We start from the raw sequence: 107560 nt of genomic DNA, 5'->3' as shown, positions 1-107560 counted from the left end.
TTGGAGCGAAATTTTCCTTTTACGTGACGTACAAGATATTGCAACTAAAATTGTAACAACTCTTCAAAAGAAAATAAAAGAATCTACTTATGAAAAAAAAAATTAAACGGAACGAAGTTAAACGGAAAAAATGGATAACGTCTGGCATAATAAAATCAATAGACACAAAAAATAAATTATATAAAAAAATGATCCAAAATCCACATAATGAAATTCTTAAACAAGAATACAAAAATTACAAAAATTTTTTGACAAATTTAATAAAAAATACTAAGGCAGAATATTTCAAAAAAGTAATTACTAACAAACCCGATAGTAGAAATACGTGGAAGGTTATTCGTGAACTGACCCAAACTGAGGTAAATTCTGTAGGCGTTAAACAGTTAGTAGAGGGTGACCGGATTATGAACTCTGATTTGGATATCGCTAATACCTTCAATAATTATTTTTCAGCTATTGGTGAAAAACTGGCTAACAATATAAAAAAACCGCCATCCAATAGTCCGAATAGAATCTCCGTCGCTCAAAGTGCTTTTTTTGATCCAATAGCTGAAAGTGAAGTTATAGCGATTATTCAATCCCTTAAGTTGAATAAAGCTCCCGGACCTGATTTATTAAAGGCAGAAATATTAAAAGAAGTTTCAGGAGAAATTGTATCCCCTTTAACATATTTATTAAATAAAATTATAGAAAATGGAAAATGTCCAACAGAATTTAAAGACGCAATTATCAAACCTGTATATAAATCAGGAAATAAGGATTTAAGCCAAAATTACCGCCCAATTTCACTAATCTCAAGCCTTGCAAAAATTATGGAAAAAGCGATTAAAACTCGGATGCTAAAATTTTTAGACCTACATAAAATCATATCTAATAATCAATTTGGCTTTGTTGAAGGCAGAGGTACAGATGATGCAATTGCTTCACTAATGGGTTGCATTTATGATTCAGTTGATAGAGGTAAGCCCACATTATGTGTATTTTTAGACTTGGCTAAAGCTTTCGACACAGTAAGCCATAAGCAACTCTTGGAAACTTTGGCTGATGTAGGTTTCAGAGGCAACGTATTAAGATTTTTTGAAAGTTATCTAGATAATAGGGTACAAAGGGTAAAAATAAATGAAAGTATGAGTGAGAGAAATGTGGTGAAGTACGGTGTTCCGCAAGGAACGATTCTTGGTCCATTGTTGTTTATAATTTATGTTAATAATTTATTGTCAATGAAATTAAAAGGTAAAATTATTAGTTATGCAGATGACACAGCTGTACTGTATACTGCAGATAATTGGGAGAATCTAAAATTATTGGCTGAAGAAGATTTAAAAAATTGTTTTGATTGGTTTGCACACAAACAACTAACTGTTAACTTCACAAAAACTTTCTTTTTGCCTTTTGGATCTTACAAAACAAGTCTGCCTAACTACGAAACACTAATAATATCCAATGAAGGATATAAGGATCAACATATTCTGTCTGCTCATTCTGTAAAGTATTTGGGAATTACAATTGATAGTCATTTAAAATGGAACCTACATATTGCGAATGTGACTAAAAACCTTCGAAGTTTACTCTATAAATTTAAATACTTAAGCAATATTTTAGAACAGCGCCTTTTAAAAACTATGTACTTTGCCTTAGTAGAATCTAGATTATGCTATGGGATTCTTGGGTGGGGCGGGGCGTATGGCAATCATTTGGAACAACTAAATGTCGTCCAAAGAAAAATTTTAAAATCAATTTATCGCAAGCCCAAGCTTTACTCCACTGAATTATTATACAAGGAAACTAATATTTTTGATATTAGGCAGCTTTATTTTAAAGCGGTTACTGTATATCAATATAAAAATAAACAAACACTACAGTTTCCCTTGCATGAATACTCCACCAGAAACAGGAATAAAGCGATACCCCCTAAAAGTGAAAAAACAATTGGACAGCGTTGTTTCACTTACCTAGGACCTAGGTCCTTTAACGTTTTACCCATAAATGTTCAGAATGTCAAGAACATAAAACAATTTAAAAATAAATTAAAGAAATATATTATAGATACGCCTCTTTCAGTAATACATGAATTAATTGAAGTTAGAAAATAAAACAAGTGTTTGAATATTGGACTCATAGTTGTTGTACTTAATTGTGTTTTTTTTTTCTCATTTGTTGCTGTTATTTTTTGATAAATACATCGTAGGGATGCTGTATTTTTAAATTTTTTCCAGATTTTGAAATATAATTATTTTCTTTAATTATTTAAGTATTCAAAAAACAATGTAATGCTCTTTGCTTTTTCTTTGTTCTCTTATTATTAAGTAATAGATATTATATTATTGTATTGCCTGTGAAAAGATAGTGTGTACCTACTCAGGATATTTTTGTTACATAATGAACCAAATTGACCACTGCACAAGCATTCTGCTTCAAGTGGTATTTTTGTGTTTATTTATAGGGAATTATAATGATTTTAATGTATTACCATTGTATGTATTGTATCTTTTCTCTGAATAAACATTATTTATTATTATCTATCTATCTATCTATCTATCTATCTATCTATCTATCTATCTATCTATCTATCTATCTATCTATCTATCTATCTATCTATCTATCTATCTATCTATCTATCTATCTATCTATCTATCTATCTATCTATCTATCTATCTATCTATCTATCTATCTATCTATCTATCTATCTATCTATCTATCTATCTATCTATCTATCTATCTATCTATCTATCTATCTATCTATCTATCTATCTATCTATCTATCTATCTATCTATCTATCTATCTATCTGTCTATCTATCTATCTATCTTCGAGGGCGGATCCAGGGAGCTATCTATCTATCTCGGAGGGGGCCATGGCCCCCTCCGAGAATTTAGAATAATATAAATGTAAATATTTCCAGTTCAAATGTTTTTAATTTCAAACACATATATAGTCGGAAAAATGAAAGAATAAGGCTTTTCATTCACAGTCATTTGTTTCGAGCTTCTGTCATGTGTCACAGAATATTAATATATCTACGTCATACGTTATTATTGGTATTGTAAATGATACAAACCAAAGACGTATGACGTAGATATATTAATATTATGTGACACATGACAGAAGCTCGAAACAAATGACAATCGATGAAAAGCCCTATACCCATGAACGATCACATCAATCACTTATTTTGTATTTTCTGTCCTTTTGTATAAATAACAAACGTTTGTTATAGAAAAAGACATCAAATACAAAATAAGTGATGTGATCATTCATGGGTATTCTTTCATTTTTCCGACTGTATATGTACAAAACAGGGGATAAATATACGTTTTCTGGACTAGAATTGAAAAAAAGAAGTAACGGAGAAGCTTCAAGAATGATTTTTGGGTTTTTTATAAATCAAAATGTTGATAATTTTACAAAGTGCCAATTGTTAGAACGATCTTGAGAGCCATAAAAATCGTATAAATTTCCATATTCTATACACACAAAGAATAAAAAAGAAGTGAAGCATTACTTGGGTCACTAGCACTTAGACTTAGAACAAAGGAGTTGGTTGGTAGTTTCGCACAGTCAAAAGAAACTGTTTTACAAATATTGCGTTGCATTTTTCTAATGAAAAATATGGTCACAATAACGGGATGAGAGCCCAAAGCCTTGTCACGAAACCTTTAACATCTTTCGCCAAACTCATGAGCAAAGACGGAGTCATATAAACCTATGAAAAAACATCATACTACAAGGAGGGCGTTCAGGTTGAGCTGGATTTTCTAAAAAGTTATAGCAACCCTTAAAAGCCAGTCATTAACCAGATAGACTCTCAGAGGTCTAAACAGAAACAAAAATAAAGAAAGACTACGACCAATAGTAGGGTCTATAGTCTATAGTGTTCTTAGGTCGACAAAATATTCCTCTAAGAGACCATCGTGATGATGGCCTTATGCTTCTGAACGAAGATGCTGGACCTAGGAATGAGGGGAATTGCTGTGGTACTAAGGCAAAACCCGATCGTGTTAAGGTTTAAAATTGCATCAGGAGATAAGACTCTTAAATTATACCTATCACAGCATCTTCCTGAGCAACATGCATTAGTAGCAGCAGTCAAAATCAATTAATAACATGTTGTGGTGAAGAAATAATTGAACAAATAATATTTGACGAAACGACTGACGTATCCCACGTGGAACAGCTTTCTCTAAATTTGGGATATATACACAATAACAACATTCGTGAAGACTTTGTCAAATTTATTGACGCTTATGAGAACCTAAAAATAATTAGTAAAAATCAAGAAAGAGGGAAAGAACAAGCTTCTCCTGGCAGGAGAAGCATTGGAAAAAATAGTATTAAACTTGTTGAAAGAACTGCACTTGGATCCGAAGAAATGTGTAGGAATCGGTACTATGGCAGGAATGGTGAGTTTTAAGGCACTTCTCAAAGTCTGTGAAAAGTGACCTTAAAACTCACCATTGTAACCCTAATTTTTAAAAATTGCCCCCCGTACTTCTGGTACTCCTCCCCAAAAAAAGTTTATGGCCCCTCCCGAAAATCGGTCCTGGATCCGCCCTTGCTATCTATCTATCTATCTATCTATCTATCTATCTATCTATATATCTATCTAATACTTAGTATTTTTTTTTAAATTTAAACGCAGACTGAAAGATTACATTATTACCGAGGGCCGAAAGTCCCTTAGAATAACCAAAAAATTTCTTTTGAATGAGATATTTAAAATTAAAAATCACACTAAACTTTCTCTTTCTTTCACTCCTGTAACTTATTAAAATAAACAAAATTATAGAAGTTTTCAGGGACTTTCGGTTCTCGGTGATACCGCAATCTTTCATTCTGCGTTTAAATTTTTCAAAAATACTTATTAGGTTTCTCAGGATTCGAATGAATTTAAAACACATTGGCGTTAAATTTTGCGTCTACGCTCTTAATGCTACTTCCAGCATTAGTGAATTGAATGGAGTTTTGACTTACGGAAAAAATCAAAAAAGATACAATTTTTTATAATTTTATTAAGAAATGTTTAATAAACAGCATTTAAAAAAATGAACTGCACAATTTAGTCCAGGGTAATAAGGATTTTCTCGGGACACTCAAAGATCCAGGTAGCTGACTACTTTTTTGGTTGTAGTTGTAGACCTATAGGAAGAAAACCTACCTGTTTCCTGCCTATAGTTTGCGTCCGTTTCTTAATTATTAACAATTTAGTGCAAAAATCGCGATTTTTTTGATTTTTTGCACTCTATTCAAAAACTAAATAGTTGACATAAAATTACAAAATTTAGTTTTTTAGAACATTGAAAAACCTTCAAAATGCCGATTTTTGAAAGTTAAAAAGTTAATTTGTTTCTACGCAAACTGCAAAATAAGTGAAAATCGTTATTTGTTAATAACTTTTACTAAAACTACCTTAGAACTTTAGTGTTTAACCCAAAGTTGGATATTAGGGTACTCAACAAACCCTCAAAATTTGAGACTGATCCATTGATTAGTTTAAGAGTTATTCTATTTCTTTATCCCAGAGACCTCTATTTTGCAATAAGATAAGACAGAAAATAATGAAAATAGAGCAATTCTGAGTATGCCAAATGAAAGTAGAAGAGTGATAGTATCAAAATGTATTAAAAAAAGATAAAAAATGATTAACATAGTCAAAAATCCTAATGCCAAATTTTTAAAATTTTGTAGTTTATAAACATTTAGAATAACTTTAAAAATGTTGTCCGTACAAACAATATTTTTATATATTCGAAAATATAGTATTTTAAGACGAATTTTCAAATAAAAAAATTTAGCCTGATCTCATTTGGGACAAAGTTAGCCATTTTTTTTTAATTCATAGTTAATTTGTTTATAATAATTAAGGAATCTCATTAATGCCATTTTAAAGAAGGGGATTTGTATTTTTTCTTAAAAAATTTGCACAAACATTATACCTTCACAGCACCCTCTACGATTTTTCAAAAATGTAGTACAAACTATTACTAGGGGGAACCTACAAATCCAGCGAGTTAAAATACCGAAAAAGCAATTTCAAACGAATTTAATTTGCTGTATCTCCGGATCAACTCAATGGATTTTGATCTTTCTTTTTTTAATTGGTATGTTATTTTTACGTACGTTACAAATATGCAATTTGTTTATAAATTTATTAATTAATAAACAGTCTAATTTGTTTAAACAATTCTTGAAAAAATATTTTTTTTACAAAAATCTATTTCTTAAATCATAGTATCATTAATGATCACAAAAAAAGTTAAAGTACACTTTAATAAATAAATGATTTTTATTAGATAATTATTTATTGAAGATAATTTATTTATTAAAGTATACCTTAACTTTTTCTATGATTAATAGGGATAGTATGATTAAAATCATGGATTTTTGGGAAAAAATTATTTTTTCAAAAATTGTTTAAACAAATTAGACTGTTTATTAATTAATAAATGTCTAGACAAATTACATATTTGTAATGTAGAGAAAAATTACACACAAATTAAAAAAAGAACGATCAAAATATATTCAGGAGATCCCGAGATATAGAAAATGATAGTAGTTTTAAGTTGCTTTGTTTTAGTTTTTGAACTCGTGCATTTGTCGGCTCCCAGCTCCCCCTTCACTTACCACGACTAGTTACCAATTAAACTACATTTTTAAAAATTCGTGTAAAATACCAGCTTTTCTAATATGTAAAATGACTTTTTCTACAGACAATATTTTTAAAGTTATTCTTAATGTTTTTAAACTACAAAATTTCACAAACTTGGCATTAGGATTTTTTACTATATTAGATAATCTTTTTATCGTTTTTTAGTATATTTTGATAATATCAGTTTTCTACTTTCATTTGGCATACTCAGAATTGCCCTATCTTCATTATTTTCTGTCTTATGTTATTGCAAAATAAAGGTCTCTGGGATAAACAATTAAACAACTCTTGAACTAATTGATGGATCGGTCTCAAATTTTTAGGGTTTGTTAAATACCCCAATACCCAACTTTGAGTTAAACACTAAAGTTCTAAAGTAGTTTTAGTAAAAGTTATTAACAAATAACGATTTTCACTTATTTTGCAGTTTGCGTAGCAACAAATTAACTTTTTAACTTTCATAAATCGCCATTTTGAAGGTTTTTTATTGTTCTAAATAATTAAATTTTGTAATTTTATGTCAACTATTTAGCTTTTGAATGGAGTGCAAAAAATCAAAAAAATCGCAATTTTTGCGCTAAATTGTTAATAATTAAAAAACGGACGCGAACTTTAGGCAGGAAACAGGTAAGTTTTCATCCTAAAGGTATACAATAACTAAAAAAGTAGTCAGCTACCTGGATCTTTGAGTGGCCCGAACATGGTCTATTTCTAGCTTATTGCCCTGGTCTAATTAGGTGTTTTTTAAAATAACTACCTACGAAAATATAAATTTTAGAAAAAACTGATCTGACCATTGAAAAAGTCAGAAAATTTTACATAAAAAACCATGTCATAAAATTTGTTCTAAAGGACATCGCACACATCTTATGGAAAATATAATGTCACTCAAATTCAATAAAATTTATACGAATAGATTCGTTTTAAATTAACGATCAAATCTTATCATTGCGCCAACTCTTAATTATGATTAATTACGGCGCAAATTGCAATTAAAGTTTATCAAAATCATATTTTGGGAGTTCATAAAAATGTCAGATACAATCACTATTACTCAGGGTGCTATTCAAAGCAGCTTAAACCCAGCGGGTCCTAAAAGCGGATTAGTGAAACTATTTATACTTTCCTACTTCTCACCAAATATTTAATTATTACATAGGCGTTCGTTAAAAAGTATCAATGGTGAGTGGTTCGCCTGTTTAAATGTTGTGGAATACTAATCAATTTTTTATTATTTATGTATGGTAAGTATACATAAAATCTGTAACTAATTTCGATTAAATAATGCATTCATTAGTGAGTGGTTCGTCTGTGTAAATGTTGTGCAATACTAATCATTTTTTATTATTTATGTATGGTAAGTATACATAAAATCTGTAACTAATTTCGATTAAATAATGCATTTCATTTCCCCACCACCATTGAGGTAAAATACAAGGCGCGATTTTTTTTGCATGGTTTCCCCATTAGGCCTAATCCATGTTGTCATTAATTATTAAAAATATATATAAAAAAATTGAAAACCAAGTTGTGGTATTCAAAAAGTCAACAATTACTGATTCAAATGCACGTCTCTATTAGGAGCGTCTAAGACAGAATGTAATAACTGTGTTGATGGATACCTTACATTTGCGTCATGCCTTGCATACCCTAGATACCATAATACACTTGCAACATGAGCACAGCATCCAACAGTTCGTGCACCAGTTTTGCAAGTGCAGTAGTAGCCGTCGATTGGTATATTGTCACCGTCATTTTCTAGATGAAGTGGTTGAAAAGCTATACATAATTGATGTTTAGTCGCCTGACGAAATCTAGAGTAAACACGAGCTTTAAGAAGACCCTGTTCTTCTAAAAGTGCTTGAAATGTAAAATGTTCAATGTTTTCTCTCTGTAATTTATCTTGAATGTAACTGGGTGCAAGTTTTACTTGGTAGATTCCAATAGTCAAATTTGTAATCTGTTGTAACGACAAAATGGGAAATTCTGGTAAAATAAGTTCATCTAAATTCACCCATGCATCGTCTTGAATACGTTGTAAGTCCAAACGGTCAACTTCAGCACGAGCTTTTACGACATTTTCATATGCAGCCAATTCCTGCATTGTTTCTGCCAATTCTGCAGTTGCACCTTGCATTTGAATAGGTGGAAAATATTTATTAATTAAACTGCACCCAATTTTTAAAAACATTCTAATATTAGGCACATGATGGACCGGTATTAATCCACAAAACAATTTAAAAATACTTTTTAAATGTCCATTCCGAGCTTCAACTATCCATCTTGTTTTAGTAATTAATCGCGCTTTATTGGCATCTTCAGTAGACAACTGTCTTTGTCCTCTTGGTAGAAGTGGTGGCATATGACATTCTAGGCCTAAATAATTTAATAAATGAATAGAATCACGATAGCCTCTATCTACAATTACAATATCATTTGGTTGCAGCCAGTTACGCAAGTTATTTACTTCGTCTTGTTCCTCATCTTCAAGGTGATGTTGTAAAATTGCAGCATCGTTATTTCTTGAATCAGAAAAATAGGGGCCTTGTACGTCCAAAATATATCCGTCAGGTCCGACTATTAAAACAGGTTTGATTAAATGATAACTCTTATGTAGACAGTAAGTTTGGCGAAGACTTCGAAAATTAGACGATTTGGGAATTTTGAGATAGGTTCCATCTATGTAAATAATGGCTTGAGGATTGTCAGGATTCGGATTGTACAAAGAGTTAGCAAAAGCTGTAACATGGGTTCTAATAAATTCTTGGCGACCAATTGCTTCTAAACCCAGATTTTCTCTAACAAATCGTTGACAAAGACTTGTACGTACTGCAGTTATTGTCAGACTAACGTTGGATCTGCTAGAATATGAGCACAAAATTTTTAATAAATCGTCACTTAAATTGTATTTTAATTTCATAAGAAATGTAATTAAATCCTTTTTAGTAATAACTCTAGTTCTATCATAAACTACGACCTCATCGTAATAAGTATAAATATCTTGAAAATTATTTTTGCTTAAGTTTGTCAATGCTTTGAAGTCGTCCTCTTGAATACCCGTGTCTGTCTCGAAACGATTAGTAGTATTTTCAATTGCTGTCAGACGTAACGCTTGAAACCACTCTGAAACTTCTTTCGGACTTAAGTTAACATTACGCATATTACCACACAAATTCTCTATTATATTATGATCTAGCATACTGTCATCATTTATGTGATCACTGCAACATAAAGCACCCTTTCCTACAAAAATCTCTCGTTTCATGTAGATATCTACTCTAACTTCTAATGACAAACGTTCAAGATTTCCAGCTCTATCACATACAAAACATAAATTATTTCTTTGTAATACACACTTGAATCTACAAGCATTCACATTATCATCATTACCTTGTTCAATTTCTTCAATGATGTATCTGTAGCAGTGTATGTGAATCACAATCCCAATATCAAAATTGGCTTCCGGTAGATTGTTGTTCATGCGGCGACCCAATGCAATCTCCTGAAATCTTGGTGGAAGATTATCTAAGTTCTCAACTCGACGAAAACCTCTAGCACGAACTCGAACATCACAAATATAACACTGCATTTTCACTAATTAAAATAGTTAATAGTAGAACAACAGTTCGACAAAAACTAACCATTTGGCGGAACGTAACGACCCTTTATAATAATTACTAGTTTACAATAATTACCAGATAAAGTTGACTAGTGACAAAAACTTTTGATTCTTTCTAAAGCAAACGATTTGCCTAATTTTCTTTTAATTGATCGATAATGTTAAAACACAGTAGAATGCAATTTAAGTCGTAATTCAATAGTGTTAATTAAATAAAATTCTGTTAAATTCTCATTAGTGCCTTAAATACCCTTGTTTTACGGTGCGTCACTGGAAGTGCGTTGTCATTTATGATTTACAAGGTAAGAGGCTTAATAATCTTAGAAGATTTATGAACTCCCGATAATTTGGATATCTTAAAATATGTTTTCTCTCTCTAACTTATGTACCTACCCATTTGATTTCAGATTAATTTATATCAATTCCTGCTCTTATTACTGAAAATTCAGAGTTGGCGCAATGATAATAAGTGACCGTTACATTGAAACGAATCTATTCATGTAAGTTTTATTGAATTTGAGTGACATTATATTTTCCATAAGATGTGTGCGATGTCCTTTAAATCTACAGCTTCTATAATTTTTTATTTATAACGCTCGAGTCACCCCTCTCGCCAACATTGGCGCACTGTATGGCAGCGTTCGGCGGAGTGCGCGGTTGTCTTACATTAACATAACTTTTTAATAAATTATTAATATTCAAGAGGTCTATGTTCAGCAGTGAACTTTTGATGCTAGATGATGCTGAATCTATTTTATTCAACAAATTTATCCAGCTAATTGAAATCTTGATTCAAAGTAGGCGTTAAACAACATTGGTGACATAACACGTCTCTGTCTGACACTTCTTATCTAAATAGGAACTTTAGTTGAAATCTGCTGATCCACCTTAACGCAAAGGGTCCTGTATCTACCCCTTTTCTTTTTCTTTTATTTATCTATCTATCTACAAGCGAGGTTCCTACAGCCTCTGCCCTTCTCGCATTTCGACCGCCATCGTTTTCTGTCTATCCATTCGTCTTTTTTGATGGCTCTATCTCTCATTATGTACCGTACATTTTCTTCCAAGGCAACTGAAGGCCTTCCCCTTCTTCTTCTTTATTGTGGTAGGTATATAGTTTAAGGCTTTTTTTGGGCACCTATCTTCATTCATCCGTTTCACGTGACCATACCATACTAATTTTCTCGTTTCAACTCTATCTACACTAGAATGTACAGTATTTATCCTCCTTCTAATATCTTCATTCCTGATGTGATCTTTTTTAGATATTTATACCACACGTTGTCCTTAGATAATAATCCATTTCTACTACTTCTCTTCTTTTTCTATCTTTTTTCGTGATCTGCAAAACTTCTGCTCCATAGGTCATAATAGGCTCTACCAAGGTTCGATAGATTGTCAATTTCGTTTTTGTCTAATATCTTAAACCTTAGTAGAGACTAGAGAGCTTAGAATGTTTACCACTTTTTTGACCTGCTGCTTTATGTTTTCGATTTCTCTTTTGGTAGTGCCTTATTTAGATATTATATGTAGATCCGATGTTTATTTTCTTTACATTGTGGTAGTAATTTCTAACTCTGGATCTTCTTCATCATCCCCTATGTTAAGATACTCTGTCTTTGACATATATTCATATTGAGGCCCCATTTTTCATATTCTTTCCATAGTTTTCTAAAGATGTAGTCTATGTCTTCCTCATCATTCGCTACGACTACCTAATCATCTGCGAAAAACAAAGTTGTTAGACATTTACCATCGTCTATGTCTATTCCTATTCCGGATACTTGTTTCCTCCACTGCTCTAGCGATGATTGAATTACGGTATCTAATAAAAATAAGTCATTTTAATGTTTATGAAATAAAACAAACATTGTTGTATATGTACTTTTTAATCAACAATTGTCAATGCAGTGAAACAACTAAAAACAGATTATTGGCTTTAGGTCCTTTTTCTCTTATTTTAGTTTTGATAACATCGTATAAAATGAGAAAGCTACTTTTATGACCTAAAAATACAATTATTAGTTGAGAAACTTATTACACTATACACAATATACAGGGTGAGTCAGTTGTTTAGCAGTGCTTGTCATAATCACGGTGCCATCTGCATATCTTATGTTGTTAATAAATCTTCCGTTGATTATTATTCCGTCACTTTGAGGTAGTAGTGCTTCCTAAAAATGGGTTCACTATATACCTACATTAAACAGTAATGTAGACATAATACATGCCTGTCTAACACCTCTCCTGATTTCAATTTCTACACTGGATTTTCAACTTATGTAGGTACTTAACTTTTTACGTGAGGGTTTCATAAAATTAAGCAAACGGATTTGTCGAATATGATGTGAAAAAAATAATAACTTCTAGAAGAACTTTAGCGAGGACGGTTTTACCAGGAAAATTCGACAAAATATTTTGTTACAATAAATGTGTGTTCCTTTTAATGAAATAAAATATAATAAAGTTGAACAATTTTTATTAAACACCAATTACAAATGTAACTAAAGAATCTAAAAGTGCTTATTCGTTTCATATTCTTGTCCTTCTATTTTTATTTTAGTTTTGATAACATGGTATAAAATGAAAATGCTACTTTTATGACCTAAAAGTTAAAATTAGTTTATCAAGAAATTAAATGTACTGAAAATAATTATATTTAAGAGCGTAGGCGCAAAATTTTAGGCCAATGCTTTTTTAATGTATTCATTTTTTCGAATCCTGAGAAAACTAATAAGTATTTTCGAAAAATTTAAACGCAGATTCAAAGATTACATTATTACCGAGGGCCGAAAGTCCCTGACAGCTTCTATGTATGTATAATGTTTATTTAATCAGTTACAGGGGTGAAAAAAAAAGAGAAAATTTAGTATAATTTTTAATTTCAAATATCTCATTCAAAAGAAATTTTTTGTTTATTCTAAATGACTTTAGACCCTCGGTAATAATCTAGTCTTTCATTCTGCCTTTAAATTTTTCAAAAATATGTATCAGGATTCGAAAGAAATAAATGCATATATTGTTTTAACACTACAAAATTTTATTATTTTTAACTAGCGTACTCACCTTAATAAATGACATCATATGCATATCATAGACTTTATAAGCATTAAACTGTGGTATTCTTTGCGAATTTTGTAACAAAAATACAAAATCTTTTCTCAATTCTTCATCGTCCAAGGTCTTCCAGTTACTGTGAAATATAGCCTCGGGCAAGAGACTTGCCTATCAAAAAATGTTATTTTATTGATTTGCTTATAAGAACTTGTCAGTTAAGTAGTGAAACTTGCATATAAAACTGTTAAATGTCCGAAGAATGGTAAGAAGGGGAATAAAGGAATAATTAAAGTGTAAATAAGCAAATAACATTACCGAGCAAGTGATATAAGTTGAATCAAAATTTGCAGATTATCTTAATCCAGAAAATGATGACATATTACATCAGTGGATACTACTTTGAGCATAGAATGTAAGGTGTTAACTTGATAGGAGGAACCGCAAGGGATCACAGAACTTTGTGTGGAGCTTGAAGTGAATGAAAAAGAAAGAGAAGTAGCCCTATATGGGTAGATAAAACTAAAGCATGTAACGTTACAAACGTCACATCTTTGATATTTTATTTTTAAATAATTATTTTACTTTATTTTCTTTAATATTTCATTAGTAATAATTTTCTTCTATTTGTTTTACCAGTTTTCTTCGTTAAAAACTCGTTGGCGTCCTCTTTTATTATCTTCTATTTACCATATCTCTTTTCATTTAAATCATCAATTGAATATACTGAACTTCTTCATGTGCCGTGCTCGATTATCGAACGTTGGCTATCAAATTGGCTATATCAGTTTTGTTAACGGCAGCTCGGAAAAGGGATGCAGAGGATCTGTTATACCATTCTCTCAGGTTTTTAACCCATGACGATCTTCTTCGATCTGGCCCACTTCTTCCGTCTGCCTTGCCTTGTATTATTAAATGGAGTATATTATATCTCTCTGGGTGTCGCATAACATGGCCAAAATATTAAAGTTTTCGATTTTTAACTGTTCTGACGACTGAACGTACCCTGTATATCCTTACACTCTAGATATCTCTGTCTTTTAATACGGAACATGCCTGCCACTTCCTACGTCTCACTGTCATGGCAGTGACACTTCGTCTCTCAATTCTCAATATGGTGGTGGAAAATGAATTTCGGTATAAAAGCCAAAGAAGCTTCAAAATTAAAACATTTCTATTTCAACAATCATCTCTCTTGGGGAAATAATATTATCATATTTTAATTACATTTCTACATCTAACAGTCTTTCTAATATTTTTTTATACCAAACTGTCCATGTCTGCGAGTACATGGTCAGTTTTAAATACCTATTTCTTTCTAATTTTCATATTATATGCACGTCTAAATCAAATTTTAACTATTCCCCTCATCTTAACTCCATTTAATTTACCCTTGCCATCTACTAGTTATTGAATACTATTTGGAAAAGGTACAATTTTTTTTAATTTCTTGATTGTCACTTATACTCATTATTCTTCTAATTTTGGGATAAAGATCATCGTCCTCCCTCTGGGAGCTTCAAGAATCCTCAATCGCCGGCGATACAAGAACGAGGAACATGACATCTAGACTGCAACCATATCATCTAGACTGCAACGACCAACACATGTAGGCCTGGTGGCACTGAACACCTACAACGCCAGAGCCAGTTGCAGAACCAACAGCAGTACCATTTGATATCAGGAAGTTACCATCGAACCAGATACCAAAAGCCTTAAGTATAATCCAGAAATTATTAGCTTTTGGCAAGAATTTGAATATATTTTGTTAATGCATTTAATAGGTCATATTTTTATTATATCTTTATTGTTTTGCTGTTAAAATACTGTTTTGTTTGCTTTCATTCTAGATTTTCAGAGTTCATATGTAAGATTAGGACAAGACGCACACACACCCTGAGAGACAGCTAGGCTGGGGTGAACGATAGCTATCTTAGTTGGTTGAGATATTATTTTCGAATCACGGGTATTTCAATTATCTGGGGTAGTATATCGCCTTTTATTGTCTTTTTCGTTTCAAGCCCTAATACAAGCAAGGAAACAAGAAACTTACAGAATTTGACAATAGACGACGCTAAAATTGAAGTAGTAAAACAACTCAGATACCTGGGTTTACAGATAAATGAGAACGGCAGAGAGGATGAGGAAATGCGGAAACGGATAATGCTTGCTAACAAAGCATACTTCTCTTTGTCGCAATTGTTTGAATCCATAGACATACATAAGGAAGTAAAGTTTAAAATATATAAAACCATCATAAGACCAATAGCAACATATGGCGTAGAAACATAGATCATATAACAGAAAATATAATGAACCTTATAAATACTTTTGAAAAGAATGACATTAAGGAGGATATTGAGACCCATTTGCGACAATGGTATATGGAGAATAAGGTTCAACCAGAAGTTATACCTACCAATAGTACAAAGAATCCTCTCTAGCAAATAATGCGAATATACAACGATTACACTGGACAGGTCACCTTATAAGAATGAATAATGACAGAACAACTAGTAGAACGCTTAGCAGAACTATGGTGGGACGTGGGCTAGTAAGAATCCCAAAGAAGAGGTGGATAGACGAAGTGAAAACGATGGTAAAGAGATATTGAAGGTGGATAACTGGAGTAGAGCAGCTAGGGGCAGAAATACTTGGAGGAGAATGCTGGGGGAGGCCAGGGACCGACTTAGGCTGTAGCGCTATAGAATAAAGACAATGTAAGGTGTAGGTCCAAAGGATTTTATTTTTATTTTTAAACTACCACCGGCTTTAGGCATGAAGATAAAAGAACTTTGCTCGGTAATAAAACGTCAGACTTTATGATAATATTATAGTTGATACTTTTGCACCAGTCTTAGCACATCTCAAGACTTAAAGGGCAGACATCATAGAATATTTAGTCTTTGTTTTGTCCACTTACTTGATGGTTAAGATATGTTCCAAAAAAACAGTCAATAAATAGCTGCATTGAAAACCCAACTAAATATAAGAAACTTACTGCTTGTTCTGCAAGGTTACCTAAAGAGTCCTAAAATTAAAAGTTTATTTTTAAAAGCTGTTTTCATTTACGTTGAAAAAATTTGAATATTGTAAAAGATGGAGAACATAATACGTTGTGCAGTAAAAAGGGATGACACTAGTAGAGGTGGAAATTATCGACTTAAACGTATAAATTAACATTACATTACATAGCTTCCCACCTTTAAACTAATCGGATGAGTATGACAACTGTCACTGCGGCAGGAGAATTTTATAAAATACTCCTGTCACAGACGTCTAAAGGTGAGAAACTATATAATGCAATGTCAATTTATACGTTTATATCGATAATTTCCATCTCTACTAATAGTTTCATCTCTTTTTATTTCACAATTTATTATGTTTTCCATCTTTTGCGATATTTTGCCGGTTATTAGCTCGTTCATCACTGTAAACGTTTAATTATTTTCTAATAATTAGTTTATCCTTCTTTTGATTTTGTTGGGTTATTAACTTTATGTTTTGTCTTGGGTTTGTTTTACAAAAGCACACTTTGTACAGCACAAAAGATGTAGGAACTGTCTCTTTTCGAGACGGCTTATTACACAGGCATCAGAGTACATGGCGCTTTGGTGCTTCCTCACTGAAAGTGTCTAGTTCCAAGACACGTCCCTTTCCCTTCTGGTTATGGATTTGTATTCTACTCGGATGGCTGATGAGGCGAAGAGGCCGAAACATGTATCATCCTATTGAATACCAATTCATAACCAGAAAGAAAACGATTTGTGTTGAGAACCAGACAGTGATAAATAACCTGTTGAGAGTTATTGATTATTTGAAGAAATAGATGGGTATAAAAAACTACCATATTTGCAAATCGAAGAGCACCAACACATAGAGCAAAAATACTTGCAGCTAACTGATATATCTCAAGAGGATTCATTGCATTGTTAAACTGGTTGGTGATTCTAAAACAAAAGAGGTAACTATAATAAAATCTTTAGTTGTAATAATAATCTAATAGTTTAGTTAAATATGTATTGAGCTAATACTAGAGAGTGAGTCATCAAAAAGCATCATTATTTGAACAGACTTAGGGCCGGTTGTTCAAACGCTAATCAAAAATGATCATTATCAAATATTTAATTACTGTCACAAATGTCAATGTCAACTTTGATTGGGTTGCTGAAAACATAATTATTGATTACAATTATGAAATTGGTTAATCAATTATGTTAATAATTGTTATGTTAATTGATTAACTCCCAGATAGCACGGCACGTCCCGAGGACGTCTGTTTCAGGTCCCACTTAAGTCCGAATGTCCGGGGACCTCAATCGGACGTCCCCAGGAATTAGAAATCCGGACGTTCCCAGGAAGTACGTTTACGGACATCGCCAGGACGTCTGTTTCAGGTCCCACTTAGTCAGAATGTACTGGAACCTTAATCGGCAGTCCCCAGGAATTACAAATACAGACGTTCCCAGGAAGTACGATTACAGAGGTCCATAGGAATTACGAATCCAGACCAATCCAGGAAAAATGTCAGTTTCCGAGCTGAATGGCTCCGTATCGTGTATAGAAAAATTTACCACAGCGGCGGCTCGTGGCCTAAAAAAGTGGTGAAGATGAGGAAAGTCTGCCGGACCAAAAGAAATTTCGATATACTTATACCTATGACGCGCCCAAATCTCATTAAAAATTCTTTAAAAAATGTTTAGAGTTTAGGGCCCTAAAAACTTGAAAACTTTTTTATGGCACTTATATTAGAGACGAGGATGAAGAGATACTTAAACAAAAAAGCAGTATGTATTAGATAGATTAATAAAACTGACGTAATCAATTTTTATAAATCACGTCGAGTCTTTGATCGTTTATGGAAGCAAATCTATCAATTATATATTCATAGAAAGGATAAACTAAAAGTTTTTAGCTTTTTTAAGCACGAAAAACTTCTCTTTCTACAGATACGGTATTCGATGGAATTGTCAGAATTAAACAAAACAAATTATAGGCTTCTGTAACAATGTCTTTAATTGGTTGTAATTTTATAACCATTTCTTGCAAATTACCATTTTTTACCATGCCCACGCAGAGCATACACAGGCGACCCTATAGACTTTGTAATGGCAACCGAAGGGACAATCGAATATATAAAAAAATTGGACATCTGTTTGTGATGCATTGTATAATGCATAAATCTAACTATATTCTGTGATATACTTAAGCCATACGCTAAATAAAAAAAAAAAAAACCATTTTTTAAATTTCCGTCAGCATAAAAAAGGCAGAGCTCTCTTTTAAGTCTTTGAGTTTTAGTAAATATTTGCCAAAAACTCAAAATAAATTTTGAAAAGCGTCGGAAGGAATGATCAAACTGTATGACCCAAACTTTGTTGTATCTGCTAAGCTTATTCATCACAATCACAATTTACAAAAAATTTTAATTCATCACAATCCTGAAAATGTAATCCATGTCCGTTAAAATATATATATATATATATATATATATATATATATATATATATATATATATTAAATAAAAAAATTGGGTAGAATTTGCATTCGTGCTCATACCATCATCACACCTATAGATCTTTTCAAAGTATTAATAACGGTCATTGTGCTTGCTTTGTCAAAAACAGAATTAAAAAATTATTCACTTCTTTTATCACGTATTAATTGACGAGTCCTTTTTATCTAGTTTAAACAAAAATGAATATCTAGGGACGTTTTTTTTTAAAAAGGGCATATAAAATAATATCTGTTATAATATGAAACATGTCGATAAAAACTGCTAAAAATGTAAACTCAAAATCATTTAAATCTCATAAAAAGCCTTTAGCCAACTGAACTGATTTGCGGTCTTCCATCTTCCGAAAAAAAAAACGAATACTGCCCATCATAGCACGCATCCAACTAAAATTTTACTATATTAGGTGAATACGGCGGACTTATTTTTAAATTCATCTGCACTTGCTAATTTGGGTACTACCAGTGCCGATATGATGACGTCACGTTGCCATGACAACCGTTGACGCTTGTGCAGCCGAGAGCCGAAATTTCATCTACGTCTTCATCTAACTCTGCTCGAGTCATAGAAGTCAAATGACACAGGTCAGTATCTGACCGTCAAGGACCTACAGTTTTAATTTTTGTATTACATATTGAAATTCTTTTTTAATTTTTGGATTACATATTAAAATTCTTTTTTAATTTTTGGATTAATTAAAAAAAATAGGTTTATAATTAATTTCAGTATTTAGATATAATAATGCTACTTATATTTTTTTATTTTTTTTTTGTCTCAATTTGATTATATTTTTTGGTGAAGATCACCTTCACCTACTTCACCTGGCCGGCCGCCGCTGATTTACCAACCTTTTTTTCTGGTTTTATTTAAAATGTCATAACGTTTTTAGGACTTCATTTAATTTTTTAATAATCCAGAAATTAATTAATTACATACCTCTCATCAATATTTTAGTTATTTTAATTTGTTTCGGTTGGATGGTTGCAGTGAATGCCTGTCAATACCAATGTCAAACGATCAACGAGGTGTTGGCTGGCGGAGGCGTGGGTGCATAGATTAGGGGGTGGGGCGTGGGTGTTTGTTTCATTTCATTTGTTTGTGTTGTTTTATTGTGTTTCTTGTTTCTTCTGTTTGATTTCATAATTTCATCATTTGCTTTGATCACTTGATGGTATCAACTTGGCAATAATTAAATTGGATATTATTATTATTTGCGTGAATTCTTGGTAAGTTTTTAAGTTATTTTTATACTTGGTTTTCTTTGCAAGATACTTACTGCATTTTATCTGCTATCTGAGCATATTTTTATTTCTATAGGTCTTGTTAGTTTTGGTTGAGCAAAATTTTATTTTTAAGTTTTGTTCCTTTTTGTATGTTTTGGCCGTAATTAGATATTCATATCCTTGGAATCATTAGTGTGAATTCTTGGTAACTTTCAAAAGTTATTTTTATACTACCTTTTTATTCACAAGATATTTAATTTTTTATAGTTTTGTACATATAGCAATGTAAGTACAAGTACAATGCAAAAGTATTACATGCAGGCAAAAAGAAAGAACAATGCTACTTCTTTACGTCTGAATAAAAGAAGTAGACTTGTTCCAGTCGTTAATTGTATGGAGAACGAAGACATCATTGTTGAGAGCCATGAAATATCCAATGTTTCTGAGAAACTGTCCAACAATGAGCTTCAGAATGTTCATTCAACTGACCAGCAGAGAACTGAAGATTCTGTAAAACCTAAAGATTTTTAGTGGATTGGGCTTTGCATCACAAAATAACTCATACAGCCATTAATAATTTATTGAAATACTTCACAAATTACTTTCCAGAACTTCCTACTGATGCAAGAACATTATTCAAAACGTGTAGAGAAATACGAAGAAAAACTGTCCCACCTGGAGAATATCATCACTTTAGTGTAAAGTCTTGATTAGAAACGTTATACATTCAGAATATTAATTTATTGAAAGACAAAAATATTTTTAAACTTGTTATTAATATTGATGGTTTACCTTTAGCAAAAATAGTGGTAGTCAGGTGTACCCTATTCTGTGTAAGTTGAAAGGAACAACATTTGTAGAAATTATTGGTATTTATCATGGCTATGAGAAGCCTGCAGAGGCTAATATTTTTTTAGACATCTTTGTATCAAGCCTTATTTACCTTATAAATTATTTAATAACGGTATTGAAATAGATGGTTGAACATTTTCTATAAAAATTAATTCTGTTGTTTGTGATGTACCAGCAAAAGCTTTTATTACATACACAAAGGGTCATTCTGGTGATGCTTCATGTAGCAAATGTATAATTATTGTGTACGTAAATTGTGTATGTAAATTATTAATTTTCAATTGGTATCTATTATAAGTAAAAGAGTTATCAAAATTTGGCGGATCAAGCACTTATAATTTTATCAAAAGAGTAATGTCAACTATATTGGCAGACAGTCTTATTATTGGGTATAGTTGGCTGGGTCGGAAAGGAAAACGTAGCCTTGAGAGTACGATGGTGGGAAAGCTGTTTGTATGTGAGTATTATATCACAATAATTACCATTTAAAAAGATATTTTAAAAATATGTGCCTAGATGAACTCACATATTTAATTCATTTTATAATCAAAAACAACGCAACAATATTTGATTGTACTTTTGTTTTTCAATAACTGTTAATTCTAATTTATAAAATTTATTTACAAATAGGAAACCTCTTATTTTCAGCAATATAATACTAGTATTTTCAGCAATATGTAGATTGGATAGTGTAGCAGGACGAACGGTTGGCCGCATATCACTTCGCCGTGATGAATGTGAGTTAAATCCCCAGCCTGTTGAAAGGAAAACAAAAAGGCTAACACGTCAGTTTAAAATTCATAAGGCTGATCAGCCTATGTGATGGAGCAGTACGACAAGTGATAAGGGCATGTGGCTCAGTGATACTCCCTCATAGATCCCTACCGGAAGGATATATACATCATATATTTTCAGCAATATAATATAGTAAACACTGAACTAAAAATGTAATAAAACTGTAGTGTAACAAGACAATGGATAGCCAGTAGTTATTTTGTATAAAAATTAATTATTTTAAATATATTTCTTATAGTGTTTATTTTTCAATTTTAGCTGCAAAAGTGGTATTTCGCCGAACAAAAAAAAACGGAGGAAGCGATTAGAAGTTATATGAAAAGGGGAAAGGAGAGGCTGACTGCGAAAGAAAATAAAAATATGACTTAACATGATTATTATTTATGAAATTTTAATAAAAATTTGTTTGAAATATATTTGTTTTTTTTTTCATTTTAAATGCAGATTTCATCTTTAAAAGTTTCAAGTATATTCAGTATAAAACAATTTAATATTTCCTTTTCGACATTCTTTAAGAGCTTAGGCGCAAAATTTTGTGCCAATGCTTTTTAAATACATTCATTTGTTTTAATCCTGAAAAAGGATTTTTGTAAAATTTAAAAACTGAATGAAACATTACATTATTACCGAGGGCAGAAAGTTCCTGAAAACTTCTATAATGTTTATTTTAACAAGTTACAGGGGTAAAAAACAGAAAAAAATTTAGTGTGATTTTTAATATCAAATATCTCATTCAAAAGAAACTTTGTTTATTTTAAGGGACTTTCGGCCCTCGGTAATAATGTAATCTTTCATTCTGTGTTTAAATGTTTCAAAAATATTTATTAGTTTTATCAGGATTCGAAAAAAATGAATGCATTTAAAAAACATTGGTGCAAAATTTTGTGCTTACGCTGTTATAGTAGTTGCTTACATGTTGTATTTAAAAGGCAGTCCCAAGGAGGGTTTGGTCGGCCGTTCCAAGGAGGGTTTGGTCGGACGTCCCAAGGAGGTTTTGGTCGGACGTCCCTAGGAAGGCTTGCTCGGACGTCCTAAGGAGGGTTTGGTCAGATGTCCTGAGTACGGATGATTTTGTAACATCAGACGTCCTCGGTACGTCCCGAGGATGTCCCAGGACCTGAAACGTATGTCCTCTGGACGTACGAATGTCCTAGCGGTACGTCCCGAGTAAGTCCCAGGGATGTACTTGTGCTGTTTGGGCTGATCTCATAATTATAATCAATTATGTTTTCAGCAACCCAACCAAAGTTGACATTGACAGTTGTGACAGTAATTAAATATTTGATAGTGATCATTGTTGATTAGCGTTCGAACAACCGGCCCTTAAAAGTTTAAATTTAGTAATTTCTACAATTCTACAAAAGACAAAAATTATTGAACGTTACATACATACAAGCAGGCAAAGTCAATGGAGAATATACAGGGTGAGTTTTAAGACAGTTTGAGAGGATAGAAAATAGGTTTTATGTAGGTACTCTATCGCAAACTGCTGATAAAGAATATTGAAGCTAAAAATTGTTTGTGTTCAACTATGTATATCTATTGTATATAATGTGCACATATAATAACTATAAACTTACCTTAAAATAATCTGATGGTGTCTAACACACCTAACAAAATATTCCTTTCTTTCGTCAGTATATTTATTCTCCAAACCATCATTCATAATATTTCTTAATTTCTTGTTAGTAGCGTACATCTCAGGGGTATTAAAGATTTCGAAGCATTCTTGAAGAATACAGTACTGACTGCTAATGTTTAACAATGTACCAAGGACCAAAAAATTAGCTCCAGTAGTGATGATTGTTATAGTAATTCCATGAACAAAGGTCTGCGTGCAGTAAATAATTTCATACCAGGGACTAACTGTCCAGTTAAAAGGATATGCGATGACGTACGGTAGTCCTCTAGTGGAAAACAATGATGGAATTAAGAATATTGAATCATACGAGAAACCTACGAAACAATTATTAAGTGAAAACTGGATCTCAATAATATGCTAATAAAAAAGGAGTAAGTTGAATGCTTGAATATATGGAATTTATAGAAGTAAAAGGCAGATTTTGAGCACCTAGTTTATTAAATATTGCCCAATTATACTTTCGCTCCTAGAGAATCATCAGGGGCGTTTCGTCAAATCAGGAAGGTATTCTGGTAAAATGCCATAAAATTTGTTTGGAGAGAAAATTGGCAAATTAACATATAACATAAAACACACACTGGACAAAGGACAAAACAGATAAATTAACAGATGCCGGTACTACATCATTAGCAAGTCGAAGATGGAGGAACAATCTGTGTGCTGTTCCTCCATCTTCGACTTGCTAATGATGTAGTACTGGCATCTATTAATTTAATCTGTTTTGTCCCTTGCCCAGTGTGTGTTTTATGTTATGTGTTAATTTGTCAATTCTCTCACCAAACAAATGTTACGGCATTTTGCTAGGATACCTTCCTGATTTGACGAAACGCCCCTGATGATGCTCTAGGAGCGTAAGTATACTTGGGCAAGATTTAATAAACTAGGTGCTCGATATCTACCTTTTACTTCTATTGTAACGGGTACAAAAATCATTAACGTTTTTCGAATCCCTAATACTATCGTTCCACCCGGTATACTAAATCCGTTTCGGGAATTGTGCCGTGTATTACGTGGGATTAGGTCGTCTGTGATTCTTTTTCGTTTCTCACAGTGTCGATCTTGTGTTTCTCGTGAATAGATAAATTTTTATTTCTCCACGTGTTTACGTTATTTTAAATCGCCAAAGTGATCTTTAGCTATAAATCTTTCACTAATGTGTTTTTGACGATTGTGAAACTGGAAAATGTTTATCTTATCGGGATAAAGTGGTTCTAAGTTTGGTTGAGAGTCCAAGTGTCCTTTTCGTTGATTTAGCGTTTTTAGTGGGAATCAGAAGAGCCTTAGCTGATGTGGCTCTATGATTTGGATTCGTTAAAAGAAGATTTACGAGTTTAGTGGGCTGTGACTTAGTAATATATCCTGGCTATTTTATTGGTAGAAGAAATATTTGGTTTTTTTAATTGGATAAATATCTGGTGATTGCCAGAATGGGAGGTAATTTCTGTGTTTGAGAGATCAAAAAATTCAGTTACGTTGGAGCTGTAAAGAAAGTCAGTTACGTTTGAGCCGTCAAGTAGTTACGTTTGAGCTGTAGAGAAGTCTAGTTTGAGCCGTCAAGAAGATTAAGATGTAGTTGAATTTGAGTTTCTTCGACCGTGTACTCCGGCATTTTCACTACTGTTAGGCGGATGTCGATATTATCATACCACTATTGGTATAATTTTTCTTACATGCGGTCAGAATTTATCCAGGAATCTTTCAGAAGGAGTCCAAGAAATTTACTAAACGCAACAGCAAGTGACAGTAAGTGACTTGCTGTTGCGTTTAGTAAATTTCAATTTCTGACTTAACGACTTTTTCGTATCCTCTAAATGATGACGCACGGGTAGTGATTCAGGGACTCAACTGTACAAGAAATTGCCCTTATTTAAAGTGCGACATATTATTAATTTCAATATTTTATGTATTTTTTAATGTCTTGATGAAAATTATAGATAATTTCAAAATTTCACCTTGTATTATTCATAATAGACCCTACATAATACAGTTTTTAAGATTAGGTTTTTAGTAGCTTCTAAAAACATAAAAATATACAGTGTGTTTTATTAAAACTAAAGATCATGGACTATGCTAGGCGTAAATTACTCTGTATATTTAAATTTATGTTTATAAACCGCTCATTTAAATTTAAAAGTTGACTTATTCTAGTGTTTTTTTAATAATTTTCTAAAATAAGGACACAAATAATAATTTTATTTCATAAATGGTTTCCATATTTTATAATTTTAAAATTTCACCCTGTATTATTCATAATACAACCTACATGATATAGTTAGATAAAATCAGGCTGTAAGCAGCTTTTAAAAATATAAAAATATACATAGTCCTGTCGCCAGGGGGGTACAACGGCCTCCTGTATTCAGATGGACTTACCCAAGTTTTTTTTATGTATTTTGACCTGTAGAACACGAATTTTTTGGGTAACAGTTGATCCGGATGTCGATAAGATTGTTATAACCCAAGAAGTTGAGGAATCACATAACAGCGATTTCTCGCAAAACAAAACATTTTTTTGTATTTTTTGGGCCATTCTAACCAAAAAATGTTCCAACAAATTTTTTCGTAGGATGCATAGTTTTCGAGATAAACGCGGTTGAACTTTCAAAAAATCGAAAAATTGCAACTTTTGAACCCGAATAACTTTTGATTAAAAAATAAAATAGCAATTCTGCTTACCGCATTTGAAAGTTCAAGTCAAATTATATCGGTTTTACTTATTTGTATTGCTAAAAATTTATTATTTTATTGTTAAAAAAAGCTATAAACACCTAGTGGTTGAGTGATGTTTTTAATGATTTCTCATTTAAAATCGAACGAGTAGGTAGAAGAGGTAATAGTGCAAGCGAGGCTATTTCTACGTAGCATGCATTAAAACGCATGTATTAGGCACGGGAAACACTATGTGTTTATAGCTTTTTTTAACAATAAAAAAATAAATTTTTAGCAATGCAAATATTCAAAACATATATAATTTGACTCAAACTTTTAAAGGCGGTAAGCAGAATTGCTATTTTTTTTCTTATTCAAAGGTTATTCGGGTTCAAAAATTGCAATTTTTCAATTTTTTGAAAGTTCAACCGCGTTTATCTCGAAAACTATGCATCCTAAGAAAAAACTTGTAGGAACATTTTTTGGTTAGAATGACCCAAAAAATGCAAAAAAATGTTTTGTTTTGCGAGAAATCGCTGTTATGTAATTCCTCAACTTCTTTGTTTATAACAATCTTATCGACATCCGGATCAACTGTTACCCAAAAAATTCGTGTTCTACGGGCCAAAATACATAAAAAAAAATTGGGTAAGTCCATCTGAATTAAGAAGGCCGTTGTACCCCCCCCCTGGCGACAGGACTAACAGGCTTTTCCATTAAAAATAAAACTTATGGACTATGCATGCTAAGCTTGTATGAATCACCATGCACGTTTAAATTTATGTTTAAAACGCGCACATTTATACATAAAAATCGACGGGTCTCAGCGTTTTTTTAAATGCGTTAAAACAAGGAGAGAAATAATTTTATTCCATAAGTGTCTTCCACCCTATATAAAATTAATTCAAAAATTCTTACCAGCCGCAAAGAACAGCCATACCAATCCATTCATTAAACGGTACATATTTTTAATCTTTCGTTTGCTTTCTAAGTTAATTAAATCGTATGGCCAAAACTCGGTTAATATTGTATGGAATAAAGACTTAAATTCATTTGAATTGTACCATAAAATACCGATTTTATACACACCCTAAAAATATGTATGCTTTTTCTCATGAGGATCTATCAGTGCGTCACAGTTTTTCGATTTCTTTCTAACGCATTAACTTGTATGTGACAGAAAAAAACGCACGTCGGTGATTACATTTCGTCGGTGACATTTATAACATTTATTCTAGTTGTCAATAGATGGCGTTATAATCGAAAAAAATTATTTACTAATTATATATAATATATCTACGAATATAATCTATACAATTTATAAGACTATACAAATCAAAGAAAATACCATTTTATAAATGCAATAAAGACAATTGATTTGTTTTTATGCCAAATTGCAAATAAAATTTGACAACTGTCAGATTTAACTAAAATGTCATAAATGTTATAAATGTATATTATCACGGACTAACCTTTTTTTTCTATCATTTGTGACGCACTGAAAAATGCTCATGAAAAGAAGCATACCTAAATTAGATAATATAAAGAAAAGATAAAACATCTTCTATCAAATTATAACTCAATCTGAGTGAACCAAGTATCTTGATATACACAAATGGAATAATGGCGACTAAAAATAGGCCCTTATTGTCTTTTGTGCCCTAAAGTTCAAAAGCTTGCTTTGTTCAACATTGGTCACGGCATTGAGCAATTAAAAAAGAATGTGTGTACTTTGTACGCACGTAAGAAGTTATACTTCTATTATATGATTTCAACGAAATAAATATACTTTCAACAGGTTATTTGTATTTTATTTAAAGATTAAACTAATTTTTACTTACTACTTTCTAAAAAAATTTATTAAAACAATACCAAAAATAAAAAAAATAGAAAACACACGGATTCGAATCGGGGACATCTCGATCTCCGGTCACACGCTCTACCACTGAGCTATATTCCCTTTGCTTTAACAGGTTACAAGGTTTCTCATACATACTGACAAATTTAATAGACCAAGTGAAGTATACAAAAATACTTTAAATATATCCGAGGTTTAATTATTATAAAATATCTTATTACCGAGGAAGACAAATCCAAAGACACAAAAATTATAATAAATATATTTACTAAAAACACTAATAATATTTATATTCTTTTCACGCACATCTTATTTGCGCTACATAAAGATGTAGCGACTAATACCACACTCTCGGTGTGGGCATGCGCCTGGGAATATAAAAATTCACCCTCGTGCCTAAAGAAGTATAACTTCAATATTTTTTTCTAATTAGATGATCCATAATAAGGAGGAAACGTACGTAAGGGTGTTTATGATTCACTCTGAACGAATTGAAATATAAGATGTCTCTCATTTTCATTTTCTATTAGTTTTACTCCTATCTGAGTGTAATGAACCAAGTTTCGTTGGAATATTACCTAAATCAATAGACAGGTAGTGATATGCAATTTTAGATTTCCCCTAGTCGTCTTTAATTAATCGTTCGTCTGCTTTCCATTAGGAAGCACGAATACAGGAGTTACCAGAAGTTGGTAATAGAAGTCTTTATTTCTTCGGAAATAAAGCTTCGAACTTTTTAAGTAGATGTCGCTACAGCGTTCGTATCGAATTATTTGTTTTACTTCGGCATTGGGAGACAAATTATTTCTCTTTACATTCAGAGCAGACTATATGTTGGAAATCCCATAAAATTGATTTGGTTGTTTAAATAGTTCGAAATCATATCCCTTGTTTACCCTTGTCGACGCCTGTGTTGTTCCTTGCTAGTATATGTCGCGTAGAAGAGGATCGGACGCTTCGAACGAGATGCATCCAGACCACTCGAGTGTACACACGCGAAATAGTGTGAACTTCGTCGTTAATGTTTTGATTGTAAGTTTTTACCTTTTATTTGTTATTACCTATATATCTCTTTTGTTTTCGTTTGAAATATTTACCAACCAATTAATTTGAATTTGTGTATGTATTGCGCTTATGGAGATATTCCACTTTCTCTCAATATTGGCTATCAAAAGGAATAAAATTCTTTAGCAGGTGTTTTAATTAGTGTTTATTGCTTGTTTAAAAGAGTAATTAGTGTAAAAGAGGGTGGAACGTATTTAAGATGATGGTCCTCTCTGAACGAATTGAAAAATAAGATTTTAAAAAAGTTTTTGAAGATATACTTCTCTAGGGGCGTTTGGGAGTAAATGTATATGTGCGCAAATTCATAAATATCTTGGTGCCAGGCGCAGATGAAACGTTATACGTTTGATCTGATTGGGTATTACAATGACCTGTCAAAAACTATTCAATATGGCTGCTATGGGTAAACAAATGTTGTGTTTTAGTCATAGATAAGTTTTTGTTTTTATTGTTGTGAGGACAGAAACAAAAGTAAGTTTATAATTGTAGTGACTTTTTAAATAGTTTTTAAAAGTTTTTAACAGATACTTAATTGTCAATATTTTAATATTGTAATAAAAAATTACATACCTACCAATTTGTAAAATGTAAAATGTACTAGGTAATGCTTCCATTTACACAATTTGGCTTCCAACAAAATTCTTACCAATCTTCATCTCATATATTTTTTCTTACTCTATATTTTGTTGTATTTTAATATTTTAATTCCACAAAAATTAAACTAATTTGATTAAATTCAGACAATAAGCAAATATTACCAACTGTCACCAAGTTTAAAACGTTCAGTTGGTGTGTCTTAATTGATGAATTTTAATGCAGCTTGATTTACAATCGAACGACCCTAATATACACGGGTTCGACACCCAATGCCAATTTTTATTTTTTATTTTTTTTTTATACAGCTTATGATTGTAAGTATATTTATTATATAATTTTTTTTTTCAGGAAATACGTATTAGTTAAAATTTTTGCCAACAATTATTCAGAAATTTCTTTCTGGCATTTTTTAATGTGTTTTTGTGCGTTTTATTCTTTTATTTTTTTAATTTGTGGTATTGTTTTAATAAAAATTTTTCCAAAGTAGTGAGTATTAAAATTAGTTTAATATTTGAATAAAATATAAATAAACTGTTTAAAGTATATTGATTTCGTTGAAATCGTATAATAGTGCGTACTTCTTACGTCCGTACAAAGTACACACACATTCTTTTTTTTTTTTTTTGTTAAAATTAAGGTAGGTAATTAATACTTACCATAAAAACCAACATAAGCATACACATAACATTAGTTGCCTTATCAAAATCTGTAATGTGATCATATAGATAGAGACTAAGACCAACAAACAGAAAAGCTGAAACCGAAACTTGTATGATAAGAGAAATGGTTTTTACAGCAATACTTAGTGTAGGCCATATAAATGCGGCCATAAGATATAACTTAATACTCCAAATAAAAAGTTTGCAATAGTCATTGGTTTTCATAACCATTGTTGATAGATCTAAAATGGAAAAAAACACAAGAAATTATATTGTATTTAATAGCTATTATTTATAGTAGCGGTGGGCAGTAATCATTCAAGGGAGGAAAAGGCACTTTACTCCCATGTTATACATATCGTTTTTCCACCTTCCTCAAATAACAAGTCATTTTTTCATTTTTACTTAATTTATTTATGTAATTCACCAACAAAATTTATTAGAACTTAAACTAACAAGTAGGTACAATATAACTGTCAACTGTCAAATATAAGTCAAATTATTAATGTAAACATTGTTAAATCAAAATATCAATTTACTGCCATTTACTGCCATATCAATTTTACTACCAATCTGCAAAATACAGGGTGTTTTATAAATAAACGTTAAAATCTATAGATACTTACGTAATAGAAAATAGATATTGTACAGGGCATCAATAAGTTATATTTCATTAATGCAATACCATGACCTCACTTTTACTTTTCCTCCCCAGGGAGGAAAAGTACAACTTTGCTCCCTACAATCAGGTCCGGAAAAGTATACTTTTGGTAGAGGTAGGTGGAAAATAGCTATTTCCACCTACCTCTACCGAAAGTATACTTTTCCGGACCTGATTGTAGGGAGCAAAGTTGTACTTTTCCTCCCTAGGGAGGAAAATATTTTTCCTCCCTAGGGAGGAAAAGTAAAAGTGACGTCATAGTATTTCATTCATGAAATATAACTTATTGACGCCCTGTATAATATCTATTTTCTATTACGAAGTATCTATACATTTTAACGTTTATTTATAAAACACCCTCTATTTTGCAGAATGGTAAAAAACAGTAAATTGTTATTTTGATTTAACAATGTTTACATTAATAATTTGACTTATATTTGACAGTTGACAGTTACATTGTACCTACTTGTTGTTTTAGTTCTAATAAATTTTGTTGGTTAGTTACATAAATAAATTAAGTAAAAATGAAAAAATTACTTGTTATTTGAGGAAGGTGGAAAAACCATATGTATAACATGGGAGTAAAGTGCCTTTTCCTCCCTTGAATGATTACTGCCCTCCGCTACGCGTCGGGCAGTAAACTTCATTCTCGGGAGGAAAAGTTACACTTTCCTCCCTTGTTATACAAATAGCTATTTGTATAACAAGGGAGGAAAGTGCTACTTTTCCTCCCGAGAATGAAGTTTACTGCCCGACGCGTAGCGGAGGGCAGTAAGCATTCAAGGGAGGAAAAGGCACTTTACTCCCATGTTATACATATGGTTTTTCCACCTTCCTCAAATTAATAACAGGTCATTTTTCATTTTTACTTAATTCATTTATGTAACTAACCAACAAAATTTATTAAAACTAAAACTAACTAGTAGGTAAAATATAACTGTCAATTGTCAAATATAAGTCAAATTATTAATGTAAACATTGTTAAATCAAAATAACAATTTACTGTTTTTTACCATTCTGCAAAATACAGGGTGATTTATAAATAAACGTTAAAATGTATAGATACTTACGTAATAGAAAATAGATATTGTACAGGGCGCCAATAAGTTATATTTCATGAATGAAATACCATGACGTCACTTTTACTTTTCCTCCCTATAGAGGAAAAGTACAACTTTGCTCCCTACAATCAGGTCCAGAAAAGTATACTTTCGGTAGAGGTAGGTGGAAAAAATATTTAATACGCTTTCATTGGGGATTTCTGAATCCTTTTTTTTTTTTTTCATTAATCCTCGAATTTCGATCTACATAAATTCGATCTGTAGATCAAAACCACCAAATAAAAGATTTACAGTTTTTAAATTGTAGAAGTGTGTGCATAGAATATAGCCACTCAGAATATAGGTCCTGGTAGAGGCAACAAGATCGATTTAAATCTGCTCCGTAATAAACTCCAAAATATTGGGGAATTACGAGCAAATAAATCCCCAAATTATTATAGCGCGAAAATAAAGTGACTTTTACGTATAGTACATATATTGAAAGAAACGAACAACCGGGTAAAGTAGGATCATTGCATTACTGTTCTAACCTATTTTTTTTATATTTTTTTTAATTTCTAATCACTAACAGTGGTCCTCCCGAAGTCCTGGAGATCGTAATCGAAATAAATTAATTATTATCAGGCTACATCTCTTTAAATAATAATAATTATTAAATTCTCACACCATATTGGAGGTAGAAACAGTGGTGGGGCTTGACATTGACATTGAACGTGGAGCATAGAATATAAATGTCATGATATAATAATAAGATATTTATATTACAAATGAAAAGAGGAGGTTGCCTTTAAGGAGGAGAGAATGGGCGCCAACTAATTTGTTAACGAAACCGTGTAAAAACAAATGCAAGCAGATAATTGTGTGAAATTGGATGGTGTCTTAACCCTGTAACCGTCACACCTTAAATTCATTGAAATAAAATTCTAAAAATTCGTGTGTGTTTTTTAAGCGACTATGAACGCATCAGTCGGGTTGGTATATGCAATTTTTGTATAAAAAGTGGAGTTTGAAAATGTTGCTCTCAAGTAACATTATCCATTAATGGTATAATGAGAACGTTGCTCCAAAGCATCACTAAGAGTTTGAGATTAAAATTTTTGTATTGTGCAAACGATGGATCACCACTAACAAAAGTAATTTTTTAGGGCTTACAATATGTAAGAAAAACTACAGAAATAAGAAAACTTAAACTTTAATACTTTCAAAGAAAAAACAAAGTTAAAAATTTATGGAGAGTTATGAAGATTAAAAAACAATTCTTGGCCGGTGTAAACTATAGTCTCATGACATATTTTTGACACAGTATTGTCGCGTAGCCATTCTTGCAAAAGCGGCATCTTCCTTTTGGTCTATAGATAAGTCAATGTCATACGTTGTCTTTCCTAGTGATGTCATATTATGGTCGACTTTTCGTAGGAGTTACAATTTTTTCGACCATCTCGTTCAGTGAAGGCCGCCCTTCTTTTTTATTTTACCTGTTTGGTAAAAAGATTCAGCTATGTCTATTTTAAACTTTTTTTAAGATATTCGTATAATATTCATAAGGTATTTTCATTTTCTTAGGTTGTGGCTCTTCTAAAGCTATTTCTTCCTGCTCAATATCAGATTGTTTTATTAACAACTACATATATTTAGTTCTACCTATTTGCATTTCATAATATTCATCTCCTCAAGCTGCAACTAAAAACTTATCAAAATGCTTACTTTCGATGTCCTCATCATCGGATATAATTTCTGTATCTAATACATCTGCCCTAACGGAGGAATATCCATATTTATGAAAAGAAAATTTATGTTTTTACCATTACCACTTAGCCTCAACGTTGATTCTAAGCAACATACTTTTTAGGTGAAGTTTTTGCTAAAACTTCCCAAATAGAAAGTAGCTGTATCTTGTAGATTATAAATACATCTTTCCTAAATGTGGTCTGAAAATATTACAGCAAAATACATGTTTTTAGATACCGATTTGTTTATATTTAACTATCAACGTCGGCACTACGATACTGCTGTTGAAATCTCACACTCGAAATTATGTTTCCCAAGTTAAAATATTTTAATGCAGGTGGCGCACATGCTCAAATCATAGACGAACGGTTGTCGCTTGCATACCACACCGTCCTACTGTGGTAAAATTCGACTTATATGGAAATTTAGCAGTTTGAAGTCAACGTTGCTTGAGAGCAACAAGCGCGCTTACAGGGTTAATTTGTGACAACATAGTCGATCTCCAATAACTTGTCACTATAATCGGAGAATGCAGTAAGCGAATGGGATTAGAGATTAATACCAAAAAGACCAAATTCGTCATCATCTCCAGAAACTTGGATGCACTTGAAAACTCCATAATACCACTGAATACCAAGTCCATTGAAATAGTGAGCAAATTTAAATACCTGGGAACGTGGCTTTTTGAAGACTGAGCATCGCACAGCAAGTAAAATATCGCATTGAGCAAACTCGACAATCTTTCGTAAAATTCAGGAAGGTACTGACCTGTACAGAGTTTGATCTTCAACTGAGACTAAGGTTTACTAAGTGCTACGTATGGTCGGTGCTGCTATATGGCGTAGAGGGCTGGACAGTCAAAACGAGGGATATAAACAGATTAGAAGCCTTCGAAATGTGGCTTTATCGCCGTATCCTAAAGATGCCATGAACGGCGAAAGTCACAAATGTAGATGTTCTTAAGAGAAACAACCAAGAACGCCAACTTTTCGAAACCATCAAGAAAAGGAAAACGACATATCTAGGTCACATCATGCAAAACGAAAAATACCAGTTCCTTCAACTTATAATCGAGGGTAAAATTGAAGGCAAGAGAGGAATAGAACGCAAGAAAATGTCCTGGCTCCGAAACATAAGGTCATGGACAGGGATTAACGACATACAATCTCTGATATGCATTGCAAAAAACAGAGAATTAATGGAAAATGTGATCGCTGAAATCCATTAGTGGATTTGCATCTGAAGAAGAGAAGAAGAAATTAGTGAATTATTAAAGAAAATACAATAAAATAATTATTTGAAAATAGAATAAAAAAGATGTGACGATTATGACGTTATAATATAGCAATTATTAATTACAAAATTACATTTAATTATGTAATTACAAAAATTTAGCTTACTGTATAAAACCATTTTCAAACCAGCCAATTAAAGTACTGAAAATAAGATTTTTGTATGTTTGATTTATATAAATACATAAAGAGATTAGGGGAACATAATTAAATCAAAATTATACTTTAATATTTTATGAAGGACATTAAAAATGGATTTTAATCGTATATAAGTTTCCCTATGACGGATATAGGTAAGAGTAGTTTAGATATTTGTTTCTTATTTACATAATCTAAAAATTTAAAACTTAAAATTTTTTTCTCTAGTGATCTTTCTTCTTCTTTCTCATAATACTTAGTGCCATTCAGGACGTCGGATGTAGGGTACCGCGTCTTATCAATTTATTGCATGCGCTTCTATTGCTGGCCAGGTTCTTCATGTCTCTTATTATTCATGTTTCTCTTTTCACCTATATCATGGATCTGATCCATCCATGTCTTCCTCGGCCTTCCCTTTTTTCTTTTTCCTTCCAATAAAAAAAATATGATATTTTGTTGGACCTCCTCGTGAACGAGTTAAACTCGTTACTCTATAAGGCATACTCTCAATTATTAATGCATTGACAAAATTTTAATCCAAAGTTGTCCATATGTGCTTCACAGCTTCACTTAACTGTTGAGGCGTATTCACAGGATTTTCTAACAGATATTTTATTATAGCGGCCCGGATATTTCTATGCATTTCATATCTGGGCTGCCCACAATCGGCCTGCCGATTCTGTCAATATCGTGATGCTGTAATCTTTCGTTCAAAATTCTTGAACAGTGAGGACAGGCATCGCCCTCAATAAGGACAAAACTTTCTCTGATTGCACCCGCAAATGGTACATTAATAATTGGTGCTACAACCATATTATGTCTATATCTCTGAGGTACCATCGTAGCTTTTGTCAGAACCACTCAGTTGGTGGATTAAAACAAATACCACCCCAAACGCAAATAGAGCCTCCCCAATAGCAGATGTATACACCCTATAATGTTTATTATACCTCTCTTCTCGTTTCCTCTAAATCAAAATACGGATATCGGAATTATTTATACGCAATCTAGACTCATCGGTAAATAAAGATATTCTCCATTCGTTTATTGTCCAGTTGAGGTATTCTTCAGCACATGTGATATAGTCTTCTAATCTGCGATTAGTACTGGATTAGATGACCGTCTTCTTGTTCTTAAGCCAGTCAGACGCAATCTTATTTGAAATTATCCTTCGAGTGGTGTTACGCAATGTTCTGTTCATACGAGAAGCAGTATATTTTGGGTTCCGTCTAGCAATAATTCGAATATATCGGTATTCAACAGGGTTGGTACTCCGTTGTCGTCCTCCACCGTGAACATTATATGAGGCTATTGTCCTTTTCATGAGCATTTTTCAGTGCGTAACAAATGATAGGAAAAAGGGTAAGTCCGTGAAAATATACATTTATGACATTTATTCTAACATGACATTTTAGTTAAATCTGACAGTTGTTACATTTTATTTTCAATTTGGAATAAAAACAAATCAAATGTGTTTCTTGCATTTATAAAATGGTATTTTCTTTGATTTGTATAGTCTTATAAATTATACGGATTATATTTGTAATATTATTATCTAATTAAAAAAAATTACTTTTTTATTATGGCGCCATCTATCGACAACTAGAATAACTAGAATAAATGTTGTAAATGTCTGTAATCAGTCTGTGGACGTGCCTTTTTTCTGTCACATACAATTTAATGCGTTAGAAAGAAATCGAAAAACTGTGACGCACTGAAAGATGATCATGAGAAAAAGAATACACCATTTGTGACATAACGATTCCAAGATCCGTTTACAACCTTTGTGAAAACCCCTAAACCCCATACGTTGAGCCACTTCCCGTTGCGTTAACCCTTCGTTGATCCACCTCACAATCTTGTGCATTTGGACAATATCTAAACGTTTTCGAGGCGTAGCTTATAACTAATTATTAAAAATACTCCACTATTTAAAACAATTGAACCCAAACTGTGTCAATATCAAATAAAAATATGCGACTTTAATATTCAACTTTTTGCTGATAAAAAAGGGAAAAAACGGATGGCAACAATAACAAAATTTATTTTATTTCGTTTAAAATTTATAACAAAGTCGTGGTATTAATATTATTGAATTTCATTAAATTTCTACAAACTTCGACTCTTTAAGTAGCGTAAATATTACTTTGACCCTTATCAATTGTTGAGCACTGTAACTTTAAAAATGTGCGTCACCTAAAAACTAAAAGTCCGGCTTCTGGCATAATATACACCACCAATTCATTTGTACTTATCAGAAAAATGTACAGTCATTATCTGTGTAACCAAAATCCCTTTGAATAAAATATCATAATTAACATAATATAAAATAAATTAAGAATATATGTGCACTTAAACATGTTATATATTATTTATCAAATATTTCAAGAAAATGTAGATATACTAAATGAAAAAATAAGAATAAATGTATTGTATGTAGGCACATAAATATAACTGATAAGATCAAGAACTGGACAAGTTTTAGAGTAATAACAAAGTAATAATAGGTATAATATTGTACCGAATAAAATACTAATGAGTCAGTAATAAAAATAGAACAATAAACAAAGATGGATATCAGAAGAAAGAAAAATAAAATCGCAATAAATGGTTGTAAGCTTGGTCGAAATCTTGATTTGTGAATTTGGCTAAAAAATATAATCAGATAAGAATAACAAGACAAATATATCACCAACATGAAATTTATGGAATAGTACAAGGATAAAAAAACCGCTAAACGCCGTAAAAATGAGTGGCGCATACAATACCGGGTGTCCACTTATATTTTCCCCCATTTTAACTGCCTATAACTTCTAAACGGCTCAAGATAGAAATATGCGGTTTTCGCTGAAATGTTTTATTTTAGTAAAAGTTTTGTCTGAATGGACTGAATTTTTTATATCGCTTTCAAATACGAAAAGAAAAATGGCGGATTTTAAAAAAAAAACGTTGTTGACTTCTTTTTATTGGAACAGACAGTATATTTTTTTGTAAATTGAAAGAAAGGTCATTCACCTATCCAGCGATATAATGCTTTTCGGGTGTCACATCACTGAGTAATTAATTTTTAAAATGAGAGGTGCAACGTGGATATCACATACCTAAATAACATAATATGTGATTTCCACATTGCATTTCTCATTTTAAAAATTATTTGCTCAGTCATTTGACCACCGATTTAAAAAAAAAATTATATCGTTGGATAGGGAAATGACCGTTTTTTCAAGTTTTTAGGTAAATGACCATTTTTTATGTCGCTTTTAAATAAAAAATGGCGGATTTTTGGAAAAAAAACGTTGTTGACTTTTTTTATTGAAACACCCAGTATATTTTTTTGTAGCTTGAAAAAACAGTCATTTACCTATCCATAGATATTAAATTTTTTAAAATCGGTTGTCAAATGACTGAGCAAATAATTTTTAAAATGAAAGATGCCATGTGGAAATTACATAACATAATATCATTTTGCTTAGTTATGATATTTAGGTATGTGATATCCACGTTGCACCGCTCATTTTAAAAATTAATTACTCAGTGTTTTGACAACCGATTTTGAAGAACTTTATATCGCTGGATAGGTGAATGACCTTTCTTTCAATTTACAAAAAAATATACTGGGTGTTCCATTAAAAAAAGTCAACAACGTTTTTTTTTCAAAAATCCGCCATTTTTCTTTTCGTATTTGAAAGCGATATAAAAAATTCAGTCCATTCAGACAAAACTTTTACTAAAATAAAACATTTCAGCGAAAACCGCATATTTCTATCTTAAGCCGTTTAGAAGTTATAGGCAGTTAAAAGTGGGGAAAATATAAGTAGACACCCGGTATTTCAGCTACAAAAGATCTGATATGAACATTACGTGGCACGAAAATGTATTTTCATTTTGATGTAAAACAAAATTCTAGTTTTATATTAAAAGATTTTTCCATAATATTTGCTCAATTTGAAGTAAAACGCGCCCCAGAAGAGTAACTTTGATACAGTTTGAATTTTGAAACCCTTTTGAGGCGCGTTTAATTCAAATTTAGCAAATATCGTGGAAAAATATTTTAAAACAAAACTAGAATTTTGTTTTGCATCAAAATGAAAATACATTATCGCGCCACGTAATATTCATATCAGATCTTTTGTAGCTGGAATATTGTATGCGCCACTCATTTTTACGGCGTTTAGCGGTTTTTTATTCTTGTATCAGGAGTTACTTGTACATGCTACAAATAGTTTTGTAAATTACTTTGTAAAATATGCAAGTTTGACCACTTATTCTGCGAAAATAAAAAAACATCAGGGTGTTTTTGTGTTTTGTTTTATTATTGCACTTGACTTTCTATAAATAGTCCAGAAAGCCACTGCGCATCCGCTAGGAAAAATATTCTAATTCGGATTTTTTGCACAATCTTACTCAAAAAGGACTCCTTTTAACAAATTTGCATGTTGCCAGGACCAAAAGGTGGTCAAAAATTTTTTAAACGTTTTTTTTTGTTTTTTTCCTAAACTTATTTTTTTTGCATGGAAAAAAGTTTTTTTTAGATTTTTTGGATCATTCCAATCAGAAAAGGTCTTTAGTGACTTTTCTCTAAAAATGATAGTTTTTGACATATAAGCGATTAAAAATTAAAAAATTGCGAAATCGGACATTTTTAACCCTGGAAAACTATGTCAAAAACTGAAAATTTTAATATTGCCAAGGTAGGTAGATATTGTTTAAACATCGATTGATGAAATCCCGAAGAGCTTTTTGTAATACAATATTCAAAACACCTTTGTTTTTTAATTGCTAATCAAGCGTGCGCGACACTATTTTCCACCGACAGTATGGTGCAAATGAAAGGAATAAATTCGTTATTTCGTAAACCGGCGACTTTAAGGAAAAATCCCGAAACAGGTCGATTTTTATTTTTAAGTTATGATATTGTGGCATATATGGTATACTAGTGACGTCATCCGTCTGGGCGTGATGACGTAATCGATGATTTTTCTAAATGAGAATAGGGGTCGTGTGGTAGCTCATCTGAAAGGTTCTTCAATTCTCTATTCAGTAATGTAAACATTTACATAATTATTTATACAGGGTGTCCTTCTACTTCTGTTTTGTCAAATAATTTAATTTAATAAAAATTTTTTGGACACCCTTTATAAATAATTATCTAAATGTTTATATTACTGAATTGACAATTGAAGAACCTTTCAAATGAGCTAGCACACGACCCCTATTCTCGTTTATAAAAATCATCGATTACGTCATCACGTCCAGATGGATGACGTCACTAGTATACCATATATGCCATAATATCATAACTTAAAAATAAAAATCGACCTGTTTCGGGATTTTTCCTTAAAGTCGCCGGTTTACGAAATAACGAATTTATTCCTTTCATTTGCACCATACTGTCGGTGGAAAATACTGTCGCGCACGCTTGATAAGCAATTAAAAAACAAAGGAGTTTTGAATATTGTATTGCAAAAAACTCTTCGGGAATTTATCAATCGATGTTTAAAGAATATCTACTTACCTTGGCAACATTAAAATTTTTAGTTTTTCACATAGTTTTCGAGGGTTAAAAATGGCCGATTTCGCAATTTTTCAATTTTTAGTCGCTTATATGTCAAAAACTATCGTTTTTAGAGAAAAGTCACTAAAGACCTTTTCTGTTTGGAATGATCCAAAAAACCTAAAAATACTTTTTTCCATGCAAAAAAAATAATTTTAGGAAAAAAACAAAAAAAAACGTTTAAAAAATTTTTGACCACCTTTTGGTCCTGGCAACATGCAAATTTGTTAAAAGGAATCCTTTTTGAGTAAGATTGTGCAAAAAATCCGAATTAGAATATTTTTCCTAGCGGATGCGCAGTGGCTTTCTGGACTAAAAGTTACTGACAATTCCATAAATAAATATTTTTTAAACGAGTACTTGTTATAGATTACAAAAGCTTAACTTGGTAACTTTCAATTCGTCTGGAATACTTTTGTTTCTGTTTATTCTTCTAAAATCGCAATATCGGCACACGATCTAAAATGTTCTTGAGGGTCACATCCTGGTCTCGATTCTCCATCTTCACATATACCCCAACTATTTCCTGCAAATCAATTTGAAAGATTTATATAATGGCACGTATTAAAGGAAATGACCAAACTATGCTAGATAATCTCTTGATGATGATGATATAATAAATAAGAGACTGAAAACATTCCTTCACAAAGAAAAATTTCACAAGAGCAAACTGGATTTACCAAAGGTAGAGGCACATGAAAACACGTGTTAAATATAAGACAGACAATCGAAAAATCTAGGGAATTCAATACGCCACTAAATATTAGTTTTGTAGATTATCGTAAAGCAGAGGCGTGCGGTGAAATTTGAACCCAGGGAAGCAATTTATAAAAAATTGTAAAAACTCACTTTTGTAATTTAACTCTCCTACCATTTTTCGCAAACTGGTCTATAACTTCAGTGTACAAACGTGGATATTGTGACATTTTTTTAACCAGATTATTGTCAATTGCTAAAAGGGAAAAATTAGAGAGTCGATCCGGTCCTGTCGAGTTTCGCAAGTAAGTCTTTAGTTGTTTTAGAGTTGAAAAACCACGTTCTACAGAGGCACTAGTAGTTGGAATGGTCAGTACTAACTCGCATAATTTCACTACCTCCGAATATGCTTTGTCCAAAGAAGTTGGTTTTAAAAACATTAGTAACTCACTGGCATTATTTTTCCATTCAATTTGTTGGAATATTTGATCTAAAATCTGATAGTATAGTCGGCGGTAGCACGATTCAACATCTCCAATATTAGCAGTACGTATGTGTTTCCATTTAGACTCAAAACTTGCCATCATATTCTAATTTTTTTACACAGAAACTAATCTCGTTTATCTTGCTTTGCAATACATTAAATAAATTATCCGAGAATAGACATATTTCAGAAAAAAGCAAGATTACAAAATCAAAATAAAATCATTTTTTAAACTATCCAAAAATCCTCTCGAGTTATTTATTATGCTTTCTGTATCCCAGTTTCACCATTCTCCAAAACAGTAATATTTATATACTTATATAAATATTTAATATTTATATAAATAAGTCAATAAAATCAATTTTCATAATTCCACAAAATCAGTCGACGAACCCACCATCGTCAAGTGCTAGTAAATTCCATTTAAATTCACTAAAATATCTTCATGTATGCAATGGACAGAATTGCTTATATATGATAGATATGCCCGAAATTGAACCTCGCTACTCAGCGTGTAACCCCGGTGCTTTTTACATAGGCTGGGGAGAAGCAAATTTAAAATCAGATTATTATGCCGACGTAACTCCGAGTATCACCGCAAAAAGACGATCATGAGTCAGCCGGTCCGCGTATTACAAGGAAAGCTAGAAGCAGCATGCAGCGCTGCTTACGAGTATTTCATCGCGTTGTTATTTACTGTATGACAAAAATAGAGTAAAATGCGTTTGTCTTTTCTGGTTGCTTGCTGCTCCTACTATATAATTATTTTGTCGTATGCAACCCTAAATACTGCTTTTGTATTTGTAAATTTTTTTTAATAATCTCAGTTACAAAGTTGGTACGGTATTACCTACTATGGAAACCTAGGGAAGCAATGCTTCCCTTGCTTCCATGGACCGCACGCCCCTGTCGTAAAGCGTTTGACAGGGTCAAATGGAGACACTTATGGCGAATATTAAAAGAAGTATGCGTGCCAAAACGCCTAATTTCGATTATAACTGAACTAACGAACACACTATCTTCTTCTTAGGGTTCCTGTCCGTTACGAATGTTGGCGATCATTCTGGCTATGGTGACTTTGTTGGGGGATTTCTAGATATGAAAAAAGCTTTTGACATGGTAAGCAGGGAGGGAATATGGCAAAGCTTGACAAATAAGGAAGTGGATATGGAACTGATAACCACAATCCAGAGTTTATATTGCAATGCCATAAATCAGGTAAAAACAGGCAATCTTATTTCCAGCAAATTTACAAATAACGACGGAGTCAGACAAGGAGGGGTATTGAGCCCCCTACTGTTTATCTGTGTAATAGACGAAGTAATTAAAAAATGCTGGCCAAAAACAAAAAAATATACTAGGTATAGGATACAGAAATCTACAACAAATAAAAATCGAAGCTTATGTATTTGCAGATGATATTGTTATTGTGGCAAGAACTGAAAGAGCTCTGGAGGAGAACATAAGAATCTGGGAGGCAGAATTAAAAAATTACAATCTAATAATTAATATGGAAAAAACAAAAGTAATGGCAATATCCAAGAAAGATGTTAACTTAAATATTGAAGGCCAAGACAAAAAAATAGAACAGATAGATACATTTAAATACTTCTTATAAAGTACTTTATATAAATAAAAACTTTTAAAATAAAAAAGAAATAACTAGGAAAACCAAAATGATACTATTTAAAACAATTTACGTACCTATCATTACATATGGAGCAGAGAATTGGGTATTGAACGACAAACAAGAAAAGAGATTGCAAGCAGCGGAAATGAGGTATTTAAAGAAAAGTTGTGGGAGCTAGGAGAATTGATAGCGAAGATATTAGAAGAGAATTAAAAGTAAAATCATTAAAGGAAAAAATTTATGAAAAGAAATTAAAATGGACTGGGCACTTATTTAGAATGAACGACGGCAGACAGGTTAAAATGACATGGGAAGCGAGGCCGATAGGGAAAACAGGAGAGGCCGACCAAGGAAAACGTGGAATACAAGTGTGATGGAAATATTGCAGAATAGAGGAAAATCGTGGCAGGAAGCCAAAGAATTAGCTAGGGACCAAAAAAGTGGCGTAAGTTCGCAGAGAATAACGAGTAAAGAAGACACCTCGACACCTTACGGTATAAGAGGATCATCGATTATGTATGTATGTATGTATGACTTTGTTGGTTGCTACTGCCACTATGGATCAGTTAAAGTGCTTGACATACTTTCAAACAAATTTCATCCAGAACGGGGTGTCAGGCAAGGATGTACCTATATATCTCCACAATTATTCAATATATATGAGGAGACGAGAAGAGCACTTGAAGGATAAGAAAAGGGCATCTCAATAAATGGTCATAAAATAAACAAACTACGTTTCGCAGATGCTAAATGCCCCTTCTTGTAAATAGTCAAGCGGAGCTGATTGATCTTACACGACTGGTCGAAACTGAAAGTCAAATATTTAGTCTGCAATTAAACATACCCAAAACAAAGATCATGATAGTGGATAGACAACATATAGTTGTTCTATTTTATCTTTGCCCATGCGTCATGATTCATCTTCAAACAAGGGAACTTGCACATTTTTTTTTATTAGATAATAATGTTCAGTTTTGTTTAAAAATGAGATTTCCAAAATTTCACGCTTCAAAAACTCGTAATAACTTAGAAATACATATTTAAAGCCTTCTGCGGTATCAAATAGTTCAAACGGCCCGTGACGTCACATAGTTTTGCATTAGTTTTTATTATGGTTATATTTCGCTGTGTCTAGGTACACGCTAACGTGTACGCAAATAAAAAAGTTAGGTAGACGCGAATTAATTTTCATCAAGCCAGTGACGTCATTATTTAGCTTGCGCAGTGACTATATATTTTAGTACATGCTATTTTGATATGTTTAGTGTTTGATAGAAAAATATTTGTTAAGGGAAGGGAAGCAAAACTATTCAGATGTTTCAAATTTAATTGTAATAAATCAATGTATACAGTAGGAAAAATGAAAGAATACCCATGACCGAACATATAAAACACGCTGTATTTTCCTGTCACCGTGTCACACAAAAAATTGGCCAGCGCAAGTACATTTAATAATTATTATTACATGTAAGTACTTGCCCTAGGCAATTTTTTTTGTGACACGGTGACACGAAAATACAGCATGTTTTATGTGTTTTTCATGGGCATTCTTTCATTTTTCCGACTGTATATATAAAAGTATATATTTAGGTTAGCAAAATAATTATATGTATTTAGTTGACATGACATGTAGGTACAAAATATTGTTAAAATAATTTTTATACTTAAGTGAATTATTATAATCAACTATTCTAAATGCAAAATTAGCCACAATTTAACTAAAAAAATTATTTTATTAACGTTTAGACGTCCAAATCGGATGTCATTGTCAAAATACAAAAATTAGTCAGATTAAATAAATTATTAGAAAAAATTTTTTACTAAGCAACAACATTTTTGTTTAATTTAATAATATTTTGTATTTTGACAACGACATCCGGTTTAGACGTCGAAACGTTAATAAAATCAATTTTTTAGTTAAATTGTGGCTTAGTTCCCATTTAGAATAGTTGATTACACAAATGCCACAAGGATAATAGCTTCAGAACAAGTTAATTATTATTGTGAAAACTTTAGGTCTTCCTTTTATTTTAATCTTTTACGGTAATACTATTTCATTTATAACTAAAAAAATATATATTAATTTATAGTCTCTTATCTTTTTCGTACTGTTTTAAAATGTTCTTAAACTCATTAAAAGAACTAAATAATTGTCCACAGTCCGTAGTTAATTTAAAAACAAACACTAAACAAATAAAAAATAAGAAATCATTGACACTCTAACTTTTTTATTTGCGTACACGTTAGCGTATACCTATATACGTATACTAGACACAACCTTATATTTAGGTATATTCTTCTTCTCCTTCTTTAGTTTATTGGCCTCCACCTGCTTAGGTATTTGGCAAGCTCATCGTCGTGGAATAAGTCAAAAATATTTATATTCTAATGACATTTATCGTATGTCATTGTAATAATATATACCAGTTTGTTAAAATTGTAGTTTTATACTGTTTTTGAAGGAAAGGAACGAAGGATGACTATTGAAAATAAAACTATTTTGTAAAAGTACAAATTTTCTATGAATAGTTCAAACGACCAAAAACACTTGTAACGTCACATAAATGTATTTTCTACTGACGTTTGTAACGTCTAATTTAAAATTCTGTTTACTTTATTGGAAAAATGTAAATGTAAAACCAAGTGACGTCACGACGCGTTTTGGACCACCTGTTTTAATTTGAATTTTTAATCGTCTTTAGGGGCCAAACGAAAGACAAACAAAACTTTTTTATCTTTGATACATGTTTTAAATTATGTTCTGTTGTGATTTATAACATTTTTTTCGAATTTAAAAATTTATGCAAGTTCCCTATTAAATCAAAACATTTTTTTTATTATCTCCCTTTATTGACAATCAGATATAAAACAAACATCTATAAGTCAATTTGTTGGTCTTACATTAAATTAAATTATTGTAAATGTGGTGACGTGGAGAGGTAAACATCCAGCGATGTTTCCTCAGTTACCTCTTAGGTCGGAGGGCCAGCTTCTTCTGAGTCTTCTATTGTGGACAGGTTGCAGTAGTGGATGAAGTAGTGGATTAGGATGGTCTTCTAGTTTGTTGTGGTGTTTTCTGTTGTTTTCTCGGATGACTTCGGTTACATATGGAATTTTTAGATCTGTGTGTAGAGTTTGGTTTGATACTTACCATGGTGCATTAACTATTGCTCGAAGTATCTTGGATTGCGCTCTCTGGATAATCACAGTATTGGATTTGCTAGCACAGCCCCACAGTTCAATGCCATAAGTCCAGATTGGCTTTATCACTGCTTTATATATTAGCAATTTGTTTTCTTTGAAAGGTGGGATTTTCTTCCAATGAGCCAGTAAAGTTCTTTGGTTTTTAGGTCAAGTTTGCATTCTTTTCTTTGTTATATGGTGTTTCCAGTTAAGTTTATTGTTAAAGTGTAGCCCTAGATATTTGACTTGATTACTTTGTGGTATTTTTATTTGATTGATGGTTACTGGTGGGCAGGTTCCAGTCCGGAGAGTGAATGTTATATGGGATGATTTTGTTTCGTTTACCTTAAACTTCCACTTCTTCAGCCATATTTCAAGTGAGTTTAGATGCTTTTGGAGATTTTGTGTTGCTGCAATAGGATCGTCATGCTTGGCAAAAATAGCAGTGTCGTCTGCAAATGTCCCGATGGTTGTTTTATCATTTGTAGGCAAGTCATATGTATATAGTATGTACAATAATGGCCCTAGTATGCTCCCTTGTGGTACGCCAGAGTGAATAGGCTTGTATTCCGAGACTTCTTCATTAACTTTTACTTCAAACTGCCGTTCGTGTAGGTAGGCTTTCAGTAGGTTGTAGTAACTTGCTGGGAGAATTCTTTTTATTTTGCATAACAAGCCTGGATGCCAGACTTTGTCAAAAGCCTGACTGATGTCTATAAAGGCTGCTGTGCAGTACTGCTGATTTTCAAGTGACTGGTTGATGGCGTTGACTATGCGATGGCATTGTTGTATCGTTGAATGGCTTTGTCGAAATCCGAACTGATGATCTGGGATCCAATTTTGTGGATTTATTTCTGCATTTATTCTGTTTAGGATAAGTCTTTCAAGCAACTTGGAGATTGTTGGTAATAAGCTGATAGGCCTATATGATGAGACATCTAGAGGGTTTTTGCCAGGCTTTGGTATCATAATTATTTGTCCAATTTTGAGTGCTTTGGGCCAGTAGTCAAAATATAAAGTGAAACATTCGTCGGTGTGTATACATAGTATATAGTAGACAGTAGGTATACACAATGTATATACATATCGACGCATGGGCAAAGATAAAATAGAACAACTATAACAACGATCCACACATAACCACTATTGACCGGTTTGAGGTTGTGAGCTCATACTTATATCTGGAATCATTGATCACAAACACTGGGTCATTACAGGAAGAGATTAAACGTAGATGTGATCTAGCAAATGTTGCCACATCAAAAATGATCAGAATATGGAAGGACTGTCTCAAGAGCGTTAAAGATGAGGCTGATCAACTGCTTAATATTCCCAATACTGACCTACGGATGTGAATCTTGGACCCTGAGAAAATCGGAAAGAAGAAAGATAGACGCCACTGAAATGTTCTGTTGGAGACTAAAGTTACGAATTCCTTGGACTGACCGTAGGACAAATAATTCAATTTTAAGAGAACTAAAAGTTAGCTCCAGTAAAGTCCATCTCCAACAATTAAAATACTTTGGACATGTTATTAGAGCAAACACAGAAAACATGGAGACACTCATTATACTACGAAAGGTGTAAAGCCGAAGATCACGAGGAAGATCCCCAATAAGATAGATCGATTAAATTACAGGAGTATGCAAAATACCTATGCAAAAGAAATGACCAGAGACAGAGATCTTTGAAGACAGGCCCCTCCGGGGGATCAAGATTAAAGAAAGAGACTCTTTTGATGATATACACTGGTGTTGGAAAGAAACCAGAGACAAAGAGAAGTCTCCCTATTAGCGCATAGGCAATTATACACTAACTAGTGGACCATAAATATAAATACCAAAGAATAGTGACAGCAAAACACCTGAAAACAACTGAGATGTCAATATAAGAGGAAGCTTTTACCGACAATTCCAAGTTGCAATAAACGAGGCCCCACAAAATGATCATGTATATAATCAATGGCAATTTAAAATTTAAAATTTTATGCAAGTTCCCTATTATGCGTATTAGTCTATGAGTTTTATGATTTGTGTTCGATGTACACCTTGTCATACATTGCAAAAGTTCTTAAAGTAAAGATTTAATAATTATATACAGTGCTAGTGAAAAGTCCGTACCCCCCTCGTATCTTTTGAACGGTTTTACCTATAATAGTGAAATTTGGAGGGAGGAAATAAACGGACGTAAGTTATTTAACTAGTCATGGCAGGTGACGTAATAGTGACAGATGACTTTACAGCGTCACTGTGACAGATAATTTCAAATGAGACCCTATGGCAAGTGATACCTCGTTTGAAAGGTGTTGAAAATACCTATTCAGTCATACTAATTTTGTTTGAGTTTAAGCTAATTTTAAAAAATAAATGAAATAAATATAAAATTGTAGTTTCGCATTTAATTAATGAAAATTAAAAATTCCGCCTATGATTACTTGTCAAAAAGGTTGACGTTGACATAAAAACTACTAGAGAATTGAAAAACGTCAACTTTTTGACAAAAAAACCATAGGCTGACATTTGAATTTTTATTAATTAAATGCGAAACTACAACATTATTTATTTAATTTATTCACCAAAATCAAAATCAACTTAAACCCAAAAAAATTAGTATGGCTGAATAGGTATTTTGAATACCTTTCAAACGAGGTATCACTTGCCATAAGGTCCCATTTAATATTATCGGTCACAGTGTCTCTGTAACGTCATCTGTCACTATTACGTCACCTATCATGACTAGTTAAGAAGCTTACGTCCGTTTATTTCCCCGCTCCAAATTTTACTATTATAGGTATAACCGTTCAAAAGTTACGAGGGGGGTACGGACTTTTGACTAGCACTATATAATACCGGGTGTCCACTTATGTTTTCCCCCAATTTAACTGCCTATAACTTCTAAACGGCTAAAGATAGAAATATGCGGTTTTCGCTGAAATGTTTTATTTTAGTAAAAGTTTTGTCTGAATGGATTGAATTTTTTATATCGCTTTCAAATACGAAAAAAATGGCAGATTTTTGAAATAAAAGTTGTTGACTTTTTTTTAATGGAACACCCAGTATATTTTTTTGAAAATTGAAAGAAAGGTCATTCACCTATCCATCGATATAAAGTTTTTCAAAATCGGTTGTCAAATCACTGAGTAATTAATTTTTAAAATGAGGGGTGTAACGTGGATATCACATATGTACCTAAATAACATAACTGAGCAAAATGATATTATGTTATGTGATTTCCACATTGCATCTCTCATTTTATAAAATTAATTGCTCAGTCATTTGGCAACCGATTTTAAAATTTTTTATATCGCTGGATAGGTAAATGACCGTTTTTTCAAGATACAAAAAATACACTGGGTGTTTTAATAAAAAAAGTCAACAACGTTTTTTTTTCGAAGATCCGCCATGTTCTATTTAAAAGCGATATAAAAAATGGTAATTTACCTAAAAACTTGAAAAAACGATAATTTGTCTATCCAGCGATATAAAAAATTTTAAAATCGGTTGTCAAATGACTGAGCAATTAATTTTTAAAATGAGAGATGCAATGTGGAAATCACATAACTTGCTTAGTTATATTATTTAGATGTGTGATATCCACGTTGCACCTCTCATTTTAAAAATTAATTACTCAGTGATTTGACAACCGATTTTGAAAAACTTTATATCGCTAGATAGGTGAATGACCTTTCTTTCAATTTACAAAAGAATATACTGGGTGTTCCATTAAAAAAAAGTCAACAAAGATTTTTTCAAAAATCCGCCATTTTTTATTTCGTATTTGAAAGCGATATAAAAAATTCAATCCATTCAGACAAAACTTTTACTAAAATAAAACATTTCAGCGAAAACCGCATATTTCTATCTTGAGCCGTTTAGAAGTTATAGGCAGTTAAAATGGGGGAAAATATAAGTGGACACCCGGTATAGTACGTTGTTCTTCCTGCTATTATTACCTGTTTTGTAAGTCCATCTGAAAACACATCTCTCACATTTAAATTCTGGTAACTGAACTTTTTGATACAATATATAATCACTTTCGACTACTCGATAATTAGCTGAACCATCTTCAAGGAGTAAGTCCTGGAAACAATCTTCACCTGGTTCAGGGGCATTGGGATCTTCAAGTTGACAGAGACTAAAATAATAAAAGGATTAAAATAGCATGTGTGTGTGTGTGTGTGTGTGTGTGTGTGTGTGTGTGTGTGTGTGTGTGTGTGTGTGTGTGTGTTTGTGTTTTATTTGCACTGGTTTTAGCAACCAACTGGCCAGTCAATGTGTTTTGAGTTCTCTCTTTTACAAAATATGTGCCTAGTATCTACATTTAAAACTATTACTACTACTAAGTTTTTTACTCTGTTTTTTTTTATTATATTTTTTACAATTATTTTTTTATTATATTTTTTTTTATTTAGTTTTTTTTTTGTTTTGTTAGGTATCTTTTTGTATATTTTTTTACTACGCTAAGACATATACCCGATTCAACACCTCGGATGTTTAGATCTTCGTAACTTTTTATTTTATTTTATTATTTTTTTATAATTTTTTTATCGGAGCTTTAATTTTAAACAATTAATATAGGCTATTGATTATGTACTATAGAAAGGAACTACAACGTTAACGGAGTTTTATTATTTCATATGGTCAATGAATCTCTATATATGAAAAAACCGCAGAGTGCTACCATTTAAAGGGGTGCGTTTTTGAGAAATGGGTGAATTAGTCCCTGGGCACAGGTTACATTAGGTTGAGTTCTATGCACTTTTGGTACAAACACGTCTACATAAAAATTGTTTCTGGTTAAATTTCCTATCTAAATATAACTTTTTAAAGTCAAAGATACCTTTTTTTACAAAAATATATTCAAAACAAAAAGCACAAAGAAACCCAAAAGAAAGAAATTTCGTTTTTTGTTCCATAACTTTTGTCCACGGGGATATAGGTATAGACATTGCTTCACAGGAAAAAAACTTACATATTTTTTTTAAATGACGTTTGATAGAGGTCATTAGGATTTACAGTTTTCGAAATATGATTTTTCAAAGTTCGCCACTCACAGCAATTTTGGGCAATTTTCCTTGTTATTTCGCAAAAATTGTTCTGAAACTTTTTTCTAAGTAACTTTAGGCATATGCAATGGTACATGTAAGAGGAATAGAAATCAATTACCTTTAAAATGTTCTGCTGTATAATGTTGTACGACTTCTTTTAAAGAGGTTATCTTTTTCAAGACTTTATAGTTTTAACAAGTTTTTATATTTTTTTACGATTATTTTTTAAATTTCCCATTATAACTTTTTTTTCTACATTTAGGTATATATTATATTATAAAAAAGAAAGCTTATTCTGTGTACTTTAAAATGGCGTATTTTAAAAAATTCTAGGATTATTTTTGAATAAGATATGCTTTTTCAAAATGTAATAAGTACTTGCAACGATTTTTGATTTTAGGATTATTTTTTAAATTCCTCATTATAACTTTTTTATGTGATTGTGCGTTATGATTGAATCTTATTTTTTATAGGTAATACTTTGGATCCACTTGACTCGGCCGGGCAAACTTCAAAATATGGATTAATTCCAATATTTACTGTCAAAGCTCCTGCACCACAATCTTTGCTTGAAAAAATAGCATGTAAATGTACCAAAGAATGTACAAAAAACTGCGGTTGTAAGAAGATATGAATTAGTTGTTCAATATTCTGCAAAGGGTGCATGTGCATGGGTACTAATTGTGGGAACTCTAAGATAACTGAGGTGCCAGAGGAAGATATTGCAGAATGCTAACAAAGATGTGGACTTTAAATTTTGAAAATTTTTTAAATGTCAACGTTTAAATAATTTTAACTAAAGTGATGTTTTCTAAGACTAATATTTATGTAATTTTTGTAAAAGAAATAATTTTAAATAATTCAGGTAAAAAAATATCAAAGAATCACTCGGTTTCCATTACATATTTAAATATAGATGATACACCATTTCAAAGAACAAAAAGTAAGCCCTCTTTATTGAGCAATATATAGTATATTCATGTACAAGAAAAAAAAGTTATAATGAGAAATTTCAAAAATAAACGTAAAGAATGTAAAAAATAATATTTTTTATATTAGGTATTCTATAATATTATTTTATTTTTATATTATATTATAAAAAGTCGTTAAAAATATAAAACCTTGAAAAACCATAATCTTTTTAAAAAAAAGTCGTACAACGTTATACAGTAGACCATTTTAAAGGTAATTGATTTCTATTCCTATTACGTCTACCATTGCGTATACCTAAAGTTACGTAGAAAAAGTTACAGAACAATATTTGCGAAATAATAAGGAAAATTGCCCAAAATTGCTGTGAGTGGCGAACTTTGAAAAATCATATTTCGAAAACTATAAATCATAATTATCTTTACTAAACAACATTTTTAAAGAAGAAATATGCAGGTTTTTTCTGTAAAGTAATGTCTATACCTATATCCTCGTGGACAAAAGTTATGGGACAATAAACAAAATTTCTTTCTTTTGGGTTTCTTTGTGCTTTTTCTTTTGAATATATTTTTGTAAAAAAAAGTATCATTGACTTCAAAAAGTGATATTTAAATAGGAAATTTAACCAGGAACAATTTTTATGTAGATATGTTTGTACCAAAAGTGCATAGAACTCACCCTAATGTAACCTGTGCCCAGGGACTAATTCACCCATTTCTCAAAAACGCACCCCTTTAAATGGTAGCACTCCACGGTTTTTCCATATAGAGATGTCCATTGACCATATGAAATAATAAAACCCCGTTAACGTTTGTAGTTCCTTTTAGCTGTCTTATTTTGAATATAATCAATAGCCTAATATGGCTGTATAAAATTTTATATAAGTACATCTATTTTTTTATTCTAAAAGATATAATATATATTTTTATTTAAAACAAACTACATTTTAGTGATAATGCTAATACAACATAGTTTTTCTATGGATGCTATACAATGTGCAACTTCTCTCACTACTTACATACATTCAAAACGAACAATTTCTCAGGCAGTGAGAAAAGTCGGCCATTGCAGTGAGAAATATTTTTTCTCACGGGTTCACCGCCGGTTTACATATATATGATCGCCATTTCCATGGTAACATGCACAATACAAACACAATTATTTTTGTCAAACAACTTGTCAAAAAATATCAAAAATTACCTTTTCAGACTGTTCAACTGTGAATTATAATTTTAAATAAATAAAGTATATAAATATTAAGAATATTAAATACCTATGTGTATATATGTATTTTATTTCAATTTAGGCATATAATATACCTAAAAGCACCTAAATTATTTAATTTTGAATTTTGAACTCTTGACAAAAACGCATCCATAGAAAAAGTACAGTGTACAACACGAGAGGAAAATGACATATTTCTCTCTCGCTTGATTTGCGGCACTCGCCTCGTGCCTCGGCTCATGCCAACAAACTTCTGCGCTCGTGAGAAATATGTCTTTTTTCTCTCTTGTTGTACAATATACTATATTTAATAGTTTGATATGCTTTTGTCATTTTACGGAACTTAGGGAAATATGTTGCTGATTTAAGTTGTAAAAGGAGATAGTTTTATAGTTTTTTACGGAATATAATATAGATTTCTTTACTAACTCAGGGGATCGGTAAATAGACATCAAAGGTTGAATTTCTGGTGGAGTAGACATGATTAGGCCTTGCTGGAAAGACATGTAGGTGTTTACGAATTAAGCAAACTGTTCCTAAAATACAAACAGCTTTGGCAGGTACAGCTAAAATACCTATATAAAGATGGAAGTGTTAAAATTCCTTGATTTTTGAAGTAACTTCTGAAATGTGCTGTTCTTCTTAGACCAAACAGATATCTTATTGCATTTCTTTGAAATTTAAAAATAACGCCAGATTATCGACACTTGAACAAAGAAAAATATGTTATTTTTGAAGATGTTACATTGATTTCCTTCGAAACAGATCTCATTGTATAGCAAGCTGAGGCGAGTTTCTTAATTAACAAATCGATAAGAAGGTACCATTTGAGGTTGCTTTTTAAAAAAATACCAAGAAATTTTACAGAATTAACGGTACTGATCTGGCAGTTATTAAGAAGCAAGGGTTGAAGAGCTCCTTGATATGATAATGATACTGTTTTATCCACGTTGAAAGGGAGTAAATTAGACTCAGACCAGGCTTTTATCCTAAGTAGATCAAAAGTTATAGTTACATGAAGAGTTGCAATAGTTGAGTTGCTCCAACTGATACTGGTATCATCATCAAAAAGAAAAAGATTTCCATTGATTTTTAAATTAGTGATGTCATTTATGAAGATAAGGAAAAGTGGATGACCCAATATTGAACCTTGTAATATGAATGTTAATTTGGCAATAGAAAGACAAACAAAAAGTCCTAGTTGGTATATACATACAGTCGAACCCGCTTATTAGAAAACCGGTTAAAGGAAAATGCCGGTTTACGGAATAGAAATTTGAGGTCCCGAAACATTTATACATACCAGCAACCAATGATCGGTTATTAGAGTATCCTGGTTATAGGAATACTTTTACTTGGTATGAAGGCTATTCCAATAAGCGGGTTAGACTGTATTATAAAAAATATAATACGAAGTAAAATATTAGAGACTATATCGGAGTATAAGATGCAGCAAAGCATGACAAAAAGTAAAAGAAAATATTATTTACTATCTTATTACAAAAACAAAAAAAATATATCAGCAAGTCAATATATTTGACTTCTAGCTTATTTTTCATCTTAGTAATAATCTAAAATTGTTTTACCTATACGTGAAGTTTCCAAGATGATTCGCAGTTAATACAATTAGAACCTCAATAACCGAACCTGGAGCATAAGTCCCGGCGATAATGCCTTGGCCATATATTCCAGTATTTTCATTTGCTTGTGGATGAGGATCTGTATAAGGATCCCCGCATACACCACACTTGCCACCATTCAGTTCATTTTGAACCTAAAACATTTTTGTTTTACTAATTATATTTGCTGTAAAAATTACTAAACACATGTCTTTAAACAAATAATTGAGTTTTTTTTATTTAGCTAATGTCTCGACAACTAATGGCCATTGGCATGGTAGCTACGGTGAATTTTTGCAGTTAGGTAGCTAGTGTCATGTGTAGTGTGTGTGTTGAGCAAGTGTCTTGTTACTCTGCAAAAGACGCTGATTGTATCCGAACGTCTGCGGTCCCTCCGGTGAGTACCGATCCCACAAGGACAGAAACTATTTTCATTTATTAATTTATAATAAACGAAAAATCTCTGACCCTGGTGAGATTCGAACTCACGACCATTCTGACCTTTCGATCCAAAGGTAGGCGTTCTTACCACTGAGCCACAGAGGGGTTGAAATAATTGAGTTAGTCAAAAAATGTCAATCCGAAGTATTCAATCATAAATTAAACCCACTCTACATTGTAAGTTGTTTGTGGGGTTATTTACCTTCCGGTAAAACTAGATCATTTGCAAAATATTAGAACAATAATTTCATAATGCGAATATTAAATACAGAGCGTTTACTTTTTAATTAGATATTATACCACAGTGAAGGAAGCGCTAAAATCGACAACATTGCTTATTATTCCACTACCACCATAGTATCCTTGCCTAATAGTCCATCAGCAGATTCAAACGAGTACATCATTTAGTCTAGAGTCTAGACAAATTAATATATTTTATTACCACCAAAAATGAGATGTTTTAACCAAATAATGCTTCAAATATGATGCGCAGAAATTGTCCTTAAAAGTAGAAAAAAGTTTAATTTCTCTTTATTGTATAATAATTTTAACTGTACGATGTATATGGAAGTGTTTATGTTTAACTTTAAGTTCTAAAATGCCTAGTTTAAACGAGTAGGTAACCTAATACGATTGTTAAAATACCGGCAAGTTGTTATCTATAAAGCGGCTAAAATTGTATTTTAACTGTATGTAGTATTATGTTTCAATTTATCAATCAAAGATAGAGTAAAAATTTTTATTTTTTTTTTAATAAATATAACGCGGGCACATAAATTTGATAAGTTTGAAAAAAGTATATTGATTTGTAAATATTTATTAGAAGTTAGCTTTCAACGCACGGTGGTTTCTCCTTAATGAATTTTTCCATGAAGAATATTAAAAACATTTTTTGTAAGTAAAAGTGAAGTGAAAGTTATTTAGGATTATTATTTTAAACCGATTGTTTATTACGGGAAAGGTCAAACCACAGGTAGATGTAATTATTAGTTTTTAGAAAAATAGAGGTAAAGAGAATTGGAATTTTAAATATGTTTGTTTAATGATAGGAATATTTAGATAATTTCCGAAAAGTAATAAGTTTTGAGTAGAAGTATTTTTTGATAGAATGACTGGATTTTTTCGAATGAACAGAGGAAGAGTGGAGAGAGAAATGTTTCTGATTGGCTTGGCAATTTGGAATGGGGAAAGTTTTGTTTGAATGTTGAGACAGTTTGGAAAAGAAAAGATTAGTGTGTTACCGGCAGCCGAGAGAAGCAGTCAAAAGTTTTCGTGAGTAGTTCAGAAGCAAGTACTAGTGGTTGTGTTGATAAGTGAGAGTAGCTGAAAAGTGGAACGAGAGACAAATCAAATCGAGAAGAAATACCTCTTTGATTCTGTAAAATCCAAGAGAGTAAGTTACAAGAATTATCGTTATTAAAATTATTTGTGACACCAAGTAAAAAAGATACTTGGGTCTCAGGAGATTATTGTTGAGAGAAAGAGAGGAGAAAGTTTTGGAGCTTATTGAACGAGTACTGGCAAAAAGAGGCCTAGCTTGTGTTTTGGAGAAATAGTTGCTGGTATGCTGCTGGATTTTTGCTGAGAACGGAGAGGACTTTGATTGGTAGCCTAACATAATCAACAAGGAGGAGCTGTTTGGGTCAAAAGGAGACATCATTGTGTGTGAATCAAAAAGGTCAGTCAATAACCTATGTGATAGATTTTCTTTATAATCAGAAGTTAATTTTTTTACGTAAAAGCATATACATTTAAGATTCCAACATTTCAAAAATTTAATAGGAAGTATAAGTAATTTGCGAATACCAAATTTGTTTGTTTAGCTTGTTTTTTATTAAGGGTATCAAGAACAAAGCGATAAATATTTGTTTGAATTAGATTAATTTATATGGTAAAAGTTTCTTTTGGACAGTTATGCCCACAGGATTTAATTAATAAATTTATAGAGCATTGCTTTTGATAATAAAGGTATTTGTATGTGTTTATTTATGATTTTTCTATTTATTTCCTTTTCCTACTTTATCCCGATAAGGATCAACTAAGAGATACTGAAGCCACGAGAAAGGATAAGTATAACCTAAGAGAATTTAATTAAATTTTTTTTTGACAAAAGGCCCCCTGAGATTTTTTCTTAATATTTTTATGTATGATTTGCGTTAATTAAATAATTGATCAAATAAATAATAATTAATATAAAAGTAATAGAAAGCAGATCATAACAGTAGTTTTCGATTTATTTGAAAAAAAAGGGAATTTTGTGTACAAATACAAAACCTAAAGATGTACAAAATTTATCTACTCGTTCAGATAGTAACAGTATGTTATTAAAATCACTTTATCAATTTTTCTCTCATTAGTGTTTATTGTATAGTATATAAACTATTGTAATCACTGAATACATGGTCAGTTAAAAATAACCCTATTAATTTAATTAATAAATAATTTAAGAAACTCACAAGTAACGATTCTCCAAGAATATTCAAAAACTAAACGACCACCTCTGTTTCACCTCTATTTCACAGATGAAATTAATACTCTATGACTCTATCCCGTCTACACTCTTAATGGTTATATGTCTATAAATTATAATAATAAAGCATAGCTTATGGAATTAAAGTATGTGGGAAGCCGGCAGTGTTGCCATTTTATGTCCGTTTATCTAATTGAAAACTAAACGCAGTGTATGTATGAAAGCACCGCGGGCCAAATGTAGAAGTTGTCTGCCTTTTTGATGAATTGTTGTTTTATAGTGTGAGCACATAAATTGGGGTTGAACTCTTTTGTGTACGTAGTCTATCGGAAGAATTACCTTAGTGAATACGTTTAGTAAGTGTGATTAGTTAGTTTAGCGAGATTAAAATGGATAAGAACGAACACGGCAGAAGACAGAGAGAACTACGAATTAATGAGAAATGAGGGCAAAAAACAGAAAACAAAAAAGACAATGGATATATCTAAAGATTCAGGAAATAGAGAACGAAAAATACAACAGAAATTCAAAAAAATTCTATAATAAAATAAAAGAAAAAAATAGAACATTCAAAGGTAAACTAAAAGGAATAAAAAACAAACAAGGAAACATTGTAGACGAAGAGAAAGAATATAAAGAAATATGGACAAATCACTTTAAAGAATTACTAATTGAACCAGTTATAAATGATGAAATAGAAGAAGAGGACGAAGAAGAAACGATCACACAGGAACCATCATTAGAAAAAGTAAAAGATATTTTAATGGAGGGAAATAATGGAAAGGCACCTGGGAACGACAGACAAAAATCTAGAACTAATAAAATACGTTAAACGTTGCCTATAAAATATTATCGTCAATAATACAAAAAACATTAACGGCTGAAGCAAAAAATATCATAGGACAATACCAATGCGGCTTCACAAAAGGCAGATCGAAAACACATGCAATAGATGCCATTAAACAAACCATTGAAAAATCACACGAACATCAACATGAAACAGAAATATTATTTATACACTTTGAACAAGCCTGTGACTCAGCAAAGAGAAAGGAAAATAATGAAAGCCCTAAAATATCAAGGTAAAAAAGTAAGTAGGTAAAAAACTAAGAAACCTGATAAAAAAGTCAATGAACAAATCAAAAGTCAGTATTCCAACACAAAAAGGGGAAACAGAAGAATTCGAAATAAATAAAGGAGTGAGACAAGGTGACTCACTGTCATCAAAACTATTTAACCTGGCAGTAGATTTTATGTTAAGAAAGATCTGCAAGGAAAACCTAAGAGCATCAGGTTACCAATTAATGGCCTATGTAGATGATATAGCGATAGTAACAAAAACAAGAAAAATCATGAAAAAGTTATTAATGGAGATTGAAGAAGAGGGAAAGAGGATGGGACTAAGAATTAATAAAAAGAAAACAAAACTACTGAGACTCGGAAAAACAGAACAAAACAGAGAGATAAGGACAGGAAATAAAACAATCTAGGAAGTACAAAAAATTTAATACCTGGGTGTTATGATAAACAACAAAGAGGAAAGAAGAACGGAGATCGAAGAAAGAATATCTGCGACAAACCGGATACACTAAACAAGTAGAAAACTACTAAAGAGTAAAATATTGACCAAACAAACAAAAATGAATATATTATTATATAAAACAATAATAAGACCAATAACATTGTATGCAGCTAAAACGATGACTATGACAAAAAAGAAGAGAAATTAAGGATAAATGAACGAAAGATATAATAAGAACAATACTGAGTCCAGTGAGAATCGAAGAACAATACTATAGAAGGAGAACGAATAAAGAAATTTTAGAAGAATCAAATGGATAAGATATAGTAAAGAAAATAAAAGTCCAAAGAACCAACTGGCTGGGTCATATATACAAGACCAGAATCAGTATCAAAAGCTATGATATTATGGCAACCAGGAGGAAAAAAGAGACGTGGTCGACCCAGAACGAAATGGTTAACTGAAGTAGAGGAGGACCTAAGAGGGGCAGGAATAACAAAATTCAAAGAGAATGCAATAGACCGGAAGAAATGGAAACATATTAGAGAACAAATACAGTGATCATGGGGACTGATCCACCCCGTAAAATGGACCTAGAGAGCGAAAGCGGTGAAACCTCACATGGGGTGTTAATCCATATACTATAATACGTGTATATTAAATTTACAATCAAGATGCAGTAGAAATAAACAAACCAAGACACGTTAAATGCTACTAGGAGCACTCCCGAATCATAATTTACAATGTATATACATTGTAAATCGAAAATCATGATTTTCAAAGTTTATATATATATATCGGGTGTTCTACAGCATTCGCCGTTTCCCGCATCCTATTCGCCATGCTTTTCGGTCACGAATATCTTCCTCGTTGAGTTGTCTACTGTTCATTGCTTTCTCTACATCTTGTATCCATGTTCTCTTCGGTCTGCCTCTTTTTCTTCTCTCGGGTGGTACATACTGGATCATTTTCTTGGGCCATCTTGTTGGTCCCATTCTCTGGACATGCCCGTACCATATTAATCTTTTTTGTTCTATTCTGTCTATAATATCCTTTTCTACTTCCATTCTTTCTTTTATTTCTTCGTTTGGGATATGCTGCAGTTTAGATATTCTGCAGCTTCTTCTAAGCGCGTCCATTTCTAAAGCTTGAAGTCTTTTATTTTGTCGGTCTTTTACTTCCCACACTTCCGAGTTGTACAGGACAATTCCTTCCACGATAGTTTGGTAGATTTTTTTCTTTGTCTGATTTTGCAGTCCTGTACTCCACCAAATGCCATTTAGCTGTTTTATAGCTTTTCTTCCTTGGCTTATTCGATATTCTATATCTTGATCGCATGTGGAGTTTTTGTCAAAAATTGAACCTAGATATTTAAATTCATCACATCCTTTTATGTATTCCCCTTCTAATTCTAAGTCTTCAGTATCACCTCCGACTACAAGGTATTCAGTTTTCTCCATGCTCATTTCCAAACCCCATTTTTGGTACTCCTCTTTCAATTTTCTAATCATGTAACTGGCGTCATCTTTATCAGCAGCAATCACAACTTGGTCGTCAGCAAATAGCAACGTATACAAATAAGAATCTCCTACTGGTATCCCCATTGTTTGGCATTTCCTAGTCCAATATTTTAACACATGTGTAAGGTAAATTTTAAATAAAGAGGGCGACAGACAGCATCCCTGCAAAAGGCCTTTCGAAGTTTCAAAGGTATTTGAAAGTTTCGTTCCAATTTTAATTGCTGTTGTTGCATTAGCATAGAGATCTTTTATTGTTTGGATGTATTTTCTATTTAAAGTGGTTTGTTGTAATACCTCAAACATTTTTCCTCTGGGAACGGTATCGTATGCTTTTTTTAAGTCTACAAATACCATGTGAGTTTCTAGATTTCTAGCAGAACGTTTTTCTAGTAATTGCCTTATGCAGAAAATGTTATCTGTGCATGATCTACCTGCCCTAAATCCACTTTGTTCTTCGGAATCTTGCCACTCCTTTTCTATCCGTTTCTTTATTATTCGTCCGTACAGTCTTCCAACTGAGCTGGTCACACTAATGCCTCTGTAATTTTTACAATTTTTTCTACCACCCTTTTTGTATATAGGGGTAGTTATGGAGTTTTTCCACTCAGAGGGCACGCCACTATTGCCTGAAAGGCATCCGTTGAATATTTCAACTAAAATTTCTTTTGCCTGTGTCGTGCTGTGCTTAATGAGTTCAATTGGAATACCTCCGGGACCAGGAGCTTTATTGTTTTTCATTTCTCTTAACGTTAGTTCTAGTTCTCGAATAGTTATATCTTCTAGTTGTTCCAGGTTGTTTGGGGCGATGATGGTTTGCCTTACATATTCCTGTCTATTCTCTTGCAATAGGTTTCTAAAGTGTGTTTCCCACTCGTTTACACTTATAAGGGATATCTGGCATCTTTCTTGTACGTTTTGTCTTGTATTTGATATTGTTCTCCAAGCTTCTCTGCTTTTTGTTCCTCCCATAAGAGTGTCTATTTCTTCACATTTCTTCAGCCACATATTTTCTTTGGTTTTAATCACTTCTTTTTTTGTTTCCATTCTTATTCTTGCGTAGGTTTTTCGGTCTTCTGAGCAATTGGTACTGAGCCATTTTTGATATGCTTCTTTTTTTTCCCTCGTCTTTTCTTTTAAAGAATCTGTAAACCAAGGGTGATTAGTGTTATTTGAGGATTTTTCCCCTAACGCTTCGAATGCAGCTTCATGTAAGCACTTTTTTAGCCGATCATATTTTTCATCTGCTGTTCTTGCATTAAACTGTGTATTGGTTATCTTTTGGCTCAGTCTTAATTTAAAAAGAAAGGAGATTGAATTATCTTTCAGTGCGTCGATGTTGTATTTGTACTGAGGCGGGTGTTCTTCTGTAATCTCTTCCTGGGTCTCTTCAATTTTGTTGTTCAAGATATATGGAAAGTATAGATCTGCTCTGAGTAAAAAGTGGTCAGTTCCACATTCTGCACCTCTATAGACTCGTACATCTTTCGTCACAATTGATGATTTCTGCTTCATGATGACGTAATCTATAATCGATTTCAATTGTCGGGTTGGCTGCGTCCATGTGTATTTATGGATGGATCTGTGTTGAAAAAATCCATTCGTTATCCGTAAGGAATACGCTTCACATAGTCCCACAAGTCTTGTTCCATTGTTGTTAACAGTTTCTTCGCCAAATCTTCCCACAATGTCGTCATTGATCTTTGACCCAGTTCTGGCATTGAAGTCGCCCATCATGATAATCTCTTTTCGGTTGCTGATTTTTGAGATGGTGTCCGCTAGGCTTTCCTCAAATTTATCTTTTACATCCTGGTTTGAATCATCGGTAGGAGCATATACAACAAATATTTCTAATTCTCTGTTATAGAGTTTTAGACCTACTCTTAAAATTCGTTCATTTACGTATTCCCAATCTTTTATACTTTTCTTATATTTCTTGCGTATTGCAAATGATACTCCTGACTTTGCTCTGTTCTCCTTCTTCACTCCGCTGTAGATATGAATGTAGTTTTCCTTTTGTTCCATTCCAGTTCCTTTCTTTTTTGTTTCTGTTAGAGCGCAGATATCTATGCGATTCATTGTTAGTTCTTCAAAAATATTATGTTTTGTAGAGATTCCTTGAATATTCCATGTTCCGAAAATCATCGTCCGTTTCCGTAGCCTGTTTCGTTTTCCGTAAGTTCCATCCTGGATCCGAGGCATAGCGCGTGGATTTGTAACAACTTTAGTATTTTACGGGAATGAGTTGTTAGCCCATCGCCCAACTTTTCAAAGTTTATACATTGTAAATTATGATTCGAGATTGCTCCTAGTAGCATTTAACATATCTTGGTTTGTTTATTTCTACTGCATCTTGAATGTAAATTTAGTATAGTCATTTTGAAGTTACATTAAGTGTACCTATTTTGAGCTATAGTTTTATTTACAAAAATAGGAGAAGTATAAATGTATATTAATAAAAGAATATAGATAATGGACAAAAATTTAATAGATAACGATATTTACTTAAAACAGTCATATCAACAATATTCACTTCCTTATTTTTTCAATTAACCTTTATTGCTCATTGTAAACCATCTTGGATAATTGCTTAAGACTAATAATTGCTTGATTATTGGTTTTAAATAAATAATAAAATATTTCTATATTGCAATCTAGTAATAAGTAGGTACTTTTATAAATAAAATAATAAAACAATAAATATAAACAAAATTTATGGTTTTATAAGTTTTAAATAACATTTCACGCGTATTGTTTAGATAGTTTTTATAATGGTCTAGAAATGATAAGAAAATCTTGATTTGTTACACATTATGTAACGAAAACTATATTGTTCATAATTCGACCAAATGGCGTTAACAGGTTAATAATTCTTCTAAATAGTCCATTCTTTCACGGTTTTTGCTCTAAATTTTAAAGAACCGCTTGGATTGACATAAAATTTGGCATATGCATAGCTTACATGTCAAACAAAAAAAGTGATATTGTGCCGATGTGTGTTTTTGCCCTGGGGGTGAAAAAATATAAGTCCAAAATAAGTCCGGAAATGGAGAAACTGACTAATTTTAAGTAACTTTTGTTCTATAGAGCTCTTTCGCCAAGTCAACACTTCGAGTTATTTGCGAGTGAATATGCTCATTTTTCAACAAAATAACTACATTTTTAGACGGTTTTTCGCAAATAACTCAAAAAGTAAGTATTTTGTCGAAAAAAACGTTTTTTGCAAAAATATAGCCTGTAAAAAAGTAAAAAAAAATGGTGGACGAGTTAGGTCTCTGGATCTCGTAAAACCAGAGTTATAGCCAATGAAAAATAGATTCATATTCGCCAAATTTCAAATAGAATACTTCGAAGTGAAATATCCAAAAAATTAAGCACTTTTTGGGGAAAACCCATTATAACTTTTTAAAGTGTTTAAAAATAGCTTTATTTCTGTTTTTATAAAAAGTTTCTAGCATTAAATTTAAGCAAGTTACGCTCAAAATAAAGTTGGTCCCTTTTGTTTTGGCAAAAAAAATCGGGAAGACCACCCCCTAATTAGCAACTTAAATGAAATTAATCGTTACCGCTCCACAAATTATTTTACTTATGTTGTGTTTATATGATCTGTAAGTTTCATCGATTCAAAGTGCTTATTTTGGAAAAAATTTAATTTTAATGTAAAATTTTTAAAAATTTTAATTTTGAAAAATATGCTTTTTTTCAAAATAACGTAAAAAATGTTAGAGATGCCAAAAATCTCGAAAAACAAAAACTCAGCATTGATTTTCTGAATATCATGTATTTTTTTGTTTTTCTGTTAAAGTATTTCTCATGATCATTTTTCAGTGCGTAACAAATGATAGGAAAAAGGGTAAGTCCGTGATAATACACATTTATGACATTTATTCTAACATGACATTTTAGTTCAATCTGACAGTTGTCACATTTTATTTTCAATTTGGAATAAAAAAAAAACAAATCAAAAGTGTTTCTTGCATTTATAAAATGGTATTTTCTTTGATTTGTATAGTCTTATAAATTATACAGATTATATTTGTAATATTATTATCTAACTAAAAAAAAATTATTTTTTTATTATGGCGCCATCAATCGACAACTAGAATAACTAGAATAAATGTTATAAAAATGTCACCGACGAAATGTAATCACCGACGTGCCTTTTTTTCTGTCACATACAATTTAATGCGTTAGAAAGAAATCGAAAAACTGTGACGCACTGAAAGATGATCATGAGAAATACTGTAGCGTGGTTATTTTGTTGAAAAAATGAACACATTCACTGGCAAATAACTCGACAAGTATTGACTTAGTGAAAAAACTCTATAGAACAAAAGTTACTTAAAATTAGTCAGTTTATCAATTTCCGGACTTACTTTGGACGAATACTTTTTCACCCCCAAGAGGGGGTGAAAGCCACCCCCGGGGCAAAAGCAAATATCGGCACAATATCACTTTTTTTCTTTGACTTGTTAGCTACGTGTATGCCAAATTTCAAGTCAATCCAAGCGGTTCTTTAAAATTTAGAGGTTTTGTAATATTTTACCGTTAAAGAACGTACTAAAATTATGTCTAGTTCTTTTGAAAACCTAAACAGGATTTAAATTATAGGAGGCCTTGTGCCATTTTCGTTTTCATGTTTCTTTTCCTTTTGCAGGTTGAAAATCGTCAATGCTATCGGATAGATCTGATAAATTAAAACCAAACAATTCCCTCAGAAAAAATTCCAATAATTCCAACAAACAATTCCCAAGAAAAAGGTCACAAAAGGTCAACTCTACATCAATCAAACCCTATAGAAAGACTGACTCACTACAACTACCTCGGCTCCATATTAAATGAAGAAAATAGTTCTCAAAATTTTTGTATTCTTGAATATCGTACCGTAGACCTAATTCTACTAAGGAATAATAATTAATCTATGAAGCTAGGTGGGACACGTAGCATGACAAAACAACGAAAAATGGACGAGAAATATTGTACATCGAAGACTGAGAGAACACAGTTGGAGTAAAGGAATACCACAAAAACGGTGGCTAGACGACATCAAACCAAAGGTGGAGAGAAACTGGCCTCAAATAGCACGAAACAGAGAAGGGAGAGAACTCATGGAGAGACATAGTGAATGTAAATAGGCTGAAGAAGAAAAGGATTAAACCCCTTTTAGATAAATTACATAGTTGAAAATTAGAGGTAGAAGTGAACTCTGACTCTCTTATACTTTTATAATAGAGTTGCCAAAATTTTAACAGTCATACTTAAAATTAATTTTTATATCAACGAAACTTACATGTGCTCCACCACAAAAAAGTTCATTATCTTCATAGTTTGGTTTTGCGTCTTGGTTAAATCTCCATAAAGAACTTCTTCCTGGAGGAGTTAACATCATACCATGACCAGATATTTTATTTACCAAGTAGGCAATAAATAAAAATAGCAATTTGAGTTTCATGATTATTATCATTAAAACAGATCGAAGATCATTGATATCTTGACCTATCTAGATGTGGAAACTGACAATTGTATTTATTTGCCCTGTATTTATTTGAGATGGAGGAAATTAATAATCTTTATAATATAAAGAATGTTTGATAAGATTTTTTAATGTCTCAATATTAAACCCAGCTATAAATAAAAGCTATATCTACTGCTTTTTATACCAATTAAATAAAATATAGTGCCAATATTACGTTTTTATTTTTCCAAGAAACTAATAAAAACTTTATATTATAAATATGATGAAGCGCTTTATCAATAATAATTTTAAATAAGCTCTTTTTGCAAGCCGTCCATTATTCATTGGTTTTACTGTATCCAATTGTCTTGTTCTAGCTATATAATTCATTTATATAAATCCACAAGGAAAAAGGTTTTCCTGTAGTTGGCTGTATACCATATACATAATACAAAAAAAAAACGAATAAAATCCTTTATAAAAGGTATATATTTAAAATCCCTAAAAAGGGCTACATCAGAGAACTAGTTTTCGATTGGTTGACCAATCATCATCAGTGCTTACGTGATCTAACATGTTAACCTTCGGATGACCAAGCGGGGGAAATTGTGACCCCAGCGTATGTTTTTCTTTGATAAATTCAAAAGTATTTTCAATTTTTAACTCATTATTTTTTTATTTGACTTTAATATCATTCTAGATATTCTCATATTTTGAAATAAAAACAATTCCCTATATTTTACGAATAAAAAATATATTCTGAAGTTGATGTTTAGTACAATAGCGTCTATTATGTGTAATTCCAAGTAGTTTTACGCTAATGACGTCGACTTTGCAAAGTAACAAGACACTTACTCAACATACACACTACACATGACACTAATACTCATGTTGTGACTGGCTGAATGACATAAAATCCATGCCATAAGAAAAATAAAAAAAAATTTAAAAAAAATTAAAAAAAAAAATTTTTTTTTAAATTCATTTTTTTGTTAAATGTCATTTTTGACATTTTTGACCTGGGGTCATTTTCCCCCCTTGGTCATCCGTGTAACAAAAAAAGGTTGGTCATCGGAAGGTTAACCACCAAAATATTATATTACAAAAATATGAGGGTAAAAACCCTTTAAAATGAATCCTTCAAGGAAACATCGATGAAATATGCTAACTAAAGCATGGATGTTTAAAATATTCCATGTACTACGCTCTCGGTACCATCTGAGCTCCGATACGACTTGTTCACATGACAGTATGTCATATGTCAGTCACTTGCCACCATACTGTCATGTGAACAAGTCGTATCAGAGCTCAGATGGTACCGAGATCGTAGTACATGGAATATTTTAAACATCCATGCTTTAGTTAGCATATTTCATCAATGTTTCCTTGAAGGATTAATTTTAAAGGGGTTTTACCCTCATATTTTTGTAATATAATATTTTGGTGGTTAGCATGTTAGATCACGTAAGCACTGATGATGATTGGTTAACCAATCGAAAACTAGTTCTGTGATGTAGCCCAATTTAGGGATTTTAATATATGCCTTTTATAAAGGATTTTATTAATTCATTTATGTTAGTCATTCTAGAATTTTGAAACACTCTACCGGCTCTACAGGTCTTCAGCTGCAAGTCTCCATGAAACAGGTTCATTGTAAGCACATGTTGCTTGACTATTGTATGCTCAGTACCTAAGGGAGCTTGTTACGACTAGTTCAGAGAAATAAGGAAAAAAATATCGTGTTGGTGACACAACCCCTTCCAGGCCGAAACCAAATTTTTTGGGTAGTATGGACATCTATAATAATAACCTATATGTTTCCTGCAGCCGATTTTGATGATAGTTATTAACAAATGAAGATCAAAAAACGGTAAATTTTCGCTTTTTTCGTCTATAACCAAAAAGTTAGGTATTTTAAACAAATTTGAGAGTGAGAAACTTATAAATCGTATAAAAATCTTCAATATGGCGTTCGCTGAATAAGTCTATCCTTATTTGTTGCTTAGAAAATTGCAAAATAAATCATGAATTTTGAGTTTTTATAAATATTCATAACTTATGTAAAAATTAACTTAGAACGTTCTTATTACACGAAATACTGAGACTTCTGGTCAAATAGTTTAAAAGGCATTTAATTTGTTTATCCCAAATTATTTTTTTTTGCAACGCTATAAGTCAGAAAATGATGAAGTTACACTAATACTTTGGATAGTTTATGAAAGAAGAATATTTATACTATTAATTTAATGAAAAAAAATGACAAAAAATAATTCTAAATACTGCAAAATTATTTTGCAAAAACATGTGAATTAAAAAAGGGGGGTCAACTTCGTCCCTAATTGTCCTAGGACAATTGTTTTTCTTTCTAAACGTGTATAAAAATTCAGTCTTTCCAAATATGAAAAAATAATTTTTCTACGGGTAACGGTTAAAAAGTTATTCTAATTGTTTATAAGTAAGCAAGAAATCGACGTATTTTTGCAAAATAATTTTACACTGTTTAAAATTACTTTTTGTCATTTTTTTTTAATTAAGTCAACAGTATAAATGTTCTTCTTCCATAAACCGTCAGAAGTATTACTGTAACCTCATAATTTTCTGACTTATAGTGTTGCAAAAAAAAATGAATTTGGGATAAACAAATTAAATAACTTTTAAACTATTTGACCAATTGCATTGCTTGGAAATTTAAAATATAATTTAAGCACCAGAAGTCTCAGCAATTCGCGTAATAAGAAGGTTCTAAGTTAATTTTTACATAAGTTATGAATATTTATAAAAACTCAAAATTTATGATTTATTTTGCAATTTTCTAAGCAACCAATAAGGATAGACAAATTCAGCGAACGCCATATTGAAATTTTATAAACAATTCATGAGTTTCTTACTCTTAAATTTGTTTAAAATGCTTAACTTTTTGGTTATAGACGAAAAAAGAGAAAATTTACCGTTTTTTGATCTTCATTTGTATATAACTATGTATAATCATCAAAATCGGCTGCAGGAAACATAAAGGTTATAAATATAGATGTCCATACTACTCAAAAAATTTGGTTTCGGCCTGGAGGGGGATGTGTCACGAGAAAAATCTTATTTCTCTGGACTAGACTTTGAGCCTTGTTTTTCACGGTACCTCAGCTCTATTAGGGCATATCCGTCTAATATATATACATTTTGCCATCTGCTTAGTCAGTTAAACTTTCCCAGTATAATTTTCCCGGCCATTTAATTCCTGATGTTCCCCGGCGTTCTGGAACCAGTGTGACACTGTGACGTTATCCCAGTCTTTTGAGCTGTTCTAGATATTCCCACAGTATTATGGCTGTTAAGATACTTTAAGCATGGCCGCTGGACTATGTGGATATAATTGGTCTGCCCCAGTTCGAAAGCCCTCATGTTAATTTCTCTTTCTCAAAATTGCATAAATCTGAGGTAACCTGGAACACAGAGGTATATTTTACGAGTCGAAGTGAATTGTACATTTTAACCACTACTACCCACATAACAATTTCATGTTCTTAGTAGATTCATAGAACATACTTTTCAGAAAAAGTATATACTGAGAATGTGCGTAATTACCATTGCGAATGTGCAGAGCAGATACTGAGTATATACTACATTACAGTACTTAAACGTTCTATGTATATACTTAGAATGTACTACCGCACTTCTTTTCAGTATATACCAAGAATGTTCTTTTTAGAATATTCCAAGGACGTGCTATAAACCTTCTATGTGTATACTTAGAACATACTACCGCACATCTTTTTAGTTTATACCAAGAAGGTACTTTTTAGAATATTCCAAGGAAGTGCTATAAACCTTCTATTTATATACTAAGAACGTACAACCGCACATCTTTGTATGGGAAGAATATTATATTTTTAAGAATACATATTCTATAAGAAAGTGCTATCAAGTGCTATATTGCTTAGAAGTATGTTTTCAGCATCACCTAATCTCATCTTAGGTTCTACTGGTTCTACCAAATATCTATTTACATATTTTAATTGCAAATGAGAATGTAGTTAGTACCTACATTCTACAATATTACTTAAAAAGTAAGTACATATTTATAAATTTTAGTTATTTATATAAATCATTATATAATATTTAGCTAAACTAAATTATGCATAATAAGTAACTAAAATTTATATAATACTTATATGTACTTACCTATTTAAGTAATATTGAGTTATCAAAATAGATTATATATATTTTGAAGCACCGCAAACAAAATAAACAGATTATGTATGTTCTTTAGTCCTAGTACTACATCATTCGCCTTCATCCTTAACACTGCCTGCATAGATCCATAGATGATACAAATAATGAAATAATGCCTGTTTTCTTTTTCATATTTTACGGTTTTTTCCTATCCCTGATCCATTCAGGTAAGAATAGAAATGGTCAGAATATGATGGGGGGGGGGGGTTATGAATGTATTGTGGAATAACAAAATCGGTGGTCAGTGTTGCCAAACGGAGAGAAATTTCCCTTTTTGCGGAAATTTTCAACAGAAAAGGTGATAAAGGGAAAAAGTTAACTCAAAAGGGAATTATTGTTCCAGTCCAAATTGTAAAATATTAAGAAAAAATCAAAATATTTGAAAATAATTCAACATATCTTCTCAGATTTTGTAAACAGGAGGGAAGTTTTTTTTTTATAAAAGTGGGAATTTTAAAAAGGTAAGTTGACGGAAAAAGCTTACTCGACGGTTGGCAACGCCAAAGCCTTTGGTTGCTTTGGTTGTGCAGTTTGGCACGTTTTGGTTCTGCGAAATGGCCTATTGAATTGAATGTACCTAAATTCAAATTCCAAGGATGTAAAAATACTAATGATTCATGATAAACTCGAAATGGTAATGTCATTTCAATTATGAAAACGAATTTTTAATAGTATCTATGTAAACGTTAATACAATTAATGTTGTAAACTTTTTTACCCTACAACAATTTTGAAATGAAATTCGTCCAATACTACCTACATACATAAATTTTATTAATTATGTATTCTAAAAAATAACGAAGTTGATAATCTATAAGGCTAATATTATACTTCCTATACATACAAATTATTTTTAAGATATTTTAAAAGTATCTACTTATAAGTATGTGTTAAGAATGTACTTATAAGTATGTGTTAAGAATATTCTATAAAGGTATATTCTAAGAATAAACTTTTACGAATATTCTGAGATCCTACGTACACGAATATACTTAGTATATTCGGTACGAGAATATACTTTGAAGTATATGCAAAAAACATGAAATTTAGAATGTTTTTTAAGGTAGATGCTATGCTTGTACTACACATATACTAGAAAGAATATACTCCGACGAATGTTGGTAGTATATGCTTAGAACATGATGCGAACATCATTGTTATGTGGGTAATAGTCTAGGCGCCAGAGGGGTCACCGTGTCATATTCAATTCTGATGGACAAACTCAACGGTTTCTTATGGATTTTTGGCTGCTGATTACGAATTTCGAGGGGGGATTTCGATCCGAGTGGTCAAAAAATTGTTATAAACAATTTAATTGTTGATAAATTGTTTATAAGGCTCTGGCTCATAAACTAAGAGAGATAAAAAAAAATATTTCAAATAAAATTTGTTCCTTAATAAAAAACGAAGAAAAAACCGTTTACTAAACTTAAATCTAACAATTAGAACTCAAGATATTGTAAAATTAGTGCACAATGCAAATTGCAAATTGCAAAATAAGTATTTTTTGAAGCTTTATCGATCGTAACTCGGCTTCTGCGCATGCAAATAAGTCTTAGAAGGTGTCATCTTAAATCTTAATTAACAGGCTTCCAAACTAAGTTTGTCAAATTACTTGATCTTCATTTGTTTTAAAGTTATACCCGTTTGAAATTACAATTTTCTTAAAAATATTGTACATTCATTTGTTTAATAAGGGTATCAAGCAAATTTGAGCTATAAACATTTATACTTTAATGAACCATAATGATAGAAAAACTCAAAAGGAACAATTTGAGGTTACGAAAATGTTCATAAGTTTATTTTTGGCCAAGATGTCGATATTTTAATGGCGCGCGCAAGATCGGCTCACCGCGTAAAGGTTCACGCGCTAACTTCTCGATGCAAATTATAATTTCTATGTATACATACGTTATCTTCATTTTTCATTTTTGAAGATCCTAATAAAATTTTATCATATAATTCTTATAATTAAATCATCATACTGTACCTCGTATCACCTTTCATTCTATTTACATTGTCTTCTATTTTTTCACTAAATGAGAAAAAAACATTAAAAACTAATATTTCACAAGTATAACTAAAAAGTATGTTGATATTATTTATTAATACTATTTTTACAAACATTTTTTTCATGCATCTGCAAATCTGCATAGAGATATACAGGGAATATCAGCTTTTTTTACATCTGCATAAGTTCTTAGCGAAATTTTAACAGTTACATGGTGGTAAAAGTCTGTTCTTGTAGGCAGTAAAACTAAAACTTTTTGAGGCTTTAAAGTCTAATTATCTAAATAATATCCATATAAAGTGGATCTAGTTCTTTTGCAGCATCATCAAGGCCCGTCAATTGTGTGTATGCCGCCACATCATAAATGCTCGTTTTATATGCAATGATGATGCTGCAAAAGAACTCGATCCATTTTTATATAGATATCACATACTGGCTCATTTTCATGCGTAGAAGCCGAGTTACGATCGATAAAGCGTCGAAGAATACATACTTACTTGACTGTGAGCCAATCTTGCGCCTCATAGCGCGCCATTAAAATATCGACCTCTTAGCCAAAAATAAACTTACGAACATTTTCTTAAGCTCAAATTGTTCATTTTGAGTTGTTTCATCATTATTGTTAATTAAAGTATAAATGTTTTTAGCTCAAGTTTGCTTGAAACCTTTATAAACAAATTAATGTACAATTTTTTTAAGGAAATTATAACTTCAAATGGGTATAACTTTAAAACAAATAAAGATCAAATAATTTAACAAACTTTGTTTGAAAACCTCTTAATTAAGCTTTAAAAGGACACCTTATAAGGATCGTTTGCATGCGTAGAAGCCGAGTTAAGATCGGTAAAGCTTCCAAAAATACTTATTTTGCAATTTGCAATTTGCATTGTGCACTAATTTTACAATATTTTGAGTTCTAATCGTCGGATTTAAGTTTAGTAAACGGTTGTTTCCTCGTTTTTTATTAGGGAACACATTTTATTTGAAACATTTTTTTATCTCTTTTAGTTTATGAGCTAGAGCCTTATAAACAATTTATAAACAATTAAATTGTTTATAACAATTTTTTGACCACTCGGATCGAAATCCCCCTCGAAATTCGTAATCAGCAGCCCAAAATCCATAAGAAACCGTTGAGTTTGTCCATCAGAATTGAAAATGACACGGTGACCTCTATTTGGCGCCTAGACTATAATGCCTGGTTGCACCAACAGATCTTAAGGTTAAGACGTGCCTTAAGCTCAGCTTACGAAACGTGCCAATGAGGGTTTGTAGCGTAATAGTGTATATCAAATGCTAACCGATTTCAGTACTCTGGTACCGTAGTATAGGAGCATCTGTAAATATGCTACCCGGCTAGGCCCTTTGCTGTGAGCTAAATTGGCTGTCGTTGCTGAGTTTAGCTATCAGCCCATCCATGACCATATTCCACAAAAGAGGAGATTTTTTTTTATTTTGTAATATTTACAATCTAAGAACAATAGGTAAATTATTTCACAGGATCAAAAATGAATTTTAGCAAGCGGTTATGGCTTGCAAATTGTAGAAGCCTCGGAGGTGTAACCAGAGAAGGTTCCCATTGTTTTCAGTCTGGTTGGATGTAGAGTAATATTTTTAATATTATTTTATGTGCTATTAGATTGAAAACTTAGTCTATTTCACAGGACTCTTTACATAAATTAAATTAAAACAAGTTTAGTTATTACAGATTATTTAAATATTCTTGCTAGGTCCAATGTTTTGAATCTCTTCAAATGTCTTACATCATTCTGATGATCAGTGAGGTTGCTTGCTAACTCATTTGGATGAGATTCTAGTCTCTTGGAATATCTTTTGTAATATTCTGATATTACTGTTTATATGGATGGCACATTGAAGTCTTGCTCTATCACACACTTTGGCACATACCAAGGGGCAGTCAGCATTTTTCTAAGGATTGTTTCTAGGTTTGTTTGATTGGCTGTCCCCCCACAAATGGATACCATCCCATATAGCACACAACGTCCGATGGACGTCCATGTAACGTACATTTAAAGTTCAAACGTCCATGGACCAAAACTGGACGTACTATGTACGTGCATTACGCAACGTCCATTGGACGTTTGATTTCAACGTACATTGGACATCCATTTGTGGTCCATGGAAATTTTACACAAAACGCGACTATTATTATTATGAGCAATTATATAGCTTCTTGTTTTAATCAAAGCAATATTATTAGTAGAATATAAGAAGTTTCTAATAAATGTAGTCACATATTTTTTCATCATCGAGTTAAAACACTGAACCACTAAAATTATTTTAATTAAACCTATATAATATTAGACGATGATAAAATTATCTTAAACTTTTTTCGTATAATGGTAATACATCGGTAATTATAGACCGTACAATAATTAGACACAACCAATTTAAATCTTAAATGTGCATTTTGTAACTGTTAAATTTCCCGTCTTGCAATATTGTCCGTCATCGGGTCGGGTATCGAATATCTTTTTATGCATGCAGATGCAGTCCTAACCCTCTTTTCTATGTGCATGCTTTATAGTCCGTCATTATCTGAATCTCTTTTTTATTAAATTATTCCATACAATACATACATATAATACATCCAGTGATAATACCTTTGTCTTTGCTGTTTATTGTGCCAGTGCAGTCGTGCATTAATGAAGTTCCTATAATAAAGTACATACACATACATAATAAAGTTATAGTAAAGAAAAATAAAAAAGGTCTTTTGTGTAATATTTTAAAGTATAAGCAAATATAAGATTTAGTATTATAGAAACTATTTCCGATAAAGGCTTTTTGCTATGTATTCACAAAATTATGGATACTATATGCCCTAAAAATGTCCATAAGACGTACATTGAATGTACATCAGATGTGCATTGAATGTACATAAGGTGTACATACAACAACGTACATTGTACGTTTGTTGCGGACGTTCTATGGACGTCCAATTTTGTGAACTCTGGACGTTCGTTGGACGTCCATCGGATGTCCATTGTACCTTAGCGGGACGTCCATTGGACGTTCCAATGTACACAGATGTACGTCCATTGGACGTCCATAAAACGTACTTGTGCTATCTGGGCTAGGTCCAAACTAAACAGTAAATTTCTCGGAATTTTATTCCTAGTTGTTTTCTTTTTGTGAAAATATTGTGGGAGCTGTGCTTTTCTATGTTAGAATAAAATAATTCTAATAATCTTTTAACAATATTTATTTCCATCTAAACAAATATAAGTTCAATGATTTTTTAAACATAATACTGTTGGTGTAAAGTTTATTATGTATAAGATTTACTTTTACCAAATCGACAAAACAAAAAGTTTTGTCGTTTATTTTTATACTATAGAAATGTCAGCGCAAGCTCTGAAATGTTCTTGGGGGCCGCATGCTCTTCTCCATTGTCCATCTTCACATTGTCCAAAATTATTTCCTAAAATAAATTTTAAAGTTAGAAAAAAATATATGTAGATAGATATTTCATAAAGTAATATTTGAGAATTAAATAATAAAAATAAGGTTGTACAAGATAAAATGTTTAATTGTTTTAGAAGAAAAGCTTCAGACTCAATGGCATACAAAATAGACACTTAAAATAAGATAAACAAATGTATGTTTGGTATGATAGATGTACTTTTTCACGCTATTTTTACTAGGAAGATAATAGTAGTTTTTGATAGAAAACAAAGTGAAACAGTAGGTGGTACTTTAGACTAGCGCTAAACTCATACTATGTTTCTGTATTTTTAAATGTTAAATAATATTTTTAAAATTACATAAAATAGTTTTGTTATTTATTTATTTTACGTCTTTTATTTACAATCATCGATTTAAAAGTTTATTTATTTATTTTAACAATTTTTTGTAAATTCGAAAGTACATAAAACCGCTGTTAGTTAATATTCTTGTCATAGATTTTAATAACATTTAAAAAGTTTATATGTTTTATAACGGACTCCCATCGTCGCGTAAATTGATTCTTCCAATTATTTCGTGACGCCAGTTTTGTGAATATCACCTCAGCATTTTACTATAAAGAGAAAAAGTACCAGTAGTAGTACGTTGTTTAACACAACTCTTAAACTTCTAACACCGGTATTTGCCAATAAGAATAATGAAAAATACATAATTAATGAAGAACAAAAAGACATTCGACAAAATAGATCAGCGAGAGACGGAAGTACAGCCAAAAAATCCTGAATGACAGATAGCAAAAGTAAAATAGATAGATAAGGATATGCATAGATATAGGTGCATAAATAACCAATTTAGGGAAAAATCAGAGAAGCAAATGAACAAGAACTCAAAGATAAACACGACATATTTGGTGTTTACAAGAAGATCAAGCAAATTACAGCAATATTCAAAAAAAAATCAATAGGAAAAATGAAAAATGGCCAAGGAAAAATAATAATTGTAGATATAGAACAAATCAAAATATCATGTAAAAAATCCATAAAAGAATTTTCTTAATAGAGAAGAACAACAAATAATGAACACCATAACAGGCACTTACATACCTTTAGAGGAAGTGAAAACAGCAATTACTTAAAGATGAAAAACTTGTGGACCAGATGAGATTTAGTCAGATATTATCAAACTCTTCGACGAGAACTTTAGAAAATAATTAACTATGATTTTCAATTAGATATACATATAACTTGAAGATATCCAGAGAGTAGTTCAGATCAGAGTTTATAGTTCTATCAAAAATAGTTCAGAGAAATAAGGAAAAAAAATATCCTGTTGGTGACACAACCCCCTCCAGGCAGAAATCAAATTTTTTGAGTAGTATAGACATCTATAATAATAACCTATATGTTTCCTGCAGCCGATTTTGATGATATACATAGTTATAAACAAATGAAGATCAAAAACGATAAATTTTCGCTTTTTTCGTATATTACCAAAAAGTTAAGCACTTTAAAAAAATTTGAGAGTAAGAAACTCATAAACCGTATAAAAAACTTCAATATGGCGTTCGCTGAATATGTCTATCCTTATTGGTTGCTTAGAAAATTGGAAAATAAATCATAAATTTTGAGTTTTTATAAATATTCATAACTTATGTAAAAATTAACTTAGAACCTTCTTATTACACAGAATGCTGAGACTTGTGGTGCTTAAATCATACCCTAAATTTCAAAGCAATTGGTCAAATAGTTTAAAAGTTATTTAATTTGTTTATCCCAAATTAGTTTTTTTTTGCAACACTATAAGTCAGAAAATAATGAAGTTACAGTAATACTTTGGATAGTTTATGAAAGAAGAATATTTACACTATTAATTTAATTAAAAAAAATGACAAAAATAATTCTAATTATTGCAAAATTATTTCTCAAATCTGTTTAGAATGCTTCACTTATGTAAAGCTTCACTTTTTATTAATAGACGAAAAAAGCGAAAATTTACCGTTTTTTGATCTTTATTTGTTTATAACTATGTATATCATCAAAATCGGCTGCAGGAAACATATATTAATATAGATGTCGATAATACCCAAAAAATTTGGTTTCGGCCTGGAGGGGGATGTGTCACGAAAAAAATCTTATTTCTCTGGACTAAAAAGCGAGGTCAAAAAGAGCAGGGATTACAGAACAATAAGTCTCATGAGTCACTTGAAACTTTTTTAAAGATCATACGTCGGAGATTATACAAAATCTGCAAAGAATAATAATTACCATTACAATTTGTTTTTATGAAAGGTCTGGGAACAATGCCCTGTTCAGCATACAATTGCTATTCCAAATATGTAGAAATGAACTATAATATGTAAGTATATAAATCTGCTTCATTGATTATTAAAAGGCATTTGAAAAGGTTCAACACAACAAAATGATGGAAGTCCTGAAAGATAGTGATGTTATGAAACTAAATGTAAATCATTAATATTCATTCTGTAAGAAAAAGTTCAGAATAAGAGAAACGTCGGCAGAAGACGAATACCCTGGCTAAAGAACATAAGAGCCTGGTTTGCAACATCTATTACGAAAATATTCAGGGCATAAACAAATAAAATTATAATTTTTATTTCACCTCTATTATTCCAAGCGTTGGAATATAACAAACTTGCCTATACGCGCTTTTATAGATCTGACTAAAACCTTTGAATGCGTCAGTTTTTGCTCAATATACAGGGTGTCCAGAAACTCTACCGACAAACGAACACAGAAGATTCCTCAGATGAATTTAAGACATTTTAACCCAATTCTTCTAGCCCGAAAATGCTTCCTAAGGGAGCTAGAGCTCTTTGAAAATGGCGTCTTGTAATTAGTTTTTCTTAAATAACTCCAGAACGCGTTTATTTAGAAAAATGAAAATTGGGACGCATATTTATCTTCTAGAGATAAATCGATTACATTTATTGTGAATTTCTAGTACCGGTCATAGGCGTCCGTTTTGGGTAGGGCAACGGTTATTTTATCGCATAACTTTTATGTCTTTAACTTATAAGCATTTTTGACACTGGATTATTAAATTATGAGGTATGCTAGTACTAAAAGGTACTCTTGCTTTAAGTCAATAGAACACACCGTTTTCTAGAAAAATCGATTTAAAAATTTTTCGTTTTTTGAATTTCCAAAAAAAAAATTTAAAAAAACCATTTAGAAAAACGGAAACTGGTACGTTTATTTATATTCCAGAAACGAATCGATTTCATTAATTTCGAATTTCTAGTACCGGTCATATGCGTCCGTTTTGGGTAGGTGAAGGGTTATTTTATCGTATAACTTTTTTGACTATAATTTTTAAGAATTTTTGATTTTAGATTATTAAATTGTGAGGTATTTTAGTAATTAAAGTTACTCTTACTATAATTTGGTAAAATACACCGTTTTTTTGAAAATTTCTTTCAATTTTTTTTCAAATTCAAAAAACGAAAACTTTTCAAATCGATTTTTCTAGAAAACGGTGTGTCCTACTGACTTAAATCAAGAGTACCTTTTAGTACTAGAATATCTCACAATATAATAATCCAGTATCAAAAATTCTTAAAAGTTAAAGACAAAAAAGTTATGCGATAAAATAACCGTTGCCCTACCCAAAACGGACGCCTATGACCGGTATGGATGGAATCGATTTATCTCTGGAAGATAAATATGTGTAACAATTTTTGTTTTTCTAAATAGAAGCGTTCTGGAGGTATTTAAGAAAAACTAATTACAAAACGCCATCTTCAAAGAGCTCTAGCTCCCTTAGGAAGCATTTTCGGACTAGATGAATTGGGTTAAAATGTCTTAAAATTATATGAGGAATCTCCTGTCTTCGTTTGTCGGTAGAGTTTCTGGACACCCTGTATAAATAACTAAATGCGGCATATTATAAGTACCTGCTTTGTAAGTCCACCTGAGAACACATCTTGGACATTGGAAACCCGGCAATCTAACTCTATTATAAACTACTTCATCTTCATCGACTACATTGTAATTTGCTGAACCATCCTCCAGTAACAAGTCTTCGAAACAATATTCACCTGGTTCGGGAGCATTGGGATCTTCAAGTTGACAAAGACTTAAATAATAAAAAGTAGGTATTAAAATTAATAAAAGTATTAAAATAATTAAAGTGATTAAATAATATTAATCCTTTAACTTCGATTTCGGTTGTAAATTTATACAGCAACCCAATATTTATATCATCAGAGCCCATCCTGGGATGTGTTTCCAATTGTTATATTGAATTGTTTTGCTTTTATGTTAAATCTCTGAACTAATCTTTGCAGATTATCTTCATTTTGGGCTATTAATATTGCATCGTCTGCGTAACACAGTATTTTTTCATCTTTGTTTCCCATTCTGTATCGTCTTCCTTTGTTGACGCTTTTGATTATTTCATCCATGATTAAATTGAAGAGCCTAGGACTCAATGAGTCTCCCTGTCTTATTCCGTTGCCTATGTCTATAGGTTCTGTAAGTTGTCCATCTATTCTTACTTCCATTTTGTTGTTTTGGTGGATGTTTTCAATGGTTTTTATGATATCTAGGGGGACTTCTCTATTATACAGAACATGGATTACATCTTTGAGTCTTATTCTGTCAAATGCTTTCTTCTAGTCAGACGTAGAAATGCTGGTCTATTATACTCTGGTGATTTCTCAGTAATTTGCTTTATGACCAATATTGCATCTCTGTACACGATCTTCCAGTACGAAAACCCTGTTGTTCATATGCTAAACTTATCCTTTGATTCAGTAGTTCTTGGAGAATTTTAGTTGTAAGTTTAAGGGTAGTATTTAATAAGTTGATACAGAAAACAAGTAGTTTTATGGCTGCCTTTATCTCCTTTTTTAAATAGTAGAATTAGTTCTCTCGTTCTCCATTCTTCCGGTATTTTATTGTGTTTTATGATTTTGTTAAGCGTCATCGCTACAATGGAAAGACTGTATGGCAGGATCCTCAGGAACAAAATAGAGAAAAATATAGAAGGTAAAATCGGAGAAGAACAAGCAGGTTTTACAGCAGGGAAATCATGTCTAGATCATATCCATACAATACAACAGACAATAGAGAAAAAAAGAGCTAAGAACAAAGATGTACACATGGCGTTTATAGACCTTAGGAAGGCATACGACACCGTGCCAAGGAAAGAACTGTACAAAGCAATGACTAAAATAGGGATACCACCTAACCTAACACAAGCAATCAAAAACATGTACAGTGGAAATGAAGTAAATATAAAAATCGGAAACAAGGTAGTTGCTAACTTCAAAACAACAAAAGGATTACTACAGGGATGCCCAACGTCACCGACTCTATTTAAAATATTTTTAGAACACGCACTAACAACTTGGAAGACAAAGTGTAGGGGTATGGGAATACCGATAAGGGACGATTATCTCTACACATTGTGTTTCGCAGACGATCAGGTGGTGATGGCTCAAGATGAAGAGGATATCAGTTACATGGTAAGAAAACTAAAAGAGGAATACAAAAAGGTGGGCCTGGAAATAAATATGAAGAAAACGGAATCCTTAGTAATATCGGAAGAAGACGTAAAAAACTTAGAAGTAGAAGAACAAGTTGAAATAAAAGGAACGAAGAATTTTAAATATTTGGGCTTTATAATGTCGAAAAGCGGAACAACAGAAGCAGAAATAAAAAGTAGATTGGGACAAACAAGATCTTGCATCAGACAACTCCATAATGTAATCTGGAATAAAAACATCAAGGGAAAAACAAAAAGAATGATATACCAAACAATAGTAAGAAGCATCATGACATATGCCGCAGAAATTTGGGTCATAAACAAAAAAACCCAAAAAAGCATTCTGGCAACCGAAATGGAATACTGGAGAAGATGCTGTGGTCTCACCAGAAGAGACAGAATAACAAATGAGGAGATAAGGAGAAGAATGCAAGTGGAAAAAGATGCCCTGCAATATATAGACGAGAGAAGACTGAAATGGTACGGCCACGTACGCAGAGTAGAAAACACTTGGATAAACAAGGTTGCAGAATGGAGCCCAAGAGGAACGAGAAGAAGAGGACGACCTAGAAGATCTTGGAAAAATGAAGTCGACGAAGCCATGTCTAAGAAAGGATTGGAAGACGGAGACTGGGAAGATCGAAAAAAATGGAAGTCCTGGCTGACGGAAGGGAAACGGCATTAGCTGTAGACAACCCTTTATATATATATATATATATATATATATATATATATATATATATATATATATATATATATATATTTATTTTTAGCATCTCATGACGTCCCCCCATGTTAAACCGTAGTCTCTCGTGGCTTCCAGGTCTTCGTGAACTCCGATATACGGTTGCCACGAGGACTTTCCCTAAAATGTATCGCAAATGAAAGGTACCACTTCCTACAATGCTTACACAAAATATTGGCCGGACGTCCTCAGTCACGTTATCTGTATAATAATATACACATTACTTGGAGCAATTGCCGTCAGGCGCGCCATGTTCGCTTGCTGTATATCTAAAATCACTTTAACGGTTTTGATGGCATCCAAATATATATTTATTCAGTTTGCGGTTGTGGTGGTCTCCGTATATTTGAGTTTATGTCCTCATGGCTTCCACTGCGCTGTTGCCACCTTAAATGTTGGAATTTAGACTTCGGATATTTTTATAATTGATTATTGTAGTATGTTGAAAAAAATATTGTTGTGATATATTAATGATATTTTTTTGTATAATTAACAATGTATTTTTTTCACTGCAAAAATAAAAAATTAAAAAGTATGTTCATTAAAATTGATGAATTTATCATAACCAGTTGCCGAATCTGCTGGTCTAATTGCTCAATTGTAACATATTATAGAAGTGTTAAAATTGAATTCTTAATTTTTTATTACAAAATTTTTACCTCGACAGCGTAGGGTACAAGAGGACGGCTTAAGTAAAGTAAGTACAAAATTTTTAATAATATATTTTGTTCAACTAATAGGTGCAAAGGTGTCTGGAAAATAATAAAAATGTTTAAAACATTGCTTACTTATTTCATACACTCAATGTATTTTTTTTATGTAAGGATATAGAAAATAATATTTTGAAAAATATTTAAAATATAGTAAGTAAGTCTTAAATTTTACATTACATAAAGTAGTTAAGTCTGCTAGTCTACAAAATTAAAAACAAATAGAATACTTAAAAAAAATTAAAGCACTCATGCCATACCAAACGAACTACGTTCTTACATATTTTAAAAAGAAAAATATTTAATTTTGCCCACCCCGACTAAACTATCGGCAGGTAAAAAGTCTGCAGTATGCGGGGGCCCTACTATTGAAATAAATTAGAAAATTAAAATAAACTTATCTACCATTATGAAATTCTAATTTGACACAAAAAACTGTATCCTGGATTAAGAACAAGTGTGTAGAATACTCTCGTGAATTAAGAAGCGTTTCTACTGTAGGGTGACCATATCATAAATTTGAAAAAAACGGGACACATCCAAGCAGCAGTAGCGCACCTATAATTTTTCTCTGGGGGGAAGGGGGTTGGCTTGGGCGTCGAAATTTTTTTCTATATTTTGTGAAAGACAAGTTACATTTTCCTGCTATTATTTATATATTTTTCATATGCCCTGGGGGAAAGGGGGTTTAACTCCCAAACCCCCCCTGGGTGCGCTACTGCCAAGAAGGGTTTGGAGCGATACCCAAACAGGGATTGAAACACTGTCTTTTAGCTAATTTGGAACCTATAAATCCTTTTCAATTTTAAATGTGTAATTTACGTACGATCAAGACTGCGAAACACGCAGAAAACTAAAAAACTACGCTAGAATGACGTGGATAAACAACCAATCCGTCAAAACAAAACAGGGAAGAATAAAAAATAGCGAGAAACTCAGCAAACTCAACAAATAAAAAGAAGAAAAATGACGGGTTTCGCTGGAGGACATTAAAAAAGACAGAGAAAACAATCAAATATATCAATTTTACAAAATAGTCAGATAAAAAAATACGTCCAGCATTAAAACAAGAGTACTAAAAAACAAAAAAAAAAGAGAAACCCTGTTTGAAGACAAACAGATCAGCAGAATATGAGAAGAATATTACGAAAAAATACTATTCGGTATGAAGGAAACAGATGAAGAAGAACAAGATACCCAACAAACATTTTAAGTTGATTTAACGTTTCATCAGCTAATTTTAGAAGCTTGCATGTTGAACAAAGGTAGTCGATTAATTTGTTTATGCATCTGTTCAGTTTCTAAACAGGCGAAAAAGGAGGAGATAATCAGCTTAAAGCTGAATAAAGTAGCATTTATAAGCGCTTCTTCAACTTTTATATGGCTATTCATATTGCTACTGTACCACTTCTGCAAAATGAAGAAATACTTATTCAGTTTCTAAACAGCTTTACTTTCAGCCTTTGTTCAGCTGCTTTTGACCAATTTTCTCGTGTTATATAATTTGTTTCCTTGCTGAAAAGTAGCTTTTGCAGATATTATACAGTCTATTTTTCAACTCTTCTTCAGCTTTTTATAAATAAAACAAAAATGTTTTTTTTTATATATTTTTTACGATTTATTATCGACATTAGCTTTCTTTTAACTTCAATTTCACACTTATTTTATTATTTTATTTAAAATCGTAATACTTACTTTTTTTATTTTATAGTGTCTTCTGTGCGATTTGAACCTGCTACCTTTCGATCCATATATCACTGCCTATCCCACTGAGCTAATCTGGCACTTACCAAAAATGTGTATTTTATTGTATAAATGAAAAGCTTTGGAAGCTGAACAACAGCTGAAATAAATTTGAAGAAGCGCTGTTTATTTGTCGAACAAAAGCTGAAAATAATTATCGGAATTTTAGTTGAATAACTTCTGAATACTTGCTACAAAAGTAAACAACGCCACATTCACTAAATTTTAGCTGAATTGAGATTGATTATTAGCAGAACAAAACACTCCTGGGATTTACCGCGAAAATACTGTCTTGTCTGTAAACGGAGATCAAAATTTATTTGTTTTTCCTATTTTTATAGTGATTTTTGCGTAAGTTTTAAGTCAAAATGAATAATTGTAATCCAGGTAAGTACGTTGTTTATTATTTATTCTTTAAGTATATAAAGTGTTTGTAAAAATGGATATTAATAATTATCAATATTATACATTTAAAAAAACATTTATACATTTAAACAAAAATTATGAGAATAAATGTAGCACTTGATAACATTCCCCCTTTTCTTAATTTCTGGCTGTAAACTTGTCTTTTTTGTATCATTGCTCAATATTAAACTTCTTTCGCCAATTCTATTAACAATTTGATGCAAACTGTTATATATTTCCTCGGCGCAATAATTTTTTTAGTTGAAATAATGTATTCTCAAAATGGTACGTAGATATTGTAAAAAGTTGTCCAAATATATTAACATCATCAACCACATGTTCTAAGTTATAAATGTTGCTTGTAATAAATTGTACGCCATAAATAATCTTAAAATCATCTATATATTTTTCAAACATTAATTGGGCAACCGAACGATTTTCAGCATACATGTCAGAAGAACATATTCTAACAGCAACAAAAAGAAGTAAAAAATGTTTATAAACGTCAGTGTTCAACACATCTTTTAAAATAACAATTCCAATATAATTAAGAAAATTGCGCCATTCTACTCCTTTCCAGTATGCCAGGCAATCTAATCCTCTTGTGGAACGATGAATTTCAGATGGAAGTTTCACAGATATTAAATGTTTGGAGATCCTCTCAATATCACGAGCACATAGCTTACTTGAGAAACCCATAGAACCATCTTTCCATCCTGTTAGACAACGCTTCATCACACCTAGCTCTAAAAGATGTAGTTCATCTGCTACTATAAAATCCTGCACCATGTCAACTTCGGAAATTTTCAAAATTGGTGACTCTTGCCCTTTATGGTGCTTACCATAATGTTTACTTCTGAATTTTGCATCAGTTCTAAGAGGACATTTTATATCAGGAAATACAACAGTTCGAGAAAGATAAGAATATTCGCCTTCAGTAGTGCATTTAAGGCATCCATTAATCCCATTGAAATTGACTACACCTGTAAAATAAACTAGTCAATTTAAGCAATAATTAAAAAAAACAGATACCTTTAATAAATGCCCGTGCAGGTGAATCGCAGATAAAGCATCTAATTTTTATGTGAATCATATGCCCATTAACACAGAGTCCATTTGATTGCAGCCGCTTAACATCCTCAACAAAAGGCTCCAAAAATTCCTTTATATCTAGAGGCTTGTTATTTCCATGGAAAATGCCAACAATCATAGGTTGTATATCAGGCATTTCATATATGCTACATAAAATTGGCCAAAACTGACGTTTGGAACTTTTTTTTATATTGGCAACCCATCTATATTTACATTGAGCTGTATTAACATGTCTTTTGACAAGTTTTTAAAAGTGTTCGTTAGACAAACGTCAAGACCTTGATGCCAATAATATTCTCCACCCTGTATAACTTTACAACTTTTTTTCGTATTTTGTGGCATTTTTAATAATGTTCTAGCATCGATAAATAAACTAGAATCATACTGTCTCTTGATTATTTGTAGGAGATCTTTTAGAGCTGCATGTGTAATATTATGTCGGATTGCCCAATTTCCTAATTCGGTACTTAAACAAGGCAATAATTGCGTTTCAGTATCTTCTGTTTTAAAAATGTCTTCATCAATAAACTGGTCACCATCATCTGATGTTTCACTGGTTTTCATTAGATTATCGTCAAGATCACTTGATGTGCTAGAAATACACTCCTGTTCTTTAGAACCTATGTAACAAATTATTTTTTATTTAAAATATACTCACAAAATTAAAACAAAATTACCTGATCCTGATGCTGTGTCGTTAGCTTTTGAATGAGAAGAAACACTACTTGGTGCATATAGATTTTTTAAAAACTCTTCATAATTTGAACGGTTTACCTTTAATTTTCGGTAATAATGGCCAGATTTTTTTATTTTTTTTAAATTTTGAATTGATTTTTTATCCATATTTTTTAAATATTAAGTAAAGCACAGTGTATATCTTTTATCTAAATAATTAAAATTATATAGCAAATATAAGCAACTGTATAATACTTAATAATCATCAGCTGCAGAAGCCATTTTTCATCGAACTTAAGTATACACCTTTTGCAACGAATATGAACGATTTAATTAAATTAAGCTCCTTTTCAGCTTTATATCAGCTTTTATAAAGTTGCTGATTAAAAGTACTTACAAAAGTTCTGGACAAGCACTATTTCAGCCCAGAATATAACTGAATAGAGAAGGTTGAATAATGTATTATGAACTGACTTAAATAGCGCTTCCCCAGCCTCTTGTTCAGTTTTTTTTACATTATTGATCAAAAGTAGACAAAAATTCTGCAGCAGCGCTAGTTCAGCTTAGCATTCAGCTGAATAAGAAATGCTGAATACTATAATACAAAGTGCCTTAAATAGCGCTTCTCCAGTCTAATATTCAGCTTAAGTCAATTGGCTGCAAAAGGGCTTACAAATAACCTGAAGCAGTGTTTGTTCGACATATTAAACAGCAAAATAGCTTAAACAGCCTTTGTCACTTTTATGCGACTACTAATCAGCTGCAGTACTCAGTATTTAGCTTGACCAGCTATTATATGTTTGTTGGGTAACAACGAAGTAGAAATATTCACAGAAGAAAACGTACAAAAACAAATATTAAAAACATAGAAAACGGAAAAGCAGCAGAAGAAAATGAAATAACAGTGGAATAAAATACAGAGGAAGAGAATTACATAAGGAAATATACCAGCTAATACAACAAAAAATATGAACAAAACAGACTACCAGCCGATTGGAACGCAGATATTATAGTAGGTACCTATATACAGTAAAACCCCGCAAATCCTAATTGGGGGGACAGCCTGTTCCGATTCCGAAAAGTTGGGATTATCCGAAAGTTAGCCTAACTAATAATTGAAAGTTTACTTTGTCGTTGATTTTGAGTCGCTGTGCCTGTCTCTCTCCCTCTTCCACCCATCTCAGATTGATGTTACTGATGCAGAGCCAGTGTCATCATTTGTGCTTAGTCGTTAACTCCATGGCTTGATTTCTAATTTGAATAAGCTCCATTTTTCCCCGTTCCCCTATACAAGATGGATGAGAAAACCAAGAAGAAAGTGTAATTACAGAATGGATTGAAGCTGACGACAAATGGAGCGAAGAATTTACGGATGAATACATTGTAGACTTGGTTTAACCACAAGGCAACCCTAATGACTAATGAAGATGAAGAAAGCGAGGAAGAAGTTTCCCTGTCATATTGGGCGTCACACGCAGATGCCACTAAAGCTCTGGGTTACGTGGAGCATAACTCTGCTGCGTTACCAGTAGATGTAATGTTTATGTGTAAATAGTTTATCATCACTGCGTCAATTCGCTACACTTCCATGCGTCAGAAGAAAGTTACGGAGTCAAAGACCTGTTAAACGTAGATTGTGCAATTTTCTGGTTTTACTCTGTATAATAAACATGTTTCTAAGTTTTTGCCTTGAATTTTTTTCACTTGCCGTTGGTCCGGATTTGCCGAACGTTAGGATTAGCGGGGTTCTGATTTGCGGGGTTCTACTGTATATAAAAAAGGAGATCGGAAGGAGTGCGAGAATTACAGAGCAAGCACTTTATTTAACACCACATATAACATTCTAGCAAACATACTAAACATAAGACTTGAATCATGCGCTAAACGAATATTAGAAGAATACCAGAACGGGTTCAGACCGGGAAGGTCGATGATTAGTTCCATACATACAGTGGAGCAAATAGGTAATTCAAAAATCGAGAGAATAAAACAGAGAAATACACCTAATATTCATGGATTTCAAAAGTGCTTTGATACAATCAATCGGAAGAAAATGATGGGGGAGCTAGAGAATGTTGGAATCCCAGAAAAATTAAGACATGCTAACAGTGAGCCTAAAGAATACCAGAGCAAGGATCAGTTTCAACGGAACAACTTCTAAGAAGATTAATGAAAACAAAGGTGTGAAACAAGATGACTCTATCTCGCTACGACATGATTTAATCTTATATTGAAAGTAATCATGAGAAGGACAAACTGTGCAAAAAAACATTACAGATCAACTTTAACTAGTAGCATAATGCAGATGATGTAGTCATAATAGAGAAGGCAAAGATGACACTTTCAAAAGCACTTGGAAAATTATATAAGGAAGCGAAGAGAATAGGACTAGAGATAAACAAGCAAAAACAAAATACATGACGGTAGGGAAGGATGACACAATAATTCAGAAATATCTAATAACACAGAATGAGAATAATACTGGGCCACAAAGTAGCAACAGAGAGAGAAATACGAATGAAAACAAATGCCGCAATTGAAGAAAAATTAAAGAGAGAAAATATGGTCAGTTACAAAAAATCAACCAAAAGCAAACATTTGGGACATTTAGGCGTCCCGAGAGACTTTTTCGGGACCCCGGGACAAATCGTTAAAAAACGGGACAATCCCGTTTTTACGGGATGTTTGGTCACCCTATTCTACTGTTATAACGTCCTTCACTTAATCGTAATTGAAAAGTATTTGAAAAAGTTATTTAAAGTGGGTCCTTGTTTTGGTTCTTTATTTAAATTTGGTTCTATTCTTGTAATGTTTTCTAAATTTATAATGAGAAGTTTATAACTTTATTAGATAATACCAAATAATAAAATAAAATGAAGGCTGATAATGTGATTGTACGAGGTTGTTACCTTTTCTTAACAAAAAAATGATGACAAGTGAATATTTTGACTTTATGAACCTAATATCATCAATCTTCAAATATTTTTTTTCTCAAAATCATATTCGCACCGTTAACCATAAATCATCGTAGACTAAACAACTAAATTCTTAATTATGTCACCAACTCTGTGTCGGCATGTATTAAAGATATAATGTGTTCTCGATTACTCAGCGGTGCGACGTCGACGCCCTGGTCAAATTATTTATCTACAATCTACAGACACGTCTTCAAATCAGTATTTGAATTGAAATTGTTTATGATAATGAAAACATTTTATATTTATTCGTATATTTACTACTTAAATAATTAAACATTAATTATTATTTTTATATAATATTTTATGTATAAATGGAGACTAGTTGCAAAACTAAACAACGTAGTAGATAGAAACGCAGAAGCGATATACGAGGAGGTAAAGAAAGCCATTCATGGAGCAGCAGAAGAAGGGCTAGGAAAAAAGGAAAACATAAAAAGAGAATACCCAGAATAGTGGTCACAAGATCTAGAATCCTTGATAGAAAACAAAAAGAAAGTTTACCAGACATGGTTAGTTTCACAAGACGGTGAAGATAGAAAGATATATTATGCCCGGTTAAACAGAGAAGTGAAAAGGAAAGTTGCAGAAAGAAAAAACGAAATGTGGTAAATGAAATGCGCTGAATTGAATAGATATATATGAGAGGAACGAAAGTATCTGAAGTTTGGCAAACCCTTAGAAATTTAAGAACAGACGAAAAGCATAATACTAACGTACATTTAATTAAAATGGATCAATGGAAAGAGCATTATAAAATGTTACTAACAGAGGATAGACCGGAATTTATAGAAAACACTGAGTCTGATCAAGAAGAAATAACTACAAATATAGAAATGATCACTAAAGAAGAAGTTAGGAAAGCTATGAAACTATGAAAAATGGGAAAACAACGGGACCTGGAGGCATACCTATTTATAGAACTGGTGAAATATTGCTCAGATTTGCTAATAGAGAAAATTACAGATATTTTCAATAGCTGTCTTATAAAGGGATATAATATCCCGAAAGATTGGGAAATGGCTTTTATAAGCTCAGTACATAAGAAGGGATGTAAAAGAACATGTAGCAATTATAGGGGTATTAGTGTAACCAGTTCTGGGGGAAAGCTGTATGGTAGAGTTTTAAAAATAAGAATCGAGATGTTTTTCCCAGACATCGAAGAGCAAAGTCGATTTCGCGCAGGATGATCCTATTTAGGCAATACCTTTGTATTACAGCAATTGGTAGAAAAGATAATGAAAAGAAATTTGACAACTCATCTAATGTTTGTAGATCTGGAAAATGCTTACGACAGTGTGCCAATAAACAGGATGTTTAAAGTGCTCCAAGAATCTGGTTTAGATAACACGTATGTAAATGCTCTTTATAACATATACAAAAATTCGATTAGTAGGATAAAAATAGGAGACAATTTATCAAAACCCTTTAAAACATCTAAAGGTCTACGACAGGAATGTTGCCTCTCTCCTACGCTGTTCAAAATTTACATCCAAAAAGCGCCACAACTACGGATTAAAAAGTGCTCAAGAATGGGAATAGAAATTGGAGAGGACTGCCTGTATACTTTGCTATTTGCAGATGACCAAGTACTAGTGGCAAATGATGCAGAAGTCATAACATTCATGACAAGAAAGCTAATCGAAGAATACGTTAAATAGGGATTAAAATTAAACATAAATAACACGGAACATCATATAGTTGGAGGAAAACCAGAAAATATTCCAGTTGAAGACGGTATTATAAACAGCTGTAAAGAATATAAATATTTAGGAACCGTTATTGACGAAGATGGTAGCACAGAAAAGGATATCTATAAAAGAATAATTCAAGGACGAACGGCTATCCAAAAATTAAATTCTGTATTATGGTCAAAAAATATCAGGATGACAACAAAGATAAATCTCTATCACAGTATAGTAGAACCAATCACAACATATGGCGCAGAATGTTGGCAGATATCACAAAGAAACAGAGACAAACTGAAAGCACTAGAAATGGACTTTCTACGAAGATCGTGCAGAATCTCTCGATTGGACCACATAAGAAACGAAGTAGTTAGGGAACGAGCAAAGGTTAAGCGTAGCATTGACAACAGAATTGAATTCCGGCAACTGATTTGGTATTGATACGTTAAACGAACGAACAATAAACGATGGCCAAGAAAGATCCAAGCTTAGACTACTCCAACAACTAGACGAAGACGAGGCAGACCTCGTAAATCTTGGAAACAAGGAATAATGGATGTCATGCGAAAAAGAGAAATAGAAGAAGAGGATTGGCAGGAGAGACAAAACTGGAGATTGAAGTGCAGGAAGCAGCCAGAGCTGTAGGGCCCTCGCTATATATAATATATTAATATTTTTGCACGGCTTGCGGGCCTCATAGCTACGCGCGCCCACCTATTCCGACTAATAGTTAATCCGGCACTGTATATTATATAACTAAATCTGTTTAAAATTTAGAGACACGCAAGAAATAGCTACTTGGCATTACCTAGTAGTTACCTACCAACTAAAATTTTAATAACCTTAAAAGTTTACCGTAAATAGAAAATAATTAATAAAGTGTAATAACAATATAAGCAATAACAATGTAAGCAATAACATAATAACCACTATAAAAATCTGATACTGATATAGCAAAGACCAGAATTCAGCATTGATGGAAACGAACAAAAAATAATGACCACAGAGGAAGAAAAAATAGTCATAACAGACAAAGAGATGAAACCAGCAATAAATTCCATGAAAAACAATAAAGCGGAAGGACCAGGAGGAATTGTAGCGGAACTCATAGGCGTAACCAGGGTGGGTTTGGGGGCTATAACCCCCCCATTTGGATGGACTTTGAGCTCTATACGCTAAACACCATACCCCTCAGAGACCTTCCAGTAGTTGTAACCCCCCCCCTTTCCAGTAGTTTTAACCCCCCTTAGCATCATCCCGATTACGCCTATGGTGGAACAAATCAAATATGGAACAGAGAAATTAAGAAGAATGATATGCCGAATCATGGAAAGAACAATAAATGGAGAGGACATCCCTAAACAATGATAAGAATCCTACATAACATCAATATACAAAAAGGGAACAGAAAAGATTGCGAAAATTACAGGAGGATAAGCGTCATCACTACAATGGGAAGACTGTATGGCAGGATCCTCAGGAACAAAATAGATAAAAATATAGAACGTAAAATCGGAGAAGATCAAGCAGGTTTCACAGCAGGGAAATCATGTCTAGATCATATCCATACATATAATACAACAGACAATAGAGAGAAAAAAAGAAGAGCTAAGAACAAAGATTTACACATGGTGTTTATAGACCTTAGGAAGACATACGACACTGTGCCAAGGAAAGAACTGTACAAAGCAATGACTAAAATAGGGATACCACTTAACCTAACACAAGCATCAAGAACATGTACAGTGGAAATGAAGTAAATATAAAAATAGAAAACAAGGTAGTTGCTATCTTCAAAACAACAAGAGGATTACTACACGGCTGCCCAATTCCCAACGTTACTAACTGTATTTAAAATATTTTTAGAACACGCACTAACAACTTGGAAAACAAAATGTAGGGGTATGGAAATGGGAATACCGATAAGAGACGATTACCTCTACACATTGTATTTCGCAGACGATCAGGTGGTTATGTCTCAAGATGAAGAGGATATCAGTTGCATGTTGCAGAGGATATCAGTTGCAGAAAACTAAAAGAGGAATACAAAAGGTGGGCCTGGAAATTTATGTGAAGAAAACGGAATACTTAGCAATATCGGAAGAAGACGTCAAAAACTTAGAAATAGAAGAACAAGTAGAAATAAAAGGAACGAAGAATTTTAAATATTCGGGCTTTATAATGTCGAAAAACGGAACAACAGAAGCAGAAATAAAAAATAGATTGGGACAAACAAGATCTTGCATCAGACAACTCCATAATGTAATCTGAAATAAGAACATTAAGGGAAATAAAAAAAATGATATACCAAACAATAGTAAGAAGCATCATAACATATGCCGCAGAAATTTGGGTCATAAACAAAAAAGCCCAAAAGAGCATTCTGGCAACCGAAATGAAATACTGGAGAAGATGCTGTGGTCTCACCAGAAGAGACAGAATAAAAAATGAGGAGATAAGGAGAAGAATGCAAGTGGAAAAAGATGCCCTGCAATATATAGAAGAGAGAAGACTAAAATAGTACGGCCACGTACAAGTACGGCCACGTACAAGTACGGCCACGTACAAGTACGGCCACGTACAAGTACGGCCACGTACCGTACGGCCACGTACGCAGAGTAGAAAATACTTGGATAAACAAGGTTGCAGAAGCTATTATAAGAAGACCTTAGGATAGAAGAAGATTTTTTGAACTTAAATACAGTCGGAAAAATGAAACAATACCCATGAACGATCACATCAATCACTTATTGTGTATTTGCTATCTTTTTCTATTACTAACGTTTGTTATTTATAGAAAAAGACAGCAAATACAAAATAAGTGAATGAGGTGATCGCTCATGGGTATTCTTTCATTTTTCCGACTGTATTTAAGGTCAAAAAATATTCTTCTTTTTTCTCAAAATGTTATTTTATGCAATTTTACAGTGATTTGGTGTTTATTTAACCAAATTTGCATTTTCTATCGTAAAGTATCAATGGAAAACATTGTTAAAAAGAAATTGTAATATGTAATTGTAAATAGTTTCAATAGTAATTGTAAATAGTAAATAGTAAAATTAACAGGAACAGTTTCAGTTTCTACCATTTTTGTCGAAAAGTTAAAAATTGAGATATTGAGCAAAACAGGTTCTCGTTTAAAATCAAGATGGCGGCTAACGTAAAGAAGGAATTCATTCGTGATTTTAAATTTAGGCTACTATTGACTCCCCTAAAGGTTAGAAAAATAAAATTTTGGGCAGCTCGGCATGCAAGGTCAAATGCTATTACGACTGGACTAATATACTTTTGAGTTTGATATTACTGCATGTAACTTTTTTGGTATTGCAATATAATTCAAATCCTTCCAACTATGTAAAGTCCTATATTTTGGCTATCTGTGAGCAAATTTTCAGCCAAATCGATGACGATGTATTTTGGGAATGGAGAAAAATGTAAAAAACGGTATTTTAACGTTTTCTACACTATAAAATTTGATCAAAACCTTGTTTTGAATCAAAATAACGTGTTATAATGCCATATGATGACAGTTTTGAGTCCCTTCTATTAAAATATTATGTTTTTCATTGATACTTTGTCACAGAAATTTGTATTTGCAAATTTGTTTAAATAAACACCAAATCACTGTAAAATCGCATAAAATAACATTTTGAGAAAAAAAGAAGAAGATTTTTTGACCTTAAATATCTTATTTTTACGTCACGCAGAAGCTATATACCAATTTTCAGACAAATCGGAGATCCAAAATTTTTTGCCTGAGTGATTTGACATGGAATGTACCTTACATAATCTTCTATTCTCCATATTATTTGTTTTTAGTGTAACATTGGCCATTACCATTAAAAATCTAATTCTATTAAACCGTTTGATGATGCAAATACAAACTTTGTGAAACCGGTCAAGCAAAATACAACTACCTAATTATAAAATTATAATTTTTCCTGTTCATTCACATACAGAGCAAGTGTTTAAAGAAAAAATTTAGGATTCTAAAAGATTTTTATATATAAAACCGATTTTCTATGACAAAACGCCAAAATAGCAAAAGATATAAATAGAATTTGTCTGGGTTCTTTAACTAAATTCTCACGTAAACACGACCAAGGTTAAATATTTTACCGGATACCATAAGTTCATTGTTGCCAGTATAACGGATGCCAAAACGAGCGCGAAGTGTATAGTATTATTGTTTGTATTCTGTCTTCATGCATTCTTTGTACGTGACCAAACCATCGTAGTTGTATTTCGTTAATTTCATCATTTATTGTATGTGTGACGTTCATTATTTCTCGTATCCGTTAATTGGTGACATGTTCTCTTCTTGATCTTCCTGCAGCCCTTCTCCAGAAATCCATTTCGGTGACCTCTAACATTCATTTTGATTTTTCCTTCATATGGCATACTTCGCAGCTGTATGGTATAATGCTTTTCACTACTGCGTTATAGATCTTTTTCTTGTTTTGGTTGTTTATCTTCTTGTCCCAGAGTACTGAGTTTAGGAGCGTAATTGCTTTCCTGCCCTGAGTATTTCGTTCTTTAACGGCTCCGTCCAGTGTTCCATCATTCGTGATTTTCATATTCATACCCAGGTATTTATATTCGTTACATTTACTGATTGTTTCTCCTCCTTCTATAGTCGAGGAAATGAAGCATTTTGACTCGCAATTTTTTTGTCCAGCATGGAATTACTTGAAATTTTCACAGAAGGTAGGGAATAGTCCAAGGATCATTTTCTATATCATGCCGCTGTATAAAAAAATTTAATACATTCCTCACTTTAAGAACTAAACTAATGTTATATCAAAGTTATTAAAGAGTTATTGGCAATTTAATGTGTATTTTTTTCGACGAGTACTCAAATCTAAGTATTCAAGCTTAAATAACGGGAAAACGATGCAATCTATAAAATGTACCTGCTAAACATTTGTCAAAGTACTTCAGAATACCTATCAAATGAGCTTCGAAGCAAGTTAAAAGCGTTAAAATTAAGCAAGTTATGATGAAAATAAGAGAACCCTTTGGAATTTTTTAAGAAAAAGTGAAAAATCAATCATACGCGATTTCCACAAAAAATAAAATCTATAATAATCCTTATAAGAACTTCTTCATATTAGCATAAGTAATGATTTCAATAATTTTGACCGGTTTAAAATGCATATTTTTGAAAAAAAGGTATAATTTAAAAAAATTATAATTTTTAAAATTATTGTAATTTTTATATTCTTTTGATAATAACTCCAAAAATATTCAATACACGTAAAAATAATATATAACCAAATTTTAGATTTTTTTGTGACAAATACTTTACCTGTTTTATTATTTCTACAGGGTAAAAAATAACCGAGATAGAAACGTTTAAATCTTAAATTTTGCTGTGAGAACCATGCAACCGGGGCCATTTAACGTTTTATTTTTAAAAAAGTAAGGAGTTTAAGAGATTAAGTTTAACTTGGTGAAATAGCTCTTGAAATTAGCTTTTAAACGGTTTTCAGATGAACCTGACATCGTAAAAATGAACGGAGTTTTTAAAAAAAAACAGTAACATTTTTTGGAGACATTTTTAAAAGATAAATTTTGAAAACATTTTGGAGCATAAATTTTAATGCTATCAACATGTTCGGGGTCTCATTTGATATATATATATTTTTAAGTACTTTGACAAATGTTTAATAAGTTTATGTTATAAAATGCATCATTTTCCCGTGATTTCAGTTTGAATACGTAGATTTTTTTACTCGCCGAAAAAAATATACATTCAATTACCTATAACTCACTTTTAGTTAACACTAAAAGGTTTTTCTAGTAAGGAGTTTATTTCATTTTTTATAGCTTCAATTTTAGTAATAATAACTTTTTTTGTAAAAACTTATAGTTTTTGAGTTATTGATGAAGAATCGGTTTAAACATGCATTTTTCTCAAGAAATATTAAAATCTTTGATCTTTAATAACTCAAAAAGTTTTGATTTATTTTAATAACTTTATATAATAAATTTTGCTTAGAATTTGCTTCTCTATCGAATTATGGGGTTATTTTTAATAAAATAATTTTCACCCCCGAGAAGGGGTGGCATCCAACCCCAGGGTAAAAGCGCAAGTTGGCACCATGTCACCTTTGTTCCTTGAGATAGCCTCTAACCACTCACCAATTTTCATACAAATCGATGGAGGTTCAATGAAATCGGAGGTAATAGCTCATATCCACCTTCAGTGACTCCACTATAGAGGGTTTTTTGAGAATACCTCGAAAAATATGCATTTAATCAAAAAAACTGTAGATATCAAAAATGCATCTTTTAGTAACACAAATTAAATTAAACTTAAATAATCTTTTTAAGTATAATGATAGACCTTTCAAAAAATAATAATATCAAGCTCCTAGCATGAAAATTAAGCGACTTATGATCAAAAAATGTCGGTACCTGCTATTCTCTATGAAAAAATCAGTGAAAACAACCCCCTAACTACCCTACTGATTAAAAATTGGTCTTCACCTTTCTGTAATTCCCTTTATATTCGTATTATCAATACACCCAAGAAGTTTGACCTATTTAAAAGGCCCAATTTTAGAAAAAGTGGAGTTTAAAGAAAAATTGACTTTTTGCAATTTCCTATTTGTCACCTTTTACTTCAAAATATCTCCGAAAATACTGGAGATACGAAAAAAAATATGGACTACTAAATTGTAGCTTATTATTTAATAAGTAAAATTCCCTTGTGCATAGATTTTCATTACAGTGAACAGTTAGCGAGATAAAGCTATTTAGTAGATCAGATGTAGAAAAAAGGATAGTAAAGGCACAATATGCACTCATTATATAATCATAATGCATTAAGGAAAAACTGGAACACACGCGATATATCAGAATTAACCAAAATCAAATTATTTACAGGAAGAGACAACTAGCAAAAAATTACAAACCTTTATAAAAAATCGTTGAGGAAAATCCTAAAAATATACTGGCCAGATAAAATAAAAAACATAGATCTACGGAGAAGAACAAAACAAGAGAAAATAACAGTCACGATTAAAAATAGGAAATGGAAATGGATTATAGGGACTCTGAGGAAGGATCGAAATAATATCACCAAACAAGCACTTAAATACCAACCAGACGAAAGAAGAAGAAGAGGAAGACCTGATAATAGCTGAAGAAGAACTGTAATAAGAGATCATGAAAGAATTGGCCTGAGATGGAGAGACGTCCAACAGAGAGCGAGAAACAGAGAGCAATGGAAAATACTTGTATAGCAAATTTCGAAAGAATAAAACAGAAAAGGATGCGCTGGGAAGGGATTACAGGAAGAGATAGAGAGAGAGAGAGAGGGAGAGAGAGAGAGAGAGAGAGAGAGAGAGAGAGAGAGAAACAATACCGATTATTTATCAAAATAAAATTTAATAATATACCTAACCTAACCTATCGAAAGGCTCATCAAACAATTATTAACTTTAAAAAATAAACAGTTGTCAAGGGTATATAGTGGTATTGCTAAGTATATTACATTATAACTTATTCCATCGAAATCTTCCGAAATCCATAATCTTCTTCCATCGAAATAAAATAGAAAATTTAAAAGTTTAGAAAATACATCTTTCATAACTACACCCAAGAAATACGTTTTTCTAACCTGATTTAAGAGTATAAAAAAACGAAAACAAACAATTTACAGCAAATCCTTATCGTATATCCGAGCAAAACCACCTAATTGGCAAAAGTTATAAATAGAATTTGTCTGGGTTCTACAACTAAATTTGCACATAAACACGACCAAGGTTAAATATTTTACTTGATATTATAAGTACATTGTTGCCAGTATAACGGATGCCAAAGCGAGCGCTAACTGTATGAAATTATTCTTGTTAATATACACGCTGTATATTGATCGGAAGTCACGAAGAGTCAAAACTATACAGAAGCCACGAGGGACGCAAATGCAATATATATATATATATATATATATATATATATATATATATATATATATATATATATATATATATATCCACCTGAAATGGTGGATGTGTGAATTGTTCGTAAGGGGATTTTTCCACATTCTCTATTTCATTTGTTTGATATATATATATATATATATATATATATATATATATATATATATATATGATTTTGTTAATTAATGTTGTTAATTTTTCTGTCATTGCTGCTCCACAGTATTTCAGTAATTCGTTTGGTATTCCGACAAAAAGATATCGAAATCAAAGAAAGAGTATCAGTCAAGGTTTTTTAAAAAAATATTTTGATATATTTTACCTATATGTAAAATTGCCAAGATGATTTGCAGTTAGATGAATTTCAACATCAATCACCGAACCTGCATCATAAGTTGCGGCGATAATTCCTTGGCCGTACTTTCCAGTGTTTTCGTTTTCTTGAGGATGGGGATCTGTATAAGGATCACCACAAACACCACAAAGTTCACCATTTAATTCATTTTGAACCTAAAACAATTCACTCAATTCATTTTGAACCTAAAACAATTCATTTAATTCATTTTGAACCTAAAACGGTCAAAATGACTAAGAACCGTTTAAAGTCGATAAAGGACTTCGACAAGGATGCTGCCTGTCACCGACCTTATTTAAACTTTATATAGATGAAACACTAAAAAAACTGGAATAAGAAATGTAGACAGCTGGGAGTATAATTTGACAACATATCCATAGGGTTTTGTTTGACGATAATCAAATAATTTTAGCAGACGAGAAAGACGACATCGTCTACGTGATGAAAACGTTAGGAAGAAGAATTTAAGAGCTGGAGTTGTGGAGTTTGAAAATTAATTATGATAAAACGCAATACATTGTCATTGGTAACAGAGCAGTAGACCTGCAGATAAATAACAACTCCCCAAAACACATTAATGAATATAAATACTCGGGAGTAACTTTAACAAATACATAATCATATAAACGGATATAATAGATAAAAAAAAAAGGAAAGACAATAACCCGAAAATTATTACGCTCGATTATATGGAGCGACGATATTACAAGCAAAACTAAAGAACAAATCTTTAAAACAATAGTGGAAATCTGCTCATTGTATGTAGTTCAGAGAAATAAGGAAAGAATATCCTGTTGGTGACACAACCTCCTCCAGGCCGAAACCAAATTTTTTGAGTAGTATAGACATCTATAATAATAACCTTAACCTATATATGTTTCCTGCAGCCGAATTTGATGATATACATAGTTATAAGCAAATGAAGATCAAAAAACGGTAAATTTTCGCTGTTTTCGACTATTACCATAAAGTTAAGCATTTTAAACAAATTTGAGAGCAAGAAACTTATAAATCGTATATAAAACTTCAATATGGCGTTCGCAGAATATGTCTATCCTTATCGGTTGCTTAGAAAATTGCAAAATAAATCATAAATTTTGAGTTTTAATAAATATTCATAACTTATGTAAAAATTAACGTAGAACCTTCTTATTACATGCAATGCTGAGACTTCTGGTGATTGAATCATACCCTAAATTTCAAAGCAATTGGTCAAATAGTTTAAAAGTTATTTAATTTGATTATCCCAAATTAATTTTTTTTTTGCAACAGTATGTCAGAAAATGATGAAGTTACAGTAATACTTTGGATAGTTTATGAAAGAAGAAGATTTACACTATTAATTTAATTTTAAAAAAATTACAAAAAAGAGCTCTAAATATTGCAAAACTATTTTGCAAGAACATGTGAATTAAAAAAGGGGGGCTAACTTCGTCCCTAATTGTCCTAGGACAATTGTTTTTCTTTCTAAATGTGTATAAAAATTCAGTCTTTCTAAACATAAAAAAATAATTTTTCCACCTACCTCTACCGAAAGTATACTTTTCCGGACCTGATTGTAGGGAGCGAAGTTGTACTTTTCCTCCCTAGGGAGGAAAAGTAAAAGTGACGTCATGGTATTTCATTCATGAAATATAACTTATTGACGCCCTGTACAATATCTATTTTCTATTATGTAAGTATCTATACATTTTAACGTTTAATTAAAAACATTCTGTATTTTGCAGAATGGTAAAAAACAGTAAATTGTTATTCTGATTTAACAATGTTTACATTAATAATTTGACTTATATTTGACAGTTGGCAGTTATATTCTACCTACTTGTTAGTTTTAGTTCTAATAAATTTTGTTGGTTAGTTACATAAATAAATTAAGTAAAAATGAAAAAATGACTTGTTATTTGAGGAAGGTGGAAAAACCATATGTATAACATGGGAGGAAAGTACCTTTTCCTCCCTTGAATGATTACTGCCCTCCGCTACGCGTCGGGCAGTAAACTTCATTCTCGGGAGGAAAAGTAGCACTTTCCTCCCTTGTTATACAAATAGCTATTTCCACCTACCTCTACCGAAAGTATACATTTCCGGACCTGATTGTAGGGAGCAAAGTTGTACTTTTCCTCCCTAGGGAGGAAAAGTAAAAGTGACGTCATGGTATTTCATTCATGAAATATAACTTATTGACGCCCTGTACAATATCTATTTTCTATTACGTAAGTATCTATACATTTTAACGTTTATTTAAAAACACTCTGTATTTTGCAGAATGGTAAAAAACAGTATATTGTTATTCTGATTTAACAATGTTTACATTAATAATTTGACTTATATTTGACAGTTGACAGTTATATCGTACCTACTTTTTAGTTTTAGTTCTAATAAATTTTTGTTGGTTAGTCACATAAATAAATTAAGTAAAAATGAAAAAATGACTTGTTATTTGAGGAAGGTGGAAAAACCATATGTATAACATGGGAGTAAAGTGCCTTTTCCTCCCTTGAATGATTACTGCCCTCCGCTACGCGTCGGGCAGTAAACTTCATTCTCGGGAGGAAAAGTTGCACTTTCCTCCCTTGTTATACAAATAGCTATTTCTACGGGTAACGGTTAAAAAGTTATTCTAATTGTTTATAAGTAAGCAAAAAATCGACATGTTTTGCAAATTAATTTTACACTGTTTAAAATTACTTTTTGTCATTTTTTTTAATTAAGTTAATAGTATAAATGTTCTTCTTTCATAAACTGTCCGAAGTATTACTGTAACCTCATAATTTTCTGACTTATAGTGTTGCAAAAAAGAATTTGGGATAAACAAATTAAATAACTTTTAAACTATTTGACCAATTGCTTTGAAATTTAAAATATAATTTAGACACAAGAAGTCTCAGCATTCCGTGTAATAAGAAGGTTCTAACTTAATTTTTACATAAGTTATGAACATATAAAAAATCTCAAAATTTATGACTTATTTTGCAATTTTCTAAGCAACAAATAAGGACAGACATATTCAGCGAACGCCATATTGAAGTTTTTTATATGATTTATGAGTTTTTTATTCTAAAATTAGTTTAGAATGCTTCACTTTTTAGTAATAGACGAAAAAAGCGAAAATGTACCGTTTTTTGATCTTCATTTGTTTATAACTATGTATATCATCAAAATCGGCTGCACGAAACATATAGGTAATTAATATAGATATCCATACTACTCAAAAAATTTGGTTTCGGCCTGGAGGGGGATGTGTCACGAAAAAAATCTTATTTCTCTGGACTAATGGCTCAGACACGAGGGTGACATAAAAAAAGAATGTGTGTGTACTTTGTACGCACGTAAGAAGTTATACTTCTATTATATAATTTCAACGAAATAAATATGCTTAACAATTACAATACCAAAAATTAACAATAATAATTACCAAAAATTAACCAAACCTTAACAATACCAAAAATAAAAAAAAATGAATATGAATCGTCCGGGATTTGAACCCGCGATCTCTCGATCTCTGGTCCAATGCTCTACCAACCGAGCTATCAAGTCACGTGCTATTGACGTGTCGGATATAATTACACATCACGGTGACGAATAGATCAAAGTGAAGTATAAAAATAGATATTTTATTATCTTACGCCCGAGGAAGACAAATCCAAAGACACAAAAATTATAATAAATAATACATTTACTAAGAACACTAATATATTATTTTAACGACTTATTTGCGCTGATACATACATAATTTGAAAGATTAGCAACGAACTACATACTGTCAGTCTGCGCATGCGCCAGGAAATTATAAAATTTCACCCTCGATCGTAAAGAAGTATAACTTCAATAAAAGAATGGAAAACAGAATAAATGCAATAGAAATTATGTTATCAACTATTTATAATGGGAAATAAGCCACAATTTTAGCAAAAAAATGATTTTATTAACGTTTCGAAGCCCAAATCGGGTTTCGTTGTCAAAATACAATATACTACTAAAATAAACAAAAATGTTGTTGCTAAGTAAAAAAATTCTTCTAATAATTTATTTAATCTGACTCATTTATATTGGTAATTCAGACGTATATGTATATTATACATTTTAAAGTAGAATACTTTAAAATGATATCGTCAATATTTATTTGATATCAATATTTTTACTAAAAGATAGTTCATTCGATTACATGAAATCAATCCCAACTCAAGAATATCCGTCATAAAAAAATACCATAGCAAGTGATCTGTCTTTAAAAAGACAACCAGATGCAACGATGACAGTAAAATTCTCGTGTTAGAGATTCCATAGTAAATCACGAGGGAAAACCAGGAAAAAACCTCGTGATACTATCCCGACATCGTAACTATTATTTGGTCTTACATTTAATTTACTTTCAAAAAACTAATACCAAATTCTGACTCTAATATGTTTAAATTATAAATAATATTAATAATACATAGATATACAATAAGTAATACTAAAATATAAAATTTGTACTAACTCGATATGTTATTGACTTACTAATCGTGGTATTTTCTTTCTATTGACTTCCTCTTTCAGTATGGGTAACCACATCCTACTGCACTCTACGGAGGAATTTGCGGCACAATTGGTTTCATTTAGCATAATTAGAGCCGCTTCTTTGATTTGTCTCTTTTTATTATCTGATTCTTTTAGGACTATACTTGAATCTCTTTATTAAACTCTATGTTTATTATCCCATACGTGTTGACATATTTGAGATCTATCGAATTCTCTATTTTTAATACAAGACTGATGTTCACTTATTCTAACGTTTAATGGTCTTGAAATTAGAATTAAACCAAGACCATTAAACGTTAGAATAAGTGAACATCAGTCCTTATATTAAAAATAGAGAATTCGATAGATCTCAAATATGTCAACACACATGGGATAATAAACATAGAGTTCAATGGAGAGATTCAAGTATAGTCCTAAAAGAATCAGATAGTAAAAAGAGAAAAATCAAAGAAGCGGCTCTAATTATGCTAAATGAAACCAATTGTTTCGCAAATTCCTCCGTAGAGTGCAGTAGGATGTGGTTACCCATACTGAAAGAGGAAGTCAATAGAAAGAAAATACCACGATTAGTAAGCCAATAACATATCGAGTTAGTACAAATTATATATTTTAGTATTACTTATTGTATTGTATATCTATGTATTATTAATATTATTTATAATTTAAACATATTAGAGTCAGAATTTGGTATTAGTTTTTTGAAAGTAAATTAAATGTAAGACCAAATACTTACGATGTCGGGATAGTATCTGGTTTTCCCTCGTGATTTACTATGGAATCTCTAACTCGAGAATTTTACTGTCATCGTTGCATCTGGTTGTCTTTTTAAAGACAGATCACATGCTACGATATTTTTTTATCACGGATATTCTTGAGTTGGGATTGATTTCATGTAATCAAATGAACTATCTTTTAGTAAAGTCGTCCCAGGAACGCAACTCATAAATATTGACGATATCGTTTTAAAGTATTCTACTTTAAAATGTATAATATACGTCTGAATTACCAATATAAATGAGTCAGATTAAATAAATTATTAGAAGAATTTTTTTACTTAGCAACAACAATTTTGTTTATTTTAGTAGTATTTTGTATTTTGACAACGAAACCCGATTTGGGCTTCGAAACGTTAATAGAATCTTTTTTTGTTAAAATTGTGGCTTATATCCCATTATAAATAGTTGATTATAAAAATGCCACAAGGAAATAGCTTCAAAACAACATTAAGAAATTATGTTTTGGAGAAGAAGCTGCAGATTAACATTAATGGACAAAATAAGAAAAGAACTAATTAGAGAACCAATGAATGTGCAGGATACACTAAATGATGAAATAGAAAAACGAAAATTACTCTGGTATGGACGAAGAACAGGTATATGCGAATAATGAACGAGACCACAATACCGCTAAGAGCTTAGAAAGATAAAGCAAATAAAATGGAGGAAAAGAGAACCTCTTAGATTTCAATGGAACGGACAAATAAAAAGAGCAATAGAAAAAAGAGACCTCACTGAAGAAGACATATACGACAAGAAGAAATTGCGATTGGGATGGGATAAACGGAACGAGATGATGAGTGCCGTTCACAATCTTTAAGATTAAACATATTTTAAAATTTCTGTCTAAAAAAATACTTACATATGCTCCCCCACAGAAAATTTGGTTGTCTTGATAATTTGGTGTTGCCTCTGGATGGAATCTCCACATTGAACTTCTTCCTGGAGGATTTAACATGTAACCGTGACCAGATATTTCGTGTACCAAGTACACGGCAACAAAGAAAACTAATTTAAATGTCATGGTTAGTTTCTTAAGACAAGTTGTTGATACAAAATTTTCTGTTTTACAATGAACACGGAGATAATAGGAAATGTTCCTTGGTGCTCTATACATCTTTATATTTATAATAGATTTGTAGTAAGTTTAATCTTTATTGGAAGTGTTTTTGATAACAATATCTATTATTTATTCTAATATAAATCCCTGTTGTAAATAATAGACAAACCATATATTTAGTGTAAATAAAAGTACAAATAAAAAATAGAATTTTATGGTGGATATTTCTACGTCATGTATCAATATACCTAATATTAGTAATAGTCCAGGAACCGAAGCTTTTCACCTCGCAATTTTTACAGAATGGATCGATTTGCTTGAAAATTTGAGAATAAGTAGTGGATAGTCCAACGATCAAAATCTATATGATGCCGAAAGGCGCTTTTACCATGGGGGTGGTTTCCACCCCATCTCGGGGCTGGAAATTTTTTATTATATTTTGACTGCAAAAGTTGATAAAACATTCATACTAAGCAAAAAATGTTCTATACATTTTTTTGATGAAAATAATAGTTTTCGATTTATTCGCTATAGAAAGTGTTAGTTTTATATCGAAAAATCAATGTTTTTCGGTAATATACTCATTTACTATTCACTCAATTTTTGCCGTAGAAAAAAGTTTTCCAATCCAAGTTCTTGGGAATTAAATAAGCTACAATTTTATATTTAAATATTTTTTCGTATCTCTGATGCTAATCTTTCTATTCTGAAGAAAAGGGCATTTTTTACCAAACTACAAAAATTCGTTATTCGTTTTTAACTCCATTTTTTTTAAATAATCATTCTAAGCCAGTCAAACTTCTGGAATATATTATTAATACATAAATAAAGAAGAATGAATAAGGCCGATGACTAAGAACACCGCTAAC

At 31.8% G+C, this 107560-nt stretch overlaps 4 protein-coding genes across 4 annotated transcripts; all 4 read right to left on the bottom strand.

Annotated features, from left to right (window-relative positions):
* Positions 1–12712: 12712 nt before the first annotated feature.
* LOC126882918 (odorant receptor 94b-like) lies at positions 12713–30410 on the bottom strand. The gene is made up of 7 exons (XM_050647996.1): positions 30172–30410; positions 26914–27085; positions 23285–23660; positions 17167–17269; positions 16243–16350; positions 13332–13490; positions 12713–12870 (listed from the first exon to the last, which is right to left on the bottom strand). Exons 1-7 carry the CDS (start codon positions 30403–30405, stop codon positions 12820–12822), a joined length of 1203 nt encoding a protein of 400 aa, XP_050503953.1. The 5' UTR covers positions 30406–30410; the 3' UTR covers positions 12713–12819.
* Positions 30411–37080: 6670 nt separating this feature from the next.
* Positions 37081–66892, bottom strand: LOC126882922 (uncharacterized). Its single transcript, XM_050647999.1, has 4 exons — positions 66662–66892; positions 55389–55576; positions 50554–50735; positions 37081–41134 (listed from the first exon to the last, which is right to left on the bottom strand). The coding sequence occupies exons 1-4, from the start codon at positions 66833–66835 to the stop codon at positions 41034–41036; spliced, it is 645 nt and encodes a 214-aa protein (XP_050503956.1). The 5' UTR covers positions 66836–66892; the 3' UTR covers positions 37081–41033.
* Positions 66893–76273: 9381 nt separating this feature from the next.
* On the bottom strand, positions 76274–106776 carry LOC126882921 (uncharacterized). Its single transcript, XM_050647998.1, has 4 exons — positions 106494–106776; positions 100302–100489; positions 80406–80587; positions 76274–76508 (listed from the first exon to the last, which is right to left on the bottom strand). The coding sequence occupies exons 1-4, from the start codon at positions 106746–106748 to the stop codon at positions 76414–76416; spliced, it is 720 nt and encodes a 239-aa protein (XP_050503955.1). The 5' UTR covers positions 106749–106776; the 3' UTR covers positions 76274–76413.
* LOC126882919 (uncharacterized) lies at positions 85581–88174 on the bottom strand. The gene is made up of 2 exons (XM_050647997.1): positions 86636–88174; positions 85581–86586 (listed from the first exon to the last, which is right to left on the bottom strand). The coding sequence occupies exons 1-2, from the start codon at positions 86829–86831 to the stop codon at positions 85832–85834; spliced, it is 951 nt and encodes a 316-aa protein (XP_050503954.1). The 5' UTR covers positions 86832–88174; the 3' UTR covers positions 85581–85831.
* Positions 106777–107560: the final 784 nt, after the last annotated feature.

The sequence above is a fragment of the Diabrotica virgifera genome, chromosome 4 (genome assembly GCF_917563875.1).
Source record: "Diabrotica virgifera virgifera chromosome 4, PGI_DIABVI_V3a".
Taxonomy (NCBI): domain Eukaryota; kingdom Metazoa; phylum Arthropoda; class Insecta; order Coleoptera; family Chrysomelidae; genus Diabrotica; species Diabrotica virgifera.
The sequence above is the reverse complement of the archived record's forward strand: the minus strand, read 5'-3'. Positions and strand labels throughout refer to the sequence as shown.

Bases quoted from the DNA above. Each gene is read 5' to 3' on its own strand.
- LOC126882918 (XM_050647996.1), bottom strand. From the start codon at position 30,405: ATGGTTATGAAAACCAATGACTATTGCAAACTTTTTATTTGGAGTATT. The intron at 27,086-30,171 runs GTAAGTATTAAT...ACATATTTTTAG, and splicing joins TGCTTATGTTGGTTTTTATG to GGTGTGTATAAAATCGGTAT. The intron at 16,351-17,166 runs GTAGTTTTTTAT...TTTTAATTTTAG, and splicing joins CTCTTCGATTTGCAAATATG to GACTCTTTAGGTAACCTTGC.
- LOC126882922 (XM_050647999.1), bottom strand. From the start codon at position 66,835: ATGATAATAATCATGAAACTCAAATTGCTATTTTTATTTATTGCCTAC. The intron at 50,736-55,388 runs GTAAAACAATTT...TTATTATTTTAG, and splicing joins CTTGGAAACTTCACGTATAG to TCTCTGTCAACTTGAAGATC. The intron at 41,135-50,553 runs GTAATAATAGCA...ATTGATTTGCAG, and splicing joins CAGATGGACTTACAAAACAG to GAAATAGTTGGGGTATATGT.
- LOC126882919 (XM_050647997.1), bottom strand. From the start codon at position 86,831: ATGCCTGATATACAACCTATGATTGTTGGCATTTTCCATGGAAATAAC. The intron at 86,587-86,635 runs GTATCTGTTTTT...TTTATTTTACAG, and splicing joins TGCACGGGCATTTATTAAAG to GTGTAGTCAATTTCAATGGG.
- LOC126882921 (XM_050647998.1), bottom strand. From the start codon at position 106,748: ATGTATAGAGCACCAAGGAACATTTCCTATTATCTCCGTGTTCATTGT. The intron at 100,490-106,493 runs GTAAGTATTTTT...GAATTGTTTTAG, and splicing joins TTTTCTGTGGGGGAGCATAT to GTTCAAAATGAATTAAATGG. The intron at 76,509-80,405 runs GTACTTATAATA...AATTTATTTTAG, and splicing joins CAGGTGGACTTACAAAGCAG to GAAATAATTTTGGACAATGT.